General features: G+C 45.0%; 5 protein-coding genes across 7 annotated transcripts; 2 read left to right on the plus strand and 3 right to left on the minus strand.

Moving 5' to 3' along the window:
• Window positions 1-7,223: 7,223 nt before the first annotated feature.
• Window positions 7,224-33,714, plus strand: ACOT11 (acyl-CoA thioesterase 11). The gene is made up of 17 exons (XM_073643434.1): window positions 7,224-7,377; window positions 9,081-9,244; window positions 10,292-10,361; window positions 10,785-10,845; window positions 11,347-11,448; window positions 11,620-11,755; window positions 12,135-12,294; window positions 12,551-12,670; window positions 16,671-16,818; window positions 17,024-17,079; window positions 20,792-20,858; window positions 22,708-22,791; window positions 23,565-23,698; window positions 23,773-23,904; window positions 23,981-24,104; window positions 29,117-32,624; window positions 33,297-33,714. Exons 2-16 carry the CDS (start codon window positions 9,103-9,105, stop codon window positions 29,258-29,260), a joined length of 1,680 nt encoding a protein of 559 aa, XP_073499535.1. The 5' UTR covers window positions 7,224-7,377; window positions 9,081-9,102; the 3' UTR covers window positions 29,261-32,624; window positions 33,297-33,714.
• Window positions 31,700-58,289, minus strand: FAM151A (family with sequence similarity 151 member A). Of its 2 annotated transcripts, XM_073643432.1 has the most exons (8): window positions 56,033-58,289; window positions 54,158-54,298; window positions 40,128-40,277; window positions 38,742-38,901; window positions 38,299-38,526; window positions 35,434-35,573; window positions 33,819-33,956; window positions 31,700-32,679 (listed from the first exon to the last, which is right to left on the minus strand). In XM_073643432.1, exons 1-8 carry the CDS (start codon window positions 56,145-56,147, stop codon window positions 32,012-32,014), a joined length of 1,740 nt encoding a protein of 579 aa, XP_073499533.1. In that variant the 5' UTR covers window positions 56,148-58,289; the 3' UTR covers window positions 31,700-32,011. The 2 variants fall into 2 exon arrangements, with proteins under 2 accessions (XP_073499533.1, XP_073499534.1); XM_073643433.1 differs by lacking the exon at window positions 38,299-38,526.
• Window positions 58,290-58,405: 116 nt separating this feature from the next.
• TTC4 (tetratricopeptide repeat domain 4) lies at window positions 58,406-86,974 on the minus strand. Its single transcript, XM_073643437.1, has 11 exons — window positions 86,830-86,974; window positions 83,695-83,815; window positions 83,333-83,450; window positions 78,732-78,893; window positions 76,641-76,718; window positions 76,088-76,212; window positions 74,814-74,900; window positions 72,643-72,857; window positions 72,460-72,544; window positions 62,263-62,345; window positions 58,406-60,628 (listed from the first exon to the last, which is right to left on the minus strand). Exons 2-11 carry the CDS (start codon window positions 83,797-83,799, stop codon window positions 60,526-60,528), a joined length of 1,161 nt encoding a protein of 386 aa, XP_073499538.1. The 5' UTR covers window positions 83,800-83,815; window positions 86,830-86,974; the 3' UTR covers window positions 58,406-60,525.
• On the plus strand, window positions 86,911-92,164 carry PARS2 (prolyl-tRNA synthetase 2, mitochondrial). The gene is made up of 2 exons (XM_073643436.1): window positions 86,911-87,033; window positions 90,735-92,164. The coding sequence occupies exons 1-2, from the start codon at window positions 86,964-86,966 to the stop codon at window positions 92,129-92,131; spliced, it is 1,467 nt and encodes a 488-aa protein (XP_073499537.1). The 5' UTR covers window positions 86,911-86,963; the 3' UTR covers window positions 92,132-92,164.
• Window positions 92,165-95,580: 3,416 nt separating this feature from the next.
• On the minus strand, window positions 95,581-116,682 carry TTC22 (tetratricopeptide repeat domain 22). Of its 2 annotated transcripts, none has more exons than XM_073643440.1 (7): window positions 116,020-116,682; window positions 108,380-108,435; window positions 107,245-107,360; window positions 100,142-100,260; window positions 99,424-99,585; window positions 98,584-98,736; window positions 95,581-97,399 (listed from the first exon to the last, which is right to left on the minus strand). In XM_073643440.1, exons 1-7 carry the CDS (start codon window positions 116,578-116,580, stop codon window positions 96,863-96,865), a joined length of 1,704 nt encoding a protein of 567 aa, XP_073499541.1. In that variant the 5' UTR covers window positions 116,581-116,682; the 3' UTR covers window positions 95,581-96,862. The 2 variants fall into 2 exon arrangements, with proteins under 2 accessions (XP_073499541.1, XP_073499542.1); XM_073643441.1 differs by lacking the exon at window positions 95,581-97,399 and adding an exon at window positions 97,769-98,033 and having other exon boundaries at window positions 116,020-116,681.
• Window positions 116,683-144,179: the final 27,497 nt, after the last annotated feature.

Consider the following 144,179-nt stretch of genomic DNA (forward strand, 5'->3'; position numbering starts at 1 on the left):
GGAATGGCCTAGGTCTATTGGTTTGAAATCGATACAGAGGTTTTTGGGTTTTGCCAATTATTACAGAAAATTCATTAAAAAATTTTCTATTATTGTCAAACCACTGACCGATCTCACCAGGAAAGGTGCTAATGCGGTTCAGTGGACTACTGAGGCCATTGAAGCTTTTGTGTTTCTAAAGGAGAGGTTCAGCTCTGCTCCCATCCTTATGCAGCTTGATGTGACTAAGCCATTTTTGGTTGAGGTTGATGCTTCTTCGGTGGGGGTCGGTGCGGTGTTGTCTCAGAAAAACAAGGATGGAGTACATCCCTGTGCTTTTTTTTCAAAAAAATTTTCTGAGACTGAACTTAATTACGATATTGGTAATCGGGAATTACTGGCTATTAAACTCGCATTTGAACACTGGCGTCATCTCTTGGAAGGTGCTGAATTTCCCATTCAGGTTTTCACTGATCATAAAAATCTGATCTATCTTGATGCTGCCAAGCGCTTGAATGCCCGTCAGGCTAGGTGGGCACTTTTTTTCTCGCAGTTTAATTTTTCCGTTACTTACATCCCGGGTACCAAGAATGTTAAAGCTGATGCTTTGTCTCACAGCTTTTCTCCCATGGTCGGTGCTGAGGAGGAGGGGAGCATTTTACAAGAAGGTGTTGTGATTGCTGCATTGGACTCCGTTTTGGAAGATGAGATTCTTAAAGCACAGGAGAATGCCCCATCTAACACTCCCCATGGGAGGTTGTTTGTGCCTAGGACCTTTAGGAGAGATTTGTTTGTTGAGTGTCATGAGTCTCGGTTGGCAGGTCATCCAGGAATTTCTGAGACCAAGAGACTTGGTGGCCTGGATGGCAGAAGGAAGTCATTAAGTGGGTGCGTCAATGTACGGTGTGTGCTAGATCTAAGTCTTCACATACTCCTGCAGCGGGGTTGCTTTGCCCTCTGGAAGTTCCTAGTGCACCTTGGACACATCTGGCTATGGACTTTATTACTGACCTTCCCCCCTCTGAGGGTTTCACAGTCATCTGGGTGGTCGTTGACCGTTTTAGCAAGATGTGTCACTTGGTTCCTTTCATCAAACTGCCCTGCGCTAAGACACTCGCTAAGGCCTTTGTCAAGGAAATTGTCAGACTACATGGCGTTCCTACTGACATTGTTTCTGATAGGGGACCTCAGTTCGTGGCTCGTTTTTGGCGTGCTTTTTGTGACAGGTTGGGAGTTCATTTGTCGTTTTCATCCGGATATCATCCTGAGTCTAATGGCCAGACAGAAAGGAAGAATCAGGATGTTGAGCAGTTCTTGCGCTGTTTTGTGGCAGACAATCAGGAGGGGTGGTCTGAGTTTCTGCCACTTGCTGAGTTTGCTCTTAACAACCATACATCCTCTTCTGCTGGGTGTTCGCCTTTTTTTTATTGTTCTGGGAGACATCCGTCTTTTGGGTCATTCTCCAAATTGGTATCGGCTGTGCCTGAGGAGGAGAGTTTTTCCGGTGATTTGGAGAGAGTTTGGACGGATATGCGTGGTAACCTTCAGGAGGCTAACAAAAAATCTAAGAGGTACTTTGACAGGAAACGTCAAGAGGTTTTGTTTACGGTTGGTGACATGGTTTGGTTGTCCTCTAAGAATCTGCGGTTGAGGATTCCTTCTAAAAAATTGGGTCCCAAGTTTGTAGGGCCCTTTAAGGTGCTTCAGGTAGTTAACCAATCTGCTGTTAGGTTGGAGGTTCCTACCTCCTGGAAGATTAATCCGGTGGTGGAGGACGGGGAATACAAAATTTCCCGCATCCTAAATTCTAGACGGTATAGAGGGAGTTTGCAGTATCTCGTCGCTTGGAAGGGTTTCGGACCCGAGGATAACTCATGGGTGAGGGCGGATGATGTTTCTGCTTCCAGACTTGTCAGAGCGTTTCACAAGAGGTTTCCTGATAAGCCTGGGCCTAGGGGATCCGGAGGATCCTCATAGAAGAGGGGGTACTGTTAGAACTCTCCTGTTAGGTTTTTTCTATCTTGCTGGTCACATGACCTTTTTTGCCTATTTATTCCTGCTCCGCCCTCCTGGCCTTGCTGGACTTCATTGTAATTTCTACTCTTAAGCTAGCCTGGTGCTTAGTTTCCTTTCTCAGTCAGTTTAGCTAGGTCTTCGGACCTTTATGTTCTATGTTGTGTGTTTGTCTTTTACTGCTACAATTTCTGCTAGGAGGTGTCCAACTTTATCCCAGTCCCTAGTTCTTGTAGGGATCCCTCCCTTGCATCTATAGGTCTTCGTACAGACTAGCCGAGGACTTTAGCGGGTCTGATCGCAGGATCAGGTTCCCCGTTACATCGTAGGGATCTAGCTTAGTTCTATTGTAGGGACAGATCTCCTTTCTTTCCTTAGTGCTTGTAGCAGATCATAACACTCAGAAGCAGAGGTGACTCTTGGTCTTCCTTTCCTGGGGCGGTCCTCATGTCAGCCAGTTTCTTTGTAGCGCTTGATGGTTTTTGCAAGTGCACTTGGGGACACATTCAAAGTTTGCCCAATTTTTCGGACTGACTGACCTTCATTTCTTAAAGAAATGATGGCCACTCGTTTTTCTTTACTTAGCTGCTTTTTAATTGCCATAATACAAATTCTAACAGTCTATTCAGTAGGACTATCAGCTGTGTATCCACCAGACTTCTGCACAACACAACTGATGGTCTCAACCCCATTTATATGGCAAGAAATCCCACTTATTAAACCTGACATGGCACACCTGTGAAGTGAAAACCATTTCCGGTGACTACCTTTTGAAGCTGATCAAGAGAATGCCAAGAGTGTGCAAAGCAGTCATCAAAGCAAAAGGTGGCTACTTTGAATAACCTAGAATATGAGACATATTTTCAGTTGTTTCACACTTTTTTGTTAAGTATATAATTCCACATGTGTTAATTCATAGTTTTGATGCCTTCAGTGTGAATGTACAATTTTCATAGTCATGAAAATACAGAAAAATCTTTAAATGAGAAGGTGTCCAAACTTTTGGTCTCTACTGTAGATGTAAAAAATGGACACATGGTGCCATATGGGTAGGATATGGATGTAAAAAATGGACACACGGTGCCATATGGGTAGGATATGGATGTAAAAAATGGACACACGGTGCCATATGGATAGGATACGGATGTAAAAAATGGACACACATTGTCATATGGATAGGATACGGATGCAAAAAATGGACACATGGTGCCATATGGATAGGGTACGGATGTAAAAAATAGACACACGTTGTCATATGGATAGGATACGGATGCAAACAATGGAATCATGGTGCAATATGGATAGGATACGGATGTAAAAAATTGACACACGGTGCCATATGAATAGGATATAGATGTAAAAAAATGGACACATGGTGCCATATGGATAGGATACGGATGCAAAAAATGGAAACATGGTGCAATATGGATAGGATACAGATGTAAAAAATGGACATGCGGTGCCATACAGATATCATTCAAATGTAAAAATGGACACTCTGTTCCATATGGATGGCGTACAGATGTAAAAGCCAGACACTGGATGCCATATGGATGTTATACGAATGTAAAAAATGGACACATGGTGCCTTATTGATGGCATACGGATATAAAAATCGGCATAAACACGGTGCCATGCGGGTGTCATACAGATGAAAAAAATGAACACATGGTGCTATATGGACACCATGCGCATGTAAAAAACTGACACTCTGTGCCATACAAATGTAAACAATTGACACACCTATGGCATGTAGATGGCATACATTTGACAATCTTCTGATTTTTTTGGGGGGTGAAAAACAGAGATTTGTCATAAGCTCGTCTGAACCCGGCCTTTTATTTACTTTTTAGTAGAGTCACACGTTTCTGTCAAGGATTTGTGGTTTTATGGACGCGTTTCTGCACGTGGATTATCCCCACTATGCTTATTATGCATTATGCTCCCAGACACAGTTTTTGCGCCCTCACGCCCCGCTGTCTGGATACTAAGTTCACCCTTTCCCCATGCATGGTGATGCCACATGAGAGCACAATGAGCAACACAGATCTCTTCTGCTTTTTAATAGACACATCCTCAAAGTAATGTCCAGATTATTACTCCATGGCTACCATGTGGTTAGCTGTCTGACATACTAAAGGATAAATCTGTAGTGAATGCCAATTTCTGCCCTATAGTAACCTCACCAGTAAAAGTGTGAAAGTTGCCCATAGCAACCAATCAAGTCGCTGCTTTCATTTTCCAGAGGACCTCTGAGTAGTGAGAGGTGGAATCTGATTGGTTGCCAAGGACAACAACTCATCTTCACCAGTTTTGATATATTTCCACCATTTGGCCTAATAACCCAAATTAACAGCACCGTGGATACTTACTTTTTCTACCCCGGCATCTGTGTGATGTAAACATGCTACTTTCTTGTGACTTTTTTTAAAAGGTGTATTTAATATGTTGCAGACCTAGCCAAACTGTAAACCATTTTCATTTTCAGCCTAATTTAATGCAAGATACAAATACCTTTTAGGGTTTGTTAATACAATGCACTTGTGTTGCATGTTTTTTTTTTTTGTGGTTAAAACTCATTATTTTTGCCACAACTTTTTAAACTATAAAAAAGACAGTATTGGGAGGACACATGGATGACATACGTGCGCTGTCTGTTTTTTACACGGACTTATTGATTTGAATGGGCGAGTTTGATCCATGACTTGAATAAAAAAACTGAAATTACTTTAGTTTTATTACACAAAAAAAAAACATAGATCTGTAAACCGTCCCATAAAACTAAATTGTAGTTTATTGGACTGTTTACATATCCGTGTTTGTTTTTTTTTGTGTAATAAAAATGGAGTCATTTACTTTTCTTGATCCAAGTCATGGATTAAACTCACCCATTCAAATCAATAAGTCCGTGTAAAAAACGGTATGTGATCTGTCTACAAAATATATGGATAAAACACGTATGTGAAAAATAGAATGAGGCTCGATTGACACTTCAGTCGTGTCAAGACTCCATTTAAAAAAAAAAAAAGTTGCTTTTTTTGCACTTTTTTTTTTATATAGTAGTTTTATCTCTTTTTTTGTTTTTAGTAGCAAAGACCCCAGTCCTTAGAAAAATATGAAATGCACTACAGTATTTTTTTTACATGTTTAGTGGATTTTTAAGTCCTTAGGGGGCAGACAGCCATATTTCTCGTGCGAGGATCACATCGCAATCCTTGGACTGACCGTCGGCTCTCCTGACCTGAGCGTGACCGCTGCATAGAAATACATCACACTGTCACTCTCAGGTCAGGAGAGGTGCCGGGCCAGTCCATGCACTGCGATGTGATCCTCACATGAGAAATATTGACATCTGTCTACCCCCTTAAAGAGAACCTTTCAGCTTCACCAGGCCCCCCAAACTCCCAAACCACCACTATGTCTTTATTAAACCCTTTATGTATTTCCTAACAAGTCCTTTTTTGTGGCTTGTAGATTTTTGAATCTCCATAACATCAATTTTTATAACTAAGCTTGCAATATGCCAATTAGTGGGTGACTAGTCATGGGAGCGTTGTTTTCCCCTGGACTAATAGTCCCACTAATTATGTTATCACATCCCCTCTGTGTAAGTGATGTGATTTGCAAATGCCGCAAGCCAGCCACGAGATTTGCAAAGAGGTGGCAGTAACGGGTCGCTTAGTCCGGCGTAACAACTGCCTCCTTGGGCATGCACAATGCGCTGATGAAGCCGGGGAAAGTACGCCCAGCTTCACTGCTCATTGCCAGGGAGGAAAGATTTGCAAAGAGCAAGCAATGACGCCGCTCTTGCAAATCATGTCACTCATGCCCATGGGGGGTGATAACATGATTAGACGGAAGATTAGTCTAGGGGGGAGGGAATGCCCCCACAACTTGTTACCCCGTAATTAGCAAGTTTCAAGACCAATTACAAAATTGATTTTATATGGATTCAAAAATCTATAATCCACAAAAAGGGACCACATAGGATCAATAAAGACATGTTGGGGAGTCTGGGGAAGCTGACAGGTTCCCTTTAATTATTATTTTCAAACACAACATGCTTTTTCATAGGATTCTCTATATGCATGCATGTAGGAAAAAAAAGCCACAAAACAAGTATGAAACTCATGATATTTTTTAGATGCCAGGAAAAAAAAAAGTGTGTGAAGAAATTTAGAAGTCGCTATTGTTTAGTGTTTTATTTTCCCAGCAAAACAGTGCCAATGTTTGTTTTAAATAAAAAAGAGGGTTTTGAAACAATTATAAAAATCATAACCAAAAAAATGTGACCAAACAGCAACAAAAACCTTATAATAAATCCTTATAAAATAAAAAAGTAATTGCACAATGACCTGTAGATTCTTTGTTCCCATGTCCGGAATGAATGGTCCGATGCATCAGTTCTGAAAATAAAAGCAGAGGGGCCCTGTTGATTGGGTCCGTTTAGGTTCCGTTTTTTAGAAAGGAAAAAAGTTCTGCATTCTAAAATACGGACCCTATAATGGCCCCTCTGCTTCCGTTTGCATTACTGATGCATCAGATCACTTCTTCCGCTTGTCTGTCCCTAAAGCTGACGTGTGTACAGAACCAAGTGTGCAGACCCAGATTAGTCACAAGGGCTGCCAAAACAAATGTAATATTCATTTATCAGGAAGTCTATTGCAGTTTACTGGCCGGTAGAGACAAGTCTATAGTGAATGGTACATTTTGCCCTTTAGTAACCTCAGGCTCATAAGAAAGAACACAGCGATAAGTTGTATCATACTTCCAAAACTACAAAGAATTTTATGAAATCTATTTATCCCCTGCAGCTTCTCATCTGACCCCATTGACCCAAATCATTCTAAAAAGAGTGCCCTTCCCAGAATCCCTCTCATCCTTGGCTGACTATGCCTTCCACATGCAAACTATGATTTAAAGGGGCAATGTCTGCAAACCTAAAGCTCCTCTTAGTGACAGACAATCCTCTAATAAATGTTTTTCATACATTATTTTGTCTCTGCGGAAGTACCGAGCAATGCAATTAATTGTTTCTAGCACTGGGAAGTTGTTATATTTGTGTTTTTGTTGTTATATTGTATCCCCCGATATAATATAATATTGTGATTTTTTGCATAAAATAGACATTGTCTTGATCTGGTCTGTGTACTGGGAACTTGGTGCATGGATTGTAATTTTTCTCAGCCAAGTACATGCAAAATGCATACAATTTAATTGTATTTCTATTCCAGCCTGGTTCTGCCAGTTTAAGGATTGCTCCACGCCTGTTCTGCAGGATTGAGGAAGTCTTGGCGGAGCAAAAATGTGGGGAGGGGGGGACACAGATACTATGCCATCGTCTGGGGACTGGCGGCAGGTGGAGGGACACTGGCTCATGTCATAGTAAAGTCTCTTATTTTTCTATATACACTGCTTCGCTGTCGTTAACCCTCTCACTATCTCTCTGCTGTGTCTGTCTAGTGCCACACACAGTTTATGTAACTTTTCCAGTGTGTTATGTAACTTCTCTCAGCTATATGTATCTGCTGAGCCTTCCTCTGTCACCGCTGTATACTGCGCTCTTACTTTTACTTTACGTGCACGTTATATACAGTATTCATATGATGGCGGTATGGTAGAAATAAAAAGTTAATCAGAAAAGCAACATTAACCGGATATACTTACAATATTGCTGCACAGGTTTAAACCAGCTTAGCATTGTTTTCCACCACTTTTACGCTATGTTCACACATTGTTTTTTTTTTTGGACACAAATTAATGAGTTTTTCAAGCGGAAACAAATTCGGGAAATATGCTCTAAGAGTTTTTCTTTTCCATAAGGAGTTTTGGAAGAGTTTTGCGTCTTTTGATTTGACAGTGCCTATTTAAGGGTATGTGCACACAACGTCTTTTTCAGGCAGGTATGCGCCATAATCCACCTGAAAAAGCACTAAATTAATGAATAAGAATGAGCATGTACTGCAATGTAAAAACGACATGTATATGTTCAGTCTTTTGATCTTCTTTTAAATGTTTCACGTTTGTAAAAACTCAAAGAAGTGACCCGACAATTCTTCTTCCAACCTTGGAAGCCGCTCACTATTTTATATACATAAGTAAAAAAAAAAAAATACATAGATGCCAAAAAAGACTTTACAGGAAAAACACCGCTGTTATTTTCCTGAGCCATCTACTGTTTGCAAAACTTGGCGGGTATGTTGGCGTCTAGAAGAAGTCTTGTGTAGATACTTTTTACGTTGGGTTTCATTATCTCTTTCCACAAAACGTTTTTCAAAATGTCTTCAGCAAAAGAAAAAAAAAAGAAAACTAAGTAAAACTCTCCCAATATGAACAGCAAAGTAGATTTCCCATGGAAATTAATAGGAAGAGTAGTTTTGGGGGAGGATTTTGAAGCAGATCCACTCCAATAAACTCCTCATGTGAACATAGCTTAAGGGTATGTACACACTGCTGTTTTTAAGGCAAAGCCACTTCAGGGTAAACGCCAAAAACTACCCCCTAACTGTTGGCATCTCTGGCTCTTCTTTTGATTAGTAGGCCCAATGCGTATTTATTGCAATGCTTGACTTGACATTGCACCTACTAATCAGATGAGAATGTAGGAGGAGGTTTGCAGGGTTCTGAACTGGCCACCAGAGACCTTTGATGTGGCCACTAAGGCCAGGATCCTGCAAATCCTTTTTTAGTTAACTCAATTTAGGCCTCATTCAGACTTGTGGTGTTTCCTATCCATGTACTGTTTTCTTTGTTTTCCATGGAGAGCACTCCTATAAATTATTTTCCGTGTGTGTATATATATATATATTTTTTTTTTTCATCTGCGCAACAAGTTGAATAAGGGTATATTCACACTTCAAAATACGCTGCAGTATTTCCACCCATGAATCCAGAAAATCTGCAGCATGTCCAGCACATGAGAACATTTCATGTTTGTTCATAAAACCCAGGACCTCAAAGTGGAGTAACTATACACAGCAACCAGACAGACCGCTTATTTGAATTTCTAATTTGGTTAATAGCTCTACGAAAATCAATGACGTTTTTACATTTGTAATGAAGACAAAGTATTGAATCATTGTTTGCAGGTCACAGTTGTAAGATCTGGCCATGGCGAGTAACAATGGAGATGTACGAAACCTCACAGAGGTGCGTATGAGTCAGATGGTGCTCCCATGTCACGCCAACCACCGGGGTCAACTCAGCACCGGACAGCTGCTGAAATGGATAGACACAGCGGCCTGCTTGTCAGGTGAGGGAGAGCGCACAAATGTCCTGTGAGCTTTGATTATAGCACTGGTTATATGTGCATAATGTTCTCTTGTAAAAGAACTTCTAAAAAATGTCTCCACCTGCTTCAAAGAAACCTGCTGTTGGGGTGCGTTATACTGAATTGTGGATGTTACAGATTTGCTAGGGGTTTTTGGTGTGAATTATGCAGCAAATTACAGTACAATACATGTGAGTAGGATTTTCGATAGAACCCACGATTAGGGTTCAAGAACTTTGGTTAGGCAGTGTGAAGCAGTGTTTCCTATTTGCCAACATGACCATTGGGGTATAAAAGACATTTCAGTTCTGCCCCCAGTCCCACCTGGGAAGACCTCCATACTGGGCATCCGTTTTTGGATGGGGTTCATGTAAAACCAGAGCCATTTTTGACCCAGGTCCACTCTAAACTTCCCTGGACTCTGCCTGAAAAATTGGGTCAATACTGGTGACTTTGCCAGGACTCTTGGCAAGAATACTTATGGTTTGAGAAGGGTAAGAAATCAGAAGGAACATCCTGTATTGATTGTCTCAAATGACTGGGTTCACAACATGTTTGAGACTCTGTCACGGGCTTTTGCCTGAAGCCCTGGAAATGGTATTTGGACGTAACCCCTGACAAAGCCATTCACTATAATATGGCAGACCGAGTCGCATTGTGCTCCGTCTGGCCTTCATTCTGGCATAGTCCTTCTTTTTACGAGGTCTACTACGCTTTTATGTCCATCTAAAAAGACATAAATTGTCAGAAAGGAGTCCTGGCCAAAGAAAAAGTGACTCACATTATAGTGAATGGTTCTGTTGGGGGTCCTGTCCAAATCCCGTTTTCCAGGGCTTCAGACGGAAGCCCCTGAAGGAGTTTTGAACATCAGTTCAGACATGATGTGAACTCAGCCTAATACCTTTAATAAATAATGTGGGTGTATGTGTATATATGCATGTATCCCGTACATTAGAAGTATATTTGTATCAATGCTGAAATGCGTTGGCTTGTTAGAACTTGACTGATTACCTTTTCAATCCCCTACAGCCGAGAGACATGCAGGCTGCCCGTGTGTCACTGCCTCCATGGACGACATCTATTTTGAACATACAATTAGGTACTGGCACATAAATGTTGTATAAGGATAAGTCCACATGGAACTGCTATGTTACGATATCTACAAATTATTTTATTTAGCAGCGGCTTATTGTAAAGTGTAGTAGGAGTTTTTGAACATTGGAAACAAGGAAGTCCCCCAAAGTATTATTATTATTATTATTATAGTCAATCCCAGTAAACCAAAGTAGAGAAGAGTTTTGATATATCTGAGCTAAGGTACATAGGCCTTGAGACTTCTTATGAGTATCGGTGCAATGAGCCCCGAAGAAAGATGAATTTTCAAAAAGACCCTTATTGGGTATAGGCTAGGTATTTTGCCTCTATGGTCTGACCCGTTTTATAGGAGCGTACAATCAAGGCTGTCATATGAAGACCTGTTTTTCTATGTTTTCATTTATTATTCTTTTTCTTTTATTTCCAGCGTGGGACAAGTTGTTAATTTGAAGACAAAAGTGAACCGAGCCTTTAATTCCAGCATGGAGGTTTGTATATGATGATCATTTACAATAAGGTTGAAAATGTCAAACACATTGATCAAAGAGCAAGTTCGTCAGACATCTATGACGGCAGATTATCTCCCTTCAGTACACAGGATCAGTATGTTGAAACCCAACATGCCTGATCCCTTTATCCCTCAATATCTGATGTTGTAGGAAGTTCTGGACACGGCCATTCTCCTTAGATGGTAGGCAAGTATCCCCAAAATCAATGGTTTCGGCTGGTGTTTATCTGACGTGTAGGGTCCACCTGAAAAGGGTATACATTTAAACATATTTGAATATGTTTAAATGATTCATTTAATTTACTAAGCCATCGCTCTTCTCCATCACAACTAGTGTTTAGACAGAGGAGGGCTTGGAGATTGAAATGGTCAATCAGTCTTTAGATCACGTGCCGGCACAGGAAAAGCTGTCTTGTTTAGGACATAAATCAGAAGAGCATGTAGCTGATGATTATGTTGTCTTATGTCATTTTCCCGTTAGGTTGGTATTCATGTCACTTCAGAAGACTTATGTAATGGAAAAGAATGGAACGTGTGTCAGGCATTTGCAACTTTTGTTGCACAACCTCAAGGCAATAAAAAGGTAAGATCGTAATAAAAAGTGATATAAATTCTATCATTTAGTGTAAGAAAAACAATTATAATAAATGCCAAGCTTAACAATTATCAGTAATGACTTCTGTGGTATGGCGCTCGGTGTGAAATGGTTCACTCCATCCTAGATCATGTTCTTTGATTTCTTAAATGTCTGCAGGTGAAGCTAAAACCGGTGACGCCGGTCAATGAAGAAGAGAACCTGGAGCACAGTATTGCTGCTGAAAGACGTCGTATGAGATTAGTCCATACTGACAATATAAAGGACCTGCTGACCCGGAGTACGCAGACTGATGGTATGTGTCAGAGCATCACCCGTTGTTGGCTGTTTTTGGGCTTTCTAGCCAATGCTATTTGAGGGCAGGATAAGCTACTGATGCCCAAAGTGCGCCAATCGTCCTAACTCTCTGGACATCTAATATATATGAAATGTTCGGCTAATGTTCCTTCGCCTTTGTCAGAGGGGAAAAGGATTGGGCACGTTGACATTCCCCGTTTCAACATGCCCAGTTCTCTTTCTATTATGTCTGTCCAGCAGTGGCTTATTCTTTTCTCTCCAGTTGAGCGCATATATAGGAGGGAGGGTGAGGATTGGGAGAAATGGCTACTGCTGGTTAAAAACTTAATCGTTCTAGAAAGCAGAAGGTAATATGTTTTCCAATATATGAACCGTAGAAAGGAGCCGAGAAAAAGGAATGAATGGAGACGTTCCTGCCGAGAAGACTCGTGTGGAAAGTGTTGAACTGGTACTGCCTCCCCATGCAAACCATCAGGGCAATACTTTTGGTGGGCAGATAATGGCATGGATGGAGAATATTGCCACAATAGCTGCCAGGTATGAGCCAGGAATTTATAATCTATTCATCTTGGCAATACGTTGTGATGACTATTTTGGTGCCCTGGAACCATTGATGGCTAGCTTTTGAGTATTCTACACATAGATTGTATATGATTGCCAATATATATATGATAAAAAGTCTTGCATTATATTCTTTACTTAATATTGACATATATCATCCCACTATTACCATTAAAAACTAGTTTGATCATTTATCTTTCTTGCTAACAAATTGATTTTCTGATTTCCACAGCCGGCTTTGTCATGCTCACCCAACATTAAAGGTAATTGAAATGTTCCATTTTCGAGGACCTTCACAAGTTGGGGACCGGTTGATCCTAAAGGCCATTGTCAATAATGCCTTTAAAGACAGGTCAGTAATAAACAAGATATACCTGGAAGTGGTTAGTCATTGTAAAATTATTTTAATTTTGCATCCAGTAATGGAACATTTTAAAAAATTGCTTGTAGCTATCAAGAGTAATATTTCTTAATTTCAGTAGCTACTTGTCACGGGTGTATCAGAGGTGACAGACAGTCGCCCTGCAGTTGCTTGCAGGAGATCTCTACGTTTGGCATTACAGACATCTTCTTAGAGGCTGGCTGTCTCTAGGACCCAGAGGCTACCTCACTCTGGCTAATTAGCTCCCTGGCCTGGGTGTATAAATACCTGGTGTGTCTGAGAGGGAGGTGCCGGTGATATTCATTACTACTTGTGAGGCTTTAGCAAGAGCAGTACTTCATGCTCTCTGGAGCTTGTGTGCACATTTGTCTGGAGTCGTCTAAAGCTAAGCACCCCCCTCCCTGTTTGTCTACCCTTGTTGTTTATAGAGTTTAGTGGGGATGGACTAGTGCTCATCTCCTCCCTTCCCTAGCCTTAGCCATACGGCAGGGAAAGTTAGGATGAGGCACGCATGCGGCGATTAGTGAAGAGCCAACATAGGGACGGTAGTTGAGACAGGGTGACACTAGACCAGACAAGGAGGTCTCCACTCCCCACTTTCCCTAGTGTCTGGGCTCCCTTTCCATCTTCCCTCTGTGTTGCACTAAGTCTTTCCCACACCTGACGTGACACTACTGGTAATAGATGGGTATTAGAGTTGAGCAAAAAGATTTGCAGGACCCTGGTTTGGTGTCAATACTCTGTGGCAGCCAGACCAGAGTCCTGTGAACTTCCTCAGCTGATACTTGAATGCCGGCATTCTGGATTCCTTTGGCATTTACAAGGTTCTGTAGTGTCCTGCACCTTGCTTTTATTGTGTCATGCCATAATGTCAAGGAAGTCTTGTAAATTCCAGAGGCACCCATGATGCTGGCATTCGAATGCTGCCTGAGGAAGTTTGCAGAACTCTGGTCTGACTACCTTGGAGTGCCAATGTGAACGCTGGACCAGGGTCCTGTGAATATTTTTGCCCAACTCTTATGGGTACATTATGCTCAAGTGGAGTTAAGATCTGGGAGTATGCAGGTTGGTCACCGAGGGCCACCTAATCTGTGCTATGAGTCTGAAGTAAGACGTGCCCTCAGAGGGCACCCATAAATTACGTGAGGATAGGACACTTGATAGGCAGGACTCACTTTTTCATAGTATTTAAGCACGCACTTTTATTTAGTATGACAGTTTGGCTAGGCTTCTATTTTTACTTTCTACTTCTAGCAATCGGGCTGGTGTGCGGTGTTTTCGGTGTTCTTTTTCTAAGTCCTTGATGATATAGGTGAAATGCATATGGTCATCAGGTTATGCATCAATTTGCCACCCAGCTACTACTATGAGGGGGGCAGCCACATCTAGGGGGTGCTTGAGTGGCAGTCTACATGCTAGAGCAGAAACGTCATTCTAAGTCAAGAGGTCACTACTTGTCTCCTGACACTTGTGGGGTCTTGCAGTTTTGAGGATTAGGAAATTAGTTGGGGTCACTTATTCTTTTGGTATGACACTTTCATAATTTTTCTAAGTAAGAGAAATCACAATTCTGGGACCTCAAATATAACATGTAATATCAAAATATTTAGTTTACAGTTGGCGAAAAAAACTATCAAGTGTTCCACATTGTTGGTTTTGATGGTGCCTATATACAGTAGGCGTGTAAGAGAATCTTGCAATGATTCACATGTACCTTATATAATATCTATACATTCTTCTCCAAAACCAGAACAACAAGTTTTGTCCTTCAGAAGCACAATACTAAGAAACCTGATCTACTGTTGTTAAATAGCTAAAGAAATACATATACCTGCCCAGGTGTAATTCACCACTTAGGTTGTGCATTTTCTCACTGATGTATGCTGTATTATGTTTGATTAACATTTACATTAAGTCTCTAAAATGGCTGGCACCACTTGTGTTTTTTGTGCATATTGTCCTGGAATTGAATAGATTGTTTTGCCCTTGAACTAATTAGAGAAATCTCTGTGTGTGAACTTTATCCTGCGGTAGATTCACCTTATACATCTGAAGCTTGTGCAAAGTCCAAGGTCATTTGAGATAAATCTCTGAAGAAGAGGACATTTATGCTTTTATTGCTTTGTCTTTGATGCATCCATAACAGCTGAAGAACTGTAACAAAGTATATTGGTTCTGGGCTACGTAGAGTGTTTTCCCGAGACACAACCAACAAATAGTTTATCTGCTGTTACATTGCGACCTCATTCAGACGTCCGTAATTTTTCATTTGTGTTTTATCCGTGCCTTTCACAGATAGAACATATACCCTTTATAGACCGAATGTCTTCAAAAATGAAAAAAAGTCACTGAGACATGTCTGTTTTGATCTGAGTCACAAATCAAACTTGTCAATCCAAGTCAATGTTGGTGGTAAACTCGGAAAAACACACTGATGGCATCCTTGGGGAAAAAAATATTATAAAGTTAGACCAGGAATGGACAAATTATTGTAAAACCAACTGGATTTTTCTAGCCGCCTGGTCATACAAACATCAACAGAAGGCAGCCCTAAAAGTTCCTTTTTATAAAAGTTTGAATTACTTAAATAGTTAGGTAGATGCACGGGCTGATTCCTGGGCTTTCTCCAGTCTGAAGTCACTGTAGATCCACTGTACTTAAGTGAGGCAGTATATTAGGCCAGGTTCAGACGTCCATTTTGCTCATCCACATTGCAGACGGAGACAGGACCTGCCATCTATAGCATTCACTATTCTGGTGTGTGACGCAATTTTTCTATTTTTTTTTCCGCGCACATCATCGGTCTGTGCAGGCAAATACCTGTGTATCTGTGTGGTCCATCATGCACACTGATAACAAACAAGTTGGAAATGTGCCTTAGAGCACCTACTAATGGGTGTAAAGTACTCACTGAAAGAAACCCCATCTGGCAATGAGGGCTATAACAGTATGTGCGCTCAACATCTTGTTCAGGTGGGCGAACTTGCTAAGTTTTTCAAGAGAAAGACACTTAAGTAAATGACAGCATTTTCTTTTTTCCTAATACATTTTTTAAAGTTTTTTTTTTGGTAATTTCTTAAGCACTTTTTCAATGGTTTTCATTGCTGAAGGAATACTTTTGAGCGTTTTTCCTGCATTTTTGTGGCATCTTTTTTAAACTGGCGTTTTCCAGAAGTTTTTTTTCAACTCCATTCAACAATGAAGAAATCGCTAGCTTTTTTTCAAAACAAAACGCAGGCTATACACTAAAAAAAAAAAAAAAACTTTGGGGCTTCTTTTGAGTCTTCTCATTAACTTGTAATTAGAGATGTGCTAACCCGAACTGAATAGTTCGGGATTCGTTCTGGACAGTCAGTGTCCGGTGCTAAATGCTGAATGCAGACTTCTCCCGGAAGTCCAGTGCAATGATCGGAGTTACGGGGGAAGTAGAGAGAATTTTCCACCTAAAAAGTTCGGGTCCCCATTGTTTTCAATTAAGTTCTGGTACCCAAACCAAACTTTGGAATAAAGATTGGATCGGGAACCAGAACCCGAACTTCCACGGATCCGCTCTTCCCTACTTGTAATGTAAAGTATAGAGCATCTTCAGAGTGGAAATGCCTGAAGAATGGTGGGGTCATTTGGCTCCTTTGGAAACCTGAAGTAGTTAAAAGCTCCTCAAAAGACTGAACATGTGAACAACAAGTCATTTTGACATAGAAATTTATATGCTCATTCATTTGAGCGGTTTCTAGGTGCTTTTTTGTGTTTGTTTTGGGGGCAACCCACCGGAAAAAAACACATCGTATACACATACCCTACGTTAGTCTGCATAGTTTGTAAAAATATATATATATATATATATATAATCTGTTATATTCTGGATTGGAGATTTTGCCTTGGTGAAAGGACTACAATTTCCAGCAAGCTCTGTCATTTTCTGAAGGCGAATAACTACTATCTGGAAGTACATATGGTACTTGTTTTGCAGTATGGAGGTTGGCGTCTGCGTTGAGGCCTTTTGCCACGATGTTTGTGTCCCCAGAAGGCATATAAACAGCGCTTTCATGACTTTCATGGTTCTTGATGAAAGCAGTCACCCATGTATTCTTCCTCGCATCAAACCTGAGTCATCAGTGGTAAGTGATTGCTCAATGGTTCCTTGGTAGTTTAAGACCCCTGATATGTTACATCTACCATCCATTTTGTTTGTTGTATTTGGCCACAAACCTTGTATATTTATTAGTTATCCCTTTTAATGTGCCTACTTGTGTTTCCATTCTATTTAGAATTTTATGTTGCTTATATAGGACTTTTTTTTTTCTATAATTTTATTTTTAATAGGATGGAGAAAGACGGTACCGTGAAGCAATTGCTCGTAGAAAAATTAGACTGGACCGGTAAAGCAAGATCTAAACTCGTTGCTATGTATTTTGTTCTAAAGGATAAATTTATCAAAACTGGTTATTAGTGTTGATCGAGCACTAAAATGCTCGGGTGCTCGAAGCTCGGGCCGAGCACATTGGAATACTCGGGTACTCGACCCGAGCAACGAGCCCAATGTAAGTCTATGGGAAACTCGAGCATTTTTCTGGCGGTCCACCCCCGGCGGTCTGCAGAAGGTTAAAAATTGCCCAAATCGAGGGGAACAGTGCTCAATGAAACATGTCAGGCAGGCAGAATATACAGACAGACAGGCAGGCAAGATATATAGTAGGGTGTATGAAAAACATAGCAGGGCACTCGGAACACACTAGTGCCGTCCGATTTTCATGCACCCGTCTCTTTAAAAAAGCCGGCAATTCAGCAGCCGCCTACAGTTATAACATCGGTACCCGACAATTTAGAACAGAAAGAATAGAGCATCACACATAGATTAGATAGATAGAAACATGTCAGTCACATATATAATAAGTACAGTGATAGTGTTGGTTACTGTACTTGTCATTTAGTGTTAAAATAAAGGATTTCTTAAAAAAAAAATTGGCGTGGGGTTCCCCGTAATTTTAGTCTCTAGCGGAGGTTAAGCAGACAGCTGGGGAAGATGTTTGACTCCTGGGAAGGGGGTAATACCCACGGAGCTCCCCAGGCTACTAACATCAGCCCCCAACTGAATACCTAGCCTTTACTGGCTATTAAAATGGGGACCCCCAAAAAAATGACGTCAGGTCCCCCTATTTTAATAGCTAGTAAAGGTTAGGCAGATAGCTGGGGGCTGATATTAATAGCCCAGGAAGGGTACCATGAATATTGGCCCCCTCCCAGGCTAGAAACACCAGCCCTCAGCCGCCCCAGAAATGGCGCATCCATCGGATGTGCCAATTCTGGCACTTAGCCTTGCTCTTCCCACTGCCCTGTCGCGGTGGCAGTGTGGTAATAGGGCTGGGGTTGATGTCGGCTTATAATGCCAGCTGACATCAAGCCCGGGTTAGTAATGGGGAGGCGTCTATAAGACGCCCCCATTACTAACCCCATAATGAAAGTGAAAAAAAACACCAACACCCAGAATAAAATCTTTTAATTGAAATAAACATACAATACTTTAATATTCTAAATTAAACTTTACTTACCATATCGCCCAATCCATCTGAAGCCAATGTCTCCTGCAATAAAAGTAAAATAATTAACCAACCTCATCCTTACCTTTCCATGGTTCCCACGATGGCTCCAGCTCTGCTACATTGAGATGGCAGGCTGGATCGTAGCAGAACGCTGCCATCCAGCTTGCCATGCCGCAGAGACACTGAGAAGAGCAAACGTGCTTGCGCTCCTCAGTGTCTTGCTGTGAACAGCATCCAGATGAGCTCGGCTCACCTCATGCACGTCACTGACAGCGTGGGAGAATTCTCCTGTGCATGCGGTGCCGGCAAATGACGTCACCACGTGAGCAGGAGAATTCTCCCACGCTGGGATGGCATTGAGATGGCAGGCTGGATCGTAGCAGAACGCTGCCATCCAGCTTATCATCCTTCAGAGACACTGCAGAGCGCAGGTATGCTTGCGCTCCTCAGTATCTCGCTTCGACGGCATCCAGATGAGCTGAGTTCATGTCCAATGAACTCGGCTCACCTCATGCACGTTACTGACAGCGTGGGAGAATTCTCCTGCTCACGCGGTGACGTCATTTGCCGGCACCGCATGCGCAGGAGAATTCTCCCACGCTGTCAGTGACGTGCATGAGGTGAGCCGAGTTCATCTGGATGCCATCACAGTGAGACACTGAGGAGCGCAAGGCTTCTCAGTGTCTCTGCGGCATGGCAAGCTGGATGGCAGCGTTCTGCTACTATCCAGCCTGCCATCTCAATGTAGCAGAGCTGGAGCCATAGTGGGAACCATGGGAAGGTAAGGATGAGGTTGGTTAATTATTTTACTTTTATTGCAGGAGACATTGGCTTCAGCTGGATTGGGCGATATGGTAAGTAAAGTTTAATTTAGAATATTAAAGTATTGTGTGTTTATTTCAATTAAAAGATTTTATTCTGGGTGTTGGTGTTTTTTTTCACTTTCACTATGGGGTTAGTAATGGGGGTGTCTTATAGACGCCTCCCCATTACTAACCTGGGCTTGATGTCAGCTGGCATTATAAGCTGACATCAACCCCAGCCCTATTACCCCACTGCCACCGCTACAGGGCAGTGGGAAAATCGAGGCTAAGTGCCAGAATTGGCGCATCCTATGGATGCGCCATTTCTGAGGCGGCTGAGGGATGGTGTTTCTAGCCTGGGAAGGGGCCAATATTCATGGCACCCTTCCTGGGCTATTAATATCAGCCCCCAGCTGTCTGCCTAGCCTTTGCTAGCTATTAAAATAGGGGGACCCCACGTCATTTTTTTGGGGTCCCCCATTTTAATAGCCAGTAAAGGCTAGGTATTCAGCTGGGGGCTGATATTAGTAGCATGGGAAGCTCCATGGGTATTACCCCCTTCCCAGGCTTCAAACATCTGCCCCAGCCGTCTGCTTAACCTCCGCTAGAGACCAAAATTACTGGGAACCCCACGCCAATTTTTTTTTAAAGAAATCCTTTATTTTAACACTAAATGACAAGTACAGTAACCAACACTGTCACTGTACTTATTATATATGTGACTGACATGTTTCTATCTATCTAATCTATGTGTGATGCTCTGTTCTTTCTGTTCTAAATTGTCGGGTACCCGTGTATGCCTCTGATGAATTGCCGGCTTTTCATGTTTCACTGTGAGCACTGTTCCCATCGATTTGGGCAATCACTGTAATGCCACAACCAGCATGGCTGTGGCATTACAGTGAGTGGCAGACAATCCCTGCATGTTGATTGGTGCTCTAAATAGCACCAGACATGCAGGACGGGGACCCGAGCTCCCGCCCGAGCATCGCGCAAGTACTCGGCGAGCTCCGAGCATCTCGAGTACTGAGATGCTTGGGCGAGTACCGAGTACTTGCGAGTATGCTCGATCATCACTACTGGTTATATAAAAAAGTCAGAAGTTGCCCACAGCAACCAATCAGATAAAGCTCTTATTTCCAGAGGTACCTTAGAAAATGAGAGTGAATCTGATTGCTTGCTATGGGCAACACCTTCACTTCTCTGTTGCCCCAGTTTTATTTAAATGTCGCAGATTTATCAAAACTGTCTAAAACCAAAGTTTCCTTTGTTGCCCGTAGCAACCAATCACAGTGCAGCTTTCATTTTACCAGAGCGGTTTAAGAAATAAAGCTGAGCTCTGATTGGTTGCTACGGGCCACAGTGACCCTTTTTGTTCTTTTGATAAATCGTCCTCTATTTTGTATTAAAGTGAATTTCCTTAATATTCAGGTTTTTTTGTCCACGATAGAGACACATTTCAATCCTTATTTGCCTGAAATCTCATGGGGGGCTACATTAGCCTTGAGGGATAAGCCTGAGAATATTTATGGTGGGACCTGTATAGATAGTGGCATCCACCACGGTAACACTTGCCACTCTCCATGGGATATAGGAAGACAGCTAATGTGGCTCCAAAGTAGTCTGTCCACCCTTATGTCTCGAGATGTGATCTTGTTGATTTTTTGGAATCTAAAAAATATTAAAATTCCCTTTTAATATAAATAATAATATAAATTTAATCTAAATGTTTTTTTTTGTGTTAACAGCAAATACGTCATCTCCTGCAAACAGTCAGAGGTACCTCTGTCAGTCCCATGGGACCCATGCAATCAGGTAAATGACTAAAGATGAGCAGTCTTCAGTCTGTCAGTGCCGTAATTCTAAATTCTAAAATGTATAGACAGAGGCATATGTAAGATGTGCACCGATTCTTCGTGATAAGCCGAAAACTCAGTATAACAAGCAGGACAGCCCTCGATGGAGATTCCCGTGTCCGGGTGGTCCGGCTGCACACTCCTGTACACTGTTGGATATGGACAAAAAAGAGCCCCTGTGCAAGAACAGTATATGGGCACTTTGCAGTCCAATACCCCATCATAAGGCTCAATTCCACCTGCTTTTGGAGATGGAAGTGGGCCTCCTTAGCTCTGTTTGTGCCAATGATATGTCCAACCCTGCTCCTGTATCTCAACTCTGCACGTCTGGACTTTTTGCTTGTCAACCTTAAGGCGGCAACTACACCTCTTCAGGGATCAAATTGTACTTGCCCTCCTTCGCTGCTCTGTCTTCCTGCCACAAAGACACTATGGCAAGCCAATACATTTTCCCCAATTCTTGAGGCAGTTATCTACAGGGGCATCAATTCTCCTTCCCACCTTGCGAGCAGGCATGTATTCTTTCTCCCAGGTCACTTACAGAGGCAATCTACCCTCTGCAACCTGGAGAAGCACACCACTTCAGACTTGTCCTCTATCCATTTACAAGACGCAGTCTATATCAGGTAGCCTACCCGCTCCATATGCCATATGAGTGTCAGGGAACCAGACCCTAAATAACCTAGGTCAGCACACTCTCCCCCACTGTTTATGGATAATTTAATTGATCGCAGTGGATCCTTTTGCTTTGTTGGTCTAATTTGCGATAGTAAAGGTTCCTTCATTATAATCATAAACACCATGGTCAGTTTGAGTATCTGGATCTTTACATATACAATGTAGATCATACAGTCTAATTAGATTGTACTTTTTTCATATCAAAAGCCCCAAAAATGGAAATACCATCCGAGCTTACTACCCTTAATAAATGTTTGCATTTTAAGGACACCATGTATCTTTTTGTGCTTTATTTGTGAGCAGGGCAAGTCCCAAAAACAGATTATGATTGATTACCTTTTAGATGCTTTGCACTTCCCTATAAGCCCTTGATGACATATCTTTTAGTCAGTTGCTTGTGATTTTATTGCACCAGGCTGACAAATATACTGTGCGGAAATCAGGCGGTTTTCCTTGCGCTGCTGATAAAATCCTACGAATGGTCTCGGGAGATGAAGAAGATTAGAATGCAGTATTTATTTAATGGATATAAAGTTATAAAGAAGATTAGAATGCAGTAATTATTCAGTGGTTATAAAGTCTATGCGTTTCAAAGTTATCCAACTTCTTCCTCAGGACACAACCAGGTTTCGAAGTTATCCAACGTCTTCCTCAGGACACAACCAGGTTGTGTCCTGAGGAAGAAATTGGGTAACTTTGAAAAGTGTAGACTTTATAATCGCTCAATAAAGAAGATTAGAATGCAGTATTTATCTCCCGAGTCCATTCGTGGGATTTTACCAGCAGTGCAAGGAAAACCGTTTGATTTCCGCACCGTATATCTTTGTCTGATGACCTGTGGTTTGTAGCAACTGGTATATCCCTAAAGATTGATGCAATTGCAACACCACTAGGTGAGCAAGCACTCGCATTTTTAATTTACATTTAACCGTATAAAACCCTATTTTGCGCTCTTTGTTCCCCAGTTCCCCCTGAGACTGTCAAATAACACAATATTGCAAGAAAAAAATAGCTCTAATCTTTCAGTGTAAACTGATCTGTCCTGACAATGTAGACCTGGACTCCAGGAGTAATTTGATGAACTTGTTATATTGTGCTCTATGTACTGAGCTGTATATTATGTTTCATAGGTTTATCTCAGCTACAACAACGTTTCTGCCTTGAAAATGTTGGTATCTAAAACGGACTGGGTCTTGGCCTCAGAAATTAATAAGGTACAGGATATTAATGTCTTATTCATTTATATTATTTTATTTGATGCAATATATCATAAAAGGAACTTGTCCAGAAATGCTATTTACATGCAGATACAGAGTAAAACAGCATTAAATCATGTCTGCCTTGGTGGAGCAGCGGCTATAAGGAGAAAATCAAGTTATGTCCTCCCTGCATCAACTATAACAGTCGCTATGCAGTGAATGTGGTGCAATGATTCCCCGGCACTTTGACATTCTCCTAAATTTTTCCATTGGGTTCATTAAAAATGATGATTCGTTTTAGCTTTTATAGGTTGTTTGTTTACTGCCAAATTTTTGCCTGCAGAATAAGTTCACTGAGGATCTGTCAGTGAGCTTGTTCTGTTGGAGAAGTTATACTTCTTTTATCAATCTTTTTCGATTTGCAACATGTAGTCATAAATCAGCTCTTGGGTCTCAGAATAAAAACAGATAAAAGTTATAATATATCATCAGAACAAGCTCACTGACAGGTTAACGTGAAAGACAAAAATTTTCATGCAACCCAATTGCAAAAATATGTTTTTGCACATATATATGTTTTTAAGTAATACAATTCCCATACCCCACACTGGAAGGTGTCAATGTCCTTTGAATTCACACTCATGTATTATAACATATTGTGAGCATTAATATTCTTGGTGGTCTTTAATAAAACTTATGGCTCTACAAGAACGTTTGTGCAAGAACTACGCAAACCAGAAGAGAAGATTGACGTACAGTATAATCGTCCAGTCTTCTCCTCCACACAGGTTCAGCTGTACACGCTGGAGGATGGCAAATTTCTATCCTTTAAGGTGGAAATAATAGTATCCATTGATGCAAGACAAACCTTTAACTTGCTTTCTGATCTGAGCCGTCGCAGAGAATGGGACAGTTACTACAAGTAAGATTAGGAACTCAAGAAGTTTCAACATTTGCTGTATTCTTCTGCATCTTTATACACTATGTTGTCTGCAGAGAATGCCAGCTCTTGCAACAAGTGAATGAAGACGATGCTATTTACCATGTAGTCAGCACCGTGAGCAGCACAGATGGCAAACTACAAGATTATATCATCCTGGCTTCTCGACGGCCCCCCTGTGATGTTGGGTGAGTTCTGACCCTAAACTACTTGTCTATTTAGATCATGGACTATAGTATACTGATTACATATTTTCTTTCACAGAGACCCCTACGTTGTAGCGTTTCGCTCTGTTTCCCTTCCCGCACATCCTCCATGTGATGAGTACACCCGGGGAGAGACTCTCTGTTCTGGATTCTGTATGTGGTCACAAGAACCTATGACCAAGGTATTGTTTTTTATCATTTGGCCTACAAGACCAAGCAGGGAGCAGCAGTTAGGTAGGATTTTATTATGTGCGTAATTATAAGGGTTGTAAAAGTTTCATCTCTACCAGGGGCCGTCATACCATTGGTGCAACCTATGCAGCCACTCAGGAACCCAAGAGGTTAGGGGGTCCATGTCTACCTTCAATGCAGGTGGAATTGTGGATTATGATGAGTTAGTGGGCTGCAAAGGGCCCATATATTGTTCCTGCACAGGAGCCACCTTCCCCTATGGCTTCCCTACCACATAGGGGGGACAGTAGTGCTAGAAGAGGCAGGTGACCCAGTTATAAATTACGCACAGGCACTTCATGTTACATCTTTGATAACCTAAAAGTCTTTTCAAACTCTTTTTTACACTTTTTAAATGCATAACACATGCCATATGTTTGGCCAAAGAATCAAATTGTATACGGGAAAATATAGGGGGGGGGATAAGTATTTGATCCACTGCCTATTTTGCACATTCTCCCACCTACAAAGAATGGAGAGGTCTGTAATTTTTATCGTAGATACACTTCACCTGTGAGAGACAGAATGTAAAAAAAATCCAGAAAATCACATTGTATGATTTTTAAATAATGAAATTGTATTTTATGCAATAGAAAAACAGAACTTAATATTTTGTACAGAAACATTTGTTTGCAATTACAGAGGTCAGATGTTTCCTAAAAAAGTTGACCAAGTTTGCAGCAGGGATTTTTGCCCACTCCTCCATACAGATCTTCTCCTGATCTTTCAGGTTTCAGGGCTGTCGGTGGGCAACATTGAGTTTCAGCTCCATTCAAAGGTTTTTTATTGGGTTCAGGTCTGGAGACTGTCTAGGCCACTATAGGACCTTGAAATGCTTCTTACGGAACCACTCCTTAGTTCCCAAAGCTGTGTGTTTAGGGTCATTGTCATGCTAGAAGGCCACAATCTATCTTCAATGCTCTTACTGAGGGAAGGCGGTTTTTGGCCAAAATTTTGCAATACATGACCCCATCCATCCTCGCTTCAATACAGTGCAGTTGTCCTATCCCTTTGCAGAAAAGCACCCCCAAAGTATGAGGTTTCCTCCACCATGCTTCACGATTGGGACGGTGTTCTTGGGGTTGTACTCATCCTTCTTTCTCCAAACATGGTGAGTGGAGTTGTGACGAAACAGCTTCTAATCTTAATCAGCCAGACGTCTAGATTTCTTAAGCCAAGAGAAATGCACTATTGTGTTTGTGTTGACTTTAGAGCTGTTTCGCCACAGGACTTGATACCAAAAAGTTCTATTTTGGTCTCTTCTGAACTTCTCCCATGCCTCCTCTGGATCATCCAGATGGTCATTGGCGAACTTCACATGTGCTAGTGTGAGCAGGATAAACTTGCGTGTCCTGCAGGATTTTAATCCATGACGGCGTAGTGTGTTACTAACAGTAATGTTTGAGACTGTGGTCTCCGCTCTCTTCAGATCATTGACCAGGTCCTCGTGTGTAGTTCTGAGTAGCTGATTCCTGACCTTTCTCAGAATCATCGTTACCCCACGAGGCGAGATCTTGCATGGAGCCCCAGACCGAGGAAGATTGACAGTCATCTTGTGTTTCTTCCAATTTCTAATAATTGCACCAACAGTTGTTGCCTTCTCACCAAGCTGCTTGTCTATTGTCCTGTAGCCCATCTCAGCCTTGGGCAGGACTACAATTTTGTCTCTGGTGTCTTTAGATTGCTCTTTGGTCTTGGCCTTGGTGGAGAGGTTGGAGTGTGATTGTGTGGACAGGTGTCTTTTATACAGGTAATGAGTTCAAACAGGTGCAATTAATAAAGGTAATGAGTGCAGAGTAGGAGGGTTTCTTAAAGAAAAACTAACAGGTCTGTGAGAGCCAGAATTCTTGCTGGTTGGTAGTTGATCAAATAGTTATTTCATGCAATAAAATGCAATTTAATTATTTAAAAATCATACAATGTGATTTTCTGGTTTTTATTTTTAGATTCTGTCTCACAGGTGAAGTGACCTACGATAAAAATTACACACCTCTCCATTCTTTGTAGGTGGGAAAACTTGCAAAATCGGCAGTGTATCAAATACTTATTTTCCCCACTGCATATAATATACCATAACAAGAAGCACATTGTGCTTATATGAGGTTTTTGGATAAAAAGGATGGTCCCATTCCCAATACTATTGTCACGTGTTTACCGCGTCAGAGAGGGGCCAGAAGACCGCAGTGTCTGATTTCACATACTTCTGCACTGATCAGAAGCACTTCTCCGTCATATTAAATGGTGCTGGTTTCTGTTAGCTGTGCAGGGGTTAATCTGTTCAGCTTGGAGTCTCTGAAGCTTCCCAGCTTGGATGATCTCAGCTGTTCAGTATTGACCACTCCCCTTTCCTATATATACTCCCCTCTGGCAATCTGGATTACCAGTATTAAGTCTTGTACTGCCTGGTGAAGAGTGGAGGAGTCGATTGTTGGTAGAGGCGTTTTGGAGTGTTAATCTTTGACTGTTGCTAGGTGTTTCGGCTGTGTGCAATTCCTCGTTCTCTCCTGTTTAGTTTCACTACCTGTTCTCCCCAGTGTTCCCCTCTGTTGTCTGTAAGTGCATATTTGTAAGATTGGTATATTCATTTATCCCTGTACATCCTTCCTTGTCTGTCTGATTTGTGTATTTACATACACTATTCCTCCCCACTTCCCTGGGTGAGGGAGGGGGACAGAGATAGGGCTGATTCAGGAGTTCAGCAAGGTACGTGGCCCCAGCATCTTCACCATCAGAAGTAATCTGAGGAGCAGAGCTAGCTAGGAAGCCCATAACATTAGGTACAGGGAAGGAGCTCCTGGCCCTGGGTAATCTGAAAACAGAATCGTGACAGCTATTGTGCAGAATTTCCCTTACCAGATTGGGAATTGGATAAGGGGTAATGGACAGGGTAGGGAAGTCCTTCTGTCCAGAGTTGTGAAACTCTTCTGAATGGCACTTTATGTACACTGCTCAAAAAAATAAAGGGAACACTCAAATAACACATCCTAGATCTGAATGAATGAAATATTCTCATTGAATACTTTGTTCTGTACAAAGTTGAATGTGCTGATAACAAAATCACACAAAAATCATCAATGGAAATCAAATTTATTAACCAATGGAGGCCTGGATTTGGAGTCACCCCCAAAATTAAAGTGGAAAAGCACACTACAGGCTGATCCAACTTTGATGTAATGTCCTTAAAAAAGTCAAAATGAGGCTCAGTATTGTGTGTGGTCTCCACGTGCCTGTATGACCTCCCTACAACGCCTGGGCATGCTCCTGATGAGGTTGCGGATGGTCTCCTGTGGGATCTCCTCCCAGACCTGGACTAAAGCATCCGCCAACTCCTGGACAGTCTGTGGTGCAACGTGACGTTGGTGGATGGAGCGAGACATGATGTCCCAGATGTGCTCAATCGGATTCGGGTCTGGGGAATGGGCGGGCCAGTCCATAGCTTCAATGCCTTCATCTTGCAGGAACTGCTGACACACTCCAGCCACATGAGGCCTGGCATTGTCCTGCATTAGGAGGAACCCAGGGCCATCCGCACCAGCATATGGTCTCACAAGGGGTCTGAGGATCTCATCTCTGTACCTAATGGCAGTAAGGCTACCTCTGGCGAGCACATGGAGGGCTGTGCAGCCCTCCAAAGAAATGCCACCCCACACCATTATTGACCCACTGCCAAACCGGTCATGCTGAAGGATGTTGCAGGCAGCAGATCACTCTCCACGGCGTCTCCAGACTCTGTCACGTCTGTCACATGTGCTCAGTGTGAACCTGCTTTCATCTGTGAAGAGCACAGGGCGCCAGTGGCGACTTTGCCAATCCTGGTGTTCTGTGGCAAATGCCAAGCGTCCTGCACGGCGTTGGGCTGTCAGCACAACCCCCATCTGTGGACGTCGGGCCCTCATACCACCTTCATGGAGTCGGTTTCTAACCGTTTGTGCAGACCATGCACATTTGTGGCCTGCTGGAGGTCATTTTGCAGGGCTCTGGCAGTGCTCCTCCTGTTCCTCCTTGCACAAAGGTGGAGGTAGCGGTCCTGCTGCTGGGTTGTTGCCCTCCTACGGCCCCCTCCACTTCTCCTGGTGTACTGGCCTGTCTCCTGGTAGCGCCTCCAGCCTCTGGACACTACGCTGACAGACACAGTAAACCTTCTTGCCACAGCTCGCATTAATGTGCCATCCTGGATGAGATGCACTACCTGAGCAACTTCTGTGGGTTGTAGAGTCCATCTCATGCTACCACGAGTGTGAAAGCACAACCAACATTCAAAAGTGACCAAAACATCAGCCAGAAAGCATTGGTACTGAGATGTGGTCTGGGGTCCCCACCTGCAGAACCACTCCTTTATTGAGCGTGTCTTGATAATTGCCAATAATTTCCATCTATTGTCTATTTCATTTGCACAACAGCATGTGAAATTGATTGTCAATCAGTGTTGCTTCCTAAGTGGACAGTTTGATTTCACAGAAGTTTGATTCACTTGGAGTTATATTCTGTTGTTTAAGTGTTCCTTTTATTTTTTTGAGCAGTGTATAATTTTGGAAACTAAAAGGAAGCAATGATGTAAGAAAATATGGTCGCTAATGTTTTTTGCACTTGTCAGGGGAAACATGTTCACACACAGCTTTCCTTGCCCTATAATTGCTGCTTTGTCTGCTGCCGCTGTAGTCACTCTCACATACATGGTTCTAGTTGATGACTTATTGCACATTTTATTACTTGGCGACACAACAGCTTCTATGCCATTATTTTTGGCAAGGTCAAAACCTGCAAAATATTAACTTTGTGTTTAGCCAGGTTATGGTCATAGTAGGAAGGACATCTTCCCAACACTGCTGTTTATTGGCTTCAATTATAACAGCGGTGCAAGAGACTGATATCTCCCAAGGTGGCAATTGGAAATATGTTTTCTATATGCAAAATATAACCTTTAATTATAAAAAGAATATGTACTTTCCATTTTCTTTTTCAGATTTCCTATTACAACCAGTTTACTCCAGGAATTGTCTCACAAGTAACAACCAACATCTCTGGACTGTCTACAGATTTCGCCAACACTTATCAAGCCTGTGAACAATTTCTTATTGAAAATACGAAGGACTCTAACCAGCCATAAATCTCACATAATGTATCTGTAGACCTATTCTTAAGACCCCGATGCACAATACAACAAAGGCGAAGGACCCCGCCAATATTGCCACAGCCTCTGACTCTCCCTGACATATAATGTTGGGAGAAAGAAGAATCAGGAATGTGGTATTTCGACACCTGATTCTTTTGTTGCAACAGTAGACAAGCCACCACCAGAGGTGTGCGGAAGTGGTTTATTCTCCTATCATCTTTAAAAACACATGCATGATCAGCCAAACTGAGTGTGCATATGTATGGGGAAGAAAGAGGGAAAAGCTGTTGGTGGAACAGCTATCAAAGGTGTATGGGCATCCTTAGATTGGGTACATAACATGTCCATCATCCATCAGACATAAGTCATAAACCACCAATGGTGTTGGGTGAGGAGGAACGCAGCCTAAAAACAGATGGGAAGCAAAAGTTGGTCACAGCTGACAGCTCGGTTCCAGTAGTTTTGAGACATTTTGCACATAATGCACTTTCAGTTGTTGTGATGTCATTAGTGGGATTTTGACTGTTCTTGAGATGTTGCATGAAGTCATAGAATGAATAATTAAATCTGTTAATGTTTTGAGCATGCAACGTGTGGTTTGTCATATACACGTATATTAAAGAAGTGACCTGGAACATTGTATGTACTGTGTTGTATTTAACTGCAGATGTCATTACTGAATTACAGTAGCTGAATCAGACTAATGTCTTTACCCACCAAGAACCAAATAATCCTGTTTGTTAGATATGACACCCCCCCAAAATAAGATGATCACAGGGTGTTCCCAGCGGTAATCTGTTGAGGAACCTGTCAGCAAGTATGTAATTCCCCTTCAGCACCACCACAAAGAAAATGAAAATTAGAGGTTTTGTTTTTCTAATTGTATTTTTTTAACATTTTTCTTTTTTTCTTCTCTCTCATATCAGGATTTATATATAAAAATAAATCAGAAATATTGCAATTTTTACATTGACCCTTAGACCTAATTTAAGATTCCCACTTCCTGTTCTTTCAGGAGTGTCACACAGACATTACTAATAATAGACTGAATCAGACCTTACTTAGTTGTACTGAAGTAGGTAAAGAGAATACTCCGATCTAGGTAAAGAGAATACTCCAATCTAGGCAAAGATCATTGTGAATGAAGGGGAAGCAGGTGAGCTGTGACATCACCTATGGTGACTGGTGGATCCTGTTGTATTAACTGTATAAGAGGTGTTACCTCTCATAGTCATTCTGCCTGTGATGATAATGAGACTTCTGAAAAGTCTCATATAAAGAACAGGATGAGTAAAGTGTATTATTAGGCCTAGTGTTCAGTGTGTAAATGGCAACATTGATTCTATTTTTTTTTTATGGAATGATATTGAAAAAAAATATATTTATTTCTATACACTGCTCAAAAAAATAAAGGGAACACTTGAACAACACAATTTAACTCCAAGTCAATCACACGTCTGTGAAATCTACCTGTCCAGTTATGAAGCAACGCTGATTGTGAATCAATTTCTCCTGCTGTTGTGCAAATGGAACAGACAACAGGTAGAAATGATCGGAAATTAGCAAGATACCCTCTATAAAGGAGCGGTTCTGCAGGTAGGGACCACAGACTGTTTCTCTGTTATCATCCCTATTGGCTGTTGGACTCCGGGAAAATGTCCGCCAAAATGTCCATCGGAGGCGGCACATGCGCAGATTGAGATCTCGGCACTGATATCTCGTCTTCTGAGTTTTCATCTCCCGAGAGTTCGATTGCCCATGCGCCGCCTTTGGTGGATGTTTTCCCGGAGTCCACCGCTTAGAGTATGGAAAGTGCGAGGCTCCAGGCTGTCACAAAATGTTGGCGGAGCCCCTGCACCGCCAAACATCTCGTCCTACCAGAATGGGGCCCGCAGCAATGTCCCCACTCCTGCTGCAGCGACCCTGCCACCTGGGACCCCACTCCAACACCGCTGTTCCCCTGGTAAGCTACCGCAAAAAGTGGATTATAACACGCATCATTTTATTAAAAAAAAATTTTTTTTTTCTATTTTCCTCTCCAAAATTTGGGGTGCGTCTTATAATTCTCAAAATACGGTATAATTTTGTTTTTCACTTTTAAAATATACATTTAACATGAAAGCTGGATTTAAATAATATGTAGTTTTCTGACGTCACAATAAATTTCAGAATCCTCCCGATCAAGAGATGTTCTTCCTGAAAAAAAGTTGTAAATGCAGAATTTACTAAATATTTTTTTAAAAATATATATATTTTTTTTGCAAAACATGATATTGCATTTAAAGGGGATAGGAAAAAAATAATTAGGTGATTCTTTTAATACGCCGTACGTCATTTCATAATGAATCTTCCTTTGTAGGAGAATCTAATCATCTAAAAACGGAATATTGCTGAGTCAATCATTTTAGGACACAATTGATTTTTATCATATTTATTTCTAAGTCAATGCATTAAGAGGACTTTTTACATACTTTACATTATGTCAGGTCACACTAGACCTTCTATTCAAATTACCTTATCCTTTGACTAACCCAATCAGATGCTCTGTGAATGCCTTCTCCGCCCAACTGTCATGCCACCATCGTTACTAGTCCAGAACCTTTACAAAGAGTTGTTGGGGAACAGTATATAAATAATACACACTATGTACCCTTCTCTTACACTACTGTATTTTGGAAGCTTTTTATGATGAAAATAACCAAAGATGTTCTTATAATTCAAGTGAGGTTCCTTAGTGATTTCACTCTAGGTGCTGTAGATACTTGTCATAAGCGTATACCTATACTCTGGTGGTAGTTTGTAATAGACACCATTTTCCGTGTGGGTTCTGATGGCCATCAGTCCATGATATCCATCCATGAACGCTCCTTGTTCAGTCGTGTGTTCTATAGTAAGAGTATACATTGGGGAGACCTTCAGCAGATTTATTGTATTCAGCCAGGCTTTACTCAAGGCAACTGCCTGTAGCTGAAATGAGACCTCCTGCATGACCCCATTGCATAGTTTTAGCATGTCCTGCACCATTATCTCTGTGTAACCCTTGTCCAACCGTTCTTTGGGCCAACCAGGCACAACCGAAACTGCTGAAAAGATGTCATTGATGCTACCAATGAAGTCTTCTCCTTGGATATACCCTGGTGTGCTAAAACTTTCATAAGACACATCCATGCCAACCCATACTGGAAGATATAGATGTTTCTGGTCATCTAGTTTCTTCAGAACATTGAGTGTCTCGTTGAGTGAGATGTGGTCTTTTGGTTTAAGGAAAATTCCCCATGGATTATTGCTTTCGGTAACCAACTTGAGAAGATCTTCCAGTGGAAATGCTGATGATGATTTAGCAAAGATTACCATTGGGGTAAGAGAACTATTTGACTGGACGTCTACCTGGAGCGTGAGCATTCCAGAATTACCTAGAGTAGAAAGACGAAAGATTCTATAAATATTACAACATTTTCAGAATTTTAATGTATCAATGTAATGATATGATTAACATAGCTTCCTATCTACTATAGAAAAGTCCCAAAAACCCTGAATTTCTTCCAAGTCAAGTTTCTCCAGCAAGCTTCTAGCTAGCCTTAAAGGGTTTGTTCCCCTCTACTCACTTCCACATTGAGAAGTGAGCAGGGTAGATGTCGTCACGTCTACTGATACCTGACAGCCATGTTTTCGATCTGTGGGTATTGGGCACCTGTCCCATTTAATAGAATAAAACAGTTACACGGGACCTGTCAGGCTCCTTTTGAGATTAGCAGGCATCAGAGAACGTGATGACACCTGCCCTGCTCACTTCTCAATGCGGAGACAGTGTATGCAACTGAGCCTGGAACTGCATTGGGGGTGATCCAGCTAGTGTATTAGCCCACCCTCAATGCACTTACAAGCTCATTTGCATAAATATTCTAACCAGATTTTCTCTGAACTGGCACATAACTTTGTGGTTATACACGTGTACATGTAATTCTAATTTTATGACCTACACAACCATGCTCTCGGTTTGCTCACACTAAACAATGTTGTCATTGTCTAGATGCGTTTCCCCAACTGAAGGTTCATCAGGAGGCTGATAATGATGACATCTGGTAGGATCACAAGCCCACGTTTATGGAAACGCGTCAAGCAATGACAACGACATCACCGCAATAAGTACCATTACTTTGTTTTTGAGCCCCTTCTGCCTACCCTATGTTTTACTGTTGAGGAGCGGGGCGCCACTGTCGCCATCACTCTAGTGTGTCAACCTCTGCAGGTATCAATTAGAGCGATCTGATTACGGTTAATTAGTGCCCCTTGGTTATCAGCCTGGTATTCTATTTAGGCAAATTTTTATCTATTATTTTGCCCATTCAGTTGTATCTCAGGCTACTTTCTCGATCACTTGTTTGTGTTGTCTGTTTTTCTTGGGTATTTTTTAATGCATATCAAATAAAAATTGGTTTTAAATGGGATTTTTTTTCTATGTTATACACTTTTATGGTCCCAGAGCATTAAGCTATTTTCTGAAATGTTGTTCTGGATGTTGTATTTCTCCATAGTTGGAGATACTTCTTACTTGATAATAGATTCTGTAGAGTTGAGACATTTTCCTCAGCATCAAACCATTTTACTGAAATTCCATCATCATCATCGGGGTGAAAGTACATCTGAAGGCTGACCCCGGAATAGAACAGCTTCTTCCGGTTTGAATTCACTTTGAAAATAAACACAAGTAAAAATCACATATAGTGTCACTATATTGTCTATTCTATTATTCTATCTCCTGGAGCCCACCGCTCCCCAGCCTCAAAGCTTCCCGCAAACTTTGACAATAAGGTTTTGGGGTTTTTAGATTAGATCAGGTAGAGAGATGTCATCTGAATCAGGGAACAATTCAAATTTCAGCCTCTCAGTGTAAGGCTATGTTCACATTGTGTTTTGCCCTATGTTCAGTGGCTCAGTCGGGGCTTAAATCTGAAGTTCTGGAAAAAGGGATTCGGACATATGTCCTGACAGGGCCCTTGACTGTAATGAGGCAGATGGAGTCACTGTGTGCTCTGTTGGACATCATCTTTGGCCATTTATTTAAGATGGGCTCCAAGATGTGGTCGATTGCATCTTGGAGACTGCCTCAAATAGGCTGATACAAAAATGATGTCCAACAGAGCACACAGTGACTCCTTCAGCATCATTACAGTCATTGCCCCCATCAGCGCATATATCCAAATCCCTTTTTCCAGGCCTTTAGACATGAGGCCTATGGCAGCTAAGGAGTGGCAAATGTAAGATTGGTTCCACCAAAAGGACGCCCTGGTGTAATTCTGGACATATACAATATGTGCTCCCAGGTGTGTGAAGAGGTTAAAGAGGACCTTTTGCCAAATTTTTCATGTTGAGCTGGGCACACGATGTATTAGGAGCTCACGATGCAGAGTGGCTGCAGGAATAAAACATTAGTGTCTGGTTTTAATTTTGCATCTTCGTTGCAGAGATCTTAGGAATCAAATTATTTGGCACCTAATGTATTAACCTTTTTTTTTTTTTTTTTTTTTTATTACAAGTGGGTGTTATTATATACTTTTAATTGGAGGTGTGCACTTCTCCCTGTATGAATTGCTATCTGATGAAATATTTGTTGAAAGGTCCTCTTCAACCTCACATGTACAACTGTCTAAATAAACAAACATTTTTACCCTTCTTCCACCGTATACTTATTACGCATTATTAAAAAATTACTTTTATTAAGCATTAAAAAAAAAAAAAATGTTTCGACACTTATCCGGCTTCATCAGGGGTATAAGGGCTTATAACTATGTACCCCTGAAGAAGCCAAATTATTAGTGAAACATGTAAACGGGCTTGTTTGTTTGGTTTTAACAATTGTGGGTGTTGTCCCTTACATAACTAATGCAGCAATAGGAGAGTAGAAGAATAGTGTGCTGAATTTGACAGCAATATTGGAAAATCTACACCTGTTCCATTTTAGTAAGGGTTGGATATATCACATTAGTTTTATTCAATATCATTTAAAATGAATAATGTTTTAATAATGCTAGATGGAAGTGGGGTAATATTTTTTTCTGTTCCTTTTAGACAATTGTAAATGTATTTTGTATACCTAGCCACCATTCCAGGGTCGAAATCTGTTGTTACTGTAAGTGGTTCATCTGGTCACCGGGCTGATAACTTACATGCTATTTGTTTAAATTCTGATAGCAAAGGATCATAAATGTCATAGTAGATTTCCTCGGGCTGACTGTTATCTCGGATGAACAAAAGGTCGTCCAGTTTTAGTGGGTCTGAACTCCCCTGCCATAAAGTCAGGCTGTACCTGTGGAGATAGAGCTCACAGTTATCATACGGATATTATCACTGATGTGTTGTGTAACCTAGCACAGATGTGTATCCCATATACAGTGCAAAGTGTTCACATCACGGCTCACTCATAAAAAAATTGTATACAATCATACAAAAAAAAAAAAAAAAAAATCAAACAAAATAAATTGATGAATAAATTATTTATTTTGTTAAAAAAAAAAAGTTTTTTAACCCCTTGGCACAAATGAACGCAGCTGTTTAACTATTTAAATGCCCCTGTCAATCACTGACAGCAGCATTTTAAATCAAGCGATCACCGATGCGATGGGTTACCGGCGACATAGTGGGCTTCATAGTAAACCATCGTTTACACAGTGTACTGCAAAACATTAGTGATACAGTATACAAAACAAGCAATCAAACCATTTTAAGTCGCCTAAAGGAACAAAAAAAGAAAAAGGAAAACTAAAAAAAAAATTATAAAAAAATGTAAAAAATCAAATGACCATGCTTTCTCAGTTCAAAGATAAAAAAAAAATAAAATAAAAAGATAAATATCTTGTATTGTCGCGTCCGTAAAAGTACAATCTTTCAAACTAGAAAAGTAATAAATTAACCGTAATGGTAAATGCTGAAAAAATAATAGAGACAATAGAATTGACGTTTTTCTGGTGCCTCATCTGTCTAAAGAAAAATGCAATAAAAAGCCATCAAAATGTTTTATATACCCCAGAATGGTATCAATGAAAACACCATTTCACCATGCAAAAAATAAGCCATCACACAGCTTCATCAATGGGGAAAAAAAAGTTTCACATCTGACAAATTTTTGTTTAGATTTTTTTTAACCACTAAATGATTAGAAAAGAATATATATAAAGTTTAGTACCATCATATTCAGACTGACCTGTAGAATCATATTGCCATATATTTTTTGCCATACAATGAATGAAACCCAAAAAACATGGTGGAATTACTGTACATTTTTTTTTAACTATTTTAACCCACTTGGACTTTGGAATATATATATATATATAAATAATATTCAGTGGTTTGTATGGTAAAATGAATGGTGTAGTACAAATTCATCCCTCAAAAAAGCAAGCAAGCTATGTCGACAGAAAAATAACAAAAATGAAAAATTCTCAAGGAGTTCATGATCAAACCCTCTCCCTCTCCCTAATACATTATTTACCAGAGAGAGCTACAAACATCCCTAAATTGGAAATTCAGAGTGTTTGGCACAGCAAAGGCAATTGAATTCCCAATAACAGGAACTTTTCCCTGTCTATACGATCTAACCCTAAAATAATCCACATGGACTGTTCTGTCTCCAAACCATTGCACTTTTATAATTTACAGTATCCATCGCTTAGTGAGATACATTATATTGTCAAAAGTATTGGGACACCACACATTAACTCAACAGCTTCTCTGACCTCCAATTCTACATCCATAGACATTAAATATGGAGTCTCTCCCTTTGTAGATCTCCCTCACTTCTGGGAAGGTTTTCTACAAGATTTTGGAGGGGTCTGTGGGAATTTCTGCCCCTTCATCCAGAAGAGCATTTGTGAGGTCAGACCCTGATGTTGGGGAGAGGCCGGGATCACAATCTCCAGTCTAATTCTGCATGAGGTTGAGGTCCAGACTCTGTGCAGCTGCCATATTTCTTCCATCAAACTCCCCCCTCCACGTCTGTATGGACCTTCTGCACTGGAAACAGTCATGGGAAGCTGAAAACGGCCTCCTCCAAACTATTCCCACAAGGTTGGAAGCTACAGTTGTCCAAACTGTCTTGATTCCTGAAGTGTTAAGATTTTCCTTCTCTGGACCCCAACCCCTGAGAATGAACTCCATGGTATTATTCCTCCTCCACCATCTGTACAGCGGGTACAATGCAGTCAGGGGGTAACGTTCTCCTGGAATCACCAAACCTAGACTCCTCCATCAGACACCAGAGAAGTGTAATCAGTCACTGCACAGAACATGTCTCCTCCAGAGTCCAGTGGTGGCGGCTTTACACCACTCCATCCAACATACAGCATTGTGCTTGGTGATGTAAGGCTGCATGCAGCTGCTCGTCCATGGAGCTCCTGGTGGGGGCGCAGTGTTTGTGCTGATGTTACCAGAGGAGGTGTGGACTCTGCAGTTATGGAGTCAGCAGAGCATTGATGACTTTTCTAACCTCTGCTCCTCAGCACTCGGCCCCCACTCTGTAACGTTATGGGGTCTCCACTTTGTGGCTGAGTTGCTGTGGTTCCTTCCACTTCTCAATAATATCATTCACAGGTGATGGGGGGAGATTTAGGAGGAAGAAATGTCATGGATGGACTTGTTACCCCAGTGGCTCCTATTACAGGACCGTGCTGGTATCTGTGAGCTCTGCACCACCGGCCGCTCTGTCACATGGTAGTAAAGGCAGACGGGATGGCGGGGGAGTGGAGGTTATAAACAGGGGGCAAGGGGCTGGATGTTGTACATCAGGGGTCTGGATGTTATACACTGGGGGCAATGGAATCAGATGAACAAACCTAAATTCAATGATTAAGACGTGTGTCCCTATACTTTGCTCTATAGTGTCTGTATACTCCTATGCTATGGCTTACGTATGTTCTTCTGTGTGTAATACCTGGGCGGTATCTCGTAGTTTACATGTTGATCTTTAGTATAATATATATATATATATATATATATATATATATACACACATGTGTGGCCCCAGTATATCACCTTACCGGTCAGATTGCTTCAGGAGCCAGTAGAAATTCTGCCAAGCCGAGCGAGTGAGAACAGCGCGAGCCGGGAAAGTGATTCTTTGGGGCAGATCTTTTACTAGATTGTACATCTTCTCAATCATTTCTTTTGAATAAGTTCTATTAGAGATGATAGGTGGCAAGTATAAAGTCACCCAGCCAGGAGAGATGGTGATGTCAGGGAACCTATCTTGGATGAGGTTTAGAAACCTGTAATTATAGATTATTAGGGCTGTATAAGATTAGAAAAGTTTGCTTTCTTCAAAAAAAACAGTGCCACTTTTGCCCACAGGCTGTGGCTGGTATTGCAGCTCCGGTCAAATCAAATAAAGCCAAGCTGCAATACATGGGCTAACGTGGCGCTGTGCAAGTATCAATCAGCTTTGTATTCAAATTCTAATATATATACATCACCAAATACTAACTGTGTCGCATTTACTCCTATCTCATGATAGACATTGGGGCCGGGCACGATATCTGCATTTAGCCATACAGGACGGTTTATAGGAGTTTTGGAGGACTTAGCAAGTAATATGTCTAGTGATGGGCCAACAGCTTTGATATTCTTGAAGTCCAACTTGATACCTGTATGGGATAAACCGAAAATATGGATATGAATTAGATAAATACATGAAAGGAGTCTTTACATGGACTCTGAGGACACTTTCATTGCATTTACTTAAGGACTGCTTTTTATCACATTAGATAATATATCAGACGCACAAAACATAGCTACTTTCTTCCTGAACCAGCATCACTTTTGTTCATGGGCTGTTCATGATATTGTAGTTCTGCCCTATGTATAGAAAGCTGCAATGCCAAGAAAAGCCTGAAACTAGAGGAAAGTAGCCTCTTTAAAACAAAGGGGAAATTCATAATCCCTCTACCCCATTTTTTTCTGCTGTCAAAAACTCACATCCTGGTATATATGTTCCCCATCCTGGTATATACCGTATGTCTCTTATCCTGAGCCCCATCCTGGAATATATGTCCCATCATGGTATATACAGTATATCCCTTATCCTGGGCTTCATCCTGGTATATACAAGTGCATCTCACTAAATTAGAATATCATCAAAAAGTTTATTTATTCCAGTTCTTCAATCCAAAAAGTGAAACTCGTATATTATATAGAGTCATTACAAACAGAGTGATCTATTTCAAGTGTTTATTTCTGTTAATGTTGGTGATTATGGCTTACAACCAATGAAAACACTAAAGTCATTATCTCAGTAAATTAGAATAATTAACAAAAAACACCTGCAAAGGCTTCCTACTCATTTAAAAAGGTCCCTTAGTTTGTTTCAGACTATATATATATATATATATATATATATATATATATATATATATATGCCCCATCCTGGTATATATGTCCCTTATCCTGGGCCCTTATTCTGGTATACATGTTCCTCATGCATGGGTCTCTGTGCCACAATACACTTCAGCTGAATGTGTGTCTGAGGTTGCACATCCAGTTGAAGTTTGTGCTGGCGTCGGGGGCCCCTCACCCGCAGGGGCCCGGTTGCGACCTCTGAAACCGCAATCGTTAAGCCCCTGGGTTCCAGTAACGATACCCCATATATGTACTACACCCCATATAGAGCTTTCTTCATCCCTGAAGCTCGTACATCATTAGCGCTTGTTCAGACATCAATTTTTCACATCAATGTTCACAGTTAGAACACGAACCCATTAGAATCTATGGTGCTATTCACATGTCTGTGGTTTTTTTGTGGTCTGCAAAAAAATCATGTAGAAATGATCCTCTAGGGTGTGTCTTTGGTCTCCTATGCGGAATTATTTCTTACCTTGCGAAGACCGAATGACGGTATCCAACCATTCTTGCAGGGTGTTGTCACTATATACAGCGGGTGGATGAGCCATAATCGGAATATTTGTCTCATTTGGGGTTCCTTGTCCTTCCACATTGACATCAGCTTCTAAGACCATGATGCCACCTGAGGAATTATACATAGTCACCATGTGAGAATCCTCCCAGCTGTTATATAAGTATGGGTTCAGGGATGGTTTTAGGGGGTCTTGGCTACTACACCATTTTCTAGGACTGAAACCACAGAAAAACACCCACTAGAACCACTCAGTATGTGTAACATACCTGGCGGCGTCCTTGCATAGTGGTCCATCTCCCACTGTGCAGGAGCGCGCACTTGATCTCCTGTCCAGAATGTCTCTCTGGCTTCCCTCCATGCTGTCTGTTTGTGTCTGTCTCTGCTGCTTAAGGGCGGCGCCCGATCACTTCCTGCTTTTTGTACCTGCTGTGGGTCACACCCCTTGTGCGTCCTCAGCCTATTGCTGTCTGACACTTGGTATATAGCTCAGCAGCTCCCTTCTATCCCTGCCTGAGCAAAGTGTTTTCCTTCAGTGTGTGCTTGCACTCTGAAGGTGCCAGGTCCCGTCTTTGTTTCCTTGTCTGCCTTTCCTGGAGGCTGTATTTCCAGGCCTGTCTGAACTTAGTCCTGTATGTCTCCTGCTTTGCGGTATTAGTTCCCGTGTCTGAACTAAGTCCTGTATGTCTCCTGCTTTTCGGTATTAGTTCCCGTGTCTGAACTGAGTCCTGTATGTCTCCTGCTTTTTGTATCAGTTCCCGTGTCTGAACTGAGTCCTGTATGTCTCCTGCTTTTTGTATCAGTTTCCGTGTCTGTACTGAGTCCTGTATTTCTCCTGCTTTGCGGTATCAGCTCCCGTGTCTGAACTGAGTCCTGTATGTCTCCTGCTTTGCAGTATTAGTTCCCGTGTCTGGACTGAGTCCTTTCTGTGTTCTCTTGTCTGTCCTGTCTGAACACGCTCCTAGCCTGTTCCTCCCGCCTTCTAGGGGCCGATTACCTAGACCTGTTCCTGTATCTTGTCTGTCCTGTCTGAACTCGCTCCTAGCCTGTTCCTCCCGCCTTCTAGGGGCCGATTACCTAGACCTGCTCCTGTATCTTGTCTGTCCTGTCTGAACACGCTCCTTGCCTGTTCGTCCCGCCTCTCTGGGGGCAGTATTCCCAGACCTGCTCCTGTATCCCGCTGCAGTGTCGGTCTCCTCCGTACACTCAGTTCCAGTCTGAACTCTCTCCTATCCTTTACCTGTTTTGCCTCTATGTCCGTTCCCTTCCTTTTTCTGCAGAGTCTGAACTCGTACCTAACTCCTGCCTGTTGTCTCTGTACTCCCGTTTGTGAGTTTGTGGTCCACTCGCTACTTCACTGCAAGTACCCTGTGGGTGTCTGGCTCTGTCTTTCCCTTCCTGTCTGTTCCGTGTGAACAGAGTCCTGTCCTGCCCTGCTTCTGCCCGCTGCTCCGGCAGTCCTGTCCTGCCCTGCTTCTGCCCGCTGCTCCGGCAGTCCTGTCCTGCCCTGCTTCTGCCCGCTGCTCCGGCAGTCCTGTCCTGCCCTGCTCTGCCTTGTCTGCACTCTAGCTGTGCTTGCCTGTAACCCTCTGCCTGTATTGTTCCTGAGTCCCGGTGTGTACTGGGTCCTATCCCGCCTGTGTTCCTACCTGCTAGTGCCTCCCTGTCTGCACTCTAGCTGTGCTTGCCTTTACCCCCCTGCCTGCATACCCGCCTGCCTGCATACCAGTCGTGCCTGCCTATACCCACCAGTCTGTGTGCCAGCCTACCAGCCTGTTCCTGTATTCCCCTGTGTGGGTCAACAGCCGTGTCCGGGGTCTGTCCTGGAGTAGCACCTGGTCCCTCTGCTCGGTTCCTCCTTGGTGCACTGGCGTCGTATGCCGTCGTGCGACCCTGGTCGGATCGGGTGAATACTTAGTCACGCCCCTCCAGGCATTCACTCTCCGGCGCGGTCCAGTGGAATCACTACCAATCCCACGCACACGCCGCTTAGCCCGGGCGTGTGCATAACAGTATGTAGTAGTGGAATTATTGTGGAAATGTATTTACTACAGTATATGGCAGTAATGTGTGGGCTCTTTAGGAGAACAATATTTGGACACTGCATATTATTTTAAGGACTATGCAATAGTAGTAGTATGTGGGATTTTTATGGCAGTAGTATGTCAACAATTTTTAAAAATAAAGATAAATAAGGTACATTATTATAAGAAATAAAATGACAATAATGGCGGTTGTCCAGGCTTGGGCTACAAGTCTGCAGTCATTCTATATGACTGCAGACTTGTGAATCCTCACAGTATGCAGTTTGAGCACTTACAGGCTTCTCCGGTGGCATGTGATCACAAGCATGCGATTTGCATACATGTGGTCACATGCCGACTAGACGTGCACGGCCTTCCTTAATACAAGTGAATTGAGCGAGGACGGATACGTTTAGTTGGAATGTGGCCGGAAGTATGCAAATCACATACTTGCAGTCACATGACTGCCCGCTCCCAGCCATGGACAATCCTGACAGCGCGCATTGTGAGCGCTATGAGGATTTGCAAATCTGCAGTCACATAGAATGACTTCAGCGTTGAGCACCACGGCTGGACAACCCCTTTAAATGGTTACTGTTATCTCAACAAATGTTGCATAATTCAGATTTCAAGCAAGTATAAAAAAAAAAAAACCTTTTACATCTATTTTATCAAAGAAATCTGCTTCTTAAATCCATCTTGCTCAGCTACGATGTACTGCCAGCTCACCGAGATGTCAGATTACAGCTGCTTATTGGAGGGAACTTCAGAGTGAAAAAGAGCTAGACACACACAGACCCATTCAGTTGCTTTCTAGTGAGTGTTATATCACACCCAGCGCTGAATTCACAGCTACACTGCTCAGTACTGTTGTATAATGTCCTCCATCCTGCTGCTGATTCTGAACATATGCTCTAGAGAGACAGGAGAACAGGAGTCCCTCATGTCTGTGTGTGCTGTGTATGGGATATATCATAGTGGCTAATCTTCACCCACTCACTCAGAGACAACTGAAAATTAGAGATGAAGTCAGCAAAGGTAAAATGGTGAATATTTACAGGGGGGAATGGGATAGATTGCCACATAAGTAGTTGTGTTTTATAGTACAGAGCTAAGGTATTAATACTGCAGGCTTCAGAGCTGTAATTGTAGCACCCTGAGGAATCGGCTGCTACAGGGGTATTACACCTCAAGCCAGAGGTGTGGTATTCCACTCCCGGGTAAGGATGGAGTGTGGAACTGAGCTAGTTAGCTGCATACACTACATACATCCCATTTCCGGGGGACAGATCGACGGTACTCCCACCAGTTTATGTGCAGGTACGATAGTGTCTGTCCCTGGCTGGAGTGGGAGGGGGGTGGAACATCCCAGTAGTGTAGGGGCAGATAGGGGGAGCAGTCTGGGTAAGGCTAGGAGCTCATTGGGTGCTGGTCACCTGAGCTCACACATAGAGGGAGTATATAAGGTGGGCACCATCTTAGGACAGGGTCTTTTGTAGAGTGAGTCAGTCTGTCAGAGTGTAACCTGAGGAGCAGAGCAGAGAAGCTCAGCCAGAAGGGCTGACAGGGAGTTGTGGTTCCGGCTGGGCCCAGCTCCAAGGCCAAGAGAGAGAGAGGAGTCAGAAGGACCCAGAGAGAAGGAGAAGGAACCCCAAGACCCCAGAATACAAGCAACAGGGTGAAGGGTTGGCACCTAGGGTACCGGATCCCAAGCTGGCAGAGAGAAAAGCACACCTTAGCCAGAGACCGGAGGTCGTGGGCAGGATCTGCCACGACCCTCACCAAATCCACCAGGAAGGCAGACCAAGTATAGGGTCAGGGAACCCAGAGGAGGTGTACCCACTAAGAGACCCGAGGGAGCCGGACATAGGTGGATCCCTGGTGAGAACGGCCAGAAGAGAGGGAAAGTCAGACAGGAGCTCAGGACCACGCTCCAGAACTGCCTGGGGGTTAGCCGAGTCCAGGACCTGGTGGACGCAGCACGGCTCGGGTGGTCGCTTCAGGCCAGAGTGACCATAAGAACACCCGTAAGTAAAAACCCCTGAACTGCACAGCCCGACTCTGAGTCTTCTTGCTGATTCATCCTGCACCTTCACAACCACCATCCTCCACAACTGACCCCCTGAGGCTATACCCCTCCCGTTGGGGGTTATACTATCAGAAGCTGCACACACACCATCAGCCTCAGCGGACCCTGCTGCAGCGGCGGCCGTATTGACCGCAAATCAACGGGTGGCGTAGTCGACACTAAAGAACATCCAGCAACATCTGTAGGACTGCCACACACTGAGCTTGACACCCTGGGCACGGACCGGGTCACCGCCACTCGGAGACTACAACCCCCATCTGATCCGGCTCCGGGTATCCCCCAAACAGCACTGGCCCAGGGGACGCGTCAACTTTGGCGTAGTCGGCAGGATTACGTGCCCGCAACAACCGGGTACTGCGTGCCTGAAGAAAAGTTCACCGTTACCTCAAAAAGAAGTCTCCCGCCGGTTCCGGAGGGTCCCCGCCAACGGACCCCATCACAGGTCGTTTCCCGCCGGTTGTCCGCCATTTGCAGCTTTTTCCCGCCATCCATGGAGTTTCCCGCCACTGGGAGACGATTCCCGCCATTTCCAAAGATTTCCCGCCTTGGAAGAGCGGACGCCATTATGGGCGTGCCAGAGGGTGGCATGAGGCCACCTCCCATCGTGGGCCAGGTCGAAGAATGGCGCCAAAAGCGGAAACCGCGCCCACCAACAGAGACTGTGATGCTGGAAGTGTCCATCAGCGTGAGAGAACTGCCCCTGGAACTGACAATCACTAAGTTGCCCCGGGACCACCCTCAATGTGGGCGGAGACGGAACAAAACAGCGAAGATGGGTGCAGCCTGGAGGAGTCTGGAGAGAGCGCACCCGGAGACAAGAAGTCTGGAGAGGAGTCCAGAGAAAGCGTACCCGGAGATGGAGGGAGAGACAGGCAGCACCGACCCAGTGGTCAGGAGCCTGCTGCAAGCAACAACCCCACTAGGCTTAGTGGAGATCCTAGCACAGCTCCCCCGAGACCGGGAGTGTGCACAGACCGCGCTGGAGGGCCTCGCACGGAGGATGGCCCAGGTGCAGCAAGACACGCTGACGGAGTGGAGCCGTGAGATGGCCCAGCAGACCGGAACCCGTCAGCGGAGCACGCCACCCGAGACGAGGAGACAGACCGCCTCTGAGGATGGTGCAGGAGGAGTGAAGGCCGGAGACGGCGCCGAGGAGGGAGCTGAACGGACGGAGGCAGGTAAAGGGGACGTCTCTACCCCGGGCCGAGAAACCGTGTACCTGTCCCAGCTCCCCGTCCCAGAGCCCGAAATTCCCGCTGCCGTGCCCGTCGCTGCATCGTCACCGTGCCGGACTAGGCCTCAAGCAGAAGCCGCGGCCGCGACCCCTGTGACGTCACACGCCTCGACCCTGAGCGCGGCGAAACAGGAAATACCATCGGCCTGGTCGCAAGGTCTAGTACCTCCGGGCGCCGCAATTCCAACAGCGCCCCCTACCTCCGCGGAGCCACCGGCCTGGTCGCAGGGCCGAGTACCCCCGGGCGCCGCCGTCCTTACGGTGCCCTTTACCCTTAGGGTGCCCCAAGCCTGGTCGCAAGGCCCGGTCAACCCGGGCGCCGCTACCATCAACGCGCCCTCAACATCTCGAGTGCCGCACCTGGGCGAAGATCTATTTGCCCAGCACACGTGCCCGGATGGGCAGCCCTTTGTATGGCCCCAGGAGTACTACCAACTGGAACTCCAAAGAGCAAGGCCCCTGTGCGAGCCCCTGATTCCGGCTCCGAAGCCCGTCAGGAGAACCCCGCTCCCGCTAGAAGAAGCACAATTCGAGTGGGACCCCACCGGAGGAGACCTCATGGGGTTCACTCAAGAAACGCGGGCAGCTGCAGCAGAGCGAGTGGAGTGCTGCCGCCAGCAGTTGGCAGCCTTCGAGCAAGAGCGGAAAGAGAGGCGGATCCGTGAGCAGTGGCTGCAGGAACAGAGCGCAGGGCAGAAGAGCCGGACCAGGAGGAACCCCCGTGCAGCTCATGGTCCCCGTACCACCGGGACTGTGATTAAATTCAACCTGCAGCATGGGTGGGGCTTCATAAGAGACCATCATACCCCCGGCGACGTCTTTGTAACCCGCAGAGACGTAGAAAGCCATCTGCCGGAGGGACACAGAGGTCGTGACCTATATGTAGGGGACGAGGTCACGTTCACCCGGCACAAGTGTGCCAAAGGACCCTACGCCCTCCATGTGCATCGCCTGACGGAGGAGGAGCTGCGGTGTGAGGAGGAGCAAGAGGACCCGGACGGGTCTGAAGATAAAGAAGGAGCAGGAGGACGCCGTCGTTAAAGTACGGTAAAGAGACTGTAAATAGTTACCCGTCGGGGTACAGTGAACTGTTGCTGCTTTAAATATGTCCCCGTTGGGACAAGTGTAAACTGTTACCCGTGTGTCCCTTAATCCCACTGACCGAGGACTGAGAGCGGTCATTCCTTCCTTATACCTGGTCGAGGACTGAGAGCGGCCATATCCCCTTGTATATAGTTGCACTTTCTAAGGCGCCCCCTACCGGTTTTATAGGAAACTGTTGTTTTTCTTGAAGAGACTGTCGCACTTTACCCGGTCACAAGTTGCACTGTGGCCGGAGGAACAAGAATGTTATTTATGAAAAGTTTATGCTGATATATATATTGTTTTATATGTTTATGTTTGATGAAAAAAATTGTATGTTTTGGATGTTTATTCTCTTACAGCCCGAGGACGTGCTGTGATTTACCAGGGGGGAATGTAGCACCCTGAGGATTCGGCTGCTACAGGGGTATTACACCTCAAGCCAGAGGTGTGGTATTCCACTCCCGGGTAAGGATGGAGTGTGGAACTGAGCTAGTTAGCTGCATACACTACATACATCCCATTTCCGGGGGACAGATCGACGGTACTCCCACCAGTTTATGTGCAGGTACGATAGTGTCTGTCCCTGGCTGGAGTGGGAGGGGGGTGGAACATCCCAGTAGTGTAGGGGCAGATAGGGGGAGCAGTCTGGGTAAGGCTAGGAGCTCATTGGGTGCTGGTCACCTGAGCTCACACATAGAGGGAGTATATAAGGTGGGCACCATCTTAGGACAGGGTCTTTTGTAGAGTGAGTCAGTCTGTCAGAGTGTAACCTGAGGAGCAGAGCAGAGAAGCTCAGCCAGAAGGGCTGACAGGGAGTTGTGGTTCCGGCTGGGCCCAGCTCCAAGGCCAAGAGAGAGAGAGGAGTCAGAAGGACCCAGAGAGAAGGAGAAGGAACCCCAAGACCCCAGAATACAAGCAACAGGGTGAAGGGTTGGCACCTAGGGTACCGGATCCCAAGCTGGCAGAGAGAAAAGCACACCTTAGCCAGAGACCGGAGGTCGTGGGCAGGATCTGCCACGACCCTCACCAAATCCACCAGGAAGGCAGACCAAGTATAGGGTCAGGGAACCCAGAGGAGGTGTACCCACCAAGAGACCCGAGGGAGCCGGACATAGGTGGATCCCTGGTGAGAACGGCCAGAAGAGAGGGAAAGTCAGACAGGAGCTCAGGACCACGCTCCAGAACTGCCTGTGGGTTAGCCGAGTCCAGGACCTGGTGGACGCAGCACGGCTCGGGTGGTCGCTTCAGGCCAGAGTGACCATAAGAACACCCGTAAGTAAAAACCCCTGAACTGCACAGCCCGACTCTGAGTCTTCTTGCTGATTCATCCTGCACCTTCACAACCACCATCCTCCACAACTGACCCCCTGAGGCTATACCCCTCCCGTTGGGGGTTATACTATCAGAAGCTGCACACACACCATCAGCCTCAGCGGACCCTGCTGCAGCGGCGGCCGTATTGACCGCAAATCAACGGGTGGCGTAGTCGACACTAAAGAACATCCAGCAACATCTGTAGGACTGCCACACACTGAGCTTGACACCCTGGGCACGGACCGGGTCACCGCCACTCGGAGACTACAACCCCCATCTGATCCGGCTCCGGGTATCCCCCAAACAGCACTGGCCCAGGGGGCGCGTCATAATCTCCCACCAACTCAATGTTTTAGTAATTTGTGTGATCCTGCCCCAACACTGCACATCGATCCCATGCCACATGACAGTATAGGAACTCCGCTAAACTGATGTCTCTGACTGACAGCAAACTTTTTTGACTGTTTCCAGGGTCGGCCATTAGAACTGTGAGTATAATGCACCCTGCAACTCAGGATCATCACAAGATAATTAAAACTATATTTTTACAAAGTTACTCAACTTTTTTTTAATGTAAAATACCTGAAAAAATAATAACAAAAATTGTGCGATCGCTGAAGTATAAAGAACTATTTGTCAGCGCAGTTTATAAATTAACTGGGAAGCAAAGAATGTCTTCGGGACAAAACTGCTGATGGACGGTCTTGTTACCCTAAGACTGCAATAGAGATTTCATGCCCAATAAATTCTCTCGTCATCAAAATAAACAGCTACACCGGGCTTACAAGAGTATCTCACACACTTGTATATGACTACAGCACCTGGAGGGTTAAAATTAATAGAAAGCCAAAACCAGGTCGCCGGATATTGATCCATAGCAGAATACCTATATAGCATATCACATCCCAATGTGGAGCTTTCCTCAGTCACCTTTTCCCATTGATATTCGGTTACAGTGAATAAAAGGTACAGAGGGAAGGATTAAACTGCACAATGTTCATGTCACACTTTGTCCTCCTATGTGAGCCTTTATTGCGGAGAGTACATAGAAAAGAATTTAAAAATTGGTAATGGGTGCAAACATCAAGCTTGCTGACTGTTTCCGGAGCCCCCAATCTTCCATGCACCATTTAAAATACAAATTTTTGTCCTTTGGGTTCCCTGATGTCCTTGCAAACTCTGTAACCCCATAGCTACTATCACATTTAAAGGGAATCCGTCAGCCAGCTTTTGCTATATAATTTGAGAGCAGCATTGTGTAGGTGTAGAGACCCTGATTCCAGCGATGTGTCACTTACTGGGCTCTGTGTTGCTTTTTCAATAAAATCAGCGTTTTATCAGCAGGAGATAATCACTACAGGACTAGGTGCCCTATGCCACCTAGTCCTTCTGCTGTGAAACCCCGCCCCCACCACTGATTGGCAGTTTTCTTTCTTTTGACAGAAAGCTGCTAGATCTGCAGCAGAGAAAACAGTGATTATATCAAAATGACAGCATGCCGACCAGTAAGTAACACATCGCTGGAATCCTGCTCTTAGATTACATAGAAAAGCCTACTGACAGATTTCATGGGATTGTTAGTCCCACTGAGGACAGAAACTAAGCCAGTATCCTATTTTCCATAAAGTCTTAAATTCTAACATTAGGATATACAGTGGGTACGGAAAGTATTCAGACCCCTTTAAATTTTTCACTCTTTATTTCATTGCAGCCATTTGGTAAATTCTAAAAAGTTTATTTTTTTCTCATTAAAGTACACTCTGCACCCCATCTTGACTGAAAAAAAAACAAATGTATGAGATATGCTTATTCTGTATTGTCTGTATAAGTCCCCCCTAAAATTTGTTAAGTGCTGCGGAATATGTTGGCGCTATAAAAATAAAAAAATATTATTATTATTATAAATGTAGAAAATGTTGCAAATTTATTAAAAAAGAAAAACTGAAATATCACATGGTCATAAGTATTCAGACCCTTTGCTCAGACACTCATATTTAAGTCACATGCTGTCCATTTCCTTGTGATCCTCCTTGAGATGGTTCTACTCCTTCATTGGAGTCCAGCTGTGTTTAATTAAACTGCTAGGACTTGATTTGGAAAGGCACACACCTGTCTATATAAGACCTCACAGCTCACAGTGCATGTCAGACCAAATGAGAATCATGAGCTCAAAGGAACTGCCCAAGGAACTCAGAGACAGAATTGTGGCAAAGCACAGATCTGGCCAAGGTTACAAAAGAATTTCTGCATTTCTCAAGGTTCCTAAGAGCACAGTGGCCTCCATAATCCTTAAATGGAAGAAGTTTGGGACCACCGGAAGTCTTCCTAGACCTGGCCGTCCAGCCAAACTGAGCAATCATCTGAGAAGAGCCTTGGTGAGAGAGGTAAAGAAGAACCCCAAGATCACTGTGGCTGAGATGCAGTAGGGAGAAGGGAGAAAGTTCCACAAAGTCAACTATCACTGCAGCCCTCCACCAGTCGGGCCTTTATGGCAGAGTGGCCTGACGGAAGCCACTCCTCAGTGCAAGACATATGAAAGCCCACATAGAGTTTGCTCAAAAACACATGAAGGACTCCCAGACTAGGAGAAATAAGATTCTCTGGTCTGATAAGACAAACAGAGAATTTTTTGGTGATAATTCTAAGCGGTATGTGTGGAGAAAACCAGCCACTGCTCATCATCTGCCCAATACAATCCCAACAGTGAAACATGGTGGTGGCAGCATCATGCTATGGGGGTGTTTTTCAGCTGCAGGGACAGGATGACTGGTTGCAATTGAAGGAAACATGAATGTGGCCAAATACAGAGGTATCCTGGCTGAAAACCTCTTCCAGAGTGCTCTGGACCTCAGATTTGGCCGAAGGTTCACCTTCCAACAAGACAATGACCCTAAGCACACAACTAAAATAACAAACTAGTGGCTTCAGAACAACTCTGTGACCATTCTTGACTGGCCCAGCAAGAGCCCTGTCCTAAACCCAATTGAGCATCTCTGGAGGGACCTGAAAATGGCTGTCCACCAACGTTCACCATCCAACCTGACGAAACTGGAGAGGATCTGCAAGGAAGAATGGCAGAGGATCCCCAAATCCAGGTGTGAAAGCTTGTTGCATCATTCCCAAGAAGACTCATGGCTGTACTAGCTCAAAAGGGTGCTTCTACTCAATACTGAGCAAAGGGTCTGAATACTTATGACCATGTTATATTTCAGTTTTTCTTTTTTAATAAATTTCTACATTTCTGTGTTTTTTCAGTCAAGATGGGGTGCAGAGTGTACTTTAATGAGAAAAAATGAACTTTTTAGAATTTACCAAATGGCTGCAATGAAACAAAGGGTGAAAAATTTAAAGGGGTCTGAATACTTTCCGTACCCACTGTAAGCCATACTGGCCAGCTCTCCTGGAATGTCTGTGAGGCTCCTACAAAAATAGGAGGTCTACTGGACTTTTCCAGGAGGCTTCTCTGACACCCTGGACAATTAGCTAGCTCTTATGGATACTCTATCATCAGACATAGAGTTGGTCCCCGATTCATTATTGAATATATGCCTTTTTTCTAATTTTGATGTTTTTAGGCTGTTTTTAATTTGCACCCTCTTTTACATCTATTTTACATGAGTTTTTTTCTTTTTTTATGTTTGCCATTCTTGGTAGGGTTTGTTTTTTTTTACAGATGTTTTCAGTCAATTCATTAATTGCAACTTTTTAAAAAGTGGCAACATTTTTTGTACAAGTTTTCTCCAGTGTCTCCCTGGAGTGATGTTACATGCTTTTCAAATTTTAGCGACATTTTGGCTGTACATATAACTTTTTACTCCAGAAAAGTGCAAAAGAGGTAAAAGATAAAAGTAAAGAGCATTTTTGCTTTTGCTCAAAATTAATGAACCACGAGCACCAATTTGAAAAATTTGGCCCCAAGAATGTAAAAAAATACCAGACGACAAAAAGTAAGAAAAAGGGACTTAAAAAAAAGGAAATGATGAATGGGAACTTGGTGTCCAAATGAATTTTCAGGAATTTTGAGGTGGTGGGAAAAGGGTGTAATCTATAAAAGAGGAGTGGTGATGTAAAGACCTACGTTGGAGTCTCCCAAAATTGAAGAACTGGATTAATGTATGTATATGTATATATATATATATATATATATATATATATATATATATATATATACAGTACAGACCAAAAGTTTGGACACACCTTCTCATTTAAAGATTTTTCTGTATTTTCATGACTATGAAAATTGTACATTCACACTGAAGGCATCAAAACTATGAATTAACACATGTGGAATTATATACTTAACAAAAAAGTGTGAAACAACTGAAAATATGTCTTATATTCTAGGTTCTTCAAAGTAGCCACCTTTTGCTTTGATGACTGCTTTGCACACTCTTGGCATTCTCTTGATGAGCTTCAAGAGGTAGTCACCGGAAATGGTTTTCACTTCACAGGTGTGCCCTGTCAGGTTTAATAAGTGGGATATCTTGCCTTATAAATGGGGTTGGGACCATCAGTTGTGTTGTGCAGAAGTCTGGTGGATACACAGCTGATAGTCCTACTGAATAGAGTGTTAGAATTTGTATTATGGCAAAGAAAAAAGCAGCTAAGTAAAGAAAAACGAGTGGCCATCGTTACTTTAAGAAATGAAGGTCAGTCAGTGTGAAAAATTGGGAAAACTTTGAAAGTGTCCCCAAGTGCAGTTGCAAAAACCATCAAGCGCTACAAAGAAACTGGCTCACATGAGGACAGCCCCAGGAAAGGAAGACCAAGAGTCACCTCTGCTTCTGAGGATAAGTTTATCTGAGTCACCAGCCTCAGAAATCGCAGGTTAACAGCAGCTCAGATTAGAGACCAGGTCAATGCCACACAGAGTTCTAGCAGCAGACACATCTCTACAACTGTTAAGAGGAGACTTTGTGCAGCATGCCTTCATGGTAAAATAGCTGCTAGGAAACCACTGCTAAGGACAGGCAACAAGCAGAAGAGACTTGTTTGGGCTAAAGAACCCAAGGAATGGACATTAGACCAGTGGAAATCTGTGCTTTGGTCTGATGAGTCCAAATTTGAGATCTTTGGTTCCAACCACCGTGTCTTTGTGCGACGCAGAAAAGGTGAACGGATGGACTCTACATGCCTGGTTCCCACCGTGAAGCATGGAGGAGGAGGTGTGATGGTGTGGGGGTGCTTTGCTGGTGACACTGTTGGGGATTTATTCAAAACTGAAGGCATACTGAACCAGCATGGCTACCACAGCATCTTGCAGCGGCATGCTATTCCATCCGGTTTGCGTTTAGTTGGACCATCATTTATTTTTCAACAGGACAATGGCCCCAAACACACCTCCAGGCTGTGTAAGGGCTATTTGACCAAGCAGGAGAGTGATGGGGTGCTACGCCAGATGACCTGGCCTCCACAATCACCAGACCTGAACCCAATCGAGATGGTTTGGGGTGAGCTGGACCGCAGAGTGAAGGCAAAAGGGCCAACAAGTGCTAAGCATCTCTGGGAACTCCTTCAAGATTGTTGGAAGACCATTTCCGGTGACTACCTCTTGAAGCTCATCAAGAGAATGCCAAGAGTGTGCAAAGCAGTCATCAAAGCAAAAGGTGGCTACTTTGAAGAACCTAGAATATAAGACATATTTTCAGTTGTTTCACACTTTTTTGTTAAGTATATGTGTTAATTCATAGTTTTGATGCCTTCAGTGTGAATGTACAATTTTCATAGTCATGAAAATACAGAAAAATCTTTAAATGAGGTGTGTCCAAACTTTTGGTCTGTACTGTATTTATATATATATTACACACACACACATTAATCCAGTTCTTCAATTTTGGGAGACTCCAAAGTAGGATTAATATTCATGAGAGTCTCCTAAACTTTTCATAGTTCACGAGAAGCGGAGTAGCGAGTTGATTGCCGTGTTCATTGTTATTTCCATATCTGGATTGAGAAGAACCTACTTTAAGACGATCCCTGAAAATATTGAAGTTTGAAAAGTCTCGTCAAATCTTTTTTTTTTTTTGCTTAGTGGAGACCCCTTTACCATACAAAACATCAGATGTCATTTATCAAACCTGGTGCAATTGGATATGTTGCTTATAGAATAGCTCTGGAAGTAAAAGGAATATGGAATTTGATTTCTGACTGGTTGATATGACAAAGCCATTTTTACTGCTGGAACAATTTTTTTTATAGTTTCAGCTGAAAACCACTAATAGCAGACATGAGTAATGGAATTTACTGTTGAGTGCGTCCTGCAGCTGACTCTTGTTGTTTGCCGCATGATACCAGGTAACCAGGAGTCCATCACGGGTTGAAATTTCTCCTTGTGCCAGCAGATAGTCCAACATGTCTCCTCCCGTGTAGAAGGCAGATGTTGAATCTAAAAAAAAATGGCAGCAGGTGATAACAGTAGGAAATTTAGTGTAGACACGAAAGATTTTGCAACTTTCGATTATTCTTTCGCAATGGGACTGCCGGAGATAGGTGAGCACTGCGCCTGGCTGGTCTTTGGCGCTTCCATTAAGAATCAATGGTGCGGAGGTGCGCATGCTCAACCTCTGCCCCATTCAGAATGGGAATCTTTACATCCTCGTTCTCAGGATTGGAGGGGTCCCAGCGGTCAGACCCCCACTGACCGGGAAGTTATACATTGAATCAAGCCAGATTTCCTTAAGTCTTTGATCAGTGTGTCAGTTTTTATCATCAGTTTTTTTTTGCATGCAAAAAATAAAAACAACAACCCAAAATGATGGAGGTTTCTCAAGTTTCTCCTGCAAAGACACGAACATGTAAAAAAAAAATCGTCCGATTTTCATCCAGAAAAAAACTGATGATTTCTCATCTCAGTTGTCATCCGTACAACATTTGTTTTTATACATCAGCAGATTTTGAAATTTTCAAGAGAAAATGCAGTTTTCTATGTTAATAGTGATGAGCGAGTATGTTCTGTTAACCCTTTTGCCGAGTATGCTCGGGCCGAGCTCTGAGTATTTATAGCTGCTCGGTGATATGGTTGAATCACAACCATGTGCATGATTTGCAACTGTTTGACAGCTTTATTACATGTGAGGAATGCTTAAGAAACAAGCATTCCTCACATGTATTAAAGCTGTCAAACAGTTTCAAATCATGCACACGGGAGCGATTCAACCATATCACCGAGCAGCTGTAAATACTCGGAGCTCGGCCCGAGCATACTCGCCGAAAGGGTTAATAGAACATACTCGCTCAACACTAATGTTAAAGAATCACAATGCATCTGTAAAAACTGCAATGTGGATTTATCACTGGATGCATTAAAAAAGAAATTTGGGCATTTTTTAATGTGCATTTTGAAGTGGACTCATTTCAAAATCCATGCAAAAAAAAGAAAAAAAAAAAAAGTGTAGACAAACCCAAAGCGGTCAATACCTCCATTTTCACACTTTTTTTTTTTAAATGTGGATTTTAGGGAGGATTCTGTTCTTATACGCTATTAATTAAAATGGGAATACACTTCTACAGTGCAAATGCTACTGTTTTCTTGGACTTGGAAAAAGAAGCAACAATTTCTACTTTAAAAAAAAACTCCAAATTTGACTAATGAATCAATTAAAGTCGATTAAAAAGTGCCCTATACACAAAAACATAGTAACATATGGCATGAGATGCAATAATGAATGATAATAATAATAATAAAAAATAAATAAAAAAAGTAAAATTCTAATAACCCCAAATCTGGTTATGTGACTGTACAATGCAGCCAATATTGGACAAGAAATGCAAAAAAATATTGATACCACTTTAGTAAAATTCTCAATACAAGCAAAAATATATAATGCAACAGTTTCCGGTAGAAGAGTGGAATAAAAATTATTTAAAACTTTTTGGTTGGACGTCACAGTTTATTTTTAGTTGGTCAAACATTTTCCCTAAAGGGGCAATGTGAATTTCCAGTTCTACCGACTTCAACTTCTCTCATAACCGAAAATATAATGAGAATACATCATTTAGTTGTATTAATATATTAATCCATTTCTACAAGGTGATGGGATTCAGTTTAGGTTTTATCTGTTGATTTATAAGATTTTTCGGTGATACTTTTTAATGCCATAAAGTGAAGCTTATTCCGTACCTTTTCTACGAGGTTTTCCCAGCGTCAGACAGAGTGCAGCAATGGTGACACATACCCCCAAAAATACACAGACGCCCGCTACCGTCCTCAAGTTAGACAAGGTGCAGTGCTTCATTCCGTCACCTTCCCAAAGTTTTCACCCAACGAGAAGATGTTAGATGGCCCCAAATCCTTATGGGAACGGCCAGTCTTTCTGCTCCCTCTCGTTGGACGTGGCCTCTTCTCAGCTACACATTCTCTACCGGAGCCCACAAATACTTTTTTTTGCAGCTAGAAGATGTCTTCTCCGGTTACTGAGAAGGCCCCACAAGCCCTTTGTTCTGGCTGGAATTACAGGATGCACCGCTAGAACTCTGCACTTGGACCTTGAGCCATAGAAATTCTTTCACGCAAGAGGAAAGGAATCCAGAGCGATTACTGACAATAGCTGGAGACGCGGTCGAATCTCGGATCATATCTACTAAGGGAGATTCAATAAGTATCATTACACCTAACCTTAGGGCGCCCAACAGTTGGGTCCTTTCTCTTCACTCAATATCCAATTACATAGGTTTCTGACTAAGCAAAAATCACAGCTCAAGAACTCTGCTCAATTTTTGCAATGAGGTTTTGTTAAAAGTTTTGCAACATTTGGATTTTACATGGTCTTTTTTTTTCCCCTGCTGATTGAGTTAACTGAGTATATGTCAGTGAGCGCTTTCTGCAAAAGTTAGTATCTCTTTTAAAGCATTTTAACTTTTAGCTGACTATGACCAGCTCATCTTTGATGTGTTCTGTGGTCATAAATCAGCACAGAGAAGTTCAGAAAAAAGACAGAATTACAAACACTGTCAGCATGATCTCACTGACAGATTCTCAGTTAACTCATTCTGCCTACAAAAGGCAAATTAAAGGTTTTAATTAAATCCAACGGCACAAAAATTCATTTTATCCCAAAAATCTGCAAGAAAACTTTTTTTTCCCCCCAGGTTTAAATTTTAAAATGAAAACAATGGTCTTACAAGATTTCCTTTAAATCATAGATACTTGTTTGTTAAAGCATTTGCCTCCAGATTTGCAGGTGTTATTAGGATCACTGTTGATTATAAGACTGAACTTGAATCATGCAATCAGACGATGTCCCTTATACACATCGTCCATGTGGACCATGATTCATGGACCAACCCGCTGGTTCCTTGACCTGAACCTCACATATATGAGGCTGTCAAGTTTGGGTCAGGAGACCTGCAGCTGGTCTGTGAATCATAGTCTACACTCAGAACGTGACACATGGATGATGTGAATAAGGAACATCGACCGACTCTAAGATGTAGCTGAAATTGAATTATGCAAATCATTAGTGAAGCATGGTGGAAGAAACATCATACTTTGGGGGTGCTTTTCTGCACAGAACGACTGCACTGTATTGAAGGGAGGGTGGATGGGGTCATGTATCTTGAGATTTTGGCCAACAACCTCCTTCCCTCAGTAGGAGCATTGAAGATGGGTCGTGATTGGGTCTTCCACCATGACAATAACCCGAAACACACAGCCAGGGCAACTAAGAAGTGGCTCCGTAAGAAGCATTTCCAGGTCCTGGAGTGGCCTAACCAGTCTCCAGACCTGAACCCAATAGAAAATCTTTGGAGGGAGCTGAAGCTCAATGTTGGCCAGTGACAGCCCCGAAACCAGAAAGATCGGGAGAAGATCTGTATGGAGAAGTGGGCCAAAAATCCCTGCTGCAGTGTGTGCAAACCTGGTCAAGAACTACAGGAAACGTCTGACCTCTGTAATTGCAAATAAAGGTTTCTGTACCAAATATTAAGTTCTGTTTTCTATTGTATCAAATACTTATTTCATGCAATAAAATGCAAATTAATTATGGAAAAATCATCCAATGTGATTTTCAGAATTTTTTTTTTGATTCTGTCTCTCACAGGTGAAGTGTATCTACGATAAAAATTACAGACCTCTCCATTCTTTGTAGGTGGGAAAACTTGCAAAATTGGCAGTGTATCAAATACTTATTTTCCCCAATGTATGTACATCTCCTCTCTGGCTCCCACTGTGCTGAATGTAACTTCCCACCGAAAGAAAATTGATGAATGGTAACTGTGGAAAAGCTTAGAAACACTTTTTTGAGGCCGATTTATGGATGTGTCCAAGGTTCCCCTACTAAATATTTCCCAAAGGACTTCTAGTTTTGCAGGGTGCAAATTCAATACATTATCGCGACATACTTTGTGGCTGCAATGAACATTACAATCACTAGGCGGCACATTTAACAAACAGTATCGCACAATAAGCCACTTCAACGAAGATGTAAAGTAAGGAAGAACACATCAATAAATGTTTATAAAATAAGCTTCTATAAAGGAGTACAGAACCTAGTAATAAAATGTAAAAAATACATATATTCTTTATTATTACATATTTAAAAATAATAAAAGTTATTTGGCAAAAAACTTTGGACTGTGCACAAATATCCTCTAGATGGGAACCTAAAGACCTCGCCCCAATGTTGGTCTTGCTTTCACTTGTGGAAGAAGAAATTGCACGTGTGTCTCAGCACGATGTGGAGAATCTTCTCTGCTCTGAATGCAACGAAATAGGAGAAAGCCATCGTGATAAGAAAAGAAGTAAACTTACTTCGATTTACAATTGGTTTGAACAGCTGGGGTAAATCTCTAATTCTGGGGCCCATACTTTAGTTCCATGTGTAAAAAGCAATACATTATTACATATGTAGCTAAAGTACTTGACACTTATACAAAGAATTACTTTGGTATATCTTTGTCTATGCAGAGCACTAGCTCTTAGTTATTTTATATACCGTATTTTTCGGACCATAAGACGCACCCCAGGTTTAGACAGCGGAAAATAGGAAAAAAAATGTCCTATTAATTAAAACTTAATTAAAACTTCCCCGGCGGTGTGAAGTGGAAGGGCCATTATCACTAATTTTAATGTACTAGGGTAGAATAGAGGTAATAAATATATTGTTGGCGTTTCTCTGCAGTGTGTATTATACACACAAAGCTCTACTACATACACACTACATGTAGCAGAGCTGTGTATGTCTGTAAATGTACCTTTACAGACACCCAGCTCTGCTACATGCACATTTGCATACGCACCCAGCTCTGCTACATGCACATTTGCATACGCACCCAGCTCTGCTACATGCACATTTGCATACGCACCCAGCTCTGCTACATGCACATTTGCATACGCACCCAGCTCTGCTACATGCACATTTGCATACGCACCCAGCTCTGCTACATGCACATTTGCATACGCACCCAGCTCTGCTACATGCACATTTGCATACGCACCCAGCTCTGCTACATGCACATTTGCATACGCACCCAGCTCTGCTACATGCACATTTGCATACGCACCCAGCTCTGCTACATGCACATTTGCATACGCACCCAGCTCTGCTACATGCACATTTGCATACACACCCAGCTCTGCTACATGCACATTTACACACACGTCTTGCAGTTTCTGATGGGACCTGAATGGCAGCTGCATGAGCAGAGCAGCTGAAGGACCTTCTACTTGATTAACTCAAGGATAATAAATATAAATTATATATATATATATATATATATATATATATATATATATATATATATACACACACACACACATATATATTTAATTACATATATTATTGTAACTCACTCTTTTGATGCCTAAACTCTTCTCTGTATGATGTTGTAGGTTTTTGCTACTTTTAACTATGTAATAATAAAGATAATTAGATTTTTTTTTTACATTTAATTATTAAGTTCTGCTCTGATTTTTGAAAGGTTATTTCATATTTTTGGTGCAAATAGAACTATATATTTTAGAGACACCACTTCAGTTTGGTATAACATATGTTTATAGTCCAACTCTTTTATAGGTTTACGTAGTCACAAGACGGCCTTTCTGATTTTTGCAGATCTGTAATAAAAGTGAGGCCATGTTTTGTCTGGTGATTAAAGTGGTTTCCCCTCTTTATATACCATATTAGATAATATGGATGTTACAGAGGAGGGAGTGTGGGGGGGGGGGGGAATTTTGCTGCTAAAGCCATGGGGTTTCACTCTGGTTGACCCAAAGATCATGAAATTCTACAAACTGTTAGCGGTGTTGCACAAGATAAGAGAAACATGGCTGCTGTCTTCCAAAATTCAACAACACTTATAAATCGGTTGTGTTTCGTAGCGCAAATCATATACGGCCTGTGGACAGGTGCAGCACCGCTTTTGGAAGAAATCAGCCATGTTTTTTAAATTCTGGAATACCCCTTTAACCTCAAAGCTTAGAGAAGCCGAACCAAAACAATAGGCAACATTATTGCTCTTGGTTAGTGGTGCACGCTCCGATGTGGTGATTCTTCGGCAAATTGAAACAATAATGAAAACCTTGCCGAAACCTCCCAAAATAATAGAGGTAGAGGTTACATTGTATTCAGCAGTCAGCTGGACATGACGTGTCAAAGTTCATAAATCCTTTACATATCAGCGTATCCTGTAAAGTTTTTTGTCGGAAAAATATTTTTTGCAGAAAGGGGATTGCTTAGCAAAAACAAGAAATGATGGCGTCCCGGCTTTCACACAAAACCTAGGAAAAGGCAAGACAGCAATAAGTATAGTACAGCAATAAGTACAGCAATGGTTCACTCGTTCATTCAACACAAGCACAATATTAAAATAGTAACTACTTTTTTTTTGTCTTGTACAATTTTGTTCAATTTTACGAATCTTTGCAACTCACTTTATTAGAGCATCTGTATTTATGCCTCTAAAAAAGTGCATGTAAGTGGCTTCCAAGTCCCTGCTTTTCCCTGCCTTCAGCCGCATTGATATCTGAGCATATTCCTTAGGAGTATGTAGCACTATGCCCAGCGCCCCTGCATGGTGTCCCTTTCTTCCTCCATGCAGGGATGCCGGCTTACTCACCGCCCCGGCCCAGCGTGCTCCTGCCTCCTTCTTCTTCAGTGCATGCTGCACTGTGTTCTGGTGGCATGCCTAGGGCACGCACGCTTCCCTGATCTTAAAGAGGCAGCGCGTACACATTGTAAATGCTCTGAGCAACAGCTGGGAGGCATTTAGTCAAATGTGTGCTCACCTGCAAGGTGTCTCCCAGCCAATAGTTGGCTCCCCAATAGGGAGGTGTCTGAGCAAACCCTATAGCTCTGCGTTAGGTGGCTGGTGTGTATGCAACTGTATATTGCCAGGTCTTCCCATCCCTAGTCTGTATTAATATCCCATGTCCTGTTAGTCCGTCATAGTTAGTCCTTGTTCCCTGTGTCCGCTTCGGCGGTGTCCGAATCCCGAAACTGCGCCTGCGGTACCTGTACCCTTTGGCCGCATAGGCGGTACCTGACAGCTATCCTGAGACTAGTGTGTCTGAATCTGTCCGTGTGGCTGTCGGGCCTACACAGCCCGTTCCTGTCCCAAGTGGTTGTTCTGCTCCATAGAAACGTCTCTGCTCTTTGGGGTCAGCAGCTACTGCTGGACATCGCCCTGGAGTGCTACCTGGCAGAAACCTGTCGCACAAACCTGACCTCACCACTAGAGGCTTCAGTGAACACCAAAGTAGCTGCTTAGTTATGCCCTTCCTGGGTAAGTCTGGTTTGTGGCACAAAGGTTCCACGAACCACTTGCGCCACACCTAATAGCGTAACAGAGTACAGATGATGGCAGTGATGGGTCAGCACCTGTCTCCTCCCTAGTGTTGGGCTTATCAGAACATTCTCCTGCAGCAGCTTAATCCCAGAGTTAGTGAAACACAGGCGCTGAGCTGACCCTTCACTGCCATCATCTGTACTCCAAATGAGAATCGTCTGATATCACTGAAGTTGAAGGCAGGCAAATAGACTGGGAAACATCATGGATTTGGAAGTCACTTCCATGCAATTTTTTTTACAGGCATGAAGACAAATCTCCAGATAAAGTGATTTGCAAAATGTTATAATATTGATCCAGGTAACTAGTCTGAATGACGTACGTGGAGTCAGGGAGGGATTTTCCCCTAATATGAGGCAATTAGCATGTTGCCTCATGGGTTTTTGCCTTCCTCCGGATCAATATGTTAGGGTATAGCTTGAACTCGATCAAATTTTGTCTAACTTCAATCTAAAAAAACATAAAACTTTCAGTGCTGGACAAAATTATAAAAAAAAAAAAGTTTAGTTACTCTGTAACTTAGAAAAAACAACACACATCATCCATTCCTAAGTAGGTTGTTCTCACCTGCTGTGCTGCAGCACCTGGAGTAATGTCTTGTCCGGATCTACCTGGTAAAAGGACTGAGACATTTCATCCTCAAAGAAGATCTGCAAAATGAGACAAGATTGTAGACATTTTCCCTGCAATAGTGTATATGTCAAGCAGACTAAGCATTGGGTACACATGTGGTTCCTAAGTGATGGATACAGCCCTTTGATTTTGATAATGGAGGGCGATACTATGCTTCTATTAAATTAACCCCTTTACAACCCAAGGTGGTTTGCACGTTAATGACCAGGCCAATTTTTACAATTCTGACCACTGTCACTTTATGAGGTAATTACTCTGGAACGCTTCAAAGGATCCCCCTGATTCTGAGATTGTTTTTTCGTGACATATTGTACTTCATGATTGTGGAAAAATTTCTTCGATATCACTTGCGTTTATTTGTGGAAAAAAAAACTGAAATTTGGCAAAAATTTAGCAATTTTCAAAATTTGAATTTTCATGCCCTTAAATCAGAGCGATATGTCACACAAAATACTTAATAAATAACATTTCCCACATGTCTACTTTACATCAGCACAATTTTGGAACCAATTTTTTTTTTTTATTAGTGCGCTATAAGGGTTAAAAGTTGACCAGCGATTTCTCATTTTTCCAACACAATTTACAAAACCATTTTTTTAGGGACCACATCACATTTGAAGTGACTTTGACGGGTCTATATGACAGAAAATACCCAAAAGTGACAGCATTCTAAAAACTGCACCCCTCAAGGTGCTCAAAACCACATTCAAGAACTTTATTAACCCTTCAGGTGCTTCACAGGAAGTTTTGGAATGTGGAAGAAAAAAAATTAACATTTAACTTTTTTCACAAACAACACAATTTTTTTTATTTTCGCAGGGGTAACAGGAAAAAAACGGACCCCAAAATTTGTTGTGCAATTTCCCTGAGCACGCAGATACCCCATATGTGGGGAAAAAACACTGTTTGGGTGCACGGCAAGGTTCGGAAGGGAAGGAGAGCCATTTGACTTTTTGAATGTAGAATTAGCTTGAATAATTAGCGGACGCCATGTTGCGTTTGGAGGGCCCCTGATGTGCCTAAACAGTGGCAACCCCCCACAAGTGACACCATTTTGGAAACTAGACCCCTCAGGGAACTTATCTAGATGTGGGGTGAGCATCTTGAACCCCAAGGTGCTTCACAGAAGTTTATAACATTGAGCCATAAAAATAAAATTTTCACATATTTCCCACAAAAATGTTTTTCAGCCCCCAATTTTGCATTTTCAGAAGGGTAACAGGAGAAATTGCACTATGCAGTTTGTTGTGCAATTTCTCCTGAGTAAGCAGATACCCCATACGTGGGGGAAAACCACTGTTTGGGCGTACTGCAGGGTTCGGAAGGGAAGGAGCGCCATTTGACTTTTTGATTGTAAAATTTGCTTGAATAATTAGCGGATGCCATGTTGCATTTGGAGAGCCCCTGATGTGCCTAAACAGTGGAAACCCCCCACAAGTGACACCATTTTGGAAACTAGACCCCTCAGGGAACTTATCTAGATGTGTGGTGAGCACCCTGAACCCCCAAGTGCTTTACAGAAGTTTATGACATGGAGCTGTGAAAATAAAAAAATAAAGCTTTTTCCACAAAAATGTTTTAGCCCCATTTTTTTTATTTTCACAAGGGTAAGAGGAGAAAATGGACCCCAAAAACTTTTGTGCAATTTCTCCTGAGTACGCCAATACCCCATATGTGGCGAAAATACAGTGTTTGGGCTCATGACAGAGTTCAGAAGGGAAGGAGCACTGTGTGACTTTTTGAACGCAAAATTGGCTGGAATTGAGAGCGGACGCCATGTCGCGTTTGGAGAGCCCCTGATGTGCCTAAATAGTGGAAACCCCCCACAAGTGACCCCATTTTGGAAACTACACCCCTCAAGGATTTTATGAAGGGGTAGTGAACATTTAGAACACAGAGGTACGACACAGAATTTGATAACATTAGGTCATCATATTGAATAAGTTGTCATTAGTCTTGAGCACAAGTGCTCGCTAGTTGAGTTTGCATCGGGTACTCTGGTATGCATCATGTATCACGGGTGCTCGAGTCCCCGCCCGCATGTTTCACGGTTATTAGACACCCAAAAAAAACATGCGGGGAACGCTCGTGCATGGCAGGCAATCCCCGCGAGGTTTTCTTGGCCGCGAAGCATAGGGGGCGGAGACTCGAGCATGTCACTTGAGCACCCGCGATACTAAGTGCATACACAAGCACCCGATACAAACTGAAGTAGCGACACTTGCGCTCAACACTAGTCGCCATATCGTCATCTTTTTTTTTTTACTTTTGAAAAAACTCCCAACCCTAACCCCAACCCTACCCTAACCCCAACCCTAGCCCAACCCCAACCCTAGCCCAACCCCAACCCTAGCCCAACCCCAACCCTAGCCCAATCCTAACCCTAGCCCAATCCTAACCCTAGCCCAATCCTAACCCTAGCCCAATCCTAACCCTAGCCCAACCCTAACCCTAGCCCAACCCTAACCCTAGCCCAACCCTAACCCTAGCCCAACCCTAACCCTAGCCCAACCCTAACCCGAGAGTTTATTTTTTTACGCCGTTCCTCGTGCTGTATAAGTGATTAGACGACTTTATTCTTCGAGTCGGTGCGACTACAGCGATACCAGAATCATATGGGGTTTTTATGATTGACAGCTGTCACACACTAAAAAATGCATTTTTTTGCAAAATCTAGTTTTTGCATCGCCATATTTTGAGAGCTATATTTTTTCTAGATTTTGGCAGACAGTCATGTGACGGCTTGTTTTTCTGCGGGATGAGTTGACGCTTTTATTGGTGCCATTTTCAGGCATGTTACATTTTTTGATCGCTTTCTATTCCAATTTTTGGGAGGCAGAATAAACAAAAACCAACAATTCAGGAATTTTTTTATTTTTTTTAAATTTTATGCTGTTTCGCGTGTGGTAAAATTTATAAGGTAGCTTTATTCTTCGGGTCAGTACGTTTACAGCGGTACCACATTTATATCGTTTTCTATGTTTTGGCGCTTTTACACAATAAAAGCTATTTTATAGAAAAACACCAAGGTTACTTACTGGTAGCCGGTTTTTCCTGAGCCCATGACAGCACACCTTGAAAGAGGATCCGCCCCACCAAGGACAGGAAACCGTCTGAAATAAAAGGGCGGTACCTCTCCCTCGCTTCAGTTGTTTACAGAGCATTGAGAGGACCTCCCTAAACAGGTTAGGCACATAACCAACACCACAATATACATATACACACCACCACCCCAAACAGTGCACACCAGGGTGTGAGAAACATAGAAAAAATAAGGGGGGGAAACTACGGGTGCTGTCATGGGCTCAGGAAAAACCGGCTACCGGTAAGTAACCTTGGTGTTTTCCCCTCCCCCATGACAGCACACCTTGAGAGAATTTTGGAGAATTTATGAGCACCCTAGGGAGGGACCACCGCCTGAAGTACCCTTCTCCCAAAGGTGAGATCAGAAGAGGATAGATCCAACCGATAGTGCTTAAAGAAGGTGGATGGTGTAGACCAAGTAGCAGCCCTACATATCTGCTCGATCGAGACGTCTGCTCTCTCTGCCCAGGAGGTTGCAACGGCTCTGGTGGAATGAGCCCTCACATTGTCCGGGGCTGGAACCCCTGTGGACGTATAGGCTAAGCAAATGGCCTCCTTGAGCCACCTAGAGATGGTACCCTTGGACACCCCGTGACCTTTCCTACACCCTTGAAAGGCCAGGAACAGAGAACCGTCTTTCCTCCACAGACTAGTCATGTGAATGTACTGAAGCAGGGACCTCCTAACATCTAGGCTATGGAACCTGACTTCCCCTGGGTTCTTGGGATTGCTGCAGAACGAGGGTAGCACAATCTCCTGACTACGGTGAAATCTAGATACCACCTTGGGAAGGTATGCTGGATCTGGCCGCAAGGTGACCCTATCCTCAAAGATTTGTGTGTAAGGAGGATTAACCGAAAGGGCCTGCAGATCACCCACCCTACGGGCTGACGTTAAGGCCACTAGGAGGATGGTCTTAAGGGTGAGAATTTTTGGAGAAACCTTGTGTAGAGGTTCAAATGGTTCACTAGTAAGAGCGTTCAAGACTAAGTTCAGGTCCCAAGGAGGAACACCCAAGGATCTAACCGGTCCTGCTCTGGCACAGGACTTGATAAACCTCGAGATCCACCTATTCCCAGCCAGATTACAATTGTAGAGTGCTCCCAAAGCTGAAACTTGAACCTTAAGGGTCCCTGTAGCTAGACCCAGGTCCCACCCCTTTTGCAGAAATTCCAGGATCCCTCTGATCGGAGGTTTGCTCGATAGCGGGATATCTATAAACTCTAGGAATTTAGCCCAAACCCTGCTATAAATCTTAGTTGTAATTGGTTTTCTGCTCCCCAATAAAGTAGAAACTAAGCCTGGTGAAAACCCCTTGCTACTCAATAGCGACCTCTCAAATTCCATGCCGAAAGATGGAACCCCCTGGCCTGGGTATGGAATACTGGTCCCTGCATGAGAAGGTCCGGCCTCTCTGGTAGAATCCAGGGATCTGACACCGACATTAGCCGAAGCAAAGAGAACCAAGGCCTCTTGGGCCAAAAAGGGGCTATCAAAATCACCCTGGCGCCTTCCTCCCGGATCTTCCTCACCACTACTGGAATCATCACTAATGGCGGAAAGGCATAGGCCTTCCTGAACCCCCAAGGAATCTGGAGGGCATCTACGGCATGGGGATTTTCTGCCGGATTTAGGGAGCAAAATCTCTGCACCTTTCTGTTTGCCCTTGTGGCGAACAGGTCTATGTCTGGCTGCCCCCATAACTGGACAATCTGATGGAAGACCTCCGGGTTCAACCCCCACTCCCCCTGTCTTAGAGTATGGCGGCTTAGAAAATCTGCTTTCACGTTTTCCATCTCCTTTATGTGAAGGGCGCTGAGGGATAGGAGGTTTCGCTCTGCTAGACCAAGGATCCTGTCTGCCACCACCATCAGAGGGCGTGACCTTGTCCCTCCTTGGTGATTCACATAGGCTACTGCTGTCCGGTTGTCGGACCTAACCTGGACATGGTGATTTTGGATGTGAGGGAGGAAGCCCCTGAGGGATCTTTCTACGGCCCAAAGCTCCTTTAAGTTTGAGGATGCTCCCCCCTCGTGGTAAGCCCAGTGACCCTGTATTGCGAGTTCTGCAAGATGACCCCCATCCGGAACTGCTTGCGTCGGTCGTAATTACCCGATCTACTGGTCTGGACCATTGAACGCCTGCGGTTAGATTTCCCCTGGCTGTCCACCACGAAAGGGAATCTACTACTTGTGGGGAGAGAGAGAGCCTGCCTTCTAAATGCCCGTTGCAGGACCTCTGTGCTGACAGGACCTCCCACTGAAGCCGCCTCATATGCCCCTGGGCCCACATTACTGCTGGGAGACAGGCCGTCATAGAACCCAGGAGGGACATTGCCTCTCTCAGAGACATCTCTGGAGCTTGAATGGCCTTCGAGACTAATGCAATCAACCTGCAGATTTTGTCCTCTGGGAGGAAGCAGGTTTGGCGACGAGAGTCTAGGATTAGACCCAGAAAGGTCTGAGTCCTGGAGGGGGTTAGTCTTGATTTTTGGAAATTTACTAACCACCCCAGCTGATGCAACACTTCCGTGACCACTAGGAGCTGACTGGAGCAGTGGGCTTCTGTTTTCCCTATTATCAAGAAGTCGTCTAAATATGGCACGATCACTACATTCTTGATCCGTAGGAAGGCTGTCACTTCTGCTATTAGTTTCATAAATATTCTCGGGGCAATGGAGAGGCCAAAGGGTAGGGCAGCAAACTGAAAATGCCTCAGCTTCCCCTGAATAAACAGGGCTACTCTCAGATACTTCTGATACTCCGGATGGATTGGGACGTGATAATATGCGTCCTTCAAGTCTATTACAGCCATAAAGCAGTTGCGATGTAAGAGCTTCACTGCCGAGCTTACTGACTCCATCTTGAAAGTCTGGTTTTCTACTACTTGGTTCAGACTCCTGAGGTTGATGATGGTCCTTAAGGACCCGTTTGTTTTTTTTTATCATGAATAGTGGGGAATAGAACCCCCTCCCTCTCTGTGTTGCTGGTACTTCGAGAAGGACCTGCTTTCCTACTAACTCTAACACTTCTGTTTCCAGGGCTAATTGTTCTTCCTGGACCTTTCGTAGGGGGGTAACCACAAAGGTCCGCCAGGGGGTCTGGCTGAACCGGATCTTCAGGCCCCCACTGATAATTTTCAGAATCCAGGGGTTTGCTGTTATCGCATCCCAAGCTGGAAGAAAGTGGGAAAGCCTTCCACCCACTTCCAGCCTGGCGTCATTGGGAGGATCCCTTCGAACTCGAGGATGGTCCTCCAAACATGTAGCCCGATTCTTTTTTGGACTTGGCTTCCCATTTGTTTTTGTCTCCCGGAGGACGACCCCGGTTAAATTTTCTCCTCCGAAAACTAAATCTTCTTGGTTCCCCCGAAAATCCCGGGAACCCTTTGGTTTTATCGCCTGCTTTTTCCAACAGGTCTTCTAACTTTTGGCCAAACAGGAGTCTACCATCACATGGGAGGGAGCACAGTTTCTGTTTCGAAGGTAGGTCGCCTGGGCAACCTTTGAGCCACAAGGCCCGCCTGGCTGCGTTGGATAGTCCCGCTGCCCTAGCTGACAGTCTGACCGAGTCAGCTGAAGAGTCGGCCAGGAAGGCCGATGCTGTTTGTATTAGAGGTAGCTCTGCAAGTATTGCCTGTCTGGAGACCTTTTTATCTTTAAGCTGGTCTTCCAGCTGTTGGAGCCACACCATCAAGGACCTCGCCACACAGGTGCTAGCCACCGCTGGTTTTAGGCCACCTGCCGCCGCCTCCCACGTGTGGCGCAGGAAGGAGTCAGCTCTTTTATCCAGGGCATCTTTTAGGACGCCAGAGTCCTCCAAGGGCAGGGAAGATCTTTTCGATGACCTTGCCACAGTCCCGTCCACCTTGGGGATCTTATCCCAAGGTTCCGCATCCTTCTCTTCGAAGGGGTACCTTCTTTTGGAGAAGGAGGGTAAAGCCCCTGATCTCTCAGGTCTCCTCCACTCCCGGTCAATGAGGCCCTGAATCTTACTGTTAACCGGAAATGAGCGTCTCTTCTTCTCTCCCAAGCCCGCAAACATGATGTCCTCCCGGGATTTAGATGCTCTCTCTTCCTCCAGACCCATGGTTGATCTTACTGCCCTAACCAGTCTGTCTGTATTCTCAATGGGGAAGCAGGGTCTACCGCCCCCCGATGAGGAAGAGGACGATGAATCCCACTGCTCCTCGGACTGGGAGGAATCAGAGACGGGGGAAACCTCTCTACGGGGCCTTTTCTTCCCTCTAAGGAACCCTTTCAGGGACCCCTGAACTTCTGCATGTACTATGGACTTTAAATCTGCAGCAAAATCCCGGGAATTCTCAGCTATGGTTTTGGTCACACAGCCCTGGCAAAGTGGTTTCTGCCACTCTACTGAGAGAGAAGCTTGGCAAAGGGCACACATTCTATGCTTTTGCTTGGCACTACTCTTCTTAGGCTCCTAAACAAAGGAAGCACATAAGAGACTTCCCGTTATTAACCAGTGACATTCACGAAGCTCACTCACCCTCGGAGGTCACAAACGGGTACCGGATTCGGAGGCTGTCGCGGAACCGATGATTCCATTCTGGATGGTCCCGAGGCACTCGAAGCCTTACTCCTGCGGCTGCCACTACGATTACTCGAGCGGCTGTCTGTATACGATGCATCCCTCTGCTTTTTCTGTTGCTGAGGTGGGGGGTAAGCTGCTGCTGCTCATGGCTATCTGGATCAGCCATGTCTCAGAAGCGCACCACGCTTCCAGGATAGCTCCCCCCCCCTTAAATATAGGGCCATCCAGCCTCCTCCGGTCTGTGGGCCCTCCCCCTTCCTCAGGCCGGAGCTCCGTTGAAAAAAAAAAAACCGGCCTGGGACGCTCCGATGGGCGCCGCCATCTTGGATCGGCGCCGCCTCCTGACGTCACCCAGCGCGCCGCTCCCAGCATGCCCTGCGCTGTGACGTCAGGCGCGTCACACCCGGAAGCGTTCCACACTGCAGGGGGAGGACGGCGCCGCGGTCTCCGGGAGGACAGAGCCGGCCTCACCGCGTGCGCCCCGCTCGGCGCAGAGACCCCAGGGGAAGCTGCGGACGGCGCTTCTGGGATACTGAACCCGATGCATAGGCCAGTGCCCGCTCTTCCACACCGGGACAGCCCCAGGTAAGTCTTCTTTCTTCCAGACAGGTTCCCCATCAAGGACAGGAAACCAACTGAAGCGAGGGAGAGGTACCGCCCTTTTATTTCAGATGGTTTCCTGTCCTTGGTGGGGCGGATCCTCTCTCAAGGTGTGCTGTCATGGGGGAGGGGAAAAATTATTTTTTTGCATCGCTTTATTCTGAGAGCTATAACTTTTTTATTTTGCGGCCGATGGAGCAGTATGGCAGCTTGTTTTTTGCGGAACAAGATGACGTTTTCAGCGGTACCATTTTTATTTATATTCGTCTTTTTGATCATGTGTTATTCCATTTTTTGTTTGGCGGTATAATGATAAAGCATTGTTTTTTGCTTCGTTTTTTATTTTTATTTTATACCGTGTTCACTAAAGGGGTTAACTAGTGGGACAGTTTTATAGGTCAGGTCGTTCCGGACGCGGTGATACCAAATATGTGTACTTTTATTGTTTTGTTGTTTTTTTTTTCATAATAATATTTATTGATGGGTACATTATATTTTTATTTTTGGTGATTTTTTTTTTCCCACTTTCTGACACTTTTTTATTTTTATTCTTTGTCCCACCATGGGACTTTAACTTTTTTATTCTGATCGCCTGCATAGCACAGGAATGGAGCACCATACCTGTGCTATCTAGGCTGTCAGTGCTGCAGATGCAGAAGATATTTTGGTCATGCACTGCGCATGACCAAAATATCTTCCTGCTGTTTGGTGACCCGGATGTTGTCATGACGACATCGGGTCGTCATGGCAACATCCGGGAAGCCGCGGCAGACAGCGCTGGAGGCCGGCAGGAGAGGTGAGTATCGTGATCACCTCCCCTTGCCACCGCAATGCTGCGATTGACTTTGATCGCAGCATTGTGGGGGTTAATGTGGCGGGAGCGGTGCGGGACCGCTCCCAGCACATAGCACCAGATGTCAGCTGTGACAATAAGCTGACACCCGGCGGCGATCGCGCCTGCACAGCCTGTGTGCCCGCACGATCGCAAAGACGTATTAATACGCGTCAGGCTCTTAAAGTCCAGGGCACAGACGCGTATTAAAACGTCTTGGGCTTTAAAAAACGTCACGAGTGCTGTTGACTTCACGTCATTAGCTGCATTCTGTGTCCACTTTGGACAATCCCTTTTTTTTTTTTTTACATAAAAGGTTCAATGATAAGCTGAATGCATGGAGTCTTGTTGCTGGACTCATAGTTATGAGCTGTAATTCGTGAGGGAACCTAACAAGTGTTCAGCTCCATGGGGGGAAATTACAGGGTTTGTCCACTTTATTCTATCAATAGTGGGACATGATTTTGTGGTCCTTACCGGAGAAGGTGCTGTCCAGCGGGCACGTCATTAATATGTCGCCACCGGACAGGAGCAATGTAAACCGCCTCCTACCTGACTGCAACCCCGATTCCTCTTTTGATTAGTCGGCCTGGCGTGATGTCATCATTGAGGCGTGCTGCACGTGATGTCATCATTGAGGCGTGCTGCCATCATTGAGGCGTGCTGCACGTGATGTCATCATTGAGGCGTGCTGCCATCATTGAGGCGTGCTGCACGTGATGTCATCACTGAGGCGTGATATCATACCAGGTCGACTGCTGTGGACGCCGGCAGGTAGGAGACTGCTCTCCGGGCTCCTTTCTGGCAGTCGTAGATAACGGAAGTGGCCGCTGGACCAGGGGTCCTATGAATCAATTTGCACCATCTCTAGTACGTACTAATATTAGGTAATACAGTTTCATCAGTTTAGGCATCGCCTCCTTGTTAGTGCAGCCTTCATCACAGAATTTCTGTCATCAACATGGCCGCTGATGAAGGAGCCCGTCATGGGACCTGTCCATCAGTCTCCTCCAATTGAAAAACAAAGTGACTACTTAGAATGACTGTCTGTATAGTACCGACCTCTAGATTGTGAGCCAAGTATTTTCTGTCTGTATCCCACGGTGGCAAATCCTGCGAGAACATTTCATTCAGATGATCTATAAATCTAAAAATAATAATAATTAATGATGAACTGCAGAAACCCAAAACCAACTGTAGGATCCAGTGAGCAAGTTACTTCAGGCCAAATAATTCCCAACCTACCTGGAGTCCTCCAGAAATGCAGAGATGAAGTCTGTCTGACTGTGTTCTGGGTAGAAGAACAGCACCGGCCAATGAAGGCAGCCATTCTCATCTAAAATGACTTGTGCCCCAGTCACATTTTCAGAATTGGAGATGCCATTATGTAACGTTCCCGGTGCTCCCTCCTCTTCCTCTTCTTCCTTGCTGCTTTGTTCTAGTAATTTTATTCCTCGTTCCTATAGTAAAAGTTCAATAATCATGATAAATACTTGATCAGATAAGCTCATCCTCCCATCAAAGGTTTACTTATCTAGGACTATTTAGAGGGTTGTCCTATCCGAATAACCCTTATCCATGTTCCTGGCAATGAGACGATATTACCAGGAAAAGCTGCTAGTGCCTAGAGTGCAAATGTGGTATTACACGGTGCACATTCAAGGGAACTGGTGGCCGCGTGATACCCCAGTGCAGGACTGTGCAGCCGCTTTCCACTCCCCACTACAGCACTGAACTGGGCCATTCACATCAGAAAATTGCTGCTATGACTGGCTCTGCGCACTCATCCGGACTAATGCAGGAGCGGCCTGCCATTGTAGGCGCTAGTTTGATCAGTAAATTGGACCAGAGTAGTGCATGTTGCAATCTTTATTTTTCCCACGCAGATCAATGGTCCATGTGGAAAACTTGCTATGTGCACTGGCTATAATGGGCCTGCACAAGTACATATAATACGCTCATCTGATGGTAGTCATACTCCAAAACAATCCGGAGGTCAACCCATCCCAGAACCCTGTTTGATCCCATCCTTCTTTCCAGATGACCATATACTGCCAGTGTGAACGTGGCCTTAACTGATATATGTTTACTTTCACTGGTTGAACAGCTCAGAAAAACAAAATCATAAAATCCCTAGACTTGTCTAGGTGCTAACTAAACCCCAGCTAGTCAGACATGGCTGGGCTAGTTCCAGTCCCGTCACACAATCTGGTTAAGAGCAACCATTGATACTTGTAGTTAGAAGAACAAGACCTGTGCTCTGTTTTTTCTCCCTCTCAAGGCCGAGAAACTAAGATTATGGGCACAGACAGACGGCCATAGTTCTTGTGCGAGGATCGCATCGCAGTGCATGGACTGGCCCGGCACCTCTCCTGACCTGAGCGTCACAGCGTGATGTATTTCTATGCAGCGGTCACGCTCAGGTCGGGAGAGCCGACGGTCAGTCCGAGGATTGCGATGTGATCCTCGCACGAGAAATAAGTCCGTCTGTCTGCGTCCTAAGAACTTAGCCTGGTCATATGCACCTCATCAGGATCTGTAGCGCTAGGATTTAACCCGGTCCTACCTGTATTTCCACAGCTTATAGCAAAAATTTGGGCGACACATATACCCCTTCAATAACTTGTCCATGTAATATTCTACAATATACACGCACGTATGTATAAATTTAAATTCCCCCCTTCTTTTCCAAATTAAAAATGATGCAATTGAATAAACATATTTGGTGACAATCTATGAAAGTAAAAAAGTTAATTAACTGCACCCTGCAAAAAAAATGCAATAAACAGTAATCAAAATATTGTATGTACCCTAAATTATCAAGCACAACAATAAAAATCACAGCTCACTATTCAAAAAACAAGGCCTTATGTGGCTCCATAAATGGAAAATAAAATGGTTACAAAAATAGGCAACAAGCCAAAATGTATTCATATTTTTTTTTTTTTTTTTTTTTTTTAACAAACTTCTGAATTTTTTCCCTCGATACAAATTTGGAATAAACGTAATAGTAGTGACCTGAAGAATCATGGTGCCAGGGCATTTTTACTGCAAAATGAAAGCCGTAAAAACAGAACCCAAACAAATATGGTGGAATTGCGACTATTTCTCCCAATTCAACTCAACTTTTTCCTAATTTTCCAGCACATTATAAGGTAAAATGAATGGTGTCATTCACAACTACAACTTGTCCAGCATAAAAACAAGTCCTCATGGAAAATGATGGAAAAGGCAAAATAAAAAGTTATGGCTCTTGCAAAAATTAGGAGTTAAAAAGCTCAAAATCATGCAAAATGGCCCTGTCCTCAAGGAGTTAGTCAAGTTTTGGGAAATGGGACAGCGAGGGAGCTTTAGTTATTATTTACTTGCTATCCATCACTCATTTATTATTAGCTTTACATATCTAATGCTCTTGCCTTAATTGCACGGAGAAGAGAGTCGTTTTGTGCCTGCTTCTTCTTTTCTGCCTGTCTCAACTTCCTGGCATCTCGCTCTGCAGCCCTCTGTACATGGAGAAAGCATTTTATTTCGTATCATCCATACAAAACAAACAGAAGGTTGAAGAATTTGAATACAAATATGGAGTTGAAATAATCCCCCGTCCCTATCTGCAGTCTGCCCACAATCAGGATACATCACTGCACTGACATGCTTGTTATTAGAGCATACATAGTTGTCTGTTTTACTATATTCCCTGGGGTTGTCCAAGGCTTGGGGTTCAAGTCTGCAGTCATACTATGTGACTGTAGACCTGCGAGTCCTCACAGCTGTGAGGATTTTCCAGCAAAGGGAGTGAGTGTCATCTGACTGCAAATATGCAATTTGCATACTTCCGACCACATGCCGACTAGAAGTGTCCAGTCTTGCTCAATTCACTTGCCGAACACACGTCTAGTCGGCATGTGACCACATGTACACATACTTGCGGTAACGCGCCTGCCTTTTCAGCGCATCCAATTAGTAATATAAAGCAGAAAGAAAGTGCTAGGAAGGTCAATCATTGTCCAGCATCCAGTGGCCTAAACTTTAAAACCTGTAGCTTTTATTAAAAAGTGTCCATATAGTCAATCATATGGTAAAGGCAAACATTCCTAACGCATTTCAGGCACTGGATCATTGCAGCCTGAAATGCACAAGCAATGTGTGTTTTACTCATATGATGAATTATATCATAACTTTAAAGTGTAGCTAAACTTTTAAATCATATTGGTATGTGGTATCCCAGTACTGTTGATTGGATATAGTCTAGGTCCGGAGATCTCCACCGATTACTTGAACCAAGGGTCAGAAGTACTCAGCCTATGCATGAGCAGAATGGTGTACAGACCTACAGACTTTATATTGAGCCATACACCGCTGTGCTCGAGACCCCACTGAACACGAGAATGGGAATCACAGAGTCCCCTTTGTGAATGAAGTGTTAGAGAGGCCGACAAGCGCTTAACAATACTTCATTCACACAGGGAAATTTAAGACGTCCGTTCTTGAGATCAGTGGAGTTTCTGCAGCTGGACCCAGCAATCATTCATTTATCACCGATCTGGATAGGGAATTTATACTATTTATGGGACAACCCACTTAACATTTCCTGAATTCGATGACTATATATTATCACACTTGGTCTTATTTTTATATATATAACTGATAACTATGCACACATCAGTAGGAGCAGCTATTTATTTTTACTTACATGAAGTTTATCAGCTTTCGTCCTCGTTTCCAAAAGTTTCTTCTCCGTTGGACTGATCTGTAAGCCTTCATCGCACCACTTCAAAGCTTCCAAGTAATTCTTTATTTCCATATAGCACAGAGCACCTAAAACAGGACACATGGAGTATCCAGTATAACATTAATCAGATAAGGCACCAAAACACATGATTTTATTTTTATTCCATCAAAACAGAAGAAAGAAGGCACCAAATAGATGCTCCTATTTTTATTCCATCAAAACAGCCACAAAAAAAATATTCCTTTCTCTAAAACCAAAAATCCGAGCTGTCTCTGGCTGCGATGTCCCTAAATGTTGCAGGAGATCGGCCCCACTGTTCTATCATCAGTAAAACATGATGGAGTAAAAAATTATGACTGTTCTTCTATGGGGGGGGGGGGGTTCCAGAGAATAATAACTTTTCGAACTGCCAAAAACTAAGCAAAAATGAACAAAAAAAGTAATCCAAAAAAATAGGGATGATTAAGATGAGGTTTAGTTTGGACTAATTTCCAGAATACGTCCCACACATTACCTCTAATCACTGCCTTTAAATGATCTGACTTCTGTTTTCTTGCAGCAATCGCATCATTAAGGGAGGAGCGGTAGTTACCTGGAGAGAACAGAACAGTTAGTTTAGTTTATTGGGCACAAGTTAATCTAAATCTATGACAAAATTGCAATTTCCCTCCCAAAAAAAGAGAAAGAAAGAAATTGAGAAAAAGAAGATTACAATCCTTTTTTTTCTAACTTTATTACTGAAGGTTTTTTTTTGGGGGGGCGGGGGGGTAAAGTTATTGCATAGCCACTTTCTACAACTTTAGGATATAAGGAAATAAAAAAGGGATCAAAATATCTCCAGTAAAAACTACAGCTCAGCACATAAAAAACAAACCCTCAAATAACTTGATGGACAGAAAAATGGCGACATTCATTCTTTAAAATTTTTTATTTTTTTTTTCTTACAAACGTCAGAATTTTTAAAATGAGTAAAATATACAAAGTTTGACACTGCCGTAACCGTACTGACCTGGAGAATGATTTTTCCAGGTCACGTGTAACACATAATAAAGCCCTAAAAATGAGACCCAAAAAAAACAGCGGAGGAATTGCACTGTTTTTTTTTTCACCATTTCATCCCACTTGGAATTGTATCCCTGTTTTTCAGTACATTGAATGGTAAAATGAATGGTGTCACTTAAAACAACTCAAAAAAGCAGTTAGGTGAACAGAAAAAAAAAAAAGTATGGATGTTTGATGAAGAGGAAGTAAAATTAAAATGCAAAAATGAAAATTGGCTTGGTCCTTAAAAGGGGTTAAGAGAATTGTTCAGCACCTATCCAATTTGATTGATCGGACACGTGCGGATACCTGCCAGCAATCGCATGCAACTATCCTGCCCTCGCTCACACACCTAATGTCAGCATGGGTGGTAAAGAGAGGAGCTTCACAACCCCAATATCTGCATCTTTCTTATACAAAGTAGGTATATACCGTATTTTTCGGACTATAAGACGCACTTTTACCCTCAAAATTTTGGAGGAAAATGGGGGGTGCGTCTTATAGTCTGAATGCAGGCTTACAGGGGGGGTTGTGGCGGTGGTGGAGCAGGGTCCCTTCCTCAGGAATCTGGCGGCGGCAGAAGTGGGGCGATACTGTAGACCCTTTGTCAGCAGTGAGGCGGAGCAGAGTGCATTGCATGGAGCAGGGTTCCTTTCTCAGGAATCTGGCGGCGGCAGAAGTGGGGCGATACTGTAGACCCTTTGTCAGCACTGAGGCAGAGCAGAGTGCATTGCATGGAGCAGGGTTCCTTTCTCAGGAAGCCGGCGGCGGTAGAAGTGGGGCGATGCTGCAGGCCCGGTATCGGCGGTGAGCAGAGCGGAGTGCAACATTGCTTTTCCGGCTGTAATTTTCCTGAAGCCGTGGGCTGCGGTGGGTGCGCAGATTGGGATCTCAGCCCAGCCGAGATCTCAATCTGCGCACGCGCTGCCTCCGGTGGCCATGTCTTTGAAGCCCGCAGCTTCAGGAAAATGGTCCCCGGAGGCGACGCGTGCGCAGATTGAGATCACAGCCGAGATCTCAATCTGTGCATGTGCCGCCCATTTTCCGGTGGCCCACGGTTTCAGGAAAATGGCCGCTGGGAAATCAATGATGCACTCCGCTCTGCTCACTGCCGACACTGGGCCTGCAGAATCGCACCGCTGGGATACCGCCCTCCTCCCACCAGGGCCCGCAGCATTGCCCCACTTCTGCCGCCTGCTTCCTGAGAAAGGAACCCGGCCCCATGCAACACATTCTGCTCCGCCTCACTGCCAACACAGGGCCCGCAGTATCGCACTGCTGGGATACCCCCCTCCTCCCACCCAGGGCCCGCAGCATTGCCCCACTTCTGCCGCCTGCTTCCTGAGGAAGGGACCATGCTTCCTGTGACCCTGCTCCCCCGCCGCTGCCCTCCGGGTAAAATACCTTAAAATTCGGACTACAAGACGGACCCCCATCTTATTAAAATCGTTTTTTTTTCCCTATTTTCCACCCCAAAATTTGGGGTGAGTCTTATAGTCCAAAAAATAAGGTAATATGTTTTATGATCAGATCCTTTTTCATTGTGGTCATCATACACACTCACCTAGATAAAACTGAGCGGCAGCCCGGTTGGTGTACAGCACCGCGTTCAGCTCTGCATCCTTACAACTCTTCTTGATGCCCTCCGTGTAAGCGATGATGGCTTTCTGGTAATTCTTTTCTTTGAAGTAGTCATTTCCCTCTTCTTTATAGGACTTGGCTTGTTCTGCGCAAGCAGTGAGCGATTAGATTGAGTAACGTGACTGGTGCACTTCAGATTAAAGGATATCAGTCCTTATCTCATGACTTATAATCAAAGCTAAAGGGATTGTATGAGATCAGAAAAACATTGCTGCTTTTCTTCTAGAAACAGCGCTGCTCTTCTCCATCGACATGATCAGGCATTGCAGGTCTTAGCATTTCTTTAGGTGCAATACGAGAAACAGTCTACAGACATTAATGAGAGACTAGCCATGCTGTTCTAATAAACAACCATAAACTGCTTGCATTTTAATGTCTGATACGTAACTGATGTCCAATTAAAGGGGTTGTCCACGTCATCTCTATATTAGTAAATGTGTTGGGAACAAGATTTTGGGGCACTTAGTACTACACACAGTGGCTTGTGAAAGTATTGACCTCCTCCCCCCCTGGCATTTTTCATGTTTTGCTACCTCACCACCTGGAACTTCACAGTTTTTTTGAGGGTTTGCATCAGTTCATGTAAAGAACATGCCTACAACTGTGAACATTTGGTTTTCTTTTTATTGTGAAGCAAACAACAAACAGGACAAAATAACTGAAAACGTCAGTGTGCATAACTATTTACCCCCCAAAAGTCAGTACTTTGTAGAGCCTCCTTTTGTGGCAATTACAGCTGCGGGTCCCTTTGGATAAGTCTCTACGTTTTCCACATCTGGCCACGGGGATTTTTGTCCATTCCTCAAGGCAAAACTGCTCCAGCTCCTTCAAGTTAGATGGTTGTAGAGTGAACATAAAAATGGATATTTTGAGTCCATATTGAAATATACAGAATGCATTCAAACCAGCATTGGTCTGGTTATATATTCACAGATAGATAAGGCTCATCCTTTCAAAGCCTTACCTGATGTTTAGACACAGAATGTTCATAGTAAGAGTATCATGAGAACAGTTTACTCACATTGTCTGAAAGTTCATCTCTCAAATAGTCCTTTGTTTATTATTTGTTATTGTAAAACATGGAGATTTGTTTAACCTTTGTCTGCAGTTGTCTTATGTGATCACTAAGAGCTTTTGAATTGTGTCCGTTTATTGCCCACTTGCTAGTGTACATTCACAATATATAAGGCCAGATAAATGTTACTAAGACAGATTCCAAAGTTCTACCTGCACTGATGTGTAGTGTTGTATGTAATACCTGCATAAGTGGGTCGCCCATGCAGTGTTGTGATAATTCCAGGGTTTCTCTGTCTTGGTGGTGGCTTCTCTGATATTCCAGACGGATGATGTTTAAAAGTTCCTTGGTGATGACGTGAGTATATGTACTTAACCTTCGTATGTTAACATATACAAAAGTGTATGCAATATCATTCTATTCCTTTGTGTATTTTATCTTTAAATTAACTATTATAAATAAAATTGTGTTATATCGCAAGCGGTTGCCTTCTTTAAAGCCATATCTGAACCTTAGTGTTAAAAACTTGATAAAACAATGGTCTACTCCGGTGAACAGCAATATTCAAGTCTGACCACAGATTCTCAATTGGATTAAGGTTTGGGCTTTGACTAAGCCACTGCAAAACATTTACACGTTTCCCCTTAAACCACTCGATTGTTGCTTTAGCAGTATGCTTTGGGTCATTGTCTTATTGGAAGGTGAATCTCTCTCCCAGTCTCAAATCACTGACAGACTGAAACAGGTTTTGCTCAAGACTATCCCTGTGTTTCGCACCATCCATACTCCCCTCCACTTGGACCATATTCCCTGCGAAAAACCTCCCTATAGCATTTATGTTGCGACCACCATGTTTCACTGTGAGGATGGTGTTCTTGGGGTGTTGAGCTGTGTTGGTTTGGCACCAGACATAACATTTACCTTGGTGAACAAAAAGCTCAATTTTGGTCTCATCTGACCACAGCACCGTCCTCCATACATTTGGGGAGTCTCCCACATGTCTTCTGGCAAACTCAAAAGGAGCCTTACAATTTTTGTGTGGAAGTAAAGGCTTTTTTCTGCCCACTCTTCCATAAAGGCCACCTCTGTGGAGTGTACGGCTTATTGTGGTCATATGGAGAGATACTCCAGTCTCTGCTTGGGAACTCTGTAGCTCCTTCAGGGTTACCTTTGGTCTCTGTGCGACCTCTCTGATTAATGCCCTCCTTGCCCGGGCTGAATGTTTTGGTGGGCGGCCCTCTCTTGGAAGGTTTGTTGTGGTACCATGTTCTTTCCATTTGATGATGCTCCAAGGGATCATCAGAGACTGGGATATATTTTTATAACCCAACCCTGACTTGTACTTCTCAACAACTTCGTCCCTGACTTGTTTGGAGATCTCATTGGTCTTCATGGTGTTGTTTGGTTAGTGATACCTCCTCTTGCTTAATGGTGTTGTAACCTTTCAGAACAGGTAAAGTGTATATACTGACAGACATGTGACACTTAGATTGGACACAGGGGGATGTCCTTTCACCAATCATGTGACTTATGAAGATAATTTCTTGCACTAGAAATTTTTAGAGGCTTCTTCGCAAAAGGGGTGAATACATATGCACATGCCAATTTTTAATTATGTAATCCCATAAATGTAATTTATGCTTATATTTTTCTCACTTCACCAACTTAAACTATTAGTGCTGATGCATCACACACAAATCGGATGACAAAAATATTTAAACACAGGTTGTAATGTAACAAAATAGCTAAAAAGCCAAAGGGGGTGAAAACTTTCGCAAGCCACTGTAATAAAGATAAGTGAAAACATTTGCAGGAATAGGTGGCCGCTGAACAGGAGCCCTGCAAACCGCATCCTACCTTCTACAGCCGCCATGTCATAGTTGCACTGTGACAAATGAATGATGTTGTGGCAGACTGGCTAATCAAAAGAAGCACCGGTGATGTCAGCAGGTAAGAGGTGGCTAACAGGACTACTGAATACTAACCTGTCCGCTGGTCCAGGGTCCTGCAAGTCGATTTGCTCATTTGTAGTATATAAGTATTATAGGTTCTCCTCACATACCTTCCTCAGACTGCACAGGTCTTCTGTCCATAAAAAGGCTGCTGTTGAAGGAGCCTGTGACCAGACCTGTCCATCAACCTCCTCCAATTTAAAGAGACTGCACCCGGGAAAGCGTTTATTTTTTTATTGGACGAGGCTGATGGACAGGTCGGGTCACATGCTTCTCTGTCAGCAGTATGGAAAGCTGTGCAGTCTGTGAGAAAGGAACAGAACTTCTAATCCTTATATATTAGTAGGTGCCATAAAAATCATCCCTCCAAACACATGTTAAAAAAAAATAACAATTAGGCTAAATGCCCATGATGCAGAAATGCTGCAGATTTTTCCCGCATCTCCCTGGAAGGAAAAACGCAAGCGGGTTTTACATGCGTTTTTCCTGCCAGGTAAAAGCATTTGTCAAGCGTTTTTGCATGCATTTCTGCATGCGGGTTTATCAAGCGCTTTTCCAAGCAATTTGAGCATCACTTGCAAAAGTGCTTGACAACTTGGTCACACTATATAAATCGGCATGGATTTATATAGTGTGACCAAGTTAATAGTTAAAAAAAGAAGAAAAATGGTAAAAAACAAAGATTATACTTACCTTCTGATGGCCCCCGGTCTTTTCTCCGCTGCGTCCGGTCTCCCCGGTGTCTCGTGGTGGTGTGAAAGGACCTTTCATGACATCATTTAGTCATGTGACAAGTCACACGATAGCCGACGTCAGCGGTCGCGTGACCTGTCACGTGACTAAATGACATCAATGAAGGTCCTTTTAGACCATCGCGAGCCGTACAAGAGACCGGACGCACCACAGAGGAGACCGGGGGCCATCGAAAGGTAAGTATAATCTTTATTTTTTATTTTAAATTCTTTTTTTAACAGGTACTATGGTACCTGGGTCTGGAGGAGAGTGTCCTCTTCTCCAGACCCAGGTACCATCCGCACATTGAATCGGTTAATATCCGCATGTCCACATGTAGTCATGTGGATATTAAGTGATTCAATGCAAGTCAATGGCAATTACGCTGTGTGTCCGCAAAATTAATGGACATGCTGCGTATTTTTCCGCAATGATAATCCGCAGCGGAAATTTCCACAGCATGTGCACAGCACATGCGGATTATCATTGGGGACCATAGGGCACGTATTACCAAGCGTTTTTTAAGCGTTTTCGCTGCTGAAATTCCGCGGCAAAAACGCTTGAAAAACGCATAGTGGGCACGCAGCCTTAGACCACACCTTTACGTAGTTTGCCAGTCTGTGTTGTCAAAGTGAACCCGGCCTGTCAGTATCTAGATACTGGAAAATGATGAACTATTATATGGCTGGACCGGGATAGAAAGGAAAACTATCCTTATTCACCGACAGCAATGAGAGATCTTAAAAATAATAGAAAAATAAGACAGTGTAGTAAAAACTTGCACATAATTGCTTGCAAAATGATTACACTTAATGCACACAATACCTTCAGGGGAGCGATCACTGTCAAAGAGCATAGACTGGAGGCAGGCCAGATCCGGGGCTTTCTCTGGGTCAATTTCATCTGGAGCCTTCTTCATAAACATGGGAATCTTCTCAAACTCCTACAGTGGATGTAGAAAATGAAGGTTACATCGTGGGATATCATACAACATCTGCATTACTCTGCCAGTAAGTATTACAGCTCCTACCATGGTACCGTATGGACTCTGTAGGTAAACGTATGCAGTCCACCCGAGGTGAACGATGGAGAGCTCTGTAGCCCTATAGGTTATATCGCCCGACCACGATGACTATGACCTCTCCCTTTATAGAATAGTATCATCACCTAAATAAGCCGGTTCTCACCTCCTCCCAGTTGTCCTCATTGAAAGCTCCCTTGTACTTCTGCGTTCGGAACTTATCCATAAACTGGTCCATGACTTCATCTTCCTCTGGCTGCTTCGGATCCATGACAGCGCAGGTTTTCCTGTAAAATACAAATATCATCATGTTTCAATATATATATTTTTTAAATTAATTTTGCTTACAAGAGACGACAAGGATTTGAGATAGTTTGGACATGCAAGGTCCTGTAGGATTACTGACTGCAACATTCAGGTATGCAATCACTTATGGTGGTCCCAGCTGAGCAGACTCATGGCCGCCTGTGCATTTATTCTCCATATGGATGCAATGGCCGCCTTACCAGACAGGGGTCAGGGACCGCCATCCTGGTGCTTGATTGTCTCCATATTTTTGGAGGGGAAAGAAGGGACCTAAGATCAAAAGCGCTTCATAGTCACATATCACACAGTGTGCACTCATATCCACCATATAATACCGCCATAAACTGTATCTTCTATGCAGGAAGCAGCAATAGGGCCAGAGAAGCCTGCACAATCTATTGGCTAGCCATTAAAGGGGAAATTAAAGATGCCATTGGACATCCCCTTTTAGAATCAGACAGGTACCATGTAAACCAGGGAAAGCAGATTCCCAGGGACTACGGTACTTAGACCGGCAGCCGCGTTTTGCAGAACCTTAAATTGCTCCTTACAATGTGAGCGCATGCACCCAGGGGTTCACTACTGAAAGCTGAGGCGCATGCAATGAAGGATTACTGGCCAGGGTCAGGACGTATTTTGCAGGCACAGTCCGTGTGCTTTGCGCTCCCGTCCCACCAATGAAGACAGCAGCCCCGGCGTCTCCTGCGTCATGCACATGCAGCAGCCCCGGCGTCTCCTGCGTCATGCACATGCAGCAGCCCCGGCGTCTCCTGCGTCATGCACATGCAGCAGCCCCGGCGTCTCCTGCGTCATGCACATGCAGCAGCCCCGGCGTCTCCTGCGTCATGCACATGCAGCAGCCCCGGCGTCTCCTGCGTCATGCACATGCAGCAGCCCCGGCGTCTCCTGCGTCATGCACATGCAGCAGCCCCGGCGTCTCCTGCATCATGCACATGCAGCAGCCCCGGCGTCTCCTGCGTCATGCACATGCAGCAGCCCCGGCGTCTCCTGCGTCATGCACATGCAGCAGCCCCGGCGTCATGCACATGCAGCAGCCCCGGCGTCATGCACATGCAGCAGCCCCGGCGTCATGCACATGCAGCAGCCCCGGCATCTCCTGCGTCATGCACATGCAGCAGCCCCGGCGTCTCCTGTGTCATGCACATGCAGCAGCCCCGGCGTCTCCTGTGTCATGCACATGCAGCAGCCCCGGCGTCTCCTGCGTCATGCACATGCAGCAGCCCCGGCGTCTCCTGTGTCATGCACATGCAGCAGCCCCGGCGTCTCCTGTGTCATGCACATGCAGCAGCCCCGGCGTCTCCTATGTGATGTATATGTAACGTGATGCCAGGCGGTAGCCGTGGGCGAGGTACTAGTCTCTTATGCCCCGTCATGTTACATGAAGGTGAGGGTCTTGGCTGGATGCGTGGACTTGTGCTGTGAGGGCACTACACCTGTGCAGGCCGCATGTAACCGATGTTGCTTGTTGGCCAGGACCAGATGTTTGACAGTTCAAAATAAACCTTTTACTGAACATTAACTTGGGAAGGGTTATATACAGTAGATAATGGGTAAGTATCTTTTCAAATGTTTCCTTGATAATGCGTAACATTTTCCTCACAGAAATTCAATCCCTTTCTCTTCTCTCTCTTTACTTGTTCACGGTCTTCACTGCTCCTCACTACTTCTCCACAACCCAGCTCAACACCACAGTTCAGCTAGCAAGAGTCCCTTACTCAACCCGGAGTTCTTGGTCTTCTTTCCCCTTAGAGGAGCTACTTTCTCAATATGGCCGGTACTTATCTTCTCTGATGCTGACGCTCTGGAGCTCCCGCCTGGGGTGCTCTCTTTGTCCAGCGTACTCCATCCTGTCTAGGTCCGTTACCTCTGTGAGTTATAAACTCTGGGCCGTACTGCTAGGTGTCATCTCCCAGGACCCATCTCCAATAAATCACTCTGTCTCTCAGTCACTCTTCCTAGTCTCCGCTCCAGATCACGCTCTCTTTCTCCTGGTCTCCTCTCACTTCTAGGGACACCCATGAAATGCAGTAGTGCTCACACCAGACATTACGTCTCTTCTCTATACACTCCAGGCCCTATCTGACTCACTGCCAGGAAACTGTCTCTCTCCATATAGCTTTGCCCCTCCCACTCTGGGCTAGTCCCAAACTTAACTCCAACTGTCCCTGTTACTTATCTGTTGCTGGGCAGAAGACAGCTGTGTCACCAACAACACAGATCACTAAACATATAAACATAAACGCAGAACACAATTCACATTACACCTGCAGTGTAATATACATCTGTGTTTGGTATTACTTACTGCTGCGAGTTCTTTACAAAACTTATCATAACGAGTCTCCTGCTCTCCAGACCGACGCAAACCTGGAGAAACAGTTGCAAGTAGCAACATAATCCATACCACCTAACATCACAGTCACACCAAGGGCAAGCAGCGCCAGCTGTCACATTAGGGGGAGTTAAAGGGATAGTCCCATCTCCAAGGTCCTATCCCAATATGTAGTAGGTGTAATAATAACAATATTAGCAAATACCTCCAATTAGAAATGTAGTATAGTTCTCCTGATAACCTGTCACTTACCCCATGTGCAGGGCATTACAGAAGCTTAAGTATCCACTAGCAAGTAACTGTCACTGAGTGGTCGTAACCATGGATACCTAAGCTACTGCAATGCCCTGCACATGGGGTAAGCAACATGGGTTATCAGAAGAACTATGCTACATTACTAATTGAAGGTATTAGCTAATATTATAATTATTACTCCTACTACATATTGGGATAGGATCTTGTAGATGGGAAATGACCGCCCCCGCTGTATACCAATGCAATGCAAGTACTGACTCAGAGCAACTGCCAAGTTACATGAGAAAGCCTGCAAGTCACAAAGAGCTACCAAATGGATGGCATGCTGGTACATGTAGTTCTCCTAACAGGGCACAGATATTCCCATCTATGTGACAAATAAGAGCCCACCTGGTAATGTCAGCGCTCCACTAGGTCTCCAGTCCTCCAGCACTCTCTCAAGCGTCGCCCCTCTGTCACACACTTCCGGTCTTCTCTGTGGTTCCCACGTGTTCCTCGCTGTGCACCGCGCTTTCCGTTCCCCCATGTGTTTCCGGTGTGCGTCTTCCGAGTTCTTTTACCCTTGGATATTGGCGTTGAGCAGCCCCGTGTCTGGTAAGGGTGAGCCGTGCTGGGAACAGGGGACAAAGGGCAATGGTTCCCTGTGTGATGTGTGCAGCTGCCCTGCCGGGTGTCATGGCTGCTGTGTCTCAGGCTTCTTTTTCTTAACCCTTTCAAGTTCTTCCTGCTTTGGTTGTCACTAGCATATATGAATTGTGCAAATAAATGCAGAAGTGTCATCCATGAAGGGGCCGGCTCCAGGTGTACGTGGCCCCTTTGGTGACCCAGTCCCAGTGATTCCCTCTTCGCTTTCAATTTTCTTCACGTCTTTCAAGAGCTGTAACTTTTTCTTTTTGGGTTGACGGGTTTGTGCCAGGACTTGTTTTTTTTTTTTTTTTGCAGTATGAGCTGTAATTTTCCTCGTTAACACTTTAGGACTTTAGGGTGCGCACGACTTTCTGGTCTCTTTTACTTCTATTTTTTTGTGGAAGGCGAAGTGACGAAAAACAGTTTTTTCTACAAATTGTTTTATTTTTTTGTTTTAGCAATCACCGTATGGGGTAAATATTATGATACTTTAGTAGTTCAGACATGAAGCAATTCCCTTTTTCTTTTTTTTTTAACATTCCGGGAAAAGGAAGTGATATGAAAAAAAAAAAAAAAATATATATATATATATATATATATATATATATATATATATATATATATACTGTATATACAGTACAGACCAAAAGTTTGGACACACCTCATTTAAAGAAATTTCTGTATTTTCATGACTATGAAAATTGTACATTCACACTGAAGGCATCAAAACTATGAATTAACACATGTGGAATTATATACTTAACAAAAAAGTGTGAAACAACTGAAAATATGTCTTATATTCTAGGTTCTTCAAAGTAGCCACCTTTTGCTTTGATGACTGCTTTGCACACTCTTGGCATTCTCTTGATGTGCTTCAAGAGGTAGTCACCGGAAATGGTCTTCCAACAATCTTGAAGGAGTTCCCAGAGATGCTTAGCACTTGTTGGCCCTTTTGCCTTCACTCTGCGGTCCAGTTCACCCCAAACCATCTCGATTGGGTTCAGGTCTGGTGACTGTGGAGGCCAGGTCATCTGGTGTAGCCCCCCATCACTCTCCCTCTTGGTCAAATAGCCCTTACACAGCCTGGAGGTGTGTTTGGGGTCATTGTTCTGTTGAAAAATAAATGATGGTCCAACTAAACGCAAACCGGATGAAATAGCATGCCGCTGCAAGATGCTGTGGTAGCCATGCTGGTTCAGTATGCCTTCAATTTTGAATAAATCCCCAACAGTGTCACCAGCACAGCACCATCACACCTCCTCCTCCATGCTTCACGGTGGGAACCAGGCATGTAGAGTCCATCCGTTCACCTTTTCTGCGTCACACAAAGACACGGTGGTTGGAACCAAAGATCTCAAATTTGGACTCATCAGACCAAAGCACAGATTTCCACTGGTCTAATGTCCATTCCTTGTGTTCTTTAGCCCAAACAAGTCTCTTCTGCTTGTTGCCTGTCCTTAGCAGTGGTTTCCTAGCAGCTATTTTACCATGAAGGCCTGCTGCACAAAGTCTCCTCTTAACAGTTGTTGTAGAGATGTGTCTGCTGCTAGAACTCTGTGTGGCAGTGACCTGGTCTCTAATATGAGCTGCTGTTAACCTGCGATTTCTGAGGCTGGTGACTGGGATAAACTTATCCTCAGAAGCAGAGGTGACTCTTGGTCTTCCTTTCCTGGGGCGGTCCTCATGTGAGCCAGTTTCTTTGTAGCGCTTGATGGTTTTTGCAACTGCACTTGGGGACACTTTCAAGGTTTTCCCAATTTTTCGGACTGACTGAACATCATTTCTTAAAGTAATGATGGCCACTCGTTTTTCTTTACTTAGCTGCTTTTTTTCTTGCCATAATACAAATTCTAACAGTCTATTCAGTAGGACTATCAGCTGTGTATCCACCAGACTTCTGCACAACACAACTGATGGTCCCAACCCCATTTATAAGGCAAGAAATTTCACTTATTAAACCTGACAGGGCACACCTGTGAAGTGAAAACCATTTCCGGTGACTACCTCTTGAAGCTCATCATGAGAATGCCAAGAGTGTGCAAAGCAGTCATCAAAGGAAAAGGTGGCTACTTTGAAGAACCTAGAATATAAGACATATTTTCAGTTGTTTCGCACTTTTTTGTTAAGTATATAATTCCACATGTGTTAATTCATAGTTTTGATGCCTTCAGTGTGAATGTACAATTTTCATAGTCATGAAAATGCAGAAAAATCTTTAAATGAGAAGGTGTGTCCAAACTTTTGGTCAGTACTGTGTAAATATTTATTATTATTTTTTTTTTACGAATTTTGTATGAGGTCTTAACCCAGGGATCTCTACAATACACTGTAATATTATAATATTGTAAAATTACAGATCTATGAGTAGAAACCTGCACGCCACACCCCTTCCCCCATGGAAAGAGGAGTGGGCCTATTCAGAGATGGAGCATATATTTTTCAAGCATCTCTTGAGGCTGTTTATTGGGTGCAGTTTGCAACAATTAGTCCAGTGTTTGGCCCTGTCCACACAACATAAGACAAATTCAAGAGTTTTATATGAAATGCAGGATCTAGTGATGAGCGCTAGTGCTCGTTACTCGAGTTTGCCTAGGGTGCTCGGGTATGCACCAAGTACCGCGGGTGCTCAAGTGACATGTTAGAGTCCCCATAGCGACATGTTTCACGACTGTTAGACAACTACAAAACATGCGGGAATTGCCTGAAAAACACGGGCAATCCCTGAATGTTTTGTAGCTGTCTATTAGCAGCGAAACATTCGGCTGCGGGGACTCGAACATGTCACTCAAGCACCCACGCTACTCAATGCAAACTCAAGTAACAAGCACTTGCACTCATCACTAGTAGGATCATATTCTGGAGATTTGAAACATATCCTAAAGGAAAAACTAGGCAATCCTGCAATCCATCCTTTTTTTTTATTAAAAATTATGTGCAGAACAACAGATCTCCCTTATGTGATGTTAAAGCAAAACTATTCTGACAGATAGCTTCCCCTTAAAACAACTTCTATCAGTATGTCTTTACATATGGCAGTAGCGGTATGGCTGTATAGGCGCTTGTCCTTTAATAAAAGTGATACCATTTTTTGTAGAGGTCCAAGTCATGAGATATCTAGTGTAGTAACCATATGCAAATCAGGCTGGAAGCGCATTGGGGGCGTGTCTGCACCGAGAATAAGCATTCTAAGTACACTGACACGCCCTCAGTGCACTTCCAGCCTGATTTGCATATGATTTTAACTTTAGATATCTCATGACTGGCTCATCGGATCTCTACAAACAAAATATTGTTTTCATTGCGAGACAACCAAGTACACAGCCATACCACTACTGACATATGTAAATATGTACTGACAAGTTCCATTTAATGTATTGCGCCCGGTGACATGTTTCCCTACATTTTGCAACAGTGGTGCAAAGGAAGCCTTCCTTTGGGACCACCAAATCTAAAAGCTCAAGTTTTTTCTTCTTGGGGAAAATTCTTTGTAGGGCTCCGGAGGCTAATCTGACCGTCCAGCAACCATTGAAAAACTTTTTGTGGCTGAGGTGCAATACCAGACTTATGGACGGACGTGACCCTGCTGAGGAAAGGGGAACTTTTTTATTTTTTTTGTTTATTTGTGATCAATGTGACGGATTATTGACCTTTTATATTTTTATTACTAGAGTTCGTGATGAGGAGGCTACTGAGGTCATCACTACCCCATCTAGTGGCCAGCAGAGCGTATGGCAATGATTCATCCAGAGTTAGGCGCCACCTGCTGTCCAGGATTTACCAGCCAGGGAATCTGTGGAAAGAAAACTCGTCTGAAATTCAATCCAAATCGAACGAGCCATCCAGTAAGAGTCAGAGACTTATGTATAAAGCAGGATTAATCCGACCCACCAGTCCCGGATGTTTCCATTATCTGCCTCATACTGTGCGCTCGATGGAGAAGCTGGTTAGGCTGATAGACCGGGCTATGCAGGAGATCGGAGGGCAGAAGGTTGACATGGCGACCCTTTGCTCAGCAGCTCTGTGGAAGCAAAGCGGACGCTGGGATCTGGTGGGAAAAGAGCTGCTCTGTTTGATGGACAGACACAATCAGGAATACTGCTTGGGGCCCACACATGAAGAGTCCATTACCAATTTGGTCGCCACAGAGGGCGGCATCAGCCACAAGCAGCTTCCTCTCCTGTTGTACCAGATCACCCGGAAATTCAGGGATGAGAAGAGACCGTGCTTTGGTTTGCTGCGTGGAAGGGAGTTTTACATGAAGGACATGTACACGTTTGATATAACGGAGGAAGCCGCCTATGAGACGTATACCAACGCGTGCGATGCCTACTCTAATATATTCCGCACCCTTGGCCTGAAATATGTGAAAGTCCAAGCAGATACGGGTAATATAGGGGGTAAGATGTCTCATGAGTTTCACCTTCCTGCCGATATCGGTGAGGACAGGCTGATGGTCTGCGGCAGCTGTGATTTTGCCGCCAACGTAGAGACATTGCATCCAGACGAGAAGAATTGCCCTAGCTGTAAAGGAGAGCTGGCAGAAAGCAAGGGCATCGAGATCGGGCACACGTTCTACCTCGGGACCAAGTACTCGCATGTCTTCAATGCCGTATGTCACGATGCCCAGAACAAACCCGTTGTGGCTGAAATGGGCTGCTATGGCATTGGCGTATCACGGCTGTTGGCGGCGTCTATAGAAGTTCTTTCTGCCGAGGAGGAGATTCACTGGCCAGGTCTGATTGCCCCATACCAGATTTGTATCATTCCCCCTAAAAAGGGAAGCAAGGAGACAGCGGCATCATTGGTCGCAGAGGAACTGTACGACTCTATATGCTTAATTCCTCACATGAAGAATGAGGTCGTTTTTGATGATAGAGATCATTTAACTATTGGAAAAAGGGTAAAGGAAGCTCACATGATGGGCTACCCACATGTTATTGTCATCGGTAAAAAGGCTTTAGAGAGCCCCCCAGTGTTTGAAGTGCGGAATCACAGGACTGGTGAAGTGCATTTTCTTTCTAAAGACGAAGTGCTAGGCTTTATACAGTCTATTCATGTAATCTAGAATATTTTGTAAGTAAAAACTTATAAAAATAATTGCAAAATAATAAAAAAAAATCTTGAGTTTTCCTACATTGCACAATCCCGTTTTTGTTTGATGTTTACTGGTCGAGACCACCGGAGCCGTAGGGGATTGTAATGGCAAGTAACACTTCATTCTCCCTTGAGAACTCTTGGAAAACCCCTTTAAAGATTTATTTCCATTTTAGCACATTATCACCTATCCTATTGTGGTAAAATGGGAATAACCTCTTAAGTGCCAAACTATGCCTCATCCTTAAAGGGGGTCCGGTCATGTCAAAAAATGCTATTAACCTGCTAATATGAGGTTCATCTGCAGGTTAATGGCGTTCTAAGCTGCTGTACTGAAAGAGCAGCTAATAGGAGGAAATTAACTTTATTACTCACTGCAGCCTCTGGCTTTCAGTCATAGAGGTGCGGTTCAGTCACTGCTAAGTACGTAGTGAGAGACTGCTGTTACCACATCCCGGCACTGACTGACAGCCGGCTCAGCACTACTGTACAGTCAACTGTCTGTCAGTTCCGGGGCATGGGTACCGCCGCCGCTTACTACGTACTGAGCGGTGACTGAAGCTCCGCCTCTATGACTGAAAGCTGGAGGCTGCAGGAAGATATAAAGTTCATTTCCTCCAGGCACCCGGGAGCTTTCAGTGCGGCGGCCGCACATCTTCAAAATTCTATTATCCTGCAGATTAACCCTATATCTGCAGATTAATAGTGTTTTTGTGACATGACAGGTTTCCTTTAACCAGTTCAGGACTGAGCCATTTTTCCCCGTTCCTAACCAGGCACCTTTTTGGGTTTTATCATACATTCGCTTTTAACTGCTTTAAAAAATTTCTCTCCTTCGGATATTCAAACTCGTTTTTTTTTTTTTTTTCTTGATACATGGGGCTTAACTTTTATGCCATTTTTATATATTTTTTATTATATTGGAGGAAAATGTAAGAAAAATAACAAATGCATGGCTATTTTTCTTATTTTTTGTAATACTTTTTATTTTTTTCACATATCCCCCCCCCCCCATAAAGTCTTAAAAGACCTTTGCGGGGAGGCATTTTAACATAGTAATGTATTATTGTTATTGATAGTTTCCCCTGTAACTGGGGGCAGTATATTAGCCCCAGTTACAGAGGGAATTAGGAGATTCATCAACCCACCAAACACACCTGATGATCACATGATCACTGGGTCCAGCGGAGGAAGCAGGGTAAGTGTTTCGTATTCTATATACACAGTGCAAGTTCAGCGCTGTGTATACAGATAGTGAGAAGGTAAACATGTTAATAAACAATGTTTATCTTCTCTATGGGAATTCTGACTGTACCTGACCCCCGGCTTCCCACCCCCACAGCTGCATGATCTGGTGCAAGCTGCTTACTATGCATTGACGTTTAGACACTTTTGCAGAGTAAAGTGTAGACTTCTCAGACTATTATAGTCTATGGGCAGTCTAGAAGTACTTTAAAGGGAATGTATCATCAGAGTAAGACCTGTTGTTTAAATAATAAAATAAAAAATTAGAAATCTCACAATTTTCATAGTGGTCACTGGGACTATTCTAGATTCATACTTCTTGTTTTTTCAAGAAATCCACATGTACATTAGCTGCAACGAAAAGACTCGCCCTATATTTTATATTGACCCATTTAATGAGCGTGTGCAAAGGTCATTGTGAAGGAGGTTGGGGGGAGCAGGGTCAGCTGTGACATCGCCTGTTGTAACTGTTGGATCCAGTCTTATCAGCCGTGTACAGAGGTGTTACCTGTCATTGTACTCCTGCCTCTGATGATAATGAGACTTATGAAAAAAAAAAAACCTCTTCCGGAAAGAACAGGAAGTTAGAGTGTAAAACTACCCTAGTGTCCAGTTTGAGAATTGCAAGATTACTAATTTTGTTTAATACAAATTATGATATGAAAAAAAAAACACTTTGTAAATTTTTTTTTTTTTTTTTTAAATGTAACGCAAAAACCTGATTTAAGCAATAAGTCAGTGTCTGATGATCGCTTTACTTTACTGTTTGCATAACTTTACTACCTCATGTATGATCTTAATTTTCCTACAAAAAAAAAAGTTGCGTTACATTCTTCATACTTTTTATTGCACACTAAACATACGGTCGGGTGTTTTAATTTCAGTGTGTCAGTGCTTCTTTTTATTCCAGATTTTAATCACAGTTTTGAAACCAGCGATAAATGTGTCACGATTCTTCATGGCAGAGAAGGACAATCATGTCGCTGCTGTATTTTTGGTCAGTGATGGATCTGTATATTTCTTGGCTACGTCTGTAGATGAAGTAGGATAAAGTAATTTTTCCATCTCAAGCACAATGTGCTGTGGCAAGTTCCATATCAAGTAGACTAATCACGGTAGGGGAGAATGCGACAAGGAAGATGGGGTGCGATGGGAAACTCCATGCTTTGGTAGTTTATAAAATAGCAGCGCAGACATGAAAAGCAAGACCACACATTTAGTTTGTATGGGGGGTCTACGACTCTGTTCAGAGTATACATGTATATATACCTCTGCCTCCATCTACATTGAGGTCGTCTGACACAAGGTGAGGTTTTAACACTAGAGGATAGGATCGTCCTAATTAGGTCACCTTGTCATGGTGGGATGGTTTTTACACCAAGTACCTTATGTTATTTACATGCACTATTACTATTTACTTACTGCAGGGTATATGCTCATTTTGTCTGTTAAATGGCCACAGTGTGAACATGCTCTTATACGTTACATATATACCAACTTATACTCCAGCTCATTTCTTTGGTTTTGCTGTAGTTTTTTGTACTTGTACAAGCAGGGATGTGGTCCCCTTTTCTGGGCTAGGCATTTCATTTTTATAGCTTCCCATGGCCAGGTGTCTGAACAATCAGGCCTTGGTCTTGCTCGGCCCTTATTCACAGTGACGTCACTTTCACACAAGGTAAAGTTTTAATACTAGAGAATAGGATCGTCCCGATTTGGGTACACCTTGTCGTGGTGGGATGGCTTTTTCACACATCTTATTGAATGTTTGGCTGTACAATGTGTACAAGTTGGACTACATCTTAAATATAAGGTCGGCTGTTATAGTAGCGGCCAGGTTTATTGGCCATGTCAGGGAGGTAGTCCCGGTTTCGATGCTTCAGAGCAAAGGAGGAACTGTCCAAAAGTGATGAACTGACAACTGTCTTGCCATAGTTGGGTTTTACCATCATAGTTTCCGAGAAATTCTTGGAATTCAGGATTTTGCTTGTTTTCTGCTTCTCAAATTTTAGTTTCTGCCGTAACTCATAACAGATTTTACATTCCCCCATACAATAAGTGGGACAATTTTCCCCCAAATTTCAGGGCTGAATTTTAGTCCCAGTCTGGGCACAATGTGAAGAATCGGTGCCCGTGTAATACAATTAAGATATATTGAAATAACGTGGACAAACATCGGCTTCTTAATTTTTATTTTTTATGAAATCACATTACTTTCTGCTTATTTACACAAAAATGCTTAAAACAACATAATAATGACCACGGAGATTCAGCAATTATACATTATATAAGAAGGCGTGTTAGGACAATGTTAACAGGTTTGGCCTGATTAACAAAACCAGAATTATTGACGATACAGCGGATATAATAGAAGGCCCCAGCCGGCATTGGGTTACAATGAATCACTGGCTGTGGCCTTTTATTATGTCACATCTGTGTTAATCAGGCCAAGCATGTTAATGTTGGCCGAGCACACCAATATAGTCGGGAATGGCCAACTATCTATTTGTTCTGCCAGGAAAAAAAAAAGGATCTGGCATGTTGAATTCAGCATGCCCGATCCTTTTCTTCTTAAGACTTGCCACCAATGTTGTCTGACAGCAGCCTACTCCTTTCTCCATAGAGGACATATGGACACTCAGCAATACTTAGTGTGTTTGTGTATAGGGAGGTCAGGAGGAATAAATGTGGGAAAGCTGAACATTCGGCATGAGGTGTGTTGCCACCTTTTATGTTTAGACCTTCTGTTCATTGAATCCTAAGGCTCCGGAAGAGCGGTAGGGTCTCATTGTGCCGCCATATGATGCTCCATATAGAGTTTTAGTTTGAAAATGTTTACGATTACGGATACCATCACCTACCAGACAGTACAACTAATCATAATTTTCTCAGTTGTTTTGTGCATTGTTGAACAATTGACCGGCATAAATTTCCCTTTGGACACATTTCCACCCAAAACCTAAAAAATTGCCATGTATGATTGATTATGTTTGATTATTCAGTTTCTTTTACTTACACAGATATTGCTATTTTTCTGTTCCATTGTGGCGGACAATAGGAAATGCTGCCATATTGGTTGTTACCTTCGATTCTTTAAAGGTTTCCCATACTAATAGCGCTATGAGCAGGCCGTGACCGCAGCAGAGTTAGGGGCTTTCTACATGACCATATAGCGGGTATATTTTCTCATCCATTTTTCATCCGTAAGTCTAAGCTGGTCCATGTCTTTTGTGACCCGAACTAACAGCATCTTTGGCACATACACGCTTGGTTCAGTAGACCCGAGGTTTGGCCAGAACTTCCAGTCGTAAATACAGTTGAGAATTAGGCGTATACCCAAGCACGTTTTTGAGGCTTGAGACGAGACTAGAGCCATGAGAAGAACCTAGAAGCCCCTTATAGATGTAGTTGGAAAATGCAGAGTCTTTCCATATAGTGGTGAGAATGAAGCCACAGATTAGATGGAAGACGAGCGGCTGCTCAGTTTTAGTCTTGGTTTCTTGCCAGTGACCATCATAGACTGGAACAGAAGCCTGACCAAATCCATTTTACCAGTCGCAATCATCACCTTAGAAAGGCTGACCACCTCCGTGGTGTTATTTCTGCAGACAGCCTGCAGTTCTTGACTTACACTGTCTTCTTCATATTTCTCTTGAGCTTCTTTTACCCAGGACTCTACCTCCTGGATCAGCGTCTCGGCATCGATTTTACTTTGACCATAGAGGCTGAGTAACGCTTCCATTAAATGTCTGAAGGTCTCCGTGGCCGGGGAGCCTTTGCTATCCAGGGTTATGGCTTTCTTGAAACACTCGATTGCGTTCTGTTCCTCACCTTTAACTCTCAGGCATTTACCCTTCAGTAACTGCAATTCAGGGAGGGTATCGCCCAGGTCGTACTCCATGGCTTTGGCAATGCAAACTAAAGCTTGATTTATGGAATCTTCATCCGTTAACATGAGCTCCTGCACCGCATCCACACCCATGTAATAACACACCTGAAATAAAGGTAGACGGCAGGTGTAAGAAGAATGCCCAACACTAGTGAGTATTAGGGTACAGTCATAGGGGTCATTAGGGGTGCGGTATCATAAACACTGCACATAAAAGTTTTACAGAACTTTTGCCTCATTTTATTTGTAAGGAAAAACCATATGGAAATGATGTAGAACTGATTCTATGGCCGCTGCAGTTCAGCATTTGCATGCTTTTTGTTTAGGCAGGAAGACCGCATAAAGGAAGGACTTATAGGCTATGTACAGTTTGTGCATTGATTTTTTTTATTGTTCATTTGCTTGCTAAATGGAAAATTAAACAACTTTTTATTAAAATAATTTTGTACTGCTTATGTAAGCGCTTCACCTAGCTAGCATGTCTGCAAAATCATCACAAATCCATCATAACTCTGCTCCCGGCTCTGACAGCTCTCTCTGCTCTCGCTTTTCATAGTATTAGGCTACATTCACACATATCCGTGTGACACTTCCATCTTGTTTTTCTCTGATACCACATGGGCCCATACAGTTTCATTGATCCATACACAAATAAGTTTTAAATATGGATCCTTGTGTTGGATCCATCGTGTCCTATTCTCATTCGTTTTGCAGATCAGCCATTAAAATCTATGGACATCTGTCAAAAACAGATAAAAAAAAAAACAACAAGTCATCCTTTTTACTTTTAATGTTCCATCCATGTTTTATCTATTTTTCACTGAATCTATTGTTACGAGTCGATGGATAAAACAAAGTTCAGATAGTCTACCTGTTACATAAAAAAAACAGATGTAAAATGGAGGCAAAACCGATGACACATGAGAGAAAGATGGTCTTTTATACATGGATATAAAAATAGACATTGATGTGTGAATGTAGTCTTAGAGATAGCAGCAAGGAGTAGGTTGTACTTAGATCCAACTGTGAACAGGAGACAAAGCATCTATATTCTCAGGGCAGAGAAAACAGGCTGTGGATAGGGAGGAAAGCACTTGAAGGGAAATTATTCGAGGAACGCAGCTGGACTGGTACATGAGAGCTGAAGAAAATTATTGCATGCAGGACACACATCTCACATCCACCAAATATTAGTGGGGGACACACAGCTACAGGAGGGAAACCTGAAACTAGTACTGGCCCGTAACCTGATTTAATAAATGCATCAATCACAGTTTAGCTGTACTCACCTGTCCCATTTCCAGATATGTCTTCAGACAGGGGTACACATCTATAATGCTGTCCAGGTCTGATTTGGCATTGGTAAGAAGAGTTCTGTCTGGCAATCCCCCGAACCCTAACTTGGCCCGTTCCAAGTCTCGCACATACATCCATAAAAAAATCTAAACAGAAGCAAATATAAAAATTAAATACACAAAAACATAGGGACCGGTTCATCATTTGTGGGGGGGGTTTTGTCACTTTTTTTTTTTTTTTTTTTAAACTCTTCTATTCGTTGACAGTTTTTGTGCCAGATTCTTCGAAACTGCTCACGTGGTTTAATGAATTTTGCACCGAAAAGTGCTCTTTATTTTCCTCTTTGTCCTTTTTTGAGACTTAAAAAAAATGTTACAAAATTTGGATAAAAAATTTTCAGACATATATAAAATCATTCCAGGGGAGGACTGGTGAACATTTGAGCAAAATTTTAACTGCCTTTTAAAAAAAAGTTGCTATTTATTGAATCAGACAAAAACAAACTGGAAACTCCAAACCTCCAATGACAAACATAAAGAAAAAAACCCTCAGGTGAACACATATAAAATAAACTTTAAAAAAGGTGCAAATGAAAAACAGGTAAAAAAAAAAAACACCAAAAATTAGGCAAAAAAAAAAGGCGCCAATGCAATAATGAATGGAGGTCATAATATTTACTTAACTGAATACACAGAGATCATAAAAAAAATAAAAAGTTGACCTAACTAATATGAAAAAATTAGAGGATCAATTAATAAATGACAGTATGTCTAAAACTTTTCGGGGTGTGGAGTATGCACGTGGTTAGGACATATTTTCCTGTTGGTCATTACCTGGGAACGTGTGCAGTACGCCTGCCAGTTCTGTTTGGGGTCTTGGAGAGCATCAAGAGCCATGTTACAGATTCCCGTAGCCATTTCTTGCTTTCCTAAGAAGTGAAATATTTTGGCAAGATGGTTCAGGATCAGGGGGTCGCCTTTTCCTATTTCTATGGCCTGTTTGTATTTATAAAAAAACAACAACAAAAAAAAGAAACACAAATTAGTAAATCAAGAAAGGTCTACAGAGTCATCCATCACCGTTCACCTTTGCATCAGGAGGGAAGAGGCGCTGATTATCTCATGTTCATAGACATTTGCTGTGACGTGTGCACAAACAGCAGATGTCGTATTCTATTGCAGAAGTGTGCAGTACTTAGTTTCACCTGTGGAGGCGCTGCAGGGAAATTGTACACTTGCTTCCAGATTTCCCCATAGATTACAGTTTATCTCCCACAGATTTTTCCATTATTTTGCAATTAACTTATTGTTGCAAGACCCATCTAACAAAAAAATGGGTTCTCCATTTCAGACAAGCCTTTAAGGGCAACTTGTTTGCACACATGTAAAATTTATTTCTTAGCTACTGTGCATTCCCAATATCAACTTGCAAAGACATAAGTTTCTCTTTGACTTTGCATAGGACGTACACAGCTTATGAATCACATATAATCCGTACGGTACAAATAGTAATAGTATAAACATCCACAAAAAGAGATCTTGTTGGACAAACCTTGCTAAAGCAGTCCAAGGGGTCTGTTCCTGAAAACCCGTAGTCATGAATTCCCATCGGTGTGGTAGAAAACGAATGTTGCTTTTCCAGCATCATCCCAATGTAGCACCAGGATAAAGCTAAAAGATAGGTAATATCATATGTGAGAATATAGGACACAAGACAAATTCATTTTACTTATTATTTAGAACTATTCACTTTATTAGGGTAAACAAGAAAGACTTAAAAAGGGTCTTCTCCCCCTGGCCAATTATTACTTGTAGAAGAACTCCTTGGATCATAAAGTGTCCAAACAATCAGGTGTAATCAGTAGTAATAAGTACAATAATTATTAATTTTCCCTGCAGCGCCACCACAGGGGAAATTAGGTATTACACAGTGCCCATTCAAATCAATAGGTTGTATAACACAGAACAGGACAGGTCCTCCAGGGTGAGAGACGCTCTTGGTAGCTGCTCTCCACTCTGGCTAAGTGATGAGGATCCAGAGAACCCCCTCTATTAACTCAGAATTTCCTAATAGGGTGTATGAATGGGTTTTCTAAACCAAAGAACTCCTTGAGCAATAACTAAAGGAGTTCTTTGGCCAAGGTTAATTAGGAATGGTTCTGCAGATGATTCACCATGCATTGCATACGATCAGCTATTACAATATGCATGATGCAGAGAGTATCATAGCTGGGGAAGACAGGTTTAAATCCCAGCTCTGCAAGGTCTTGATTAGACACCTACCAGAGAGAGTGAATCCCTACAATTGGTGGATGAAATATACAGTGGTGGCTAAAGGTATTGGCACCCCTGCAATTCTGTCAGATAATACTCAGTTTCTTCCTGAAAATGATTGCAATCACAAATTCTTTGGTATTATTATCTTCATTTAATTTGTCTTCAATGAAAAAACACAAAAAGAATTGTCCTAAAGCCAAATTGGATATAATTCCACACTAAACCTAAAAAAGGGGGTGGACAAAAGTATTGGCACTGTTTGAAAAATCATGTGATGCTTCTCTAATTCGTGTAATTAACAGCACCTGTAACTTACCTGTGGCACCTAACAGGTGTTGACAATAACTCAATCACACTTGCAGCCAGTTAACGTGGATTAAAGTTGACTCAACCTCTGTCCTGTGTCCTTGTGTGTACCACATTGAGCATGGAGAAAAGAAAGAAGACCAAAGAACTGTCTGAGGACTTGAGAAACCAAATTGTGAGGAAGCATGAGCAATCTCAAGTCTACAAGTCCATCTCCAAAGACCTGAATGTTCCTGTGTCTTCCGTGCGCAGTGTCATCAAGAAGTTTAAAGCCCATGACACTGTGGCTAACCTCCCTAGATGTGGACGGAAAAGAAAAATTGACGAGAGATTTCAACGCAAGATTATGCGGATGGTGGATAAAGAACCTCGACTAACATCCAAACAAGTTCAAGCTGCCCTGCAGTCCGAGGGTACAACAGTGTCAACCCGTACTATCCGTCGGCGTCTGAATGAAAAGGGACTGTATGGTAGGATACCCAGGTAGACCCCACTTCTTACCCCGAGACATAAAAAAACCAGGCTGGAGTTTGCCAAAACTTACCTGAAAAAGCCTAAAACGTTTTGGAAGAATGTTCTCTGGTCAGATGAGACAAAAGTAGAGCTTTTTGGGAAAAAGCATCAACATAGAGTGTACAGGAAAAAAAAAGAGGCATTCAAAGAAAAGAACACGGTCCCTACAGTCAAACATGGCGGAGGTTCCCTGATGTTTTGGGGTTGCTTTGCTGCCTCTGGCACTGGACTGCTTGACCGTGTGCATGGCATTATGAAGTCTGAAGACTACCAACAAATTTTGCAGCATAATGTAGGGCCCAGTGTGAGAAAGCTGGGTCTCCCTCAGAGGTCATGGGTCTTCTAGCAGGACAATGACCCAAAACACACTTCCAAAAGCACTATAAAATGGTTTGAGAGAAAGCACTGGAGACTTCTAAGGTGGCCAGCAATGAGTCCAGACCTGAATCGCATAGAACACCTGTGGAGAGATCTCAAAATGGCAGTTTGGAGAAGGCACCCTTCAAATATCAGGGACCTGGAGCAGTTTGCCAAAGAAAAATGGTCTACAATTCCAGCAGAGCATTGTAAGAAACTCATTGATGGTTAGTGGAAGCGGTTGTTCGCAGTTATTTTGGCTAAAGGTTGTGCAACCAAGTATTAGGCTGAGGGTGCCAATACTTTTGTCTGGCCCATTTTTGGAGTTTTGTGTGAAATGATCAATGATTTGATTTTTGCTTCATTCTCTTTTGTGTTTTTTCCTTGCAAGCAAATTAAATGAAGAGAATAATACCAAAGAATTTGTGATTGCAATCATTTTCAGGAAGAAACTGAGTATTATCTGACAGAATTGCAGGGGTGTCAATACTTTTGGCCACCACTGTAGGTGTGAAGTCCCAGAGAGTACAGGCGATTGCAGTGTAAAGACTGAATGTCCATGGTAAAGGCATCTACAGCATTGCAAACACAGTCTGAAAGTATGGAGGAGCTGTCCTGCCGGAAGGTGACATTGCTTAAGTGTCGTGGCGTTGCTGGTATGGCTTGGGAGAACTGGGACTGTCTCTTTAAGTGCAGTTGTGCAGAGGAGAACCAGGGTCCGAAATGCCAGCAGTGAGGTTCACATAGCACCTTGGTATAAAGAGTTGATGGAACTGATGAAGTCCCAAAACCGATGGACTCCAGCATTGGCCGGTACAACTCCTACTTCACCTACCTTGCCCACAGTGCTCTTCCTCATCATGGCGAGGGGCCTCACGCATACCCAGTGGCTGTGAACGGTGGTTAAATGATGGGACTTTTGGACTCAAGAAGTTTGGTGACCCTGGTAGGGGCCACACTTCCGCATGTGCTAGTCTGTGGGATGGGATAAGGTGTATCGATGGCGACACCAAGACCTATCCCATGGCCCAGGGCGACATATGCACAGACTGTGGTTTCATGTCCCATGAAGTGGGAGTGGTCAAAGAGTTCTTGCATGCTATGGGACTTGTGGGCTGAAGTGGTAGCACCCAGTAGTACGGTATGCCGCCTGGAATCGGCTGTGATATCAAGGTCACATGATGTGTGGTGATCTACACATGATGTGTGCCAACAAGGTCACGTGATGTGCAGGCAGCAGAGTCTGTGTGTATGTAGTCTGTAGGTAGCCAAGCTCTGTAAGCTCGCGGAGCCCTGTGTGAAATGTGTGAATGGTGTTCCCCCAAGAGCTCTGAGCCAATAATCAGTTTTGGTAGACTGACTCCCTGTTGGCACTGTGGGTTGGCAGATAGTGCCCAGCCCTCGGCTTTGGGCAGAGTGGGGGGGGTATATGTAGCATAGCTGGGAAGGACAGGATTAAATCCCAGCTCTAAGGGTTTCCTCTAAGAAGCAGGAAGTAGCTTGATGGAGTGGCAGTCTCCTGAGGTGTGTCAGTCTGCTGGATGAAGCTGAGTCTAGTGTTCTGCTGGTGAGTGATCAGCCAAAATGTGAACTGTAGCTGAGAAAGAGACATGCCGGGTGCTCTCTCTGAATGGAGACTGCATGGGTCAACTAGTAAAGCTGAGCAGTCATTTTGTGAGAGCTGCAGAGAACCGCAAGTATCGCTGGTTGCTATGGACCACGGTTGTTTTGTTTCACCGAGCTGGGGCTAGCTCAGCCGTGTATGAGTAGCGAGGGTCTGTTCTGTTTAGTTAGTGCCTTGACATGGCTAGGGATTTATGTTTTTGAGTTTGGTTTGTTGCTGTCCAACCAGTGAAAAGCAATAAAAACTGCATGAGTTTGGACCAAAACTGCATTGTCTGTGCCTAAGGCATACTGCATGCCAGAGAGAGTGAATCCCTACAGTATATATACACTGCTCAAAAAAATAAAGGGAACACTTAAACAACAGAAGACAGGCCAGTACACTAGGAGACGTGGAGGGGGCCGTAGGAGGGCAACAACCCAGCAGCAGGACCGCTACCTCCGCCTTTGTGCAAGTAGGAACAGGAGGAGCACTGCCAGAACCCTGCAAAATGACCTCCAGCAGGCCACAAATGTGCATGTGTCTGCACAAACGGTTAGAAACCGACTCCATGAGGGTGGGATGAGGGCCCGACGTCCACAGATGGGGGTTGTGCTTCAAGCCCAACGCCGTGCAGGACGCTTGGCATTTGCCACAGAACACCAGGATTGGCAAAGTCGCCACTGGCGCCCTGTGCTCTTCACAGATGAAAGCAGGTTCACACTGAGCACATGTGACAGACGTGACAGAGTCTGGAGACGTCGTGGAGAGCGATCTGCTGCCTGCAACATCCTTCAGCATGACCGGTTTGGCAGTGGGTCAGTAATGGTGTAGGGGGGCAGATCTGTGGAGGGCCGCAGAGCCCTCCATGTGCTCGCTAGAGGTAGCCTGACTGCCATTAGGTACCGAGAAGAGATCCTCAGACCCATTGTGAGACCATATGCTGGTGCAGTTGGCCCTGGGTTTCTCCTAATGCAGGACAATGCCCGACCTCATGTGGCTGGAGTGTGTCAGCAGTTCATGCAAGATGAAGGCATTGAAGCTATGCACTGGCCCACCCGTTCCCCAGACCTGAATCCGATTGAGCACATCCGGGACATCATGTCTCGCTCCATCCACCAACATCACGTTGCACCACAGACTGTCCAGGAGTTGGCGGATGCTTTAGTCCAGGTCTGGGAGGAGATCCCACAGGAGACCATCCCCAACCTCATCAGGAGCATGCCCAGGCGTTGTAGGGAGGTCATACAGGCACGTGGAGACCACACACAATACTGAGACTCATTGTGACTTGTTTTAAGGACATTACATCAAAGTTGGATCAGCCTGTAGTGTGTTTTTCCATTTTAATTTTGGGGGCGACTCCAAATCCAGGCCTCCATTGGTTAATAAATGTGATTTCCATTGATGATTTTTGTGTGATTTTGTTGTCAGCGCATTCAACTTTGTACAGAACAAAGTATTCAATGAGAATATTTCATTCATTCAGATCTAGGATGTGTTATTGGAGTGTTCCCTTTATTGTTTTGAGCAGTGTATATTAGTAAGTTTGAATATACTCTACTTTTCTTTCTTTTTTCAAAATACTTTAGTGTTTTCTTTAAGCATGGGAAAGTTACAGGCTGCCTACCAGCTTTTACCATCAGTGTGTATGTTGGTGTGGCCCTAATCCCCGTAATTTACCTGAACCGGTCATCTGTGACCGGACATAGGTCCTGTTTTGCTTGCTAAGTAAACAGTGATCATTCTTTCTGAAAAGGCAGCAGTGTAGGTTTCATCTGACATTGACTCTCCAAACGTACTTATTCCTTGAGGAGATGCAGCTACCTATGGAGTCAGGCAATGCTTAATGGGAAAAAGTGTGCAAAATAGCTCTACTCTAGAAGACTTCTCTATTGTCACCTATAAGATGCTAATCTGTACGTCAATGTTTCACCCTTTTAAAACATCTTAATACATAACTTCAATACTTATGAGTTTTACCTAATTCTCCTGGATGGATGATGCTTTTTCCACCTTCTGGCTCTCTGTTCTTCTGCACCTTTACAGATTTGCCCTCTGGTCTTATAGACCAGCTCAGGTGTTAGCCAGCCGCCGGAGTATTCAGGTAGTTAGTATCGATGCCACTACTAAGCATGTCCACTGCTTCTCTTTGCCACAGTATGCCTCCTGACATTCCCATCTCTGCTACATCACTGGGCTCTCCTACATTACCATAGTGTACCTTCTGGGATACATTGCTGGTCTCTTCTACAATGCCATAGTGTACCTCATAGGATTCCCAGCGCTCCTACATTTTTAGTCTCTTCTACGATGCCACAGTGTGCCTCCTGAAATATCCAGCTCTGCTACGTTACTGGGCTCTGCTACATTGTTGCAGTGTGCTTCCTGACATACCCAGCTGACATTATAATAATAATAATTTTTATTTATATAGCGCCAAAAAATTCCGCAGCACTTTACAATTAAGCGGGGACATGTACAGACAATAAATTCAATACAATTTAAGGACAGTTTAAACAGTTACATTAGGAGTGAGGTCCCTGCTCACAAGCTTACAATCTACAAGGAAATTGGGGGGCACAATAGGTGCTTGTTATTTCAGGTCTGGCAATTATAATAAATAAGGATTTTCATATAAAGCTGCATGATCCGGTCATCAGCCTGTATGTTTAAGTGCAATACTCAATTACTGAGTGCAGTTATCTTGTGCATGGATGGTGTGGACATTCAGCATTTTAGGCCATGTACATCTACTGGAGGCGGACACTCAGACGTAGTAGACTGCATCTGAATGTCTGCTTCCAGTAGGTGTGTACGCCCGAAAATGATGGACGTCAGGGCGCACGTTCGCTCCTTCGCCACCATTATAGTCTGAGGCTCCGTCTGAGCATATGTCCAAATCCTGTTTTGCAGGGGGTTTTGAAGTAGGCCCCGACGGGCCACTGAACGGGTGCCAAAACACAATGTGAAGGCACCCTTATGTCCCACCTGGTAAGGTGGGATCTCTAACAAGAGCAACTAAATTTATTGCCTTTTTCTCCAGTGGCTTAAAGCGTTATTACCACATTTTTAAGTCATCCCATATTGATAGGATGGGGGATAACGTATTGATCCGTGGGGTCTGATTGATGGGACGGTAGCAATCCCAATAACAGGACTCTACAGGGCCCACTGTGAAAGGAGAAGAAGTGGAACATTTTCATCACGGCTGCATTCATTGCTCTTGGGACTGCCGGAGAAAGCCGAGTACAGCGCTCCACTATCTCCCACCCAATGTAACTAGAAAGTCAATGTAGATAATCTACTGATCTACTGTATCTACCAACAGTTTCTCTTCTAGTATAATCCATTTATATGGAGACTGAAAACAAGAACATCAGCATCACGTTGCCGATAAGTCTTTTAGTATTGAAAGAGGAAAGTCAAATAACTTAATGCAACAAAGGATTTGTAAACTGAGCCTGTAATAAGAAACTCGGTACCTACTATAACACACACCGTATATTATAGTACACAGTATACACCACTTATTATAATGCACAGGATATTATAACACACACTGTACACTACTCATTATAACATACACTATACATTACCTTTGTAATTATTATTAGACGACTTTGCAGCTTCCCTCAGGAGCATCAGCGTCTTGTTATAAAACTGGAGTCGTTTTTTTTCCACATTTTGCTTTTTTATTAATATTTCATCTAACCTGTAATGAAAGGAAAGAATCTAAATATTATTTTTGGCTATTAAAGGGCATCTGTCAGTAGGTCCACCCTCCTAAGCCGTCTATATGTGCACATAGGTCATAAGAAGCTGAAAAAAATGACACCTTGATATCTGCGATCCGATGTTTAATTCCAGGGAAAGCCAAGTTTTTCTTAATATGTAAATTAGCTGTTAGGATCTATGGGCCGGACATAGATCTCCCCGGGAATCTGCCTCCAGAGCTTATTTTAAATGAAAGGAGAGTTACCAGTGTGACACATGTAGATCAGGAGAGCAGACTGTCAGTCATTACATGTCTCACACTGGTAACTCCCACTTTCATATAAAATTATCTCTGGAGGCAGATTATCAGGGAGATCTATGTCCGGCCCATAGATCTTAACAGCTCAGTTACATATTAAGAAAAATGTGAATTTCTCTGGAATAAAATATCGGATCGCAGATATCAAGGTGTCATTTTATTCAGCTTCCTATAGATGGCTTAGGAAGGTTGATCCTACTGACAGATTCCCTTTGATCAACCGACAGTTCCGAATTATTGTATTACATTGTGTCAGCACAAGATGTTGTTTTCTGTATAGTATAAGAACTTTGTATATTTGCTGTACTTGGCTCCATAAGCAGAATGGATGGGCAGAAAATCTGCTTGCCCACCGCTTTATCCAAACTTTGAAGTAAGGCTATACGCAGACAAAGTTTTCTGACAAGTTTTTTGTTTAAGCTGATTCGCTCCAAGAACGCTCAAAAATTGCTTCCAAAATTCTTCAAGGAAAAATTAAAACTCCTCCAAAAACTCTCCCAAAAAGGAGCATTTCCTAAAAACGTTTTTTTGCTTAAAAAACTTGTAATTTTTAACTCCTCAAACAATTCCATCTGCACATAATGTAAATCCATGTGCTGGCATGATTTTTTCTGATGCAGAGAAGTACCTAAAGCTGCATGAAAAAAATGACCAAATATGCCAATAAATCAACGTGTGGTGAAAATAAAAGCCCGTACCTCATACAGAGAGACGCCATTGTGAAAAACCAACTTCTCTTCTCTTCTACGGAGATCTGTAAGAGAAGACATCAAATATTACCCCATACACTCCACATGTCCCATGGAAAACTCCAGTCATATGTAATAAATCATATTTTTCAGAAAAAAAGGTAAAATTTTATGTTTCTTTTTGGTAAAAGCAATCAGACACCAAAGTCATAACTGCAAAAAATTGTACTTCCAACTTTTTTCTCCAAAAATTCAAGTTGTAGAACAATCACGATTATACCTGGATTAGAGGGAGAGATTATATTGCTTTATCTTCACCCAATGTATATAAATCTGTAAGTGTAAAAATTCTGTGCTCATTCATTTCCTAATATATATACGAACTTTATTCATCAGGCCAATTTCTCTTTTCAAACTCCTCCTAAACTAGGGCTCAGTCAGCACCTCTTTTATAGAACGATGGGGCCCCCAACAATCATACATTTGTCACCTATCCTTTGAATAGATGATAAATGTTTTCAGAGACTAACCCCTTTAATGTCTGTCAATGCACCGCAAGATAAAAAAAAATGGAACTTTAACCCCTATAACAACATACTAAGAAATGTTTATTTTTTACTAATATGCATATATTTAGGACAAAAAATCATTTTTGAATTGGATTTCATTACAAAATTCAGCACTATTAACCTTTTGTTTTGTACTGTTTATTGGAGGCTGCAGAAGGAGGTAACTGAGAACCTATTGGTGAGCTCGTCATGACATTTTGGGGAGGAAGTTTGTGACTTTTTTATATCTGTTTTTTTTCCTTAGTTCGTTTTAGCTGATTTATGACTTCATAAATGTTAACTGTACATTGAAACAAAGAACCTGTAAAAAAAAAAAACTGCCAAAATTTTAATAAAACCCAATTGCAAAAATGATTTTTCTAGCACCAAATACAGGCATTTCAGTAAAAAAAAATGTATTCAAACGTGGAGAACTCCTATTTATAGTTGTACACTCACGGTAAGATTTGTATTGGATGGACTGCGGCAGGTTTGCAGTTCTGGAAGCTTTTTTCACCATATTAAAATCTTAAAATTCTCCAAAATTCTCGAGCCATGGCGACTTGATGGATGAACGATCTGTAGGAAGACCGATGTTGTGCAAGTCTTGATAGGTCCACCAGGGTCTTCTCCACCATTTTCTTGATAGTATCAAGCCATCGGGTGGCTGGTCTTCCTCTTCACCTTGTTTCTTCTATTCTTCCGACCATGATGTCCTTCTCCAGTGATCGCTCTCTTCGTATGATGTGTCCAAAGTAGACAAGTCGTTTCTTGGTGATCTTTGTTTCCAGTGACATGTCTGACTTGATTTGTTCCAAATTTGATTTGTTTGATCTTCCATGTTACAAAATTACTCTCCGTTCTCAAGAACGGAGTCAATTTTTATTTAACTGTTTACTACTTTTTGCCCGTGTTACCAGCCACCGCTGAAGTCTAGCAGCAATGGTCGAATATGAACAGTGCTTACAAGCTCTTTCCAATAAAGCTTATAAGTGCTGCTCTGAAGCTCCAGTGCCACGGTGGTCTTCCGATGATGTAGAGGTACAGCTACCTCTGCCTGCAACATTTAAGGACGCACTTTTTAGGCCAGCGGCTCGTATATGCAGCTAGTGCGATACGCTCCTGCAGAAGATTAGACAACCCTTCTCAGTGCGCCAAGAGTAGCGCTGCACCAAGAATTTTTGCAAGGAGCGATGCTTGTTTCCTAGAGAGTAAGTGGCGCCTTGGAGATTTGGAAATCCTTTGGAAGTCCAGGAGGTCCCCCCCATTACAGAAGACTTGGCAATCGTGTATTAAATATGGAGCGAAAGGAGACTGATGTTTTCCATACCAACTTATACACAGTGGAGCGCACGGGGTGATTTACATGTGTTTGCACAGGGACACTCCTCTATTTGAGCACGGACACCAGGAATGACACGTAGACTTATGTAAGGAATATTTTCTTAACGATAAAATACACACAAAAAAAAACAACCAAGTGACGCCGGATACGAGACACAAATTGTATAACTTGTACAACTCTAGTCTGTGGTCTAATAAAAAAAATACACACCCTGCAATAAGCTTCGGAAACCAACAAAGGCGATATCTGATCTACTGTTATTCCCCAGTCTTCAAATAACAACGGCCTCCGCGAGGCCGGCCGCAGGCAACTCCGGGTGTGCTGCGCAACTCAGATTGCATAATGCGACTCTTTCCTTGTCACATTTGTCGAGTCGCATTCTAATAAAAGTGAATGGGAAACATTGCTAAATAGTCAGATGTTTTTGTTCGTCTGCCTTTCACTTTTATGGGTCTGCACCAGTAAAAAGACCAATATTTGTTGTGGTAAAGTTGCACGAGTGATGGGTGCACCGTACTCCGCTGGAGTGTCGCAGACACTTTTTATTGAGTCTACGGTTTGTAAAATTGCAGAGAAAGATCTCTTATTACAAAGTCCAAATCTATGGTAACACTTGTTTGTATAGTGTGGGATAACTTGTCACACTTGTTATTTACGCTCCTTTTTGCTCTCGGTGCCACTTTGCAGGAGAATGAGGTGAAGTGCTCGGATCAGTAGGTTCCCTGTGGACACAATCCCTTCTTACTTCACTCTCAGGACAGGCTCCCCCTATTTAATACTCTAATGGCCACTTGCCCAAGTTTTGGGAAACCAGTCCTTTGGCAAACTTTTTGGGGTTCATATTATCTTCCTCGCAATGCACAATTTCTGGCCACCCTACAGTAGTTTTCTCAGACTCGTAAGCCTCAGTTATTTAGCTTTTAGGGAGTGACACCTCTGAGAGTTTTTCTGTCCCGGACCCATCTTCCTTTACTATTATTCCTCTTTTATTTTTTAATCTGCAGCTATGTGAACTCTTCTCTTCTCAGGCTCCATTGACTTCCCGACCTATTTTTGTAAAGCCACTGGTGGCTAGGTCTTGACCTCTGCCCAATCTCAAGTAGGTCACAAGTGGTCAATGATCACAATCTCTGCCCAGAGCGACTATAACATGGTCATTTTTGGACACAACTCTTCTCCAACTACAGGTGTTGCAACGCAGTCACAATGTCCACCCCATTCAGATACAGGACACCAAGACTAGTCTCCTTTGAATGATTTTTTTGAGTTGGCATCCATAAACGCCGTTCCTGAGAGGTGTTTCGACACTTCCGGGTGTTTTGCAGGTCTCCGTAGACTCCTAGATTTCCCAGATGTGAAACTAAAATCTTCATATAGCCCATACTTTTATGACTGACGATGACCATACGATCTAACGAGGGGCTGCCCAACTTCTGCTAGCAAAAGAACAATGGACCAATCTTTGTTTTCCTAGAGATTGGAATGCCAGTAGTGTCAGGCAGCCATTTATCACTACCGTGTCTATAGCAGGTGACATAAATGCTCTCCTATCATCGACAAATTGGTAAATACTTAGTATGGTAATATTAGGGTCAAATATGACAACCCAGTTTGGTGTAGGACTGGTCATCGCAGGCTTTCTGACTATATGTAGTATTAGCTCAATCGCTGGGCTCCGTAGAGGTCACTGGAGATCATCCTCAGATTACGTGTGGACATATTAAGAGCTTATTGTGCTTGTTTTTGAGCAATACGCAATACTATAATGGGGCCATTGTTTGATAAATGCTGTAGTAATAATACATAGATAATCTAGAATAGGTTGGGTTCTGTCTGCAAAACAATGTCAGGTCTAATGAAAATATTGGCTTTGCTGTTCATTTTGCTCTACATTATTTTGCCATATAATGTCCATGCGTAGGTTTAGCAATTACAGTTTTGCATGACGCTCCATCAGATTCCATCTCCAGATCTCAGAACTGACCAGTACAACCATTTTATAGCTTGGCTAATAGATGGATCTCTCTCTTTTAAAGGGAACCTGTCACCTTGGAAAACTATATTTACCTACAATATAAGGGTTAATTTGCAGGTAAATACATTTACAATGCATCCTGACCACCTTACTGAAAGTATGGCTATCGGGAGAAAATGGCCTTTATTCCTCTTAGGAGCCGCCGGCTTTCAGTCATTTGGGCATGCATAGATCGGCTACAATAGGCATGAACTGGAACCCGGGAGAAAATGGCCTTTATTCCTCTTGAGAGCCGCTGGCTTTCAGTCATGGTGGCATGCATAGATTGGCTACAGTAAGCATAACGCGGGAGAAAATGGTCTTTATTCCTCTTGGGAGCCGCCGGCTTTCAGTCATGGGGGCATGCATAGATCGGCTACAGTAAGCATGACCCAGAACTTTGATTGTCATTGCTTGTTGCAACATATCAGTGCGGAGCTGCTATCAATCAAAGTGCAGGGGTGTGCTTATAACCAACGCACGCAGTATAGTGAGCGGTGCTGTGAGCGGTGACTGTAGTCGCTCCGGCACTCTTCTATGACTGAAATCCGGCGGCTCCCAGGAGAAATAAAGTTTATTTTCTCCCGGTAGCTGCATTTTCAGTAAAGTGGCCGGGCATCATTGTAATTTTATTTGCTTTCAGATTGACCCTATATCTACAGGTTAATAGCGTTTTTCGAGGTGACAGTTAAGTACAACTGCATAATAAGAAATTTTAAAGGGAATTTTCTAAACCACCAAAAATGTCTGTAATATATTTAATACAAACAGGATTTGATCATTATTAAAGGGGCATTCCCATAATGTTAAGTTATCCTTTATCCATAGAATAGAGTATAACTTACTGATCGCTGGGGATTTGACCATTAGGACACCCCCGAAAATTCAAAGAATTGAGCATCTGGAACCTGGGAACTAGGCATTGCAGAGCCCTATATTGAATGGATTGGATATGAGCATGCTCGATCTCTGCTTCATTCACTGACTATGGGACTACCAAGATAGTGAAGAGTCGTGCTTGGCTTTTTCCAGCAGTCCCATAGACATTGTCCCACAGACACATCCGCTCCATTCAATACGGGGCTCTGCAAAGCCTGGTTTTCAAGATTCAGAGACCTGTTCTCAGGATCGTCAGGGGTCCCAGCAGTCAGACCCACAGCAGTTATTCAGGAAACTTTGGATAAGGGATAGCTTAACATCTTGAAATTAACTCTTTAACAGGTTCTGTCGACAGAAGAAAAACATGGCTACTACTATCCATAAAAAGTGCCGCTCCTGTCCATGAGTCGTATCTGCTATCACAATTCACTCCATTGAGATGCAATACCTCTCACAGCCTATGGACTGGTGTAGCGCTGTTTTTTTCCTAATGAAATACTGATGTGCTGCACTAGAAACAGACAGAAGAAATTGCTCCAGAAATGACATGTATTCTATTCGTTGACTTCTTTTTTGACACGTAATATAAAAGGTAAAGCAAGGGCAAATTCTGGGACTGCTGCCACTCCTTGAAGGCCTAAATCGTCTTGTACTTCACTGAGCTGGTATAATCCTTCCTTCTTCGCTCTGAGATAACCCCATCACCATTGACCACTATATTTTAGAGGTATAACTTGACATTGCTATGGCTCAATACAAAATCTGTACCAGAGCCCCCATCGTGGGGCGTTGCACTTATGGATCCCCACCGACAGAAGAGCTAGTTGTAACTACAAGTGCAGCATCCTCCATAGCTGTGCTATATTGGGTCCACATATACTCACTTATCTATTTATTCATTTTTTATACGTCATCATAACCTCTTAAAATTGAGATATTACAAGTTAAAGAGGTATTCCGATCTCAGACATGTCTGCCATTTCCACAGAATATACCATAACTGTCAGATAGATGCAGGTCCCACCTCTGGATCAGGTCCCACCTCTGGATCCCGCATCAATCTCCATATCGAGGGTCCCCTGACCATTTGGAGCGTTGTTTTCTGGTCACCACATGCGTAGAGAGGAGGCCACTTATGTTTGCTGCTCTCGTCCTATTCTGTGGATATGCTGGAAAATGAATGAAGAAGTGGCTGCACACGGTCCATTCACTCCTCTCTCCATTTACTTCTATGGGAGTTAGCTGAGCAAGTAGTTGCCGCCTGTCAAGTATGCCTCCAATCCCATGGAAGTGAATGGAAAGAGGAGTAAATGGGCTGTGTGCAGACACTTTTTCACTAATTTTCCTGGATATCCATAGTATCTAATATCAGAATACTCCTTTAAGGCTTTATGGTAGTAAATTCTGTTCCTTCAGGTTTCCATGCATAGCCTTCTGACCTATTGTCCCCAGTAGAGAAACTCATAATGGCGGCGGGAGTGCAGGGCTGGAAACTGCCAAATTTAAGGACTGAGAGACACCCCTAAGTAAGACTAAAGTACTCCGCTATGCAGATGTGGAGTTTATTCCAAGACGACACATAGGTGACATGGATCCATGTATAAGAATTGCACCCTTCTGACCCAGTGCTGGTGGGCGCAACCATTGCCTGCAAAAGTAACTCTAGATTTACTGGACAGAAGCCACCAGAGATGTTCCAGGCTTTGAGAAGTGGACTTTGCTATTCTTGTGAAGCAGAGTTTGTTGTCAATGTACTTTCCCTTAGGGGGATCCACCAAGTGCACACCTCTGCTGAATCATAACTATAAAGAGCATTGCCTCCTTGTAAAAAAAAAGCATTGTCTGAATATATTAAGACTTGCGTCTGTGACATTTCTGTTTGGAAGGAACATCCCACAACTGAACCCATTAATGACAGAGGCTGGGGTTGGCCACTTTGGGCACTATTAAAGGGGGTCAACACAATTTATAGATTAAAAACAAATCTTAAAATGTTTTTGTACAATCAATTAGATGCTATGTTGAAGCTGCTAATAATAATGTATAATATACAAGAGAGGGGAAGTATGGAGTTGTTAGGGATGGGGATGGGGCAGTGCTGGTAGACCCTACTAAAGAGAACTGTGTCTACTTGCTAACAGTGCCGAATTTGCCAGAACTGTCCCAATTTTTTTAAAGCAATCCTGACAAATGAGGTGTCCAAGGCTAAAAGGGACGTGTTTTACAAACCATGCTTAAAAATGGGCAGGATTGTTGCCCGTTCCAGGGATGACCAAGATTGGGACTAATACATCCTTAAATTGCCAACACCAATGTTGATAACTATGAAGTGTGGAGAAAAATGGGCAGCATGTGTTATCTATACGATCAGTATGGATTGGTGGCAATAGTTGGAAAGATTTGGGATCTGACATTCTGCACTTTAGGGATCAATGGTGATTTTATTTTGGCTCCAAGAGTTTTTCTTACTCCTGAAATGCGGAAATTACTTTTCTTGAGTACAAATGTCACAGAAAACATGTTATGTCACAGAGTGACGGCAGCGTATGTCTTCCTGGAAGATCGCTATCTCTGGGGGCATATCTATAGTAGGTGCAGTGGTTCCAGCTGCACCTGAACCCTGGAGCCTATGAGAGCCCGAAAGGACCCTTTGACCCATATGATAAGACCAATGCTAATAAAGATGAAAGTTGTGGGTCCTGTTGGATATTTTGCATTGGGACATGCCAACTTCAAGTTATGCCGTTGGCTATCTTATAGCAAAAAATCAGTAAAATGCCATTATTGGCACAAGTGATGGTCATTAGAAACTATGAAGGCAGAACTGAAAAACAATGCAACCATATCCTGGTGATAAACTGACCTTGTGTTTCCCATAGGCCACGGCTTTATCATACAGACTTATTCCCATTATCAGTTTCTCCATGTTGTCTTGGTCGGTCATCTGGCCTACATCAAACGCGTGAGCATAGCCTTGTTCTGCCAGGCATCGTGCAGCCATGAGTCTAGTCTCGTCACTGTCCCCATCTGTATCCAGCTTCATCAGATAAGAAATCTTGTCCGCACACTGTGAGGCCTCTTCCTCCATGTTCAGCTTGTCATAGACACAAGACAAGTTGGCCCAAGCATTTAAATTATTTGGATCCTGATTGCAAATATTTATAAAAATCTCCTTGGCTTTGTTAATTTCGTCCAGGTAGAAGGAGAAGACTCCCAATAAATTCTTGATCCCACAGTGCTGGAAACTTGAGTCAAACTCCAGTTGGAACTGAAGGACCTCTCGCTTGAGTTTGATGTCTCTTCTTCTACAGTGCACCGGGGTACAGGACTCAAAGTTCAGGTTCATTTCCAAGTGGAAATAACCAGGGAAATATTCAAACTCATCTATGAGAGTGTCTATGTCCACTCCGGGCTCTTCCTCCATGGTTGGCAGGACTATGTTCCTCTTGTCTTACCTGCTCTCTATACTTGTATGTCTGGTTTGAGTCACCTGTAGCTCGGGAGGAGCTTAGGCAGGGAGCGGCTGCGAAGAATTCCCTCCTCACCCAAGTGTTTGTGTGCACATTTTGCAAGTCAATCCCACGATTATTGCTACAGTTGTTTCCTCCTCTCCTGATACAATTACTACATGGGACGTTCAAACCTGCAAAGAAAGGGCATTGTTAGAGCAATCCAAAGCATATCCTTCCAGTCCTGCATACGGGCTTGTGCACACGTTGAGTATTTGCAGTGCACTGTGTTTTTAGCGTGCATAAAATAAAACAGCTGCGTATTACCTTACCGGCGAAATGAATGAGATTTCTGAAATCTTGTGCACATGCTATTTTTTTTTTCTTATGTATTTTAAGCATCAATACGTTTTTTCAAATCTGCAGCGTGTCAATACTTTCAGCATTTTGGTGCCGTTTATACATTGCATTTTTTATTGCCAATGTATTTTTAGTGCAGGGAAAAACGGTACAAAATACTCAAACGTGTGAAGTACTCTAAGGGTACAAATCAAGTTTTTTTGTTTTATAAAGTTTGTATCAAGTTTGAAAGTTGGTAACTTGCTGAGCTTTGGGGGTCCCACTGCTTGTACCCCCATCAGTCCTAAGCAGTACTTAACTATCTTCAGTAGTACTTGACTCGCCCCCTGGGCCGTGGGGCACTCAAAACCTGGCTTCAGTGTGATGATGGGGGTAGTAGTGGCAACCCGATCCCGTGGCTCAGGGTGGTCAGACCAAATGTTGTGGCAGTCTATTTGTAGGGTTTTGAATGTCCGACTACGCCACCCATGGATTGCGGTCAGGGAGGACCGCCGCTGCAAGGCAGACCGCTGAGGCTGATGTAGATATGCAGCACAGGGATAGGATAACTCCCCACGGGAAGAGTGTAGCCTCAGGGCAGTGTAATAGGATGCTGGGGGTGATGGTGCAGGCGCAGCAGAAATCACACAGAGTCCAATAATGCAGTCCAGGGTCTTTTACTGCAGATGTAATCACTGACCCACCAGGAGTACAGGGTAGGAATGGGCCTGGGTGTCTGAGGGCTTTCGGGCGAGCCCCACTGGTCAGGGTGAGTGGGTAGGCCTACCTTTCCCTCTCTGCCCTTGCTGACTATCCCCCTTTTCGTGGTGTGATAGCCCCCGTCCCTGAGCTGGCCGTGTACTACGCCTGTATGGCTTGCGACTCGGGCCTTAGGTACCTGTGGCTTCTCCGTGCTGTACCGGTCCATCTGTGTGGCAGAGCCTCCAGGCTTCTCAGGCCAAGGGACCTGAAATCCCTCGCGGGTTGGTTATCTGCTGCCGGGCTTGCAACCCTGACAGCCTCGGACCCCAGTGTCCGGTTGTGTAGTTCTCTCTCTCAGCCAGGACCGGCTCTCGTCGCCTCTGTCCCTGGCTTGCTGTTCCTCCTATGCCTCCTGGACTCCTCAGCTGCGGCTGACCTGTCCCTCTCCTCTGGGAACCCTTCTGGATGCTTCAGAAGTGGGTCCTGGTCTCTCTAACTCTGCCCTCAGTTCCAGCTTTTATAGGGGCAGCCTGCTCCCCCTACTGGCCTGGGACAGGAGGTGCTGCATGCTAAAGGTCCCTGACCAGAGAACCTCCCTCCTGCTCTCAGACACTGCCTTTGATATTTGTGGCATCTAGGCCTGGGGTGACACATTCCCCCCTAGTAAATTGTAGTACTCCGGGACTAAACAAGAAACACAAATACAGGGTATAAATGCATGACCATAAACACAACAGGGAAAGAAATAACAAACAACACCACATATTGAGTTCTTTAGGTCACAGTGTGGTCTGTGACCGGGTGTCCATATCACCAATGAGGTGAAGTCTTGAACGGTGCGGGGACCTGTCCAAAGCAAACCCCAAACATTGGCCCTGGGCGTGGCTGCAAGGCGAAGCGAACTACTTTGGACCACAAAGAGGCCACGCCGGACAGGTTTTTCTTCTGTGGCCAACTTCGAAAGAGGGCACCAAGTGCAACTATCTACATGGTAGTTCCGGTTATTCAAAGTTCGTAACCTGTTAGTCCATATAACTAGAAAAACTGGAGAAAACACTATTAGTTATCAGGTAACAAACATAACACATTAAATATATACATTGTACATTTAGATCTTGTACTCATATCCTCCAGCGAGCTGGTGTTTGACCCCTAGTGCTCCGGGTTGACCTCCTTAACCCACTGTCTGGTGGTGGTCTACCCTGGCTTTCCCCACGATCATTAAGGGTACAGCTACTAACTGGGTGCACAGGCAGGGCAGGCAGCTGTCTGCGGGTCCTTTGGCTTACCGCAGGCATGGCAGGCTCACTGTCAGCAGAGGGTTGACTCTCCTGGGCTGCTGGCATGGGTTCTTCTGCCTCCGGGGCTGCTTGTTCTTCTTGCTCTCCTGTAGGCTCCTGCTGGGTAGGCTGAAGGAAGTGTAGGACGGGGTACCACTATCGCGTCGTTTATCCGAGTCCAGGTGCGGGGGAACTCTCCGAGAACTGTGCTTATCATTTCTTCCTTGTCCTCTGCGGGTTCAAGGTCATCTTGATCTTCACTTGGACTCTGTAGTTGCTCGGGGCACCGTTTCAGGTGGTCTCTGGAGACGGTGCTAGTGGTTTCTCCTCCATCCTTGGTAATCACACATACCTTCGGGTTGTCGTGGTCAGACTGCAGTACTGTGTACGGGTCTCTCTCCCACTGGTCGTCCAGCTTGTGAAGCCTTCTCTTCCGCTTCAGGACCTGCTCTCCTGGTTCCAGGGGACCAGCAGGGGCGTGTTGATTGAAGAGCCTCTCTTGCTTTTCTCTCGCTTGAGCCAGACTCCTCTCCACACTCTCCTGTACCTTCTTGTACTGTAGCTGCCGTTCCGTATCCCAGTTCACGTCTGGGGAGGTGTCCTCGGGTGTCAGGACTCCCATCTCTAGGTCTATAGGCAGCTTACCTGGTCTTGCTCGCATCAGGTAAGCCGGGGTGCAATTTGTAGCATTCACCGGGATATGGTTGTACAAGTCAATCAGGTCTGGCAGCTTCTCCGGCCACAGGCTGCGTTCTTCCAGAGGCAACGTCTTGAGGAGATCAATGACGATATTGTTCATTTTCTCACACAGCCCGTTGGTTTGCGGGTGGTAAGGCGTCGTCCGAATCTTCCTACAGCCGTAGAGGTTGCAGAACTCCTGGAATACTTCAGCCTCAAACGCTGGACCTTGATCTCTCAAGACCTGTTCCGGATACCCGTGTGGACGGCAGAAGTGTTGCTGGAAGGCTCTGGCCGCTGTTTGGGCTGTCAGGTCTTTAACAGGAACCGGGAGTAATGGTCCACAATTGTCAGGGCATAGACGTAGCCCGACCAGCTTGGAGCCAATTTCACATGGTCCAGAGCTACCAGCTCAAGAGGCTGCCTGGTGACGATGGGCCTCAAGGGAGTCTGCTGGCTGGTACGGTCCTTCCTTCTGAGGTGACATGGGCCACAGTCCCTGCTCCACTTCTCTATGGCCCTTCTCATACCGACCCAGTAGAACCGCTCTCTCAGTAGGAACTCCAGTTTCTTCCACCCAAAGTGTCCCGCTCTGTCATGGTAGGCCTCCAGGACCATTGCTGAATCTCGCCTTGGGACCACTACCTGCCAGGTCAGCTCGTGAGTCCGGTGGTTGACAAGCCTTCTGCACAGCTTACCCTCGTAGAGGAATAGCCTGCTTTTCTCCTTCCACAACTGCTTGGCTTCCTCTGGAGCGTCCGGGCCAGGGCTAGCATCTGCCTGGGTTAACAGGTCTTTCACCAGACGAATTGCAGGGTCACTATCTTGCGTTTCAGCCCAGCCGTGATGGGGTAAGTGGTTGAACATGACGGTGGTTAGGTCTTTGTCTCCTACCCGGTGAGAGTACTGAGTGGACCCATACCGGTGGAACGCAGGGAGCTCTACTTCCTCCAGCTCTTCCGAGTCTTCTTCTCCTTCAGGTAGGTGGGGCATTCTTGATAGAGCGTCTGTGTTGGAGTTGGTTCTGCCTGCCCGGTATTTGATTGTGAAGTCATAATTGGATAGCCGGGCCATCCACCTCTGTTCTAGGGAACCTAGTCTTGCATTGTCCAGGTGTGTCAACGGGTTGTTGTCCGTGTACACAGTGAACTTTGCGGAGGCCAGGTAATGCTTAAACCGTTCTGTGACGGCCCACACCACTGCCAAGAATTCTAGCTTGAAGGAGCTGTAATTCTCCGGGTTTCTTTCAGTGGGCCTCAGCTTCCGGCTGGCGTACGCGATCACCCTTTCTCTGCCCTGCTGGTTTTGTGACAGTACGGCTCCCAGCCCCACATTACTGGCGTCTGTGTGGAGGATAAAAGGCTGGCCATAATCGGGGTAGGCCAGGATCTCATCCCCCGTGAGGACCATCTTCAACTGGCGGAAGGACTCCTCTTCCGGCTTGTCCCACTTGAAGGGTGGCTTGTGACTTCTGGATTTAGACTGGCCTATCAGGAGGTCCTGCATTGGAGCTGCCATCTTTGTGAACCCGGGGATGAACCTTCGGTAGTAGCCTACCAACCCGAGGAATTGCCTCACTTCTTTGATGTTAGAGGGGCTTGGCCAGCTCTTGATGGCTGTAAGTTTGTTGGGGTCGGGGGCTACTCCCTCAGCACTCACCACATGTCCTAGGTACTGGACCTTCGGTTTCAACAGGTGACACTTTGAGGGTTTCACCTTCAGGCCATAGCCTGCCAGGGCTTCAAACACCTCGGCCAGGTGCTTTAGATGGTCCTCGTAAGTCTTCGAATAGACAATCACATCGTCCAGGTAAAGTAGGACCGTCTCGAAGTTTCGGTGCCCTAGACAGCATTCCATCAGCCTCTGGAAGGTCCCTGGTGCGTTGCAGAGCCCGAAGGGCATACAGTTGAATTCGCTCAATCCCATCGGGGTGGTGAAGGCTTTCTTCTCCTTGTCAGCCTCTGCCACAGGAACCTGCCAGTACCCGCTAGTAAGATCCAAAGTAGAGAAGAAGTTAGCTGATTTTAGGGCTGCTAAAGACTCCTCCATCCTAGGTAACGGGTATGCGTCTTTATGGGTGATACGATTGATTTGTCTATAGTCCACGCACATTCTCATGGTACCGTCTTTCTTTTTTACCAGAACCAAGGGGGCTGCCCAGGGGCTACAGCTATCTCTAATGACCCCAGCTTCTTTCATTTCTCTCAGCATGCCCTTTGCGTTCTCATAATGTGCAGGGGGTACAGGTCTGTGTCTCTCTTTTATCGGTGGGTGGCTCCCCGTGGGGATGTGGTGTTCTATTCCCTTTACTCGGCCGAAGTCTAGCGGGTGCTTACTAAAAATTCTCTCGTACTCCTGAACCACCCGGTAGACTCCTTGTTTTTGGTGCAGGGGAGTGGAGTCAGCACCCACATGGAGTTTCTGGCACCAGTCCTCCTTGTGTTTCTGGAGCCATTACCCTCCACCGGGGGAGATGGAGGCAAGGGTTCCACGACCCTGATAGCGTTGTGCTCGACGGCAAACAATTTGGCCAGTGTAGCGTACCGGGGCAAGTGTACTTCCCTTTCTCCGATGTTTAGGATCCGGACAGGCACCATTCCATGGCGGACATCAACCACCCCCCGGGCTGTCAAAATGGTGGGCCTGCTGTCTGAGTACACGGGTTCTACCATGGCTTGGTAGTCTCTCCCTCTTAACCCGATTGCAGTCCGACACCAGATCATCATTTCCCTTTTGGGAGGCATGGCAATGGGGAACGGGTCGCTCATCCTCACGCTACCGATCTCACCACCAGACAGTTCTACCTGTTGCCGTCTCATCAGGGCTCTTATCTCTTTCTGGAGGACCCTCTGTTGGCTGGAGCTCGCATTCATCGCCACCTGCTGCAAAATCACAATTACTTCTGAAAGACAGTTTTCAATCACATTAGTACCCAAGGTTATTTTAGGGTGACTTTCACGACGGTCAATGTCCACAATGATCACTCCCTGTGCCGGCAGTTCAACCTTACCAATCTTGATGGTCATCTCTCTGAACCCCACCTGCGGCACGGGTTGGCCATTGCTGGCGATGATGCTTAAGTCATCGTCTGGATAGCGGGTTATGTCGGCGTCACTCCAGTACCGCTTGAAAAGTACGTAGGGGATAGTAGTCACTTGAGACCCGGTGTCTAGCAGTGCACTCATGGGGATACCGTCCAGCACTACGGGTAAGACCGGGCGTCCCCCCACGTACTTATCACGCCAATTAGATGGGCCTGATGACCTTATGCCTGAGGGTTGGCCCTCTGCTCCAGGTCGGACCCATTTAAAGTACAGTACCTGGCTACATGTCCCAGCTTGCTGCAATGGCGGCAAATCGGCTGTCCATCCTCGGTGTAGCGGTCGGTGGGCCTTCCTCTGGACGACGGGTTCCTCCTCAGTCGACGCCACAGGACATCCTACGGACTGGAAGCCAGCCTGATTGGTCTTGACGGTTCCACCTGCAATGACTGTACGGTCCTGGTCAATGCAGCCACACTCTTTGTTAGCTCTTGGACCTGATGGTGCAGGTTTGCAGGCTGGGATGGATTTAGGGCCTGTGCATCAGCCCCCACAAGGTCTGCGGGGTAGGGCGCCGCCCCCTGGTGGCAAGTGATGGCAGGGCGCCGGGAAGCTACAGCGCCACTTGGTGTGGGTTCTCGGAGCACCCGGATGGCCCTATCCTTGAACTGCGCAAAAGTCAAATCGGGGTTCTGTAGGGCCATTAGGCACAGCTGGGTTCTGTGGGCGCTGGACAGCAGACCTTCTATGAACTGGTCAGTCAACAGTTTATCGGTGTACTGTATGCTGCCAGGGTCAGATTGTTTGATTGCTCCCAGAGCTTCTTGTAAATTTAGGGCATAGTCTCTGATACTATCTTGGGCTCGCTGCTTACAGCCATAGAACCGCATTTTGATTTCTGCTGAGGTACGGGTATCAAAGGTGCTCCGCAGCCAGGTCAGAATGTCCTTTACAGTCCTTTTCTCCTCATCTGACCATGATTTCACTTCCCGCTGGGCTGCACCGGTTAGCTGCCCCGTCAGAATGCTCACTTTCTGTTCTTCTGTCAGGGGATAAACTTTAAATAAACAGTGCAGTCTTTCCTTAAAGTCAGTTAATGTATGGGATTCCCCTGAGTATTGGGGCAGCCAGGCTGCTCCAGGATGCAGGGCATGGAGAACGGCATCACCGCTGCTGCAGCCACGCTGGTGGTAGAAGGTCCCTCCGCCTCCGTCATCTTCCTCCCCCCTAGTTAACCGTGGCCTACCTTCCGTTGATCCTCTTCCGTAGGCCGCGGCTCCGCTTGTGCTGCTCCGGGCGAGGACCTTGCGTCGCGTCCTGGTGACGTCAGCGTCGCTCTCTCTCCTTCCAGGACCTTGCGCAGCGTCGGTGCGTAGGACGGGGCTTCAGGTCTCGCGCGGTTCGGATGTCCACGCCCCTCTTCTTCTCGCCCGGCGTCCCGAAGATGGCGTCCGATGGCGGGAAAACGGCTGAAGATGGCGGGAAAACGGCTGAAGATGGCGGGAAACGGCTCCGGATGGCGGGAAACTTCACTCAGGTAAGTACAAAGTCTTTTTCAGGCACGCAATACCCGTTTGTGGCGGGTTGGTCACAATCCTGCCGACTACGCCAAAGCTGACTCGCCCCCTGGGCCGTGGGGCACTCGGAACCGGGCTTCAGTGTGATAATGGGGGTAGTAGTGGCAACCCGATCCCGTGGCTCAGGGTGGTCAGACCAAATGTTGTGGCAGTCTATTTGTAGGGTTTTGAATGTCCGACTACGCCACCCGTGGATTGCGGTCAGGGAGGACCGCCGCTGCAAGGCAGACCGCTGAGGCTGATGTAGATATGCAGCACAGGGATAGGATAACTCCCCACGGGAAGAGTGTAGCCTCAGGGCAGTGTAATAGGATGCTGGGGGTGATGGTGCAGGCGCAGCAGAAATCACACAGAGTCCAATAATTCAGTCCAGGGTCTTTTACTGCAGATGTTATCACTGACCCACCAGGAGTACAGGGTAGGAATGGGCCTGGGTGTCTGAGGGCTTTCGGGCGAGCCCCACTGGTCAGGGTGAGTGGGTAGGCCTACCGTTCCCTCTTTGCCCTTGCTGACTATCCCCCTTTTCGTGGTGTGATAGCCCACGGCCCTGAGCTGGCCGTGTACTACGCCTGTATGGCTTGCGACTCGGGCCTTAGGTACCTGTGGCTTCTCCGTGCTGTACCGGTCCCTCTGTGTGGCGGAGCCTCCAGGCTTCTCAGGCCAAGGGACCTGAAATCCCTCGCGGGTTGATTATCTGCTGCCGGGCTTGCAACCCTGACAGCCTCGGACCCCAGTGTCCGGTTGTGTAGTTCTCTCTCTCAGCCAGGACCGGCTCTCGTCGCCTCTGTCCCTGGCTTGCTGTTCCTCCTATTCCTCCTGGACTCCTCAGCTGCGGCTGACCTGTCCCTCTCCTCTGGGAACCCTTCTGGATGCTTCAGAAGTGGGTCCTGGTCTCTCTAACCCTGCCCTCAGTTCCAGCTTTTATAGGGGCAGCCTGCTCCCCCTACTGGCCTGGGACAGGAGGTGCTGCATGCTAATGGTCCCTGACCAGAGAACCTCCCTCCTGCTCTCAGACACAGCCTTTGATATTTGTGGCATCCAGGCCTGGGGTGACACATACTTATTGATGGCCAATGCTCTTACACCTGATTAGTGCTGGTTCAACTTTTGGCACAGTAGCAAACCAGGTGAATTAAGTGGTCATATACTCTGATAATTGGGTTGTGACTATAGCCTAAAACAATAAAAGAAACAATACGGATTTTCTAACAGTCCCATTCCTGGGTTTCCTGCCCATCTCTGTTCTTCCTGCTCTATTTGGACAGACATTTGATGGCTGCAGCCAATCACTGGCTGAAGTGGTCATATGTTGTTCAGCTCCATGGCTGTTATTGGCTGCAGCAGTCACATGTTTGTCCAGATGGAGCAGGAACTAGAGAGACTGGCAGGATAACTAGTAAACTTTAAAACCAAAGTGGTGGGGGATTGGTAAGTTGAATATTGTTTATTTTATTATCTGTCACCATTCTGAGCAGTTTTGGAAAAATTTTAATTAGTCTTAATTTTATTAAAGACGTGCATTTGATAGATCTCTCACTAGGGGTGTAGAGCTATGATTTCGGTCAGGTTTGCTCTATGATTTTAATGTATGCCTTGAAAAAAGTAAATTTTTTGTAAAAAAGAAAAAAAAATCAAATACCCAATGACCTAAAAAGTAATTGGATTAATTAAAATCCAATTGCAGTGTAAAAAGTAATGATAAGTGAGTGATCTACAGTCCCAATCACCTCCCAACTGAAGGCACCAGGTCACTCCTAATTATAATACTTACCCTGCAAAAGTAGACGGAGCAAATATAGACTCCGATGGTATAATGAATCCACGATGCAGAAATATGCAGAAGTATAATAATGGCTAATACAGGTAATAGAAGAGACGCTGAATAGAAGCTGCACGGTCGGTCTCCTTATAATACTTATTGTATAGTTTATGGGGGCGCCGGCTGTCCGATGGTCCAGAGGGATGTCGATTGGGCATATCCAATTTCGGATGGCAGATGGCATTGTTCTCCCATAGATAAGCTGCCGTCTGACGTGTTAGTTGCCGGCTTTGACATAGAGAACAGAGGAGCACTCGGCCTAGTGAGCGCTCCTGTGTATGGTAGAGACGGCCGAGATAGCTGTCAGCCAAATGATCACCCAATGCATCGTTCAGGCCAGCAGCCATCTAATGTGTATGGTCGTCTTCACGGACAATGCTTCATGGGACTAAAATATGTAAAATATCTTTCTGGCAGAATAAAGGAAACTATCTCACAAGTATCACCTAGGAGAGGTAACTACTAGAGATAGGCGAATCTGGCAAAATTTTAATTTGCCAAATTCGCCCTAATCTGACTTGGAATTGTGGCACCCCAGGGGTCCAGTTGCCACAGTGGCATTGCCTCCCTCACAAGAGGTGATGCCATGCCTGGAAGCAAGCAGGGGTCCCCTAGTCAGGTATAATAGCATGCAACACTTTCCTGGCTCCAGACCAGCAAGGGGAGCTCCTCCCCTTAGCAACTGGATCTGGAGGCGGGGTTAGTTAGTGTGAGGAGAGCAGACAGGAGTTGAAGTCTGGACGTTGACGAAGAAAGACCCAGGGAGTGGAGCTGCAGAGGGACGCGCAGAAGAACCGGACACCGGAGTCCGAGGTTCTGGGGCACCAAAGGCCCAGCAGCAGAAACCGGAGGGCAGGAGACTGTAGGTCTCCTGGCCCCATCAGACGCCCGGAGGCTCACAGCACCATAGGGGCCAGCACCGCCACGTGGGAGCGACACTCCAGGAAGGCCCGAGCTGCCTGCCATACGGGTGAGCACAAAAGGACGAGGGCCGCAGCATAGCTATACGAAGCAGGGCCAAAGAGGTAGCGCAAAGGGAAGGCCTACAACTCCCCCTGGCTAGGTGGATCCCCCAACTTGCTTCCAGGCCGCCCGGACCTCTACTACCAGCTAGTACCCGTGCCCCGGTCTGCCCAACCACCGCAAGTAAAGATAAGAGGAAACCGCCATTAAGTTGTGGACTGATTATTAACTGCGCCATCCCCTGCACTACACTGCACAGCAACATCTATAAAATCACCACTTCCTGCCCTGGAGCTAAGCTCTGCCTGTGGAGAGCTGAACCAACTCTGCTGCATCATCATCAGCTCCAGAGGTTCTGCGTCACGAAGATTATATAAAAACTTTATTCCCTTTTCTTTATTCCCCTTTTATTGACCGCCCTGGGTCACGGACGGGGTCACCGCCACTGTGACATCTCCCAGCATCGACCGGCCCGGCTACCGAGTACCGCACGGCCCAGGGGGCACGTTAACTTGGCGTCACGAACAGGATTCACGAAGCCCGATATAAACGGGTCCTGTGTGCCATAGACTGTACTGAACTGTGTTATCACGTCATTTACCGTCAGCCGAGTGGAAGCAGGAGGCCCCGATCCGGAACCGCCGGGTAAGAGATCCTTCCGCCTGCAGAGCAGCATACTGGTACGTCAACAGATTCCCAGGACCTGGCTGAGGTTCTGTGACACCCCAGGGGTCTGGTTGTCACAGTGATAGAGATATTACGTCTGAGAGCAGGTGGGAGGTCCTTTGGTCAGGGATCCTGTGCATGCCACACCTCCTGCCCAGCCTTGGGAGGGGAAGAACTTCCCCTGTATAAACCCGGGGCTGAGGCAGGGTTAGTGAGTCCAGGAAGAGTAGAGACAAGAGCAGCATAGGAAGCAGCAGAGTCACAAGGAGTCAGGGGCTGGCAGCTAAAGAGCTCGCCCTGACTAAGAAGATTCTTTACCGGACCCGGAGTCCGAGGCTGTGGGGACTAACTTCTACCCAGCAGCAGAATCCGTCAGGCAGGGGATTTCAGGTCCCCTGGCCCAGAAGCCCGAAGGCCCGGTCACACGCGTGGGACCAGCACCGCCATCGTGGAGCGGAAGCCATTAGAAGGCCCCGAGTCACCGGCCATACGGGTGAGCACCACACGGTACACTCAGGGACGTGGGCTACTTACATCAGCTTCTAGCAAGGTAGCCAGAAGAGTACAGTCAGCTTGGGAGGCCTACAACTACGCCTGGCCAGGGGAGATCCCATCTGCTCAAGGACTGACCAGGCCCCGTTCGCTAGCAAGTACTCCGGGAGGGTCTATCGTTGTTACCAGTAAAGACCCTGAACGCTACCATACCGTCTCTGAGTGGTTCCTGCTACCCCCATCATCCACGTCGGCTGCCCTGAGGCCATACCCCTCCCGTTGGGGGTTATACTATCACGCTGCACCATCCTTCCACCGGCCTCAGCGGTCTGCCCTGCAGCAGCAGCCCCCTGGCTGCATTCAACGGGTGGCGTAGTCATCAACCATTTTCTACCGCTAACAGACTGCCGTCCAGTTTGACTCCCTGGGCACGGACCGGGTCACCGCCACGAGATTACAACCCTCCACGGATCCGGCTCCGGGTAAGCTCCCGCGTGCGCACCGCAGCGCGACACAGGCCCAGGGGCGCGTCAACTTTGGCGTAGTCGGCAGGATCACGTGCCCGCAACCACCGGGTACTGCGTGCCTGAAAAGCAAAGACTGTTCAAACTTACCAGTGGTGAAGATTCCCGCCATCGGTGAAGATTCCCGCCATCCGGCGCCATCTTCAGCCTTCTTCCCGCCATCGGTGAAGTTTCCCGCCATCCGGCGCCATCTTCAGCCTTCTTCCCGCCATCCGTGGAGTTTTCCCGCCATTGGACGCCATCTTGAGGACGCCGCGCGGGAAGAAGAGGGGCGTGGACTCCGAAAGCGCGCGAGAACTGAAGCCCCGCCTCACGTCTGGACGTTGCGTAAGGTCCTGGAAGGAGCCCAGCAGACGCCGACGTCACAGGAGCGCGACGGAAGGTCCTCAACCCTGACGATCCACTGCGGAGCCGCGGCCTACGGAACAGGATCATCGCAAGGTAGGCCACGGTCCACTAGGGGGGAGGAAGATGTCGGATACGGAGGAGAGCTCCACTGCCTCAACCCCCGCCAGCGCTACCGCTGTTGCAGTTATGCCCTTCACCATGCCCTATATCCCGGGAGCAGCTTGGCTACCCCAGTACTCAGGGGAGTCACATACCCTGCATGACTTTAGAGAAAAGCTGGATAGCCTCTTCCAGGTGTACCCCCTCACAGAAGAGCAAAAAGTGAGCATCCTGGTGGCCCAACTAACTGGGGCAGCCAAAAGGGAAGTAAAATCCTGGCCACCTGGGAGGAAGACTGTCGCAGGGATACTAACCCGGCTGAAGGACACCTTTGATACCCGCACCTCAGCCGAGATTAAACTTAGATTCTACGGGTGCAAGCAGCGAGCGCATGAGAGTATAAGGGACTATGCACTCAACCTACAAGAGGCCCTGAGGGCCATTAAGCAGACCGACCCTAATGGAGTGGGAAACGAGGACAGGCTGTTGACCGAACAATTTATAGAGGGTTTATATTGCAATGCCCACCGCACCCAGTTGCGGGCAATGGCCTTACAGGACCCTCATCTAGAATTTGCACAGTTCAAGGACAGAGCCATCCGGGTGCTCCGAGAACCGGCACCAGGTGGCGTTGTGACCCACAGATGCCCCACTACCACTTACTACCAGGAGGCGGCGCCCTTGTCAGCAGGGCCTGTGGGAGCTGATGCGCAGGCTTTGGACAATGACCCGGCTCCAGACCTACACCATCAGGTCCAAGAGCTAGCTAAAAGCGTTGCTGCGCTAACCCGAACTGTGCAGTCTTTACAGGTTTCCACTCCAGGGAAGATCCAGCTGGCATCCGGACCGGAGGACATCCCGTGGCGTCGACCAAGGAGGACCCCACCGGCCAGAGGAAGACCCAGTGACCGATACAGCGAGGACGGACGACCCATCTGCCGCCGCTGCAATCAACCCGGACATATGGAAAGGTACTGTTCTTTAAACGGGCACAACCTGGGGTAGAGGGCCAACCCCCAGGAAAAAGATCACCAGGCCCATCGAACTGGCGCGACAGATATGTGGGAGGACGTCCAGTCTTGCCTGTGGTACTGGATGGCATTCCCATGAGTGCCCTACTGGACACCGGGTCACAGGTCACCACCATCCCGTACGTGCTCTTCAAGCAGTACTGGAATGACTCGGATATTACCCGCTACCCTGACGACGACTTGAGTATCATCGCCAGCAATGGTCAGCCCGTGCCACAGATCGGATTTAAAGAGGTGACCATCAAAATTGGTAGAGTCGAACTGGCCGCACAGGGACTGATCATTGTAGATATTGACAAACATGAGAGTCACCCAAAAATAACTCTAGGAACTAATGTAATTGAAAATTGTCTTGCAGAGGTGATTTTCCTTTTACAGCAGGTTGCCAAGAATGCCAGCTCCGGCGAGCAGCGGGTGCTCCAGAAAGAGATCCGGGCACTGATGCAACGGCAACAAGTGGAACTCTCCGGCGGTGAGATTGGTAGCGTAAGAATGTGTGACCCTTTTCCTATTGCCATGCCCCCAAAAAGTGAAATGATGATTTGGTGCCGGGCAGCTATTGGTCTGAGAGGTAGAGATTACCAGGCAATGGTAGAACCAGTTTACTCAGACAGTAGGCCCACCATTTTGACAGCACGGGGGGTGGTCAATGTACGCCATGGGAGGGTGCCCGTTCGCATAATAAATATCGGGGAGAGGGAAGTGTACCTGCCCCGGTATGCCACGCTAGCCAAATTATATACCACTAATCAAAATTCTATGCAATCTGTGGAACCCTTGCCTCCATCTCACCCGGAGGAAGGTAACGGCTCTAAGAAAGACATGGAGGACTGGTGTCAGCAACTACATCTGGGTACTGACTCCACTCCCTCACACCAGAAACAAGGAGTCTATCGGGTGGTTCAAGAGTATGAGAGAGTGTTTAGTAAACACCCGTTAGACTTCGGGCGAGTCAAGGGGGTAGAACACCGCATCCCCACGGGAGATCATCCTCCCATAAAAGAGAGGTATCGACCCGTACCCCCTGCACATTACCAACACGCCAAGGGGATGCTTAGAGACATGAAGGAGGCTGGGGTAATCCGGGATAGCTGTAGCCCCTGGGCAGCCCCACTAGTTTTAGTCAAAAAGAAAGACAACACCATGAGGATGTGTGTAGATTACCGGAAAATCAACCGTATCACACACAAGGATGCGTACCCCTTACCAAGGATAGAGGAGTCATTGGCTGCTTTAAGATCTGCTAACTTCTTCTCTACCTTGGATCTCACTAGCGGGTACTGGCAGGTTCCTGTAGCAGAGGCGGACCGGGAGAAGACCGCATTCACCACCCCGATGGGACTTAGCGAGTTCACCTGCATGCCGTTCGGACTCTGCAACGCCCCAGGAACCTTCCAACGATTAATGGAGTGCTGTCTGGGCCACAGAAACTTCGAGACGGTCCTGTTGTACCTGGACGATGTCATCGTATACTCCAAAACTTATGAGGACCACCTGAAACACCTGGCGGAGGTGTTCGAAGCTCTGGCGAGTTACGGCCTAAAGGTGAAACCCTCCAAGTGTCACCTCCTGAAACCAAAGGTGCAATACCTGGGACACGTGGTGAGCGCTGACGGAGTGGCTCCCGACCCCGATAAGATCACCGCAATTAAGGGATGGCCAAGCCCCTCCAGCGTAAAAGAAGTGCGGCAGTTCCTAGGGTTGGTAGGCTACTACCGAAGGTTTATTCCCGGTTTCACCAAAAAGGCAGCACCTATGCAGGACCTCCTGATAGGCCAGTCCCGGAAGGCCAAGAACCAGAAGCCGCCCTTCAAATGGGAAAAGCTAGAAGAAGAGTCCTTCCGCCAGCTGAAGATGGCCCTCACGGGGGATGAAATCTTGGCGTACCCGGACTATAGCCAGCCCTTCATCCTCTACACCGACGCCAGTAACATCGGGCTAGGAGCCGTACTGTCCCAGATTCAGCAGGGGAGAGAACGAGTAATCTCCTATGCCAGCCGAAAACTGCGACCCACCGAAAGGAACCCCGAAAATTACAGCTCATTTAAGCTAGAGTTCCTGGCCGTGGTATGGGCAGTCACCGAGCGCTTTAGGCATTACCTCGCTTCTTCCCGGTTCACCGTATACACGGATAACAACCCGTTGACACACCTGGACACGGCAAGACTCGGTGCCCTGGAGCAGAGGTGGATGGCCCGTCTGTCCAACTACGAGTTCACAATTAAATACCGGGCAGGGCGCTCCAATACCAACGCGGACGCCCTGTCCAGGATGCCCAACCTGCCGGACGGAGGAGAAGATCCGGAGGGACTGGAAGAAGTTGAACTCCCTGCGTTCCACCGTCATGGGACTATCCAGTATTCCCACCGGGTAAGGAGTAAGCAGGCTGCTACGTTGAACCCCTTACCTCACTACAACTGGGCGGAAACGCAAGACAGCGACCCTGCCGTCCGACTGGTGAAGGAGATGCTGACTCGCCCGGAGGCTAGCCTGGAATCAGACGCTCCAGAGGAAGCCAAACAACTATGGGCAGAGAAGAGTCGACTGTTCCTTTACAAGGGGAAGTTGTGCCGCAGAATGGTTAACTCCAGGACGCATGAACTACTCTGGCAAGTAGTGGTGCCACGAAGAGACGCAGCCATGGTGATGGAGGCATACCACGACGGAGCTGGACACTTCGGGTGGAAAAAGCTGGAGTTCCTGCTGCGCGAGCGGTTCCACTGGGTAGGCATGAGGGGAACCATCGAGAAGTGGTGCAGAGACTGTGGCCCGTGCAATCTGAGAAGGAAGGACCGGGCCAGCCAGAAGACTCCCCTGCAGTCCATCGTCACCCGGCAACCGTTGGAACTGGTAGCCTTGGATCATGTAAAACTGACCCCCAGCAGAAGTGGCTACGTCTACGCGTTAACCATCGTGGATCATTACTCCCGGTTTCTGGTTGTCGTCCCCGTCAAGGACTTAACGGCTCGAACAGCAGCTAGAGCCTTCCAGCAGCACTTTTGCCGTCCACACGGGTACCCGGACCAAGTGCTGACGGACCAGGGACCTGCCTTTGAAGCGGAGGTCTTCCAGGAATTCTGCAATCTGTATGGCTGCCGGAAGATAAGGACGACACCCTACCATCCGCAAACTAATGGACTTTGTGAGAAAATGAACCAGGTGGTAATGGATCTTCTAAAAACGTTGCCCCTGGAAGAACGCAGTCTGTGGCCTGAGAAGTTGCCCGATCTGGTGGACCTATACAACCACATCCCGGTAGGTTCCACCAACTGTACCCCGGCTTACCTAATGAGGGCAAGACCTGGTAAGTTACCTGTTGACCTGGAAATGGGAGTCCTGACGCCCGAGGACACTTCACCAGAAACAGACTGGGACACAGAGAGGCAGCAGCAGTACCGGAAAGTACAGGAGAGCGTGGAGCGAAGTCTCTGTCAGGCTAGGGAAAGACAAGAGAAGACTTACAACCAGTATGCTCCCGCTGTTCCCCTGGTACCCGGAGAGCAGGTCTTGAAGAGGAAGAGACGGCTCCACAAGTTGGACGACCAGTGGGAGAAGGACCCGTACACCGTACTGCCCTCAAGCCACGAGAACCCGAAGGTCTGTACCATCAGTAAAGACGGAGGGGAAACCACAGCCATTGTATCCCGGGACCACCTGAAGAAGTGCCCCGAACAACTGAGGAACCCTGAGGAGGAACAGGAAGACCATCGACCCGTGGAAGAAAGGGAAGATATGGTTAGTACCGTGCTCGGGGACTTCCCTCGGTCTTGGACTCAAGTCAATGGTGCAGTTGTGGTACCCGTACTCACCTTCCTCCAACCATCATCCCAAGAACCTACGGAGCAACGGGTAGAGCTGGAAGAGCAGCCGGTCCAGGAGGCAGAAGACTCCACCCAAGCGGAACAGGAGAATCCACCCTCTGCTTATAGTGAGCCTGCCGTACCCCTAGTGAGACAAAGAGCCGGTAGACAGCTGCCCAGTTTACCCTTGACAGCTCCTACACCCTGTAGTTCAGGGCCAGACAGTCAGCTCCGTAGGTCCACTAGGGCCACTAGAGGCCAGTTACCCGCACGTTGGAGGATCTAAATGTTTAAGTTGTTTTACAATGTTTACCTGTTTATTGTTGCTTGTGTGTAATTTTGTGTTTCTAGTTGTTTTTAGGAGTCTTCGGTGGATTTACCGGGAATCCTTTGTATATAGTTGGAGCGTAACCCAGGATGGACTAGAGACTGTTAAGGACTTGGGGTAGGACAGACCCCTACCTGGTTACGTCTCCCTGTGTTGGTGAAATGGACACCTTTGCTTTTCTTCAAAGACTGCACCCGGTTGCGGACATCCGTGACCATCTTATTGTGTTTCCTTATTGTATTTTATTGTTCTTTGATATACCTTGTTATATTTTTCTAAAAAGTGTTTAGTCCCGGAGTACTAAATTTCACTAGGGGGGAGTGTGACACCCCAGGGGTCTGGTTGTCACAGTGATAGAGATATTACGTCTGAGAGCAGGTGGGAGGTCCTTTGGTCAGGGATCCTGTGCATGCCACACCTCCTGCCCAGCCTTGGGAGGGGAAGAACTTCCCCTGTATAAACCCGGGGCTGAGGCAGGGTTAGTGAGTCCAGGAAGAGTAGAGACAAGAGCAGCATAGGAAGCAGCAGAGTCACAAGGAGTCAGGGGCTGGCAGCTAAAGAGCTCGCCCTGACTAAGAAGATTCTTTACCGGACCCGGAGTCCGAGGCTGTGGGGACTAACTTCTACCCAGCAGCAGAATCCGTCAGGCAGGGGATTTCAGGTCCCCTGGCCCAGAAGCCCGAAGGCCCGGTCACACGCGTGGGACCAGCACCGCCATCGTGGAGCGGAAGCCATTAGAAGGCCCCGAGTCACCGGCCATACGGGTGAGCACCACACGGTACACTCAGGGACGTGGGCTACTTACATCAGCTTCTAGCAAGGTAGCCAGAAGAGTACAGTCAGCTTGGGAGGCCTACAACTACGCCTGGCCAGGGGAGATCCCATCTGCTCAAGGACTGACCAGGCCCCGTTCGCTAGCAAGTACTCCGGGAGGGTCTATCGTTGTTACCAGTAAAGACCCTGAACGCTACCATACCGTCTCTGAGTGGTTCCTGCTACCCCCTTCATCCACGTCGGCTGCCCTGAGGCCATACCCCTCCCGTTGGGGGTTATACTATCACGCTGCACCATCCTTCCACCGGCCTCAGCGGTCTGCCCTGCAGCAGCAGCCCCCTGGCTGCATTCAACGGGTGGCGTAGTCATCAACCATTTTCTACCGCTAACAGACTGCCGTCCAGTTTGACTCCCTGGGCACGGACCGGGTCACCGCCACGAGATTACAACCCTCCACGGATCCGGCTCCGGGTAAGCTCCCGCGTGCGCACCGCAGCGCGACACAGGCCCAGGGGCGCGTCAGTTCACTAGGAGGAGGATGCCCAACCGAGGAGAGGATTCAGCCGCGGCCACTGTATTGCCGTTATCAATGCCATATATATCAGGGGCGGCGTGGACGCCCCAGTACTCAGGGGAGTCGCACACCCTGAACGACTTTGAGGAGAGACTGCGCAGTTTGTTTAAAGTATACCCCCTGTCTGAGGAGCAAAAAGTCAGCATCCTCATAGGCCAGCTAATCGGTGCAGCCCAGAGGGAGGTGAAGTCCTGGCCGGGCAGGGACAAAGGCACTGTCAAGGAAATACTGGCCTGGATGAAGGATACCTTTGACACCCGCACCGCAGCAGATATTAAGATGAAGTTCTACGGGTGCAAACAAAGGGTGCAGGACAGTGTACGGGACTATGCTCTAAACCTGCAGGAGGCACTGCGAGCTATCAAACAGGTAGACCCCGACAGTGTGCGAGATGAGGACAGATTGCTAACTGAGCAGTTTATTGAGGGGCTCCTGTCTAACGCTCACCGGACACAGCTGCGCATTATGGCTCTGCAAAACCCTGATCTGGACTTTGCGCAATTTAAGGACCGAGCCATCCGGGTGCGGCGAGAACCAACCCCAGGTGGCACTGCACCCCTCCGGCGCCCAGCTATCACATACCACCAGGAGGTGGCGTCCTTTCCCCCAGCACCTGTGGAGGCTGACGCGCAGACTCTAGACAATGACCCGTCTGCAGACCTGCGCCTTCAGGTCCAGGAGCTGACCAAAAGTGTGACTACACTAACCAAAACCGTGCAGGCCATGCAAGTGTCTCCAAAGGAAAGAATCCAGCTGGCTTCCAGTCCAGATGACATCCCATGGCGACGACAGAGAAGAATTCCACCGACCAGAGGTAGGAACAGCGATCGCTACGACCAGGACAGACAACCCATCTGCCGCCGCTGTCAAAAGGCGGGGCACTACGCAAGATTCTGCAATTTAAACGAGCAACCCCTGGGACAGAGGGCCAACCCTCAGGAGTAAGACGACCAGGCCCACAAAGCTGGCGAGACAAGTACGTGGGAGGACGACCGGTCCTGCCTGTCGTGCTTCATGGTATCCCGATGAACGCACTGCTGGACACTGGGTCCCAGGTGACAATGATGCCACATATCCTTTATAAACAATACTGGACTGATTCAGACATTACCCGCCGTTCAGATGAACATCTTAGTATCTATGCCAGCAATGGTCAGCCCTTGGCTCAGGTGGGGTATAAAGAGGTGACCATAAAAGTTGGCCGAGTAGAATTGCCATCACAAGGAATGATTATTGTTGATATTGATCGCCGAGAAAGTCATCCTAGGATAACTATAGGCACCAATGTGATAGAGAATTGTCTTGGGGAAATAATTCTTTTGTTGCAGCAGGTCGCAGAGACTGCCAGTTCCAGTCAGCAGCGAGTTCTGCAGAAGGAGATCAGAGCCCTGATGAAAAGACAACAGGTAGAGCTGTCTGGTGGAGAAGTTGGCAGTGTCAGGATGAGTGATCCATTCCCCATTGCAATGCCCCCTAGGAGTGAAATGTTAATATGGTGTCGGGCAGCAATAGGTCTCAGGGGTCAAGATTATCAGGCCCTGGTAGAACCCGTGTACTCTGATAGTAGGCCCACCATCTTGACAGCCAGGGGGGTAGTCGATGTCTGCAAGGGGAGAGTACCGATACGCATCCTGAATTGTGGGGAGAAAGAGGTCCATTTACCCCGGTATGCTACCCTTGCTAAGCTGTTCACTGTCAGTAACAATGCAATAAAGGCAGTGGAACCCTTGCCTCCATCCAAACCGGCGGAGGATAATGGCTCCAAGGGGCAGATGGAGGATTGGTGTCAGAAGCTACAAGTGGGCATTGACTCCACCCCCTTGCACCACAAGCATGGAGTATACCGGGTGGTCCAAGAATATGAGCGAGTCTTCAGCAAACATCCACTAAACTTTGGCCAGGTAAAAGGGGTCCAACATCATATCCCCACAGGAGATCATCCGCCAATTAAAGAGAGGTACCGGCCTGTACCCCCAGCTCACTATCAATGTGCCAAAGGAATGTTACCGGAGATGAAGGAGGCTGGGGTGATCAGAGATAGTTGTAGCCCCTGGGCAGCTCCATTAGTTCTCGTCAGAAAGAAAGATGGTACAATGAGGATGTGTGTTGATTACAGGCAGATTAACCGCATTGCACATAAGGACGCCTACCCATTACCCAGAATTGAGGAATCATTAGCAGCATTGAGATCAGCTAACTATTTCTCCACTTTGGATCTCACCAGTGGGTACTGGCAGGTTCCTGTGGCAGAGGCGGACAGAGAAAAGACCGCGTTTACAACACCAGTGGGCCTCAGCGAGTTCAACTGCATGCCATTCGGGCTCTGCAATGCCCCAGGAACCTTCCAGCGGTTAATGGAGTGTTGCCTAGGACACAAAAACTTCGAAACCGTCCTGCTGTACCTAGATGATGTAATTGTCTACTCAAAGACATATGAAGACCACCTGGTGCACCTGGCCGAGGTGTTCAAAGCCCTATCTGGTTATGGCCTGAAAGTAAAGCCGTCCAAGTGCCACCTGTTGAAGCCCAAGGTGCAGTACCTAGGTCATGTGGTAAGCGCCGAAGGTGTGGCACCAGACCCTGAAAAAGTCACTGTGATCAAGGACTGGCCAAGACCCTCCACTATCAAGGAAGTGCGGCAGTTCCTCGGGCTGGTAGGCTACTACAGGAGATTCATCAAGGGTTTCACCAAGATAGCGGCACCCATGCAGGAACTCTTAGTGGGCCAGCCCAAGAAGGCCAAGAACCTGAAACCTCCGTTCAAATGGGGTAAACCAGAAGACGAATCTTTCACTCGACTGAAAATGGCTCTTACTGGAGACGAAGTCCTGGCCTACCCCGACTATGGCCAACCCTTTATACTTCATATGGATGCTAGCAACGTGGGATTGGGAGCGGTGCTGTCCCAGGTACAGCAGGGCAGAGAGAGAGTGATTGCCTAGGCCAGCAGGAAGCTCTGTCCTACTGAAAGGAACTCCGACAACTATAGTTACTTCAAGTTGGAGTTTTTAGCCATAGTCTGGGCTGTAACAGAGCGCTTCAAACACTACCTCGCCTCCTCCAGATTCACAGTCTTCACAGATAACAACCCGCTGACGCACCTGGAGACTGCGAAGCTTGGTGCCCTAGAACAATGATGAATGGCCCGACTGTCTAACTACGAGTTTACCATCAAGTATCGGGCGGGGCATAAAAACACAAATGCTGATGCGCTGTCCAGGATGCCCAACTTGCCAGATGGGGGAGAAGACCCGGAAGAGCTGGAGGAGATAGAGCTACCCGCTTTCCATCGTCACGGGGTGACCCAGTGCTCCCACTGTGTGAGGGACAAGCGCTCCGCCAGCAGAGAGGCCACGTTCAACCCATTGCCCCATCATGGATGGGCAGAGATGCAGGATAGCGACCCAGCTATCCGCCTGGTAAAGGAGTTGCTGACACAAGCTGACACAAGCTGACTCGCACCCTGATCCAGATGCTCCACAGGAGACCCAACAGTTGTGGAAAGAGAAGGGCAAACTGTTCATCTACGAGGGAAAGCTGTGTCGAAGAAGTATCAACTCCCGGACACACGAACTCGTCTGGCAGGTAGTAGTCCCGAGGCGGGATGCGCCAATGGTCTTAGAAGCGTACCACGATGGAGCAGGACACTTCGGGTGGAAGAAGTTGGAAGTCCTGCTACGTGAGCGATTTTACTGGGTTGGCATGAGGAAAGCAATTGAGAGATGGTGTCGAGAATGTGGTCCATGCAACCTGAGACAAAAAGACCGTGATAGCCAGAGGGCTCCCCTGCAGTCCATAATAACCAAACAACCACTTGAACTGGTAGCCTTGGATCACGTGAAGCTAGCCCCAAGCCGGTCAGGCTATGTCTGCGCTCTCACCATAGTAGACCACTACTCCCGGTTCTTGGTAGTAGTGCCAGTGAAAGACCAGACGGCTCAGACGGCAGCCAAAGCGTTTCAACAACACTTTTGTCGCCCGCACGGTTACCCTGAACGAGTGCTTACCGACCAAGGTCCAGCCTTTGAAGCAGAGGTGTTCCAGGAATTCTGTAACTTGTACGGCAGCAAGAAAATCAGGACGACGCCGTATCATCCTCAGACCAATGGGTTGTGTGAGAAGATGAACCAGGTGGTAATAGACTTGTTGAACACGTTGCCCCTTGAAGAACGTAGCCTGTGGCCAGAGAGGTTACCAGATTTGGTGGACCTATATAACCACATCCCGCTGAACTCCACCAACTGTACACCCGCTTACCTGATGAGAGCAAGACCTGGTAAGCTACCCATTGACTTAGACATGGGAGTTTTAACACCAGAGACGACAGCACCAGATGCAGATTGGGATACAGAGCGGCAGCAACAATACCGCAAGGTGCAAGAATGTGTGGAGAGAAGTTTGTCCCAGGCGAGACAGAAGCAGGAGAAAACTTACAATCATCACGCACCTGCTTTTCACCTGGAGAACAGGTACTTAAGAGGAAGAGACGAGTCCATAAATTAGATGACCAGTGGGAGGATGAGCCATACACCGTCCTTCCCTCGAATTACGATAACAACAAAGTGTGCCTCATCAGTAAAGATGGAGGGGAAACTTCAGCGGCAGTCTCAAGAGACCACTTGAAGATATGTCCTGAACAGTTAAAACACAAAGAAGAAGACCAAGACAGCCCTCAGCCCACAGAAGAGGTGGAAGAAACGGTCCAGACAGTCCTTGGAGCATTTCCCCGGTCTTGGACGCAGGTGAACAGAGCAATTGTGGTACCTGTCCTGACCTTTCTCCAAGCGGCCTCACCGGAAGCTGCAGAGGCTCCAGAACATCTGGAAGACCAGTCGGCCCCAGAGACAGATGCTTCATCAGCAGCAGATCAGGAGAATCTACCCTCTTCTAGCAGTGAACCTGTCGTACCCAGGGTGAGTCAAAGAATTCGTAGATTACCTAGCCTACCGGTGTTACCTCAGACTACCTGTAGTGTAGTTCACACTGAACCCACCACACAAGGGGTAGACACTAGGGACCAGGGTAGGACAGTGACAACAGATGTACTACGTAGATAAACCCGGAGTACTAAAGGTCAGCTCCCTGCCCGCTGGAGGAACTAAAGTGTAAGAGAACTAAAGTGTATGTTATATATAGTTGTAATCATTAAATAATGCTAGAAATATATATATTTGTTAAATTTATGGACAGTTGGACCACAGGACTAGGTGTGGTCAGGACAATGTTGGATATAGTTACTAATTCTATAAAAAAATGACGTCAAAGAACGTAATTTAGCAAAAGAACTCCATACTTTTATTAAATACATATAGGACAACAATGATATTAAAAAAAGATGTCAAAGTGCACAGTGCATAAACAGACAAATCCATTAGGCATTAAAAATAGATAACAACAGAATATAACTCACATGTAGAATGCTATTCAATCCAGATATCGTCACCCCTACGCGCGTTTCGGCGCTGTGCCTTCTTCTGGGGGCATGCACTTTGACATCTGAGTGTAGTTTTCTGATGACTTATATGTGAGCTTTTGGGATGGGACATGTGGTCCATATGCTCATATTTATAGCCCAGTTTCTATTTGACATATGCACTGTGCACTTTAGCATCTGAATTAAATTTGTTTATAGCTGGGTTTGAGCGTGTGGTCTACATGCCCTTATTTACATCTGCTCCAAGCATCTAGTTCCAATGGTTTATTCTATGATTGCTTCTGTCCTGATGTCTTCAGTTTTTGCTCACCATCTATGTATTTGTGCAACCCCTTTTTTTTAATATCATTGTTGTCCTATATGTATTTAATAAAAGTATGGAGTTCTTTTGCTAAATTACGTTCTTTGACATCATTTTTTTATATGAGCTGCTATTATAGACGTTGAACTAATATACCATTGTCTGATTATAGTGAATTTGTATATGTGACCTTGGTGGTCAAAACAATTTTGTTTCATAGTTACTAATTAGCCTAGAAAATAAACCGCAGGCGTGGCTGAAGACCAGGCCCACCGAAAGAGTGCCCTGAAGCCACGCCCAGGGACGATACACAAAGTGGGTTGATGCGGTTCCCACCAGCCAAATTTCAATCCCCGGATTGTGGCATAAAGACTAAGCGCCGCAGTGACTGCTGTACGTTTTTGCTTGGGTTTTTTGCAGTTTTTGTTTTTTGAGATTTTGTAAACTGTTTGTAATGTGAATTGTTATTGTTAATTGTTAATTCAAAAAGGTATCCTCAGTCCGGGAGTACTGAAATTAACTAGGGGGGAATGTGGCACCCCAGGGGTCCGGTTGCCACAGTGGCATTGCCTCCCTCACAAGGGGTGATGCCATGCCTGGAAGCAAGCAGGGGTCCCCTAGTCAAGTATACTAGCATGCAACACTTTCCTGGCTCCAGACCAGCAAGGGGAGCTCCTCCCCTTAGCAACTGGATCTGGAGGCGGGGTTAGTTAGTGTGAGGAGTGCAGACAGGAGTTGAAATCAGGACGTCGACGAGGAAAGATCCAGGGAGTGGAGCTGCCCGGCAGTTCACTCCAGAGGGACGCGCAGAAGAACCGGACACTGGAGTCCGAGGTCGTGGGGCACCGAAGGCCCAGCAGCAGAAACCGGAGGGCAGGAGACTGCAGGTCTCCTGGCCCCATCAGACACCCGGAGGCTCAGCAGCACAGAGGGCCCAGCACCGCCACGTGGGAGCGACACTCCAGGAAGGCCCGAGCTGCCTGCCATACGGGTGAGCACAGAAACGTTGCACTCAGGGACGAGGGCCGCAGCACAGCTATACGCAGCAGGGCCAAAAAGATTAGTGCAAAGGGAAGGTCTACAACACCACCTGGCGAGGTGGATCCCCCAACTTGCTTCCAGGCCGTCCGGACCTCTACTACGAGCTAGTACACGTGCCCCGGTCTGCCCAACCACCGCAAGTAAAGATAAGAGGAAACCGCCATTAAGTTGTGGACTGATTATTAACTGCGCCATCCCCTGCATTACACTGCACAGTAACATCCATAAAATCACCACTTCCTGCCCTGGAGCTAAGCTCTGCCTGCGGAGAGCTGAACCAACTCTGCTGCGTCATCATTGGCTCCAGAGGTTCTGCACCGCAGCGGCATCTCCATATAGCCGCATACCACAGTTGGCGTCATGAACATTATATAAAAACTTTATTCCCTTTTCTTTATTCCCCTTTTATTGACCGCCCTGGGTCACGGACCGGGTCACCGCCACTGTGACATCTCCCAGCATCGACCGGCCCGGCTACTGAGTACCCCACGGCCTAGGGGGCGCGTCAGAATCTCGATTTACATTAAATAAATTCTGTACAAATCAAATTTATTGAAAAGGAGGTTTAAAAAAAATGTAAATCTTATTTCTACTTGTCCTCGGTCTATCGGTATCTCTCCCGCCGCCACTGGTTCTCCAATCAGCTCGTCTATCTTTTCTCTTCTTTCTTCTGTCTTCTCGTTCTGGGCATCTGGTGCTGCTGTTCTTCACTAAACCCCATGAGGGACAATGTACGGCGTAGACATTAATGAAGTAACATGGGGTGCAACTCACATCATTGAGGTCAATGACATGAATTGCACCCTGTGTGACAGTGCTGGGCTTAGTGAAGAACGGTAGCGCTGGAGGTCCAGACTGAGATCAAGGCAGAAGACGGGCCGGCAAAGGGACAGGCATGCAACGGACCAAAGAGAAATTAATGTAATAAATGAATGCAAACTTTTCTTTTATTGATTTGCTCATCTATTCCATATATGTAAATATCCAAACATTTAATGAGCCTTGCAATAAGACCATAGATAAATGCCCAGCAAGAGACTCATCTACAGGCAGCTGTTTCGGAGTTCTTGCCCCTGATCAGTGCAGAGCAAAGTCTCACTGACTAAGGGCAAGGCAAATGCAGATCCCATCGACATCTGCTTCATCTGCCAACAGAAATCTCATGCCTATGCCAAATTAAGACAGGTATCTGAGAAACTGAACTTCTTTCCCCTGTAGGCCGAGTACTCAGAATCTCAGATACACTTGTCTTGCATAGTCGAGAAATTCGAGAAATTTTCCCCTTGAGAAAGATTTGGTTTATCACATTACAAAGAGTTTGCTACATTTTCACCCTAAGGGGAAAAACGATGGCAGAAAAAGTGACAGGACTGGGGCGGAAGGTGAGTCAGAGAAGAGTAAAGATGACAGGGCAGAGAAATGGGTGGGGAACACCGGGGAAAATAAATGTACGTCAAGGGTGGTGGCTGCATCTGGAAAGAACGGATATATACCAGTCTAAATGAGACATTTTACAGGGTGGTGATGCTCTTCTCCTGCATGTCCTCAGATATTAGCTCTATAAGCAATGCCTTAAAGGGGATGTATAATAGTATAAATATTCTAAGGGTGGTGGGAAAATAAATTGGCCGATTCCACAACCAAATGTAACGTTGAGCTGTTAATGCACCTTGAATGGAGACTAGAGGGGTCCGGCTACAGTACGGTAGCCGGACCCCTTCAGTCTTCATTCCAAGCGAACTAATTGCTCGGCGTTACATTGA

This window comes from Phyllobates terribilis, unplaced genomic scaffold, assembly GCF_046119375.1.
Source record: "Phyllobates terribilis strain yellow unplaced genomic scaffold, ASM4611937v1 Scaffold_8__6_contigs__length_399053987, whole genome shotgun sequence".
Classification (NCBI taxonomy): domain Eukaryota; kingdom Metazoa; phylum Chordata; class Amphibia; order Anura; family Dendrobatidae; genus Phyllobates; species Phyllobates terribilis.

Coding starts and splice junctions, on each gene's coding strand:
- PARS2 (XM_073643436.1), top strand. CDS start 86,964: ATGTGTTTCCGGTGTGCGTCTTCCGAGTTCTTTTACCCTTGGATATTG. Junction 87,034..90,734: donor GTTGAGCAGCCCCGTGTCTG/GTAAGGGTGAGC, acceptor TTTTATTACTAG/AGTTCGTGATGAGGAGGCTA.
- ACOT11 (XM_073643434.1), top strand. CDS start 9,103: ATGGCGAGTAACAATGGAGATGTACGAAACCTCACAGAGGTGCGTATG. Junction 12,671..16,670: donor AATAATGCCTTTAAAGACAG/GTCAGTAATAAA, acceptor CTTGTTTTGCAG/TATGGAGGTTGGCGTCTGCG. Junction 22,792..23,564: donor TGGCCTCAGAAATTAATAAG/GTACAGGATATT, acceptor TCCTCCACACAG/GTTCAGCTGTACACGCTGGA.
- TTC4 (XM_073643437.1), bottom strand. CDS start 83,799: ATGGATCCGAAGCAGCCAGAGGAAGATGAAGTCATGGACCAGTTTATG. Junction 83,451..83,694: donor ATGAGGACAACTGGGAGGAG/GTGAGAACCGGC, acceptor CATCCACTGTAG/GAGTTTGAGAAGATTCCCAT. Junction 76,213..76,640: donor TTTAAAGGCAGTGATTAGAG/GTAATGTGTGGG, acceptor GTCCTGTTTTAG/GTGCTCTGTGCTATATGGAA.
- FAM151A (XM_073643432.1), bottom strand. CDS start 56,147: ATGAAGCACTGCACCTTGTCTAACTTGAGGACGGTAGCGGGCGTCTGT. Junction 38,902..40,127: donor CGTCATTCGGTCTTCGCAAG/GTAAGAAATAAT, acceptor TATCCCATACAG/GTATCAAGTTGGACTTCAAG. Junction 32,680..33,818: donor TCTACAGAATCTATTATCAA/GTAAGAAGTATC, acceptor TTTCTACTCTAG/GTAATTCTGGAATGCTCACG.
- TTC22 (XM_073643440.1), bottom strand. CDS start 116,580: ATGGAGGAAGAGCCCGGAGTGGACATAGACACTCTCATAGATGAGTTT. Junction 100,261..107,244: donor GTCTAATAATAATTACAAAG/GTAATGTATAGT, acceptor CCTATCTTTTAG/CTTTATCCTGGTGCTACATT. Junction 98,737..99,423: donor CGTACTGCACACGTTCCCAG/GTAATGACCAAC, acceptor GCTTCTGTTTAG/ATTTTTTTATGGATGTATGT.